Source organism: Lucilia sericata, unplaced genomic scaffold, assembly GCF_015586225.1.
Source record: "Lucilia sericata isolate MDLA Ls3-8-SP2 unplaced genomic scaffold, ASM1558622v1 Contig000002F_arrow, whole genome shotgun sequence".
In the NCBI taxonomy this organism is placed as follows: Eukaryota; Metazoa; Arthropoda; class Insecta; order Diptera; family Calliphoridae; genus Lucilia; species Lucilia sericata.
The window spans coordinates 2,081,712-2,211,006 of NW_023994043.1; the positions used below are offsets into that span (position 1 = coordinate 2,081,712).

Here is a 129,295-nt window from a genome sequence, read left to right on the forward strand (position 1 = left end):
GAAATACAACTAGGCCTCTATAGGACTCGAACAAATAATTGTTCGTTCCTAAGATATTTGGAATTATTTTCGATCAAAACCTAGCAATGACCTTCTCTGCATTCCGAATACTTTTTCAATTTTATATAATATCGCTTTTAATACTGAGTGTCCATTCTGAATAACTTCCATCATACTTACCATAAACTTACTCATATTTTGGAGGCTTCTCATCCTTCTCTCGTTAGGGTCACCTAACGGTGGTTCTACCCACATTCTTATTATTTCAAGTGGTCGTATGAGATTGAACCTATATTTTTAATTCATCCGTCGTATCGTCGGTTCAATTCCTTGAGTTCCCTTCCACTTAGTAAATGGGGGAGTTTTCCCGTTTTTTTCCTACCGAGCGGATGGATCATCTGTCCTCCCCCAGTTTTTAGTTTTGACTCAAGCTGAGGGAGGGCAGATTGTCCATCACCTGGGAATATTATATTCCCCGCGGACCAAAAAACTGGAAAAAACATTATGGAAAATAAAAATATGAAAGTTACGGTGCAGGGCCTAAATAACCCAGTACCGGCGGCAAGTGTTGATCCACTAGCGAGTCACGTCATGCTGCAATCGTCATCCTGCGTGAGCAAAATACTACTACGGAGGTGGGTCTCCGTGGCGGACAATGCGTCAATTGTACAGCATCTCATTGGCAAATACATAGTGGTGAAAGAGAAGGATGTACTCGGTGAGAGCTCTAAGCTACCTCAGCCTTTAAATATAGGTGAGGGTTCCGACTCTGAATCCTCAGATGATAATAACAACACCATTATAGCAAATCCCAAAAAGGATGAAAGCAAATGGTGAAACAGGTGAGTGATAGTATAGCTAAACTACCTATTACTAAGAAAAGACTATCTGGAGCATAAAGGAGGAAGAAAAAGATGCTTCAGGAAATCATAATTAGTCAATCCAACGACACTCCAAAGGAAAAATCGGACTCTCTCACAAGATCTGAGGCAAAGAGGATCAGGTGTCCCGAACAGTTGATAACTGAGAATAAACCTAAGAAGAAAAAGAGCTCTCCGTCTTCTAATACACAGTCGAAGCCAAGCCATACTTCACTCAAAGGAACCTCAAGTCAGAATCCTGAGGGTAGGGGTGACAACGCCAAGATAGATATTCCGAAGATGACCACGTCAGCGAAATCAACCTCAAAGACACGGGAATCTCAAAAAGCCCCGAAAAGCGAGGAAAAGGATAGACAGTGGAAAAGGAAAAGAGCCGCCATCTTACGCCAAAATTGCCAGAAGAAGACACCGGGACGATCTCTGCTATGCAGTTTATGATGTCGGTAATCCGACAGGCAAAATTCCAATAGACCAACAGAGTAAGGTAGAAGATCTGGTGAACAATAAGATAGTGGACCACGCAATCGCTTCAAAGGGCAAACAACCAATAGAGAGCGTGAGCTGCGAGTTCAGCAGGGAGGTGATGTTGATGAGGTTGGCATCTCACCAATGTGTTAGCACCCTAAATAACTTAGTGGAAAGTAACCCTCCTCCCTGGGACGACGCTAAGTTGGGACTGGCAAAGAAGAGCAAGCTTCCGGTGCTCTTAAAGTCCACTGTCTACATAAAAGGATGGGGCAGTAAACTGGGTAATGAATGTATACTTGAAATTCTTGGTGGTCAAAATGCTGAGCTGGCCGTGGGAAAATGGGTCGTCTTTTACAGGAAAGAAGAACCTGAGGAAACTTTATTTGTAATTGGTATCGACCAAAAATCTATGGCTAGTCTTGCCAAGAATAAAGGTAGGGCTTACTTCGCCTCTAAAGCTGTCATATTGAAAATTGAGAAGGTGCCGATTGGAAGGGCTGTTACAACAAGCCTCGAAAAGGACACTAAAATACCTAAGACCACAGCATCAGTAGTAAGTACTGATAACGATAAGGAGTCAAATCCTAAAAGCGAGGAAGGTACCACTAACTCGCCAAGAGAAGATGCAGCTGCCCTTTCCAAAATTGGGCCGATTGAAAGGGATGTCAAAACCGGCCCCGATAAGGACACAAAAACACCAAAGACGGTACCCAAAGCATCATTAGCAAGAACTGGTAATTTTGAGGAGTCAAATCCAAAAAGCGAAGAGGAAATCACTCACTCGCCAGAAGACAGAACAGCAGTGCCGTAGATTTTAACGCCCACAAGCCTCAAAGTTGTTTTTACATATGGATGGTGTAAATATTAAGGAATCGGAAATTCCTGATGTTCTGGGCATGTAAATACAGTACGATGTCCGATGGACTAAACACATTTTTCAAGTACCAAAGGAAGCAGTCATTCCCGATACCTGTATATTTTTACTTAGCACACTACTCTTATCAAGAACACACCCATTTAAGGTTATTTGACCTGGAGTGCTGGTCCGTAAAAAAAACAATTGCCTCTTGGCTGTAGAAAAACCTCTTTTGGTGCCACAGTTTATATATAGTACATACACATTTCATTATTACGGGGACATAAGTCTAGAATCTAAAGTAGTGATTTGGAAGACGGCCTGTCAAGAAACAGTGTTCAAAGTACTAAAGATATTTGCCTATATATAGTGGAGGCAGAACTCCTGGTAGTGCCGAGCTAATCGTCATGTTCAGGTCCCCCGGGGCATGTTTCCTTTATGAAAAACTCCATCATGGTGTATAGCAGTCCCGGGGTATAGAGATGCTACAAATACCTACTGGTGATGATCAAATGTATCCTCGGCCTTCCCTTGGAATAACTTGAAATAGGGTCTAACCAGAGAACCACATAATCTGGTACTACGGGTGGCCAGTTGCCCACAGAACTTTGCCATGTCTGGTCAGTTGGTTGAGGTTCCTTCGGGATCCACGTGGTGGCTGTGGTTTATACCCAAAATCGCAGTTGGTTTGGTTTAATTCTCGGTGAAGTACATAATATCTTTTCAAGACAAGTTTCTGTTATCGTCGTTAAGAGCGGTACAAAGCATAGGGTAGGCTGTGGAATAAAATTTTGGGAATGAGCTGATAATGCAATGATTGATCATTAAAATTATGTGTTGACTGTTGGATATGATGTATCTGATGGAAGAGATGAAAGTGTTGGGTTAGATGGAAGTGTCGGAAGAGACGGAAGGGTTGGAGAAGATGGATGATGTATGAAGGTTGATGGGTTGGTGTTTTGCTGCATACTTAAGTATGATTGATGGTTTTTGAACGGTTTGGTGACGATGTTTAATCTTCGTTTTATCGGCAATTGTCCTTCATTGTTGGGTGTGTTTGGAGTTTACTCTAATCATGCTTAACACAAAGCAGTAGGTCCTAATGGCCACTGAAATAAGTCTTGTCAAGTTATTCGATCTAATTTGTCCCTAGATGCTTTTGCCGAAGCAACAGACCCTCGTGATGTGGTTGCGCGACTAATGGTTGTTAATACTACCTGTGCGGATCGTTAGAGGATGCTACGGCGTCGCTAATGATTGTGCATATACCTATTGCTCTATCTCGGTGTTGATCCCGAGATTATAGATTCAATGGGTGCGATGTTGGGGTCTTCGTTGACCCCGCTCTTTCGATTCGTCTGGTACTTTTCAGCCTGTCGGGGTAGGTTGCTACCTGTCTTTCTTCAACGTGATCACTTGGCAGGAGATTAGATAGCTCGAGCTCTTTAGCAAAGTGCTTATACATGGACCGGCTCAGCCATGTACAAAGATTGCCACCTGATTTCTTCATAGAAGAATAATGTCTTCGACCATAGATTCTGCTTGGAAAGGAGTTTAAGATAGAATTTTTTGTATCGTCAATATGTCATTTATGCCAGTTTATAGTTTTTTTGCCAGTTTTTTAAACGATTTTCCTATATTCACCATATTCTTTTTACGTTGTGCGCATTTGAAAACTTTATAAAGTGTCTTTCCAGCATTGCGGATATTCTCTGTAACAGCTGTCCTCGAACGATTTAGCATTAATGTCTTTTACATTGGTGTCAACGTCTTCTTTATTTCGACATGAAATTTTTTTTACTCTTAACGGTCCTAAGTATTTCGAACTTTTTTCGGTTTTGGCGGTGGTGGAGTGTTTTCAGTCATATCTTCCGATGGTCTGGTGGTCAATCCAAAATTTATTTTATATAATCGTTTAAACATATACATAGTTATGTCGAATACTTTATCCCTGATCTTATTGAAAAAGTAGCTTTATTATCTAAAACCATAACTATGATCATTATAAATATTTAGGAATTTTACTGTTATGTATTTGTCTCTAGTTCGTCACCTTCAGAAAATGGATTTATAGATCTTAACTAGCTTACAAATTACAGCGTTAACCCAAGTTTCATTAAGATTAGTCTATACTTGACCCCAAATAAACCCTTTAAAATCACGTTGACCTAGCAGTGAAAAATAAATACTCTAATATAATACTTTTAATTACCGAGGGAATTACCCCCCATCAAAATAGTATTGCGTAAAAGGATCTGATGCTTTTGTATAACAAGTGCAAATTTTTCGTAACAGTTGATTTTACGACAAAAATTTTGATGGTGGATATATGTACATACAGTGAATCAATTAAGTAATTTGCCTATGTAAAATTTTATAAATTTTAAGAAAAAACTTTATCTGAACAATTATTTTTAGAAAAATAAAGCAATTTGTTTGTTGTATTTTTTAAAGAATATCTTATATTATAATTTTCTACCATAAAGAGTAAAATCGTGATATTAATTAACGAGATTTTTGATAAAATGTGAACGTTTTGTTAATTTTTTAGGTCAATAAAGTATTTTGCTTTTTAGGTTTTTTGTTCTTTTTTTTAATATTGATGCATTATTTTATAAAATTTAGTGTTTTTATTACCCCTATTTATTAGAATAAAATTTTTTAGATATTATAGTATTGGAACGACTAAATTTGGACATTTCTTAACCGATTTATTATCCTATATACCTATAAGAATTTAAAAATATTTGACTTAACATGAAATCTATCGTTTCTTTGATTTAATTTCGAAAATAATAAGTAATTTTGAATTGGATACATGATATATTAGATAATCAATGGATTTGGACCTAGAAAAAATGTTTAGTGGGGTATAAATCTATATATTACAACAAAAATAATCTGGATTTTTGGTCATTTTGTATTGATAAACAAAAACTACATTACGGAAACCCCATCTATTTGGGGAATACTGTGTAAATTTTATTTAGAATTGTAGAATATTGATTCTTATTCAATATATCTAACACTAAGTGCCATTCTAGCCACTCTAAGTATGGGGACATCACCATATACCACTATAGAACTATTACATGCTAAAATCTTGATTTTCAACCTCATATTTTAAATGCTTTATTTTATGAATAAGATACAGTAGGCGTATTTGGATCTGGCTAGTTATTCTTGATTTGGGTTCTAAATATATATGAGTGTATATATTAGCTGAAAAATATTGCTTTTGTTGACCTTAGGTGATGATAACGACCTCTATTTTAAAATATCTAAATTAAGTATTTTTCCTGTACTACACGACAGTTCACTTTACATTGGTTCCAAGCAACCTTAGGTCAGTTTAGACCTCCTAGTTTGTATATGGATTATGGAGAAGATAAATCAGATATCCAATCGTTTTCCTTGGATACAAGTCGCCTCCCTTTGGCAGTTAAAGAATTTGAAAAAGCTCTCAGTGCGTTTTTTCTAATAATTCTTTGGACCATTTCATCAATTACTCTATTTTATATTTTTTAATGATATTGATTAAACATCTCATAATTATATTTCATTGATTTACACTTGTTCTAGAAATCTAAACTAATTTTTTATATTGAAATTGGCTCATTATTTTCCTTTAAACATTTTTAAGGCAAATAACTTCACAGTTTCACACAATGAGGATATAATTTTTGCAAATTGCAATTGAAAAATACTTAACACGCGACCTTTTAACAATAAAACAATAAATTCCAAAAAGTAATTAAAAAATAATTTGAAAAACCCAACGAAATTAACTCGAATTCTAAAAATGCAAAATACTTTATTGACATGCAAATTCTGATGAAAAATAATAAAATGCAACAACAAATGCACCAAAATTTGTATTTTAATATTTTTTTCATGGTTTTCCCATTTTACACAATCTCTATTTTTAATTGGAAAACATAAATTTACTCTCTATTTCTTCGAATTTTATTTATGAACAAAAAACAAAATTCTCTTAAAAAAGGTAGGCAAAAAACTTAGTTGATTCACTGTATGTATGTATATGATTCGGTGTAGCCGAATATAACACTCTTGCTGATTTACATTCCCGAGGTCCTTTACTTTGGGAACTCAGATACATTGTTGGTCTTTGAATTTCAAATTCAAGATTCTTACAAGTTTTGTATAAAGTTTGACTGATTTCTATTTACTTCTGTTAATATCTTTCTCTTTCTTTTTAGGTTTTGGGTTTGATATTAATTGGTTTTGGCATATTTATATTAATAAGCGGTGCAGAAAACAAAGTCGATCATGGAGAAAATGTGGCTGGAGGAGTCATAATTACACTTGGTGTCATAATATTAATTATTGCAATATTCGGCTGTTTGGCGGCCATACATGAATCCAAGAGAAAACTAATAATTGTGCGTATAAAAATTACAAAATGAGATATTATTTAAATTATTTCAAAACTTTAAAAAATTATCGTTACAGTATGTTTTGATATTGATAGTAATAATATTGATACAATTGTTATTGACAAGCATGGCATCACATGGTACCCAAGACGGTTTAGCCGGTAGTGTTAAGCAAGGTTTTGATGAGTTGTGGCTGCAGGAAAACAAAGAACCAGGAGCATTGGCTTATTATGAAGATTGGGTTAGTACATTAATGATATTTAAATTTGATAAGTTTCTTTTTTATAGATTAACGAACATTTTATTAGTTACATTGTTGTGGTGTCAATAGTACAGAAGATTATCGTCTGATAAAACATGAAATACCGAAAACATGTTGCAAGGAACACAATTGTGCCTTTCCGGATAATATCTACACAGAAGGTTGCCAAATAAAATTCGAGGAATATTTGTCCGATAAAATGCTCACATTCACTATAGTCAACATTTTACTGATCATTGGAGAGGTAAGTGTTCGAAAAAGTTGAAATTCTTTATTATTCTTTATATTTAATGTTATACTTTCTATTCGTATAGATTATTGCTGCAATATTCGGGTGGCTTTTATACAGCAGCTTAAAAAACGAAAGTCGACGTTCAAATCTTAGTTGGATGTAATTTAAATAGTTTAAGTTAAATGTTTTTATTATACTCAATTGATTGGTTTAATTTGTGATAAAGAAAATAAATAACTAAAATCCTTTTTTATAATTTGGTTGAATTGATTTTGTTGGAACAGTGAAAATAGGTTATCGAAGGGAGGATAGAGGGAGTAGTGTTTATGGTCACTCGAATTAAAGTTAATTACATTGCAGATGACTATAAAGAACGAATTCTCCCTGTAATCAGACTAGGGGGGTAATGACTACATTTTCAATTACAATTTCATTTTAAGTAATTATAATTGAAGCTTTGCCAATTACAATTATTTGTAATTATAGAATTTCCAATTATAATTACTTGTAATTGTGAATTTTGTTCCTTACAATTACATGTAATTTGTAATTAGTAATACCTTAATTACAATTACAAGTAATTGTAATTGGCAAAATTTAAATTAATTGGCAAAACTTCAATTACAATTACAAGTAATTGGTTATTGGTCAATTACAATTACAAGTAATTGTAATTGGTTATTGCTCAATTACACATTACAAGTAATTGGAAAAAGTTTAATTACAATTACAAGTACATAATTGTAATTGGCAAAATTTCAATTACAATTACAAGTAATTGTAATTGGTTATTGCTCAATTACATATTACAAGTAATTGTAATTGACCATGTAATTAATTACTTTGTGTAATTATTACCCCCCAATCCCTGCCTGTAATGCATTGACGGATCCACTGGCCAGTCGACCGCATATCAGGCTTGGGGGGTAATGACTACATTACTTCAAATGTAATTGTAATTGAAGCTTTACTAATTACAATTACTTTTAATTGTAATTGAAGTTTTGCCAATTACAATTATTTGTAATTGTAATTGAAGTTTTGACAATTACTTGTAATGGTAATTGAAGTTTTGCCAATTACAATTACTTGTAATTGTAATTGAAGAATTTCCAATTACAATTACTTGTAATTGTGAATTTTTTTCCTTATAATTACATGTAATTTGTAATTAGTAATACCTTAATTACAATTACAAGTCATTTTAATTGGAAAATTTCAATTACAATTACAAGTAATTGTAATTGGCAAAACTTCAAGTACAATTACAAGTAATTGTAATTGGTTATTGGTCAATTACACATTACAATTAATTGTGATTGGAAAAATTTCCATTACAATTACAAGTAATTGTAATTGGTTATTGCTCAATTACACATTGCAAGTAATTGTAATTGACCATGTAATGAATTACTTTGTGTAATCATTACCCCCAATGCCTGCCACATATGGGTGTGTTTTTGATTAATGACGTTTATTACGCAAAAATATACGGATAAACATGTTCCCTAATTTCAGAAAAACATATTCCATTGTAGTTCTGGATATAAAACTTACATTGATTGAAAAATTCTTAGGAATTACGTCCAGGAAACTAAGTTTCTGAAAATCGGACAGTAAAATATTTAGTGAATACTGTATAGGTAAATTTAAAAATTTTTCGAACAGGTTTTGTACCTTTCCGATTTCGATAAAATTTGGTACACGCATTCTTTGTATAAATACGAAGCTTAATTAAGGTTCTCTAAAATGTCCAAATTCATTACGTTTTAGATTTTCTCGAGGATCAAAGTTAATATTTTATATATTATTTATCCGTTTTAGACCCTAATTAAAGCCTATGTTTTGTAGTTTGACCATATTTTATTTAAAGTATTATAGATTTAACATAACGATATGCAAAACATCATTTAGTCAATGATATCTCAAAAAAGGTATCTTCCATTTTCTTTATACCTTCAACAAAAAAAGCTTATAGTGTTCTCAACAAAATATAAAAATTTCAGAATGGGATAAATGGGGGACCTCAAGTAAATCAACTATTAGTAAAATAATCCACATCATTTCTATGCAAATTACAAAGTTTAGAATTTTATGTCTTGATGAACACAATAAAAGTCTGAAAAATTGCAAACAAAAACTATTACATTTTGAAATTTGTATTGGAGTGATGTCAGTCATTTTACTAAACTCTGATTTTCATGAGATTACCTCATTGTCCCATTCTGATTTTTTATATTTTGCTGGTAACACTATAAGCTACTTTTGGTGAAGGATTAAGTATCCAGAAATTATACATTTAGAGAATTGCATTAAGAACATAAGAACGTTCACAAGGTAATAACGTGTTATTGAAAAGTTAGAATAAAGAACCTCATTTACAGGTAAGTATTCAATTTACAAATCCTGTTTTCAAAACGATTTACCTGCACCTTCAACAGTTGTAAACATTAATTAGGAAAATCCTAATTAATACAGTTATTGACAGATTTTAACTACCTATAGCTACATGTGCACAAAGATTTTAAATATATACCTAAGTACGATTTGTAAACGTTTCAGTCTTTCGAATATTTTTACTATATAAACATCGTATCAACGGATTTTAAATTTCTTACTAGCTCAAAATAATTCAAAAATGATAGATAATGGTTGTAAGTGCTGCTAATTTTATCTTTATAAGTTAAAAATATTTTCCTGCTTTAATGTGATAATAATTGTTAATTTAAAATTATTCAACTTAAACATTTTTTGCCAATACCAATAATTATATTTTTAAATAATTGTAAATAAGTCTTCACATGCAAATTTTTGAAATCTAAATATTTGCATCAATTGTATTTTTCGCTTGATGAAATCGAAATACACAAATTGAAAGTGGTTCGAAAAAAATATGTGTATGTGTTATTTGAAATACTTATAAATTTAAAATACAACAACTAAGAGTGGAATTTTCGGCATTTTTTTATATACATATATTTTTTTATATACATATATGTGTATATTTCGATAAAAAAATTTGGATTCGTTTAGTTATTACTGCAATTATTTTTTATTTGTTAACAAACATTTCTGATCATCCAAATACATTTGGTTAAAATTTCGTAAACTTATGTCATCGCCTCTGTGACCAACTACAGGTAATACCCAGAATTTATACACACAAAGTTTTGATGTGTTACAAACAGGCTGATAAAATAAATATAGTTTATATTTTTGGATAGTTGATATAAAAATATACATACATACTTAGTGGAACACAAAATAATGTTTTCTTAATTGTTTACAAAAAATGAAATACTCAATAACAAAGAAAACAAGTAAGAAATTATAGTCGGGCGAGGCCGACCATATAATACCCTACACCTGTTACAAAAATGAAATGTGATTTTGTTTTCATAATAAAGCATTGTAGTTGAATTGTACCTTGCTTCAGATATACTTAAGCCATTTATTGTTGAATAAAATTGTGGACATTTAAGTCAAATTTTGAAGGGGGCTTTGTGTAGGTGCTATGGTCAAATGAGACCCTATAATTACAAAATTCATGAAAGTCATCAAGGCTAGTATAGCACTTGGTTTTGCAGCTTTTTGTTGAGATACGAGTATATTAAACATAATTATGAATTTAAAAGCCTTATTCGTCGGGTTGGGGGCTAGTGAAATAATGGACCGATGTTAACCATTTTTAATAGGCTTTGTCTCCGGTACCATAGAAGATCATGTGCCAAATTTCATTGAATTATCTTCAAAATTGCTACCTGTAGTTTGATTACAAGGTTTACAAGCCCATTTCAGGGGTTCATTTGTATGGGGGCTAGGTGAAATAATGGACCGATGTTAACCATAGGCTTTGTCTCCGATGCCATAGAAGATCATGTGCCAAATTTCTTTGAATTATCTAGTTTTATTACAAGGTTTACATGGATGGACAGACGGACGGACATAGCTAAATCGACTCAGAAAATGATTCTAAGCCAATTGGTATACTTTAGGACCAATATTATTGTGCGTTACAAACATCAGTACAAACCCAATATACCCTCCCCACTAAAGTGGTGTAGGGTATAAAAAACAGATGTGACTTTCAGTAAATATAAGAATATTTTTGATTCAAGTAATAATCAGAGGTACAAAATTAAAAAGTTACAACTCAGAATAAAATAAAATTAGAATACATTTTTTTATTTTTAATCTATATATACAATTCTAACGTTACTGACTGAATGACTGATTCATCATCGCACAGCCTAAACGGTTGAAGCTAAAGAGTTGAAATTTGGACAGGAGGTTTTTCTCATACCAAATAGATCCACTAAGATGGGATTTTTGGAAATTCAAATGTTTAGGTAAAAAAGGGTAAAAACAGGTAAATTCGGTAACCTCATATCTCCTAAACTATAAAAGATACAAAATCAGTTTAAAGCTTATCGTCGTTCATTTAAAAAATAAGCGGACAGGTGTCTAGTACTTTTTTAAAATTCGGCACCTTTAGGGAATAAACGGGTAAAAACTGTATTTTGGTAATTTTTTGCACCCCATGTATCTTTTAAACCAGAGAACATTCAAAAAATATTTTTGACTCCTTCATAACTTGACGAAAAAATTGAAATAGGAATTTAGTACTTTTAGGATATTCGGACGATTAAGGTGTGAAAATTGTACCTATTTTTGGTACTTTTTTATAAAACATTGTTTTTGGTTTATTAACTTATACCTACCTATGAATACGTAATAACGGGCTTCCAATACGATGTTGCAACTTTTTGGAACAGAATTTTTATTTCGTTAATGGGGAGGAAAAAAGTACCAAAAGGGGTAAAAACGGGAAATTTTATTTTATTCAAACACAATGATCCAATTTATATAAAAATTTTAGATTTAGAAACACTAAATATGCTAATGGGGTGTTATTTGGAACACCGGTACCAAGTTATATTTTTTGGTACTTTTTTATTCTCCAACTGGTACTGTTTGAGTTTTCTATGATATTGAAATCGAAACATGAAATTAATAATAAAGGGACTTTTTGGTACTTTTTCGTTCTACAAAAGATACTTTTTGAGTTTTCTTTAAAATTAAACCTAGAAATATGAAATTAAGCATGTAGAGCCCGTAGTAAATGAGAATCTATAAAAGGGGATTTTTTGATACCTTTTCTTCCTTCGAAAAGGTATCATGAAATTAAGCATGTAGATCCCGGAGTAAATGAGAATCTATAAAAGGGAACTTTTGGTACTTTTTCGTTCTTCTAAAGGTACTTTTTGAATTTTTGTATAATATTGAACCTAGAAACGTGAAATTAAGCATGTAGAGCCAGGATTAAGTGAGAACCTAAAAAGGGGACTTTTTGGCACTTTTTAGTTCTTCAAAAGGTACTTTCTGAATTTTCTATAATAATGAACCTAGAAACATGAAATTAAACATGTAGAGTCCGGATTAATTGAGGACCTATAAAAGGGGACTTTTTGGTAATTTTTCGTTATTCAAAAGGTACTTTTTGAATTTTCTATAATATTGAACCTAGAAACATGAAATTAAGCATTAGAGCATGGAGAAAATGAGAATCTATAAAAGGGGACTTTTTGGTACTTTTTCTTTCTTCGACTGGTACTTTTTGAGTTTTCTACAAAAATTAAACCTAGAAACATGAAATTAAGCATTTAGAGCCTGAATAAATAAGAATCTATAAAATTTGACTTTTTGGTACATTACCGTACTTCGACGGGTACTTTTTGAGTTTTCTATAAAATTAAATACAGAATCATTAAAATAAACATGTAGAGCCCGGAGCAAATTAGAATCTATAAAAGGGGACTTTTTGGTACTTTTTCGTTCTTCAAAAGGTACTTTTTGAATTTTTGTATAATATTGAACATAGAAACGTGAAATTAAGCATGTAGAGCCCGGATTAAATGAGAACCTATAAAGGGATAATTGTTCGTTCTGCAAAAGGTACTTTTTGAATTTTCTATAATATTGAACCTAGGAACATGAAATTAAGCATGTAGAGCACAGAGGAAACAGGAATCTATAAAAGGGGACTTTTTGGTGCTTTTTCGTTCTTCGACTGGTACTTTTTGAGTTTTCTACAAATTGAACCTAGAAACATGAAATTATGCATTTAGAGCCTGGAATAAATAAAAATCTATAAAAAGGGACTTTTTGGTACTTTTTCGTACTTCGACTGGTACTTTTTGAATTTTTTATAATATTGAACCTAGAAACATGAAATTAAGCATGTATAGCTAGGATTAAGTGATAACCTATAAAAGGGGACCTTTTGGTACTTTTTCGTTCTTCAAAAGGTACTTTTTGTGTTTTTTTTTTATAATATTGATCCTAGAATCATGAAATTAAGCATGTGGATCCCAAAGTTAATGAGAATCTATTTAATATTTTCTGGTACTTTTTGAATTTTCTATAATATTGAAGTTAGGAATGTGAAATTAAATATAGGTCTTTTGGTACTTTTTCGTATTTAAACTGTTACTCTTTGAGCTTTCTAAAATATTGAATATATAAACATATGTAAACATAATTGAATTAAAATTTACATGAGTATCCTTTTTTGTTCTTTTTCTAATTCTTTTCGAATTTTCTATAATATTGAACCTTAAAATATAAATCCTGATTGTATAAAAATCTGTATGCGATTTTTTTTGGTTTCTGGTTGAAAATTAAACATGCGTCATCTTGATTTAATGAAAATCTATAAAAAGGCACTGTCTATTACTTTTTCGTTCTTCAACTGTTTTTTTGTTTTTATTTTCTGTAATATTGAGACTAGAATCATAAAATCAAACTTAAAGAGTTCTCTAAAAGGGGACTTTTTGATATTGCAGATATGCTTATATACATTTACAATAATTATATATATTTTATTCCATTACGATGAGGGTAGCGAAGCACACTAGGTATGGCTAGTTAGTTATAATGTTTCTAATAAGTAAAATAATGTAGAATAGTGATAAAAATGTCCTTCTTAATAATTTTCCTTGACCCAAGGCATATACATATGTATGTATGTTATACATTAAGGTGTCCCGTGGACCACTTTTTTGTAGGAATACCTTTCAATTTAGATTCTAGAACATACGCATCTAGAATCTAAATTAAATATTTAGAATATTTTAGAATCTAAATAAGAAAAAAGAAATGTTTTTTTTCGAAGAGCCTCAGTTCCCTACCAGAAATTCAAAATTCTTATCTCACTACAATATATAAAAAACAAGTTAGAGTGCTATATTCGGCTGAGCCGAATCTTAAATACCCTCCACCAGCTACTTTTATATTAATAGTTTTTTAGTTGATCAAATATTTGTAGAAATAAGTTTTCTCATGTCTTAAATAGAAAAACACCAAGATTTAAACAGCTTAAATCTGTTACAATTCCAAAATTTGTTGAACATTACAAACCCCATTTTCTTTTATATTTTTATAGCGCCCTTAGATATGCTTTAACGATATTTAATAATGTGCATGTATGCATGTGTGTGAAAGATTTAAGGATTTGCAAAATACATATATATAATTTTGTTCTACACAAACTGTTTTTAGGGGCAGGACCTAGTATGGGAGATATGACCAATTATAGACCGATCGTAAAATATTCTTTAAGCAAAATTTCTGTACATAAAAACTATATTTCAGTCAAATTTTGTATCTATATCGTAATTTAGTAATACGTAATGTGTGTTCAAGTGATTTTCTGAAGGGACACTTGCATGGGACCGACCGCACCCATGTTATAGACCGATCATGAAAAAATCTTGAAATAGAATTTTTGTATACCAAACTAATATTTGTGCCAAATTTTGTATCAATAGCTTTATTTGGTAATGAGTAATGTGCGTTTAAGGGATTATCGTAAAAGGACCTTGTATGGGAGCCAGGACCAATTATGTATATAAAGACAAAATTTCAAAATTCTGTATCTATATCATTTTTTGGCAATGAATATTGTGCATTTAAGTGATTTTCGGGAGGTGACCTTGTATGGGAGCTGTGACCAATTATGGACCGATCGGAAAAAACTTCCATACTAATATTTCTGTATATGTGAGCAATACTTATATCAAATTTTATATGAATATCTTAATTTAGTAATGAGTTATGTGCGTTTAAGTGATTTTCGGAAGAGGACCTTGTAAGGGAGCTATGAAAGATTATGGACTGATCGGAAAAAAAATTCATAGTAATATTTCTATATGTGAGAGCTATACTTGCACCAAACTTTATATGGATATTTTAATTTAGTAATGAGTTATGTGTGTTTAAGTGATTTTCGGGAGGGGACCTTGTATGGGAGCTATGACCAATTATGGGCCGATCGGAAAAAAATTTCATAGTAATATTTCTGTATGCGAGAGCAATAATTGTACCAAATTTTATATGGATATCTTGATTTAGTAATGAGTTATGTGTGTTTAAGTGATTTCGGGAGGGGACCTTGTATGGGAGCTATGACCAATTATGGACCGATCGGAAAATAATTTCATAGTAATTTTTCTGTGCATATGAGCAATACTTGTACCAAATTTTATATGGATATCTTAATTTAGTAATAAATTATGCGCGTTTAAGGGATTTTCGGCAAGGGTCCTTGTATGGGAGCTATGACCAATTATGGACCGATCGGAAAAAAATTTCATAGTAATATTTCTGTATGCGAGAACAATAATTGTACCAAATTTTATATGGATATCTTGATTTAGTAAAGAGTTATATGCGTTTAAGTAATTTTCGGGAAGGGACCTTGTATGGGAGCTATGACCAATTATGGACCGATCGGAAAAATATTTCATAGTAATATTTCTGTATATATTAGCAATACCTATTCCATATTTTATATGGATATCTTAATTTAGTAATGAGTTATGCGCGTTTAAGTAATTTTCGTTAAGGGTCCTTGTATGGGAGCTATGACCAATTATGGACCGATCGCAAAAAAATTGCACAAAAATATTTCTGTATATGAGGCCAATACTTGTAATTTCATAGTAATTTTTCTGTGCATATGAGCAATACTTGTACCAAATTTTATATGGATATCTTAATTTAGTAATAAATTATGCGCGTTTAAGGGATTTTCGGCAAGGGTCCTTGTATGGGAGCTATGACCAATTATGGACCGATCGGAAAAAAATTTCATAGTAATATTTCTGTATGCGAGAACAATAATTGTACCAAATTTAATATGGATATCTTAATTTAGTAATGAGTTATGTGCTTTTAAGTGATTTTCGGGAGGGACCCTGTATGGGAGCTATGACCAATTATGGACCGATCGGAAAAAACTTTCACAGTAATATTTTTGTGCATATGAGCAATACTTATTCCAAATTTTATATGGATATCTTAATTTAGTAATGAGTTATGAGCGTTTAAGTGATTTTCGGGAGGGGACCTTGTATGGTAGCTATGTCCAATTATGGACTGATCCAGAAAATGTTTTCTCCCAATGAATTCTATTGACATAAGATTTTAACTTGTAAAATTTTGTGAAGATATCAACATTCTAACGGAAGTTATTAACAAAAAACTCATTTTCCGGGAATATGTACTTTTGTATGGGAGGTATATGAAATTATGGACCGATTCTGGCAATTTTCAGCAGGAATCAATAGCTTGTGTAGAAACGAATGTATGATGACTTTCATGAAATTATCTTGCATAGTTTTCGAGAAAATTACATCAGAATGTGTAAAAAATGCTTATTTTTTTCGGAGTTGTTTTAAATTTTGATTCATAACTTTTCCCGATGTAAACCGATTTTGCTCATTTTCAATACCAAACTGTACCGGATAATAATGAATATTTTGGGTGAATTTGGTTAAATTATATTGCTTCGTTTTAACGTGAGCGTGTTTTACACAGACAGACAAACAGACAGACGGACGGACGGACAGACGGACATAGCTAAATCGACTCAGAATTTCATAAGGACCCAGAATATATATACTTTGTTGGGTCTCAGATGAATATTTCTTGGTGTTACACACGGAATGACAAAGTTATATATACCCTCTATCACCACTGATGGTGGTGGAGGGTATAAAAACAATGCAATCTTTTCAAAATGGGTCTCAAAAATTCCTTATTTTTGAGCTATATATAATAAACATATGAGTACTTTTTCTGGTCCGCATAACGACTTTTAGTAAATTGTAAGGAGCATATAAATTTCAAAATAATCTAAAAAATTCTGAAATGAACCAAACATAATGCAAAACATTTTTTTATTAAATATTTTTCTATATAAGCTAAAAATTAGGAAAATAATATGCCTCCTCAACCTACTAAAAATCATTTTGTGGACCAAAAATATTCTACAAAAATTTTAATATTATTATTTTTTTTTTTTTGTAATCAGCTCAAAATTATGGAATTTTTGAGAGTCTCTTCAAAAAACCTTTTTCACAAATTATACTGAGGTCAGAATTTTCAGTCGCTGATATTGAACTGAGGACCATTCGAAAAAAAAAAAAAAATATTTTGTATTTTTACGCATCGATTGAGAGATATTCCTTCATAAATTTCTATAATTGTATCGCGATACTATTATTAATACATACTCTGAAAAAAATTCATGCCTAATATATACGAAAAATGTCGTACATTGTACGAATCGTTCGTTGTTTCGCACCACGAAATTCTTTCGTAATATATACGAAATTGTACGAAATGTTTTAGTATAATGCAAAATAATCTTGGAAAAATTAATTTACTTAAATTGAAAAAAGTGAATTTTGAATAAATATGGTAAAATTTAAAAAATATTAATTTATGCAAATATTTTTGTTCATTTTAAAATAATTTTTCTAATTTTAGTTCAAAATTATTCTCCACACGAATTTTTATTTTTTTTTATGAAAATAATTCGCGAATAATATTATACATTTTCTTAAATTTTATAAAAATGTTGTAGTTTTATTTAATGATAATTTAATTAATATCATTATATTTAATTTGGCTAAAATTAAAGAAAAAAATATTATGAAAGGTTTTCGTACTTTCGTAAAAATAGAAAAGGATTTTATTAAATAATATTTCGTATTATACACGAAATTTTTGTAAATATTACGAAAATAGAAGTTACGAAATATTTTTTCGTAAAGTTGAGCATGGATTATTTTCAGTGTATGTTATTAATGATTAAGGGATTTTCTGAAGTGGACTCTATATGAAAGCTATCAATTATGGACTGATTCCAAAAAAAAATTCACAGAATGATTTATATATATACAAAACATATTTGTATATTCCGATACCAGTTATTTAGGATTAAATGATATTCAGTAGAGGGCTTTATATAGGAGCTATGACCAATTATGGGCTGATCAAGATTCGTTTAATTAATTTTCGGAAGTGAACCTTATATACTATATAAGGTTTTAGTTGGTAATACAATTTCTATTGTATATTAGACATATATGTGCAAAATATTCCACAGGGAAGAAATCCATTTTCTGGGAGTATGTATAGGAGCTATATGAAATTTTGAACCGATTCTAACAATTTTCAACCCTGTTAGCTTCTCGGAATTCCTCTCAAACTATGCATATTAATATACTAAATACTATCAAAATTAAAAAAAAATATTTTTGTTGAAAAGGGCCTCAGCGATTGAAAATCTAGATGCTCAAAAAATTGTCTGCAATCTGCTTACCACAAGACAAATAATAGTGGCGAACTGACAATAGTCAATTATAGAATCCAGAACACTACGCCACAAAAATAAATAAAATAAGGTGGAACCGAGTATAACAAGAGTATGATTTTGAAATTTGCCAAACACCTCCAAAATCTTGAGATACGGAAAAAAGGTTTTTTGAACATTTAAGCACTTATATGTCAGTAACTTAGATAAATCTGAACCAATTTTAAGTTTCTCAATAGATTTAGAAAGAAGAAACTGAGGCCTTTTTATACCAGGGATTCTAGACCCCATGCAAACCCTCCTTCAGGAAATGACTTTAATTCCACAATTCTCTTATTAATATTAAGATCACGATGGAATTTAGCACATATAACATGTATTTAAATTTTGTCACTGATGGTTATATACTGAAAACAAGTAACAATTTATAGTAGGGCATGGCCGACCTTATGATACTCTATTATGTGATTATGTTAAAATAATGATTTATTAGCTCAAAAAATTTTTTTATGAACAGATTTTAACAATTTTCAATAGGCTTTGGGTCAAAAGAAGAGTATGTGCCAATATCAACAAATTATCTTTCAAATTTCGTAGTTTACAGGACACACAAGCGGACGAACATATACTCAGAAAGTGATTTTTTGGTTATGTTACAAACATTGCACAAACGCACAATACCTTCCCCACTATAGTGGTGTAGGGTGTAACCGGAAATATAAATCATTGTCATCGGAATCTACATTTAAACTCGAATAACACGGATACAGACTGAAGTCCGTGCTATTTAGATTGTATAAAATGAATTGGTTTACATATGTAATGTAACATACATACATACATACATACATACATACATACATACATACATACATACTACATACACTACATACATACATACATATACATACATACATACATACATACATACATACATACATACATACATACATACATACATACATACATACATACAACATACATACATACATACATACATACATACATACATACATACATACATACATACATACATACATACATACATACAACATACATACATACATACATATACATACATACATACATACATACATACATACATACATACATACATACATACATACATACATACATACATACATACATACATACATACATACATACATACATACATACATACATACATACATACATACATACATACATACATACATACATACATACATACATACATACATACATACATACATACATACATACATACATACATACATACATACATACATACATACATACATACATACATACATACATACATACTACATACATACATACATACATACATACATACATACATACATACATACATACATACATACATACAGACATACATACATACATACATACATACATACATACATACATACATACATACATACATACATACATACATACATACATACATACATACATACATACATACATACATACATACATACATACATACATACATACATACATACATACATACATACATACATACATACATACATGCCCAGCAAAAACTCAGTAATGGGTTGTACTTCTATAACTATTTACTTTTCAATGACTACTACTTATCGTCTGCATTACTTAAAAGTACTCTGGTAATAACTTTCTTATAATCTGATATGGAAGTACTTTATTTTTGGCTTTGTCACTTTGTTTGCACATTTTATTTGATTGCGACTAAAGAATTGTGTTTTACAAAAAAAAACATAATTATTTGCACGTGAAAACCATTATTTAACGCGCAATAAAATTGCTACGCAGTTGTGCAGTGAGTAGAACATTTGACGAACAACCCGAAGTCCCTGGTTCGTATTCTAGCTGGCTCTTTTTATTATTAAGAAAAAAAAACAACTTCTTTGTAAGAGAAATTGCAAGTACTTCTTTAACTACCTATTTGTAAGCGAGCGTAGAAGTACTTGCCTCCAATGACATCACCGTGTTAAAATGACTTAAAATGCTAATGAAGATGTAGTGAAAGGATGTTTTATTAGCCTTTTAACTCATTACTTTTCAATGTAAATTTTTCCTGGGCATATATGTTTGCGTATCTTCATAACCTAAACTAACTTCTCAAGCATAAAATTGTTTAACTTTGTTGATATTCATTTAATGTAGGGTAATCAGTATTCGTTCTGCTAAAAAACACAAAATTTTCCTTTGTTATGAAAACGTACCAGCTGAATACTCATACATTGTATTACAATTGAAATGAGTAGTTTTTACCTCTCTTAACGTAATACAACGAGTGTTTGTTTTGTTGGTTTTTATTTTATTTTCCATTTCACTTTTGACACGAAAACATGTGGTAGTGGTGGATATAAAAGCAAATACTCTCACACTTATCATCACACCACACAGGAAAAGCGAAAAGAAAAGCATCATCATCGGCAGCAGCAACTGAAATAACAACAACAATAACATAATCTTCAAATAAAATAAAATTCATCTCAATCATTACGCCAATGATAAACATAAACTCATGAATATGAACATGCATAAGATTCTTCTCTTAGCTTTTCACCTCAGTACCACTTGTTCCTTAAGACGAAATTGGTCGGAAAAGTCTGTGAGCGGGTAAAATAAAAAGCAACAACAGGCATGTGCTCATGATTGTCCGTACGTTTTCCTTCTACATACCGACACCAGAATAAAATTAATCATAAATAGAAAAAATCTGTTGGAATTTAAAATCGTGTGTGTCTGTTTGTTGGTGTTTTAAATATAAACAAAAAGAACAAAAAATATAAAAAACACAAAATATTAGCTGAAATAAAGACGACTACAATACAAGTAAATACATCTTGGTTGTAGTTTATTTTCAGCACAAAATAAAAAAAAAACAAAAGAAAATTTAAGGAAAATAATAAAAATAATATTTATTGGGTACGTATACGCAATATATGTTGAAATGTGGACTCATACGTACATGTGTATTTGAAAAAAAAAGTTTTTGTTATTATAAAACATGTAATATGTTATTATAATTAAAATAAACTATACATTCATAGTTTATTTTAATTACATATGTATATACTGATGCATACAATTAGGGTATATACAATTAAATTGACAGTTAATTTCAAATCTAATTTAATTTAATTTAAGGATTTTCAATTTACTGCACTAAGTGTACAAATTGATTTGTAATAAACAACAACTAATTAAGACATGTATAGAAAAAAACATCAAATTGTGTCATTTAGTATAGAATTGTGTTCTACTTGCTTGTTTTTTTTCGTTATTTTTGTTTGACAACAATAAACTTTTAATGTTTGTTTTTGTTTTCTTTCATTATTTTTTACTTTTATTTTGTTCCAATTTTAGTTCTCTCAGCTGCTCATTTAAGGTTCAAGGAAACTGACGTTAAGATGAAGTTGTCATTTTCAATTGCTGTCTGGAAATACGCTCTACTAACCTTGAATGTTTTGGTTTCGGTAAGTGAGAGAACAACTAAAAATAACACTAACACTAAAAACCTATAGAATGATGGCAGGAAACTTAATTTACTCGTAGGACCTAAAAACAGTTATACGAATGTATATACATGTTGTAGCAAAATAAGAACACAAAGAAGAGTACTAACAACAAACAAAAGTAATGTACATTTATATAAACAAATGTACTTGTGTATGTATATAGGACATATTCATGTGTATGTCATTCTTTTATATTATGTATATTATTATCATGGTCACGAAACACTATATAGTCAGTCAAACAAAAAAAAAATTAAATTTTGCATTTCTTTGAGCATTCGTTCTTGTTTATATTTACCGAAAATAGGTTTCACATGTTTCTTCTATGTGTTAACACATTCATACATACGAATGATGTACATAGGTAGATGTATGTACATCATACATATTTTAATAAGTAAATGTTTTTGATTACATAGACGTAGTAAAATAAAATTGTATTAACCCATTTGAAAACAATGGACTTCATTTTATCTGTATATTTAAAATTTAAAGTGTGTTTGTCTGTGTGTTAGAAATATATAGACGGCTAAGCTGTCTTCCTACATGTCTTTAAAGAAGTTTAAAGAGGGCTAGTTGCCAAGCCCTTAAAAAATAAGTATTAAAAATCTAATTTTTCATGGGCAAGAGCTAAGAGACCTCAATGAGTAACTTTATTTTCAATATAAAATTCAATTAATACCTATATACCGAGAATCTCTCAGACTCCAATATTCTGAACTCAATAAAATAAAAATACTTTCTTTGAAGATTTTTTTTTATAAAAATTATTATAAAAAAATAACATTTGCGACATATTTTAACTAAAATTATAAAATGTTTTACAATCCCGAAGTAACAAAATGGTTCAATAGGATCAAGAATACAAAAAATGACATTAATTATAAACTTTTTCTATTACCCAGTAAAAACTTTCATTACCATGTAAGGGGTTAAAATGCTAAAATTTACATTATTTTAACATGGTGATGTCATTAGAGGCATCTGGAATATTTTAGAATCCAAAAAAGTAACTCAGACTGCAAGAGCACTTTTAACCGCGCTCAAGAGCCAGCTCGAGCATATATATTAATGATGAACACTGACGTGATAGTATAGGCGGAGATCAGAAATTACAGAAAGACGCGAAAAGAAAAAAGTATTATAGGAAAAGTTATAGTCAAAAACAGTTACTCTGGAGTCTGAGAGACTCCAGGTAGGCAAATAAGTGTTTGTTAAATGCTTAAGAACATTTGAAAAGACGTTTACCCTGTAGTTACACCTACAAGTTTTTCACTCAAACATCTTGTCAGAATTCATTTGATGTTGCTTTTGCGACGTATGTAGTTTTAACTTAAAATACTTCTAGAAGTATCAGGAAAGCTCCAACCAACTAGATTGTTGGATGTGTAGAAATGCAGGACACCAGCGATAGTGTACGGTGTGATTTTGACCACAGTTACTGTCCAGCAAAATACTACATAACATCTACATATATTACTTTTAAGTACTCTTATAATGACTTACAATAATCAGAAACATAAACACTTTATTTTGAGTTTTACTATTTTATTTGGACACTTTTTTTGATAGCGTGCTTACAACTGTTTTAACACACACAGAAACAAAATAGTTTTTCTTTATAAAAACCAATATTTATCACACAATGAAATATCTAATCAGTGGGGTCGTGAGTAAGACATCGAACTTACGAACAAGAGACCCAGGTTCGTATTCTGTGTGAGCATTTTTTGTGCGTAAAATAAAACAACTCTTTAACTCCTTATTTACAAGTACTTATATAAACGAAAAATTTTCAGAATGCTCTGGTGTGACCGAACTCTTGGCAATTAAGGTATTGAGAAGGACCTTTGCGCTTTATGGGTTCATCTACAGTAATTTTTCGATTAAAATGTATATTGGATGAGTATTTTTCTTTTCAGAATGAAGACTATTAACTATTGTTATTAAAGACTTTTCTAAAAGGTCTTTGTTTCCGGAATGTTTCCTTTGTGTAGAGAAACTACGTAAAAATTTTATTTACCTACAAGTTGGGAAAACTTATTAACTAATAGAATGGTGGTAGGTTCACGCAAATAGAGGGGAGGTGGCTTATGGTCTTTTAAAGGCATTGTTGGTATTTTTCCACTTTCTTGATTAGTAAGGAGTGCAAAACGAACGGAGAGAGTATATTGGGCTTGAGCTCATAATTAATATACCTGTATATCGAAAAAAACTTAGTTGTGCCAAGTTTAATACAAGCCTTGATGACCTTACCAAATTTCATAAATATCGGACGTCATTTGACCTTCAGAAAATTACTTGAATATCCAAAATTCACTTATAAACACTAATATCGGGATGAAATTCAGCACAAATAAATATTACTTAAATATAAATCTATTCACAAAATTTTATTGGGATCGGTCTATATTTGGCCTAGCCCCCATTTTCAGAAAATTAGTTTTTGTCCATAAATTGCTTAAATGTAATGGAAACAAGGTAATATTGAAGATAAATGCTTTGTTATGTTAATATTCATAGTTGGTGTAGGTATAATATGGTCGACCACGCCCGACTATACTTTCTTACTTGTTATTCATGCTTCTAGATGTCGATGTAGAGCGCACAACATGCCCAATTGTGGCTAGGTGTATTTCTTTAGATTTGATGTAGTATACAGGTAAAAGTACATGCAACCACGATTTAGATAAGATATATTGTAGTGTCTGGATTCCATAATAGGTCGTAATTCAACATTTAAATTTTGAAAAACACACATTAAATAGGTTAGCAACAATAAAACTAAACTAAAAAAGTTAGAGTACTATATTCGGCTATGCCGAATCTTAAATACCCTCCACCAGCAAGCTACTTTTAAAAACTCATTTAAATATCTAATTTTCAGATAACTTGGCAAAATTTTTGTTTCCGTATTGAGTGTACTAACATTAATGCATATGTCAAACTAATTTTAATAAGGTCGAGAAAAATTTATATTAATTCCGTAAAATGATCTATATATACAAAATACACATTTATGTCTAATTTTATCCCGATAACTTTGATTGTCAATGTGAATTTGAGTAATTTTAGGAAATGGTCCTTATATGGGAATTGTGACCAATTATCGACCGGTAAGGAAAAAATTTCGTATAATGATTTATATGCCAAAAAAAAAATTCAATTCGAATTTTACTATAATAGATTTATTAATTAATGAAATATGTGCGTTTAGGTGATTTTCGGAAGTGCTTTATATGTATACGAGCTATGACCTTACACAAAACATATTTTTGTCGAATTTTATCAAGATATCTTTATTTGATAATGAAATATGTGCGCTTAAGTGATTTTTTTGAAGTGGACCTTATATAGCAGCTATTACCATATATGGACCAATCCGGAAAATTTTGGAAGAGTGATTCATATAAAGACAAAACATATTTGTGCCGAATTTTATCTAGATAACTTTATTTAACAATTAAATATGTGCGTTTAAGTGATTTTCGGAAGTGGGACTTATATGGGAGATATGACCAATAATGAACCAATCCGGGAAAAAAGTGGTAGAATGATTTATATGCACACAAAATATATTCAAGTCGAATTTTATCCTTATATTTTTAGAATGTAATGAAGAGTGACTCATATAAAGACAAAACATATTTGTGTCGAATTTTATCAAGATAGCTTTATTTGAAAATGTGCTTTTAAGTGATTTTCGGAAGTGGGCTTTATATGGGAGCTATGACCAATATTGGACCAATCCGTAAAAAATTTTGTGGAATGATTTGAATGTACACAAAACATATTTTTGTCGAATTTTATCACGATAGCTTTAGTTGACAATGAAATATGTGTTTTTAAGTGATTTTCGGAAGTGGGCCTTATATGGGAGCTATGACGAATAATGGACCGATCCGTAAAAAATTTTGTAGAATGATTTGTATGTATACAACACATACTTGTGTCGAATTGTATCCCGATAGCTTTATTATTCAATGAAATATATGCATTTAAGTGATTTTCGGAAGTGGGCCTTATATGGGAACTATGACCAATAAGTGGACTTTATATGGGAGCTATGACCAATTATGGGCCTATCCGGAAAAAAATTCGTAGAGTGATTCATATTTAGACTAAACATATTTGTGTCGAATTTTTCAATGAAATATGAGCTTTTAAATGATTTTCGGAAGTGGGCCTTATATGGGAGCTATGACCAATAATGGACCGATCCGTAAAAAATTTGGTAGATTGATTTGTATGTACACAAAACATATTTAATTCGAATTTGATCACAATAGCTATATTCATCAATGAAATATGTACGTTTAGGTGATTTTCGGAAGTGGATCTTATATGGGAGCTATGACCAATTGTGGACCGACTGAGATCTACGTTGACAGTATCTGTTCATATTATATTTGCATGTACAAAATTTTGTGTTGATACCGATATATTTGAGGGAGTTATTAACGATAACTAATATTCGATCAATTGTAAAGATTTTGAACATAATTAATCGCATTCATAAAAAAATAATGTGTGACAAAATTCATCGAAATATCTTTGGTAGTTTCTGAGAAAACTTCAAAAGAATGTTGAAAAAAACGTAATTTTTTTCGAGGTAGTCTGAAATTTTTACTCATAACTTTTTACGTTGTGAACCGATTTTGCTGATTTTCAATACCAAACTGCTTAGGATAATAATAAATATTTTGGGTGAATTTTGTTGATTTCCTTTGCTTAGTTTTAATGTGAGCGTGTTTTACACAGACAGACAGACGGACATAGCTAAATCGACTCAGAATTTGATAAGGACCCAGAATATATATACTTTGTTGGGTCTTAGATGAATATTTCTTGGTGTTACACACGGAACGACAAACTTATATACCCTGTATCACCACTGATGGTGGTGGAGGGTATAATAATGTTTTGCTATCGTAAAAAGTTTAATTAAATCATATGCCTACTCAACATTCTTATTTGTTATTATTTACATACATATTATACAAATGATGACATAAAGAAGTCATTTACTTCCGTATTCACAAAAATTAATTGTTTATTTATGGTTTATTAAATACAACATCTATTTAAATTCTTACAGTAAACCGTCAATAACTTTATTAATAGTTTATAAATACAATTTGAACTGGTTATAAATGGGTTAATTGAAATGATTGCACATACGGATGCTGTGATTAAATTGTGTACCTCGCACAAATTGAATTTAGTTTTTTTTTAGAAAGAGATGCAGTCAATCATAAAACAAAAAGAAAAATTAAATAATAAATACGAATTTTTAAAAATCACGATTAATTTATTGCAATAGAATTTATTTATTTAGTATAGTGTGTTTGAACGAATAAAAAAAGAAAAGAAATTCAAGTACTATATATCGTGCATTTACAACAAGACCAACATAACTTATAAATGTTTAAATTTTCTAGTAATTATAAAAATCGGCTCAAATAAGTTTTATATAAACCTAAAGGCGGAGTTTTTTTAATAATCGGGCCCTCTTAGGCCCTAGCCCACATGAATGGAACGTCCATAATCCCGTCCATAAAATTCGGCATAACTATATTGTATATAAACATTAGGATTGACATATATGTATTTCACCTATATAAAGCCTTTTTCAAAACCCATGTATATTAAAATATACATAGGTTCAAATCAACGTAAATTCTTTGCTATAAAAAATAGATCACATTTTAAATATTCTTCATATCATATGGGTATCCAGCGAAAACTTGGTAATGACTTGTACATAATCAACAATTTAGGTTAGGTTAAGAGGAGGATGTATATTACCCCCCTCCCAAAAAAAAAAAAAAAAAAAAACTTGTTTTGGGGAATAAGGGGTTAAAATTCTAAAATTTACTTATAAAATAGCATTTTAACAAGGAGATGACTTTGGAGGCAAGTACTACGATCGCCTGTAAATATTGAGTTAAGTAAGTAGTTTTGTTTCGGAGAAAAAAATTGTCTACGACGATACGTCCACTGCGTCTATTATTGTATAACATTTTGTTTTCGTTTGTGTTAAAAACAAAGTTCGAAGACACCTTATAAGTAATGCAGACGGTATGTAGTAGTTATTGAAAAGTAAGTTGTTGAGTAAGTACAAGTAATTACCATGTTATTGCTGGGATCATCATCAAATCCGTTGTGCTCTTTTGTTTTTTGTACTATAATCTATAAATTTGTACTATAAACCTATGATAAATGTTTATAAATAAGGCATATATTATTCACTGAATGTATTATGGTTCGGTGTTCAGAAACTCAATGTCATGGACGTAATTCCTAAGAATTTTCCAATCAGTGTTCGTGAGGGATGTTGTATCCGGATTAATATCACTCCAAAGATATTTGGCATGGCAATGGCAAAGAAAGTTTTCTAGAGTTTCACGTGCTCTATATTCTTCTCAGTCCCCATTTCCAATTTTGTATAGCTGTGCTAATAATCCTGTGTGTCCACTCAAAATACGTAGTATGTATCATACTAACACCAGACTTTCTCATTTCGGGAAGGCTTCTCGTTCTGCTCTCGTTATGGTCACCCCATGGGATCTTGGAAATCTTTCACCCATATTTTTAATTCAGCCCTCGTTGCGTCCAATGATTTTGCGTTCGTCAGGTTAACTACCATGAGCTTCCTTCCCTTTAAAGTTAGTACATTCGTTCTTTCGTTGTCGAATACTCTGGAGTGTCTTCGATTAAGGCTTTCTTACAATCCAATACTTGATATCGCCCTAATTGCCTTCTTGCTGTCGATAAATATCCCAGCAAAAACGAGGTAATGGCTTTCAATTGTAATTACTTACCAAACAACATACTTTTAAATGACTACTACATAACATCTGGATTACATAGAAGTAATCTAATAAGGTCTTACTAATAATGTGTTACATAAATACTTTCTAATTCATTAGTCATCTTGTTAGTAAAGATATAGCTGTATACGTTTTTTCATGCGATTTACAATGACTACTATTTCTAACTACTTGTAATTGTTTGTGGTAAGTACTTGCCTCCAATGACATTACCGTGTTTAAATAATGACTTAAAATGCTATTGTGTAAGTAAATTTTAGCATTTTAACCCCTACATGGTAATGAAAGTTTTTACTGGGATGTTAATCCCTGCTGGGATTATTCTAATACAAATGTTGTGAGACGGTAGTATATTTCTGGGTCTTCAATATAGAACATCAGGCTCAAAATGTTGAGCCATTTGTGTACCAACGGACTCCTACGGGTATTTGTTCTAATGTTCCACTTGACCATGACATGCTATCTGGGATGATTGTTTCAAAGTTCCCGACATATTATATGTATCAACAAATTACTATATACAGTATTTCTTTTCATAAATAGAAGTAATTACTCAACTCGTTATGAGCAAGATTGGTAAGTACTTATTTAACTCCCTATTTGTAAGCGAGTGTGCAAGTACTGGTGTTGTAAAATAATGACTTTAAATACTATTGAGTAAGTAAATTTTAGCATTTTAACCCATTACGTGGTAATGACACAACATCATTCTAACACCGAAAGTAATAGACATTTTTGAAAGTAGATAAGAATATAAGGAACTAATATATGTATGTAGGATCGGTGCCTAGGGGGTTAAGGCAGTCAGCCAGACTAGGAAAGAGAGTTGAGTGAGATCAGGTTCGGTTGAGTGACTTAACCTAATACGGACAGACGTTGTAGTTAGTTTTTAGTTTTTGAATAGAGTCTGAATTGAATTGAACACTAAACGGACAGTTTAATTTTATTTTAACTTAGTTATAAGTTTCTTTAATAAATGTTATATTAATTAAATGTGTTTGTGTTTTAATTGACTTGTGGGATCTAAGATCCAAGTGAAAAGAGTAGAGACGGACCGTAGAGGCGGCCTGTCGTCCTACAAATGGGGACTCGTCCAGAATGGACCATAATGAGCCAAAATATGTGTTAAAGAAGTGTGAAAGGGAAAATTAAATGATTTAATTTGAAGTGAAGAAAGGAAAAGACAATGAGAAGTGTGTTGTATAAAAACTATTTCAGAAGGAAAAAAAATAACGAGCCAATGAAAAGAAACAATAAGATTTGTGTTATGATAAAAGATGTTAAATTAATGAAAACTAAAGAAGAAACAACTATGATCATCATTAAATAAGGAAGAAAAAACATACGAAAAAACAATTTCTGTGTTTATGTTGGAGAATGTGTGTTGCGAAGAACTAAACTTGATGATCATTAACGGAAAAACATAAGAAAAAACAATTTCTGTGTTTGGTGATGAAGTTGTGTGTGTATAAAAGAAGTTAAGTTGAAATCAGAAAAAAAAAAAAAAAAAAAAACAATAGAACGATCATTAACGACGAAATATAAGAAAAAACTATTTCTACGTTTCAGAGTGATGTGTTTATGTGTATATGTGTTGTAGGCAAGAAGTGAACGGAAAAAACTAAAACAACAACAATAGGAAGAACAGGTTTTGTGTATTGTTACATGTTGTGAGTGAAAAAGTCTGTTAGAAAAAACGAGCCGAAAGATGAAAACAGACGTTGTTGTATGTTGTTGTTTTGAAAAACGTTACAGAAGTGAGAAAAGCACATATAAAAAAAGATGTTGAAAAAACACACACAGTGAGTGAGATCGGTAGATGAATCTTGAGTAACACACACATGAAAAGTTAAGAGAGAAGAAAAAGTTGTATGTGAAAAGACTCAAAGAGAACAGTGAGAGTGTATAAGGCAAAGACAACTATACATGCGTATACGAAGGTGGAGTCTGTTTAAGCTGCAGGAAGAATTTTTGCCGTGAAGAAGTTGTTGCTAAGAAGATGACGCAACTATGCCGAAGTTGTTATGAAGAATATACTACAACAAGAATGATGCTGCTATGAAGATGATGGAATAAGGAGGAGCTGAGTATTTTAAGTATTTTTATTATATTATATTTAAAGTTTCAGAGAGTTTGAGTAGTATATTGGATTATATGGTTGTAGAAAACAACCCTTATATTTTGATGTGATTTTGAGTAGTTGAGCATTCAATGAAGTAGTGGGTGATCAACGAATAGGAAGAGTATGTTTATGAGTGTTCATAAGTACTGATAAGGTATTTTGATGTGAGTTAAATTTTTTATGAAGTTTAAGTATAGAGGTTGAATTTTAAATTTAACGTAAATTTTGGGTGAAGAGTAACTTTGTTTACTATTGTGTTTGAGTATTTGTTTTTTTATGAAGTGATGTGAATTTTGAAAGGCTGCACGTCAATGCAAGCATAGTAAATTATTTACAGTTAGTGTTTGATATTAGGGTAGACCTAGGATTATTTTCATAATATTAGGGGGTACTTTTGTGGATTAATTTTGATATATTATATTAATGTTAATGATTTGAAATATTTATATTGTATTTAATAATATTTATTGACTTTAATTAATTTTATTTTATTAAACTAATACTGTAATATTTGACGTTGAGGACAACATGGAATTATTAGAAATTTTAGGACTGACTGTTGAGGAGTTGAAGACTAAGTGTAACGAACTGGGTTTGGGCGTGGACGGATCGAAGACTGTTTTACAGGAAAGAGTTATTACATTTTATAGTTTTGGGCAGCGGGCTGATGGTCAAGATTCAGAATACGGCGAAGCGGCATCGATTATTCAACGACCAGTGGATGCAGAACGTCATGGACCTTCTACATTCACACTGAAGGATATTGAGGAAACATTATCCAAGTTCTCAGGCGAGGGACAACCCGAAATAGGGCAGTGGCTGAACGATTATGAAGATTGCGCTTATACCGTAGGATGGAACGATTTACAAAAATATATCTACGCACGACAATTACTTTCAGGAGCAGCAAAAATATTTTGTCGGAGCCAGCCTAATGTTCGAGATTGGTCGTCACTGAAAGGTGCATTGCAAAAAGAGTTTGGCGTAAAACTCTCAGCTATAGAGGTTCATCGTTTGTTGAAAACTAGGAAGAAGCGCCCAGGTGAAAGTTTTCGAGAGTACCTGTATTGTTTGATGGAGATTGGTTCTCCAATAGCTTTAGATGAAGACAGCATTATAGAGTACTTTATCGAGGGGATACCCGATAGTAAAGCCAACAAGACAGTTCTTTACCAGGCGACGAATATTGAAGACTTAAAGACGAAGTTGAAGGTGTATGAAAAGGTAACCAAACCGGCTCAGACAACAAGTTTCAACAGATCGCGCCAAAAGCAGGAGTTTCCGGTAGAAGTTAAGAAGCAGGAAGAGAGAACCCTACGATGTTACAATTGCGGTGGAAAAGGCCATCTTTTAAAAGAGTGCACTGTGAAACAGCCGAAATGTTTTAAGTGCAATGAAATCGGCCACAAATCCTTTAACTGTAAGAAAGGTGATAATACAGGAGGTGAGACGAAAGAGAAAAAGGCGGGTAGCAGTATGCATACGTTGTCATCACCCAAGAGCCCTAAATCGTGTGAGGATGTTTTATCGCATTCTAACAGAATATTTAAGGTCGTTACTATACTCGGATTTGAGATATCAGCTATAGTGGATACTGGCAGCGACATCAGTTGTGTGAGGTATGATTCCCTAATGATGATGAAAGATGTAAATATAAGTGCGGAAAGATGTAAGATGTTGGGAATAGGTGAAAAAGAGATCGAAACGATTGGCGCTTTCGAGACTGATGTTGATTTGGATGGTGTTTTAGTTCCAGTGAAATTCCATGTAGCTCGGGAAAGGGATATTTTATATTCGGCTGTGTTGGGGAACGATATTCTTGATTACGTGGACATTTCGATTAATGCTGATGGAGCGAAGTTCTCATTAAAGTCTTCAAAACCGGAAGTAAAATCGGAAGTTGTAAAGGTGAAGAGTGCTGACGATTCAGAATATGGAGAAGTCGTTCGTGAATTTGGCGAAATTTGTATTGCTTCACAAATAGGTGAATTTGATGTATACCATTTGGAAAGTGGAGTGAAGGAGGAAATTTTGAACATGATAGGGGATTATAACCCGATTAGACCCAAGACGTTCCCAGTAAAGATGAAAATTTTACTTAAGGATGAAATTCCAGTGTCTCACAACCCCCGAAGAATGTCATACACTGATCAGCAGATTGTCGACCAACAAGTGGCAGACTGGCTGAAAGAAGGCATTGTGAAACGCAGTTGTTCGGAGTACTCATCGCCCGTAGTTCTAGTATCAAAGAAAGATGGTACTAAAAGATTGTGCTGTGATTATCGACGTCTAAACGAGAAAATTGTGCGTGACCATTTCCCGATGGCAGTTATTGATGATGTGCTGCAACGACTACAAGAGGCAAAAGTTTATACAACTCTGGATCTGAAAAACGGTTTCTTCCATGTGCCGATCGACGATGATAGCCAAAGATATACGTCGTTCGTGACCCATAGTGGTCAATTTGAGTTTTTATATGTACCTTTTGGTATATCAAATTCGCCAGCGGTGTTTTGTCGATATATTTCCGCAGTGTTTCATGAGTTGATAATGGACGGCACAATAGTGGTGTATATGGATGACATGGTGATACCATCCAAGGACGAACAAGAAGGTTTAGAGAAATTGAAAAGAGTTTTGAGAGTCGCGGCATCAAACGGACTTCAAATCAAATGGAGTAAGTGTCAATTTTTAAAGAGGAAAATAGCATTTTTGGGCTATTTGTTGGAGAATTCTACTATTTTACCATCCGAGGAGAAAACTGTAGCAGTTCATAAATTTCCGGTTCCGAAGGATCGAAAGGCAGTGCAACGATTTTTAGGTTTAACTTCTTATTTCCGGCGTTTCATACCTGATTATGCGTTAGTGGCGAAACCGCTATCAGATTTATTAAGGAAGAATGCAAGTTTCAGGATGAAAGATGAAGAAGTTTTGGCGTTTCAACAGTTAAAAGCAGCATTAGTTGGAGCTACCGTATTAAGACTATTTAATCCAAGTGCTGAAACGGAAATACACGCAGATGCCAGTAAACATGGCTATGGAGCAGTGCTATTACAAAGAGATTCGGAAGATAACCAACTACATCCTATCCAATACATGAGTCGGAAAACTACACCGGCCGAGGAAAAATACCACTCGTATGAGTTGGAGGTACTAGCCATTATAGAGGCTTTAAGGAAGTGGCGTGTGTATGTGATAGGCATGAGAGTGAAGATTGTAACGGATTGCAATGCGTTTGCAATGACGATGAAGAAGGACGATGTGCCATTAAGAGTATCGAGATGGGCTCTCTTTCTGCAGGATTTCGACTATGTAATTGAGCATCGTTCAGGATCGAAGATGCGTCATGTTGATGCCTTGAGTAGAGTCTCATGTTTGATGATGGAAGACTCGTTACGTCATAGAATAAGAGAGGCCCAATTAGAAGACGATTGGATCAGGGCGATTAGCAAAATTTTGGAGAGCCAGAGTTATGAAGATTACTATTTGAGGTTTGGTATAGTACACAAGGATCCAACCAAGGAACTTGTCGTCGTTCCAATGAGTATGGAACGTGAAGTAATAGAAATGGCTCATCGGCAAGGACATTTTGCTTCAAAGAAGACAGCAGACCTGATCGAGAAGACGTTTTATATTCCCAGATTGAACCCAAAGGTTGAAAGTGTGGTTAAGAGTTGTATTGAATGTATTATGACTGAAGCGAAGACTGGTAGGAAAGAAGGATTACTGAATCCGATTGATAAGGCAGACAAACCATTGATGACTTATCATTTGGACCACGTTGGTCCCATGGAGAATACCAAGAAGCAGTATAACCACATCTTAGTTGTCGTGGATGCGTTCTCGAAATTTGTATGGCTTTATCCTACAAAGAGTACAGGCTCAAGTGAAGTGGTGGATCGTATGCGTAAGCAGGCGGCATTATTCGGAAATCCGGTGCGAGTGATTACTGATAGAGGTACTGCTTTCACATCCAACGAATTTAGCGGTTATTGTGCAGAAGAAGGCATACAACATTTGCTAATAGCAACAGGGGTGCCTAGAGGAAATGGACAGGTGGAGAGAATACACCGAATAGTCATCCCCATGTTAACCAAATTGTGCCTTGAAAACCCACAGAATTGGTACCGACATGTAGAAACAGTACAGAGGATGATAAACAACACACCCACCAGAAGTACAGGAAGTACACCATTTGAATTAATGACAGGTTTGAAAATGAGAACCAAATTTGGTGCTGACATCCGTGAGCTGTTAGAGGAAGTAGCGGTCAACGAGCTCCATCAAGAACGAGATGCCCTACGAGATGAAGCGCGGGAGAATATTCTAAAAATTCAGCAGGAGAATAAAAATAGTTATGACAAGAAACGAGTGCCTGAGAGAGAGTACAAACTAGATGACTTAGTTGCGATAAAACGTACACAGTACGGAACCGGTTTAAAGTTGAAACCCAAGTTTTTAGGACCCTATAAAGTCGTGAAGAAGATGGATCATGGACGGTACGAAGTTGAGAAGATTGGAGAATTCGAAGGTTCCAAGAGATGTACCACGGTCGCAGAATATATGAAGCCGTGGAACGCCACATTCGGGTCGAATGCTGCATCAGGAGGGCCGAATGTAGGATCGGTGCCTAGGGGGTTAAGGCAGTCAGCCAGACTAGGAAAGAGAGTTGAGTGAGATCAGGTTCGGTTGAGTGACTTAACCTAATACGGACAGACGTTGTAGTTAGTTTTTAGTTTTTGAATAGAGTCTGAATTGAATTGAACACTAAACGGACAGTTTAATTTTATTTTAACTTAGTTATAAGTTTCTTTAATAAATGTTATATTAATTAAATGTGTTTGTGTTTTAATTGACTTGTGGGATCTAAGATCCAAGTGAAAAGAGTAGAGACGGACCGTAGAGGCGGCCTGTCGTCCTACATGTATTTATGTAGAATAGCACACATTTTGAGTTATTCCGGTATTATAGTAAATGAGAAATATGTATGTATTTATGATGCTGTTTACCCATTAATAAGTACATTTCCATACTAATTACACAGGCCAACAAATTCTTATTATTTACAAATTATTTTATGTCATCTGTAAGTACTCTGTTATATCTTCTTATTTTTTCGAGATATCTTAACCTAAAAAACCTGATGTATTGGAGAAATTCTGATACAAAATTCATATCACCATAGCTTAATTCTATAGCGAAGTGTATGTACTTTGGTTTTTGCGTTAAACATTTGTTGGCCTGTGTTATTTTTGTTATTATAGATATACAGAAGTTAAAACACTTTACACACATATTTGTGATTATAAGGGGCTAACAATAATGGGCGTGATAAATTCCGTTCAAAGTAAATATTAAAAAATTATATTTGAGATAATAGTGATCCTGACACATTCCATACAATCAGATCGGAAGTTATTAAGGTTATTATTTAAACCAGCTATACCCAGTGTGCTTTGCTACCCTAAAACCAATATAAATAAAAAACCCACTTAACAATTTTGAAAATTCTAACTACAATAGTTTATTTAATTCATATATGTGGTGCCAAGCCCCTCATTGAAATTCCGCCCGTTATTCTCTAAATGTTTACATGAATGTCAAAGTTCTTCATGTAAAATTTGAAGATTCAGCTCTAATAGTTTCTCAGATATACACATTTTTCTATTCAATTCATGTGGGGGCTTCAAGCTCTCCAGATGGAAGTCCGCCCTTTTTTCTCCAAAATGTTCATATGAATATTAAAGTAATTTGTGCAAAATTTGAAGAATCTAGTTCTATTAGTGTCCCAGTGAAACGAAATTTTGTATTTAATTCATATGGGAGGTACCAAGTCCACCATAAGTCCGCCCGTTATACTCTAAATGTTCAGATGAATGTCAAAGTTCTTCAAGTAAAATTTAAAGATTCTAGGGGGCCCCGAGACTCCCCAGATGAAAGTCCGCTCTTTCTCCATAAAAATGTTCAGATGAATACTAAAGTTCTTCGTGCAAATTTTTAAGAATTTAGTTCTATTAGTTTCCCAGATGAACGAATTTTTGTATTTTATTAATATGGGAGGTGCCGCTCTCCTCATGGGTAGTCCGCTAATTTATTACCCAAAATGTTTACATGGATGTTAAAGTTATTCGTGCAAAATTTTAAGATTCTAACTGAAATAGTTTCCATGATCAACGAATTTTTGTATTTAATTTATATGGGAGATGCCACGCCTCCTAATGATAGTCAGCCTACTTTTTATCCTAAATAATCATATTGACACTAAAGTGGCTCCGACTCTAACTGTTATATTATCTCAAATATACGGATTTTATATTTTCTTAATATTGGCGTGGCTTCTCGCCCACTTGAAATTTCAAAATAAAAAATAGCCTATTACCTATTCCAGACATACAGGAATACGCTGTGAAAATTTCTGTTCTGCCGTTTAGTTCAGCCGTTTAGTAGTCTATAACGTTCAAACATACAAATATACAAACAAACACACATTCATTTTATATATATACAGATTATTTTGAGGATTTGTTTTATTATTTTGATTTCGATAAGGACATCAAGACATAAGTTTAAGGCAAATCTGTTTATTGTGAAGGCCATTTTATAGCATGACGATTCTTTGTTATAAAAGAAGCCAACAATGAATCAAAACTAAAAGTTTTTATTACATTTTTGTATATAAATCTAGACAACACCCTTTATCCCCTATTGTAACCTACCTCTATGAAATGTATATACATGTCTATGAAAGAATAATTTAAAATGTTCATAATGGGCAATATGTATGTTTGTGCCAAATAATACAAGATATGGTGAAAATATAACAAGTACAACTACCTATCATATAAATTGTAATGCTTTAGTGTTTTAATGATGTGAATAAATTTTAATAAGATTTAAATAATTAATAAATATTTTTAATAATTTTAATTGGTTTTTCAGGTATTGGGCGTAATACTGATATCAGTTGGTGTAGTGACATTGGGTGGTGCTGGCTCTCCTTTGGGTGCTTATTTAGCTACTGGATTAGGTTCTCTAGCCTTAACACTATGCTCCCTGGGATGTTTTGCTTCATTGCGTGAGTCATACGCTCTATCGATGGGAGTAAGTGTATTCTGAATTATGAGCACTAATGGGTTTTTAATCAAATTTATTTTATATTCTCTTAGTATTTGGGTCTTGGTGCATTTACTGTGGTTTGTGAAACAATTTTCATGATTAGTTTTGCAGCAATGAAAAGTGATTACATTGATATGACCAGACAGCGGGTACAGGATACATGGGAGCAGGAACTAAGTAGTCCTGGTGCCATGTTTAGCATTCAAACACAAGTAAGTGAAATTCTATATGTTTTATGGGAATACTTTCTTATTCTTCAATTTTTTAATTTATAATCAGTATGAATGTTGTGGCAAAGAGAGTCCTCAGGATTATATTAAGGATGATACCGATGAATTGCCTTCCAGCTGTTGCATCTTAAAGGATTGTTCCGATGACAACAATATCTTTTCTAAAGGTTGTGAAATTATGGCTGTAAAATTTATTGACTGCCAAAGTGATAATCTCATCTTGACCATAGTAGGTCTAGTAGCTTTAGAGGTATGTATTTTTTTTTTTTTTTTGTTATCCAAATAACGGTTTTACTATTTCTATTCCCTATAAAAATCCATCTATTTCTAGGCCCTAGCTATGATATCTTCATACTACTTCGCAAAAAGCTTAGAGGCCCGTGGTCAGAAGAGTGAACAAATTGTGATTTCCGAATAATTATCTAGTAGTCGTTGTTATTACTCGTACAATAATCAAAATCAAACCAAAAATGTAGATCGATCAATTGAAAAAAAAGTTAACTCGTTAATTTTGTTTATATTAATAATGTTAATTGAATAAAATCTTTTATACTATATTCTTGTTATAAGAGAGAAATAAATTTAATTTGTCAAAATTAATTACTAAATAAATAATAATAAAGATGATGATGTATCGACATCAATCAGTTACATATTTACGGTTTAAAAATTTTAAAGGCCAATAATTTTTACAATACCAAATTAAAAATGAAATAAATAAAAACAAAACCAATGAAAAACCAATTAATTTTATTTTAAATAATAGTCTAGATATAAATTGGCCAAAAGCCAATTTATGGATTATTATTGTAATTGCATCACTGCGGACAATTAACACAAATAAATTTTATTTGCTCGACCGTTACCAGCTGCGATAATTAAAAATTAATACAAATTTTAATTAAAACAAAAAATTAGTTGGTACACTAATTTACACTTGCATCTTATTGATTTGGGAATACATATTTATTTAAAATTGAATTTTTTAAGGGAATCAAATGAAATTGTTTTGTTGTCAAAGAATAACAAAGTGATTTAAGACTAGTTCTCACCTGTCAGATAAATGACGTGACCCTTAAAAATTCTACATATTTAATATATTGGGGACCGTATATATAAATTTTGTGAAAAAATACTAAGTTAATTTTTTGCTCGTAAAATAAGAGACATCTGAATATTCAAAATTTTTTTCCATATCCGTCCGTTTGCCTGCCGTTGAAAGCATGATAGGGTTCGGTCAGGAAAATTTGATAAGATGTTTAAAATAGACAATAACCACGTTTTCACCAAGACGTTATAAAAAAACAAAAAAGAGAATAAAAGTCGTATTATTTATATTTTTGTGTTTACAGGATTGGCATAAAACAATAACAAAGTAAGATGGAACCGTCCGTTTGCCTGCCGTTGAAAGCATGATAGGGTTCGGTCAGGAAAATTTGATAAGATGTTTAAAATAGACAATAACCACGTTTTCACCAAGACGTTATAAAAAAACAAAAAAGAGAATAAAAGTCGTATTATTTATATTTTTGTGTTTACAGGATTGGCATAAAACAATAACAAAGTAAGATGGAACAGCTGTTTCACTTTTTTTGTATGTGTTTACATAAAAATACATCCCTGATCTAATGCGACTTGCTTGTTTTTTGAATCATTTCAAAAAATGAAGAGAGCCATACGACTGTCAAATTTTCCATCCGTATTTTCTCTCAATGTGTGATGGTTTCATTACATATTGCGTTTAGACGATCCCATCCGTTCTCTTCTACATAAAATTTTGACAGATCATATTACTTGTGTGCTCGTGTGAAGGGGCTTTATGCAGTAATCGTTAAATTTCACAAGTTTTATATACTCTAAAAAATGTATCCATTAAATTTCATTTGTTGAACCGATTCTGTTAATATTTGTCCCTAGCCATCAATATAAGGTTGGCTTCGGTAGTCTCCACATAAGGTCCTCTTCCGAAAATTTCTTTATTAATTTCTATATTTACATTAATCAAACATTTTGAAAGAAATTTTTACATTCTTAAATTGATATTGGAAGTAAATAACTATTCTTTCGAAATCTTAAAAAACTTTCTGTTTATACCCTACACCACTATAGGGGTGCGTTTGTGTTTGTAAAACCCAAAAATATTGATCCTTAAAGTATACCAATCGGTTTAGAATCACTTCCTGAGTCGATATAAACATAGTGCGCACGCTACAGCTCGCAGTTTTTAAGATAATTTGATGAAATTTGGCGAGCACGCCTCTTTTGGTCCAAGGACGAGCTGATAGGGCCTTTGAGTTAATAATTATGTTAAATGTTCTAGTATTTCAACATAAGTTGTCAAAACTTAGTCTTATATAAGTCTAAATGATACTGCCTAATTTCGTAATGATCGGTTCTCATTTGACCATAGCCCCCGTACGAAGTCTACTTTAGAAAATGACTTGAATGTCCACAATTCACTTATACGATTCACTATTCCGATTTGGGTCTTTTAAATCATAACTACGTCAAATACTTTTATCTTTCCAAAAATCGGCACAACTAAGTTTAATATAATTATAAATAACACTGTCGATTTTTGTAATGATCGGGCCCTAGCGGCCATACAAAGTCCCCTTAAGAAAATGACTTGAATGTCAACTAACTATTCACTAATAAACACTAGTATCATGATGAAATTCGGTACAAATCACTTTTATATGAACATTAATCCCGCTAATAAATGGTATAAGCATCGGCCCAATTTTCGCCCTAGCCCCCATACAACCGGACCTTCCGATTTGAGCCTTTAAATTCTTAACTACGTCTAATATACTACTATATATCCAAAAATGTTCGTAACACTCAAAAATATTTGTCCTTAAGTATACCAGCCGGTTCACTATTACTTTCTGAATCGATTATGCTATATTCGTCTTTGTGTCCGTGTAAACCTTGTGTGGACGCTACAGCTCACAATTTTCAAGACAATTTGTTAAAATTTGTCACATACTCTTACCAAATGGATCCAATTTCGAAGGCTGTTGAAAATAATAATCGGTCCATTATTTCACCTTGCCTCCTACCATATGTGGGTTTTGAGCTAATAAGTATGTTAAATATATTTATATCTCATCAAAAAGTCTAACAACTATGTTACACATATACAAGCCTTAATGACCTTGCTGAATTTTCATAATAATCGGACCTCATTTAATATTATCTCTCATTTAAATCCATTCAAATTTAGAGACACTGAACACGGTCAAGCGGAATATTGGAGGAAACAGTTGGTATACGGTTTACTTTAAATTGGACCTAAGGATCTACATTGAAACCCTGAAAACTCTCGCTTCCAGGTAGAAGTCCGGCAAGAATAGAATATGTAAGTTAGATTGGCATAAATATGTATAGCAACAAGAGAAGCGATATCAAATGACAAGACCGTATTGGACTTAACCGAATACACTTCCAGAGGTAAGCTTTTCATCATATCGTAACAGAGGACTCGGGAATAATCGGTAATTAAATTGCAAATGTACTTCCTATATAGGAAAGGGAACTCGAGAAAGTTAACTTGAAAATAGTTATCTTACAAAATTATACTTAAACTTTGGCCACTAATTTACAGATGAATTAAGAAATACATTATATGATTCATTACAATTACTTGTAACATGTAATTGAGCAATAACCAATAATAATTACTTGTACGTAATTGTAATTTAGGTATTAGCAATTACATACTATTACCTGGATAAGGAAATATGTAATTCACAATTACAAGTAATTGGCAAAACTTCAAGTACAGTTACATGGAACTGTAAGTGGTTGTTGCTCAATTACAAATAACTGTAATTGGTATAACATCAATTATAATTACAAGTAATTGTAATTAGTATCAATTACAATTACTTCAAATGTAATTGTGATTAAAAATTTAATTGGTATCCCAAAGATGAATAAACGCTGTTGAATTGATACAGGAAGTATTTCTTCCCTACTCTATTGGAGAGAAAGACATGTATATATGTATGTATGTTGAGCTTTCAAAGCGCTTCCGGTCTAAGGTTTGAATTACATTTGATTTTCTGTTATTTTTCAAACATCAATTTAAGCTTGATATACAATGTAAGTAAGCTTTTTGTTAATATTTATCCAATACAAAATGATATCATGTTATTATAAATTACTGCTAACTTTACATAGTAAAAAGCTTTTTCACAATGTTAAATTTACATTGAAATCAGCATTGTTTGTATGTGCTGTTATTGTTCTATAAATGTATGTGTGTATTAAACATAAACATACAGACACATTCTCGCTTGTTCGAAAATATCGAAATTGTCTACAAATTAAGAATACTGGCTAAAAAAGAAACACATTCGCAATTCATTCAATATCAGAATATCGACGAAGTTAATAGTGGAAAGCAGACGTTTTAAAGTATTTTTTTTTGTGTGGAAAAAATACGTTGTTTTTAAAATTTCAAAAATAACAAAAAAATAAATATAAACAATCGGTAAAGTGTTGTTTTAAGAAAAAAGTGAATTTTATTTGTTTTTATATATATAAAAAAAACTTTGAGTCATTGAAATGTGTTTCAGTTTTTATTGAAATGCATACAGTGTGAATGTTTTTAACAATTTTTCTCTGTTTTTATTTAAATTTTTCTTTCTAAATACAGTTTAATAAAGAAGAAATATTAACAAAATGGGTTGTACTTCTGGTGTAATGAAATGCGTTTTAAACATTCTCAACTCCTTTATGGCTGTAAGTATTAAAAATGACATTGTTTAATAAATTCATTTAATAAAATTGTTTAAACAACATAACAATTTTGTTAAAAACAACTTGAAAATCCCCCAACAGCATTAAATTTAATAATTACTTTGTGTATGATCTCATCATTCCACCTTATTTGTGAATCTTTGTATAATAAAAAAAATATATATTCATATTCTAAAATAAATAAAGTATTCCATATGTCGTCTCCCTGCAAACATACATACAGTCACATTTAAGTAAAAACACCTTTAATCGAGCGATTTAAGTCGGTTTTAAAAAAATTTTCGTATTCACTTGTTGTACGAATTTGGCTACAAGTCAAATGATTAATTCAGACTAAGTATAAGAATAGCTTGACTCATATCAGTAAAATGTTCAAAGAACCTTGCAATTATAAATAATAAAACCTAAATATTTATGTATTTCTACAAGAATTCAATTTCACAATGTTGTGGTTATTTTATAATAGACCTAATTGTAGTATTTACTACTGTAATACTTTTATTAGAAAATGGTTTAAATCGCATGACTAACTGAAACTACACATTTACAATAAAAAGTACCTACTAATAATAGATACTCTCGTAGATTTTAAATGAATTCTATTTTAACTACGACTTAAAAATCACGACATTAAAGAGGGTATTTTTTTCAGATTATCTCCATCATTGTCTTTTTTTTTCTTTTTGGGAATTTTATTTGAATAATTACAATAATATTGATAAAGAATTTATAATGTTATCATTGGAATAACAAAAACAATGTCAAAATAAACAAAATTTATTAATAATTAGTCAGGGTTTCAGAATAGAAGAATATAGAATGTGATGCATAAATATGGGTGATAACATGACCAAACATCTCTCATCTAGCTTTATAATCATAAGCCAGGGTTTCAGAATAGAAAAATATAGAATGTGATGCATACGTGCATACATACATACATACATATGTATGTATGTGTTTTGCATGACTAAACATCCCTTATCCAGCTTTATAATCATTAGTCAAGGTTTCAGAATAGAGAAATATAGATTGTGATGCATTCCTAAGATGACCAGACATTCATCATCCAGCTTAGGAATTAAGTACATACAATATTTTCTAACAAAAAAATTATTATAATCATATAGGGGTTTCTAAGAAGTTTCAAGAAGTCATTAGCTAAGAATAACATGTTATGGAAATATTACTTTCAGAAAATATATAACTTTCAGAAAATATTCAGTCGAATTTAGGTAAATCGTCAAGTTTTCGAAAAATTAATCAATAATACTTTTGAAATCAACGTACTCAAATTAGCTTTACACCATATGTAAACAGCTTTTTATACCCTACACCACAATAGAGGAATGGGTATTATGGGTTTACGCTGATGTCTGTAACGCACAAAACTATTGCTTCCATTTTTTATATTTTAAAGTATACCAATCGGCTCAGAATCACTTTTTGAGTCAATTAAGCCATGTCCATCTGTCCGATTGGCAGTTCATGTAAACCTTGTACGTAACGCGAAGTTAAAAATTTTAAAGCTTATTCAAGGGAATTTGGCACTTGAATGGTTTAAATCGGCTCCTACCCTACAAAAATTAAGACTACTCCGCAAACGCGTGTAAAGAGAACTCCTCAAAGGACTAGGACTGGTCCAAAACTAATCCAAATACACATATAGGAAAAACATACTTAATTTAACATGGTGATGTCCTAGGTGAGGTGATCCATCAATGCATAACAAAGTAATCCCAAAACTAATCCCTTGCTGAAATTATGGGAGTACATCATCCGCATCCTATGTAATGCTGACTATGCACCATGTTGTTTTCAAAAATAATAAACATGATCCATGCCTGCATTACATGGGACTAATAAACGGATCATGTACTCCTATAATGTTAGCGAATAGTTTTTGGATTACCTAAATGGATTATTTACTCCATTAATTTGTGCAGGGTATACAAATAGGGCTTTTTGTCTCATAATTACATATGTTAAACTACTTAGTTTTGCCAAGTGTGCTTTGCCACCCTAAACCAATGTAAACTAAAACCACACTTTACCATTTTTGAGGATTTTAGCTTTAATATGGATGCAAAATTTTAAGACTATAACTCCAAAAGTTTCCATGATAAACAAATGATTGTATTTCAAATTCAAAAGGGAGGTGTCAAACCCCTATTACAATCCCATTTTTATCTCTAAATGTTACATGGATGTCAAAATTCTTCTTGATAATTTTGAGGATTCAAGCTTTACTAATTTTCAAGATAGACATACGTATTTTTGTATTTAATGGGGAGCCACGCCCCCGATTGCTAGTACGCCCATATTTTGTCTTAAATATTCATATTGATAATAAAAAAGCACCGAAAAAATTGAGAACTCTAGGTTCTCATTTTTTATTTGGAAGTTGCCACTGTAGATAGACCCCCCATTTTGCCTCCCAAGGGTTCAAAATTTAATAAGTAGAGCTTTTGTGAGTATCCTATAATTTTTTACAGACATGCTGAAATATACTGTGAACATTTCCAAAAAATCGATCCAGCCGTTTAGTCTATAGACTTCAAACAAACCCACAAATAAACACACAATTCTTTATAGAACAAGATATACTAGTACATATCTCCACAAAAATCGACATAAATAAGTTTTATACAAGTCTTAATAACTATGCCGAATTTCTTAATGATAGGGCTTCATTTGACTATAACCCCATCCAAAGCACAATTCTAAAATTGACTTCAATGTCCACAATTCACACATTTGTATTGTAAATCTTTCAAACAAATTTTATGCGGATCGGTCCATATTGGCAGCAAGGTGAAATCCAACATAAAAGCTTTATTATAAAAAAAGAATCTCATAAATGCTCATAACAGGTGTAGGTTATCATATGGTCTGTCATGACCGACTATGCTTTCTTAAGGACCCTTCAGACGATCACACTTTACGTACGACAAGTCTAATGAAAAGTAAAATGAAATTAGATCCGTATGACAAAAAAGAGAATAAAAGTCGTATGATTTATATTTTTCGTGTTTACACGATTAGTATAAAAAAATAACAAAGTAAGATGGAAACAGCTGTTTCACTTTTTTTGTATGTGTTTACATAAAAATACATTCCTGATCTAATGCGACTTGCTTGTTCTCTGAATCATTTCAAAAAATGAAGAGAGCCATACGGCTGTCAAATTTTCCATCCATATTTTCTCTCAATGTGTGATGGTTTCATTACATATTGCGTTTAGACGATCCCATCCGTTCTCTTCTACACAAATTTCTGACAGATCATATTACTTGTGTGATCGTGTGAAGGGGACTTTACTTGTTTTTAAATACAAATACATATGTATGTATAGTAACGGTTAATATGTATTTAATTGAAATAATGTGTCAATAAGTTTTCTTTTTGTGGCACATGTTTTGACTATCAAATGGAGTCTAAGCCCTTCTTGACGTCGAAAACTTGATTAGATGTGTGTTTATTTGTTTTATTAATTTTCTGTTTAAATTCCATTAAAGTAAATATTTAGCATATTTTTTTTATAATTTTTTTAATAATAAACAGTTAACACTTTATTAGATCCATATTTTTTCGAATAATAACGCACATTGTATGGAACACATACATACTTAATTTTTATACAACTAACGACAAAAAATAGTACAGAAATAAAGCTTTTAAATTACCCGAGTATTCTCTAATGATCAGAAATGTTTGGTATGGAAAATAGGTCAAAAAGAAAAAAATTAAGAACCAAATCTGAATGTTAAAAATCAGTCGATAAAGTCAGTAACGAGCAACAAGAGACTGTTTTCTAAAAATTAAATTAAAGTTTTTATATCCTCAAAGAAATCGAACAATAAATAAACCAGATATGGATGAGAAAAAAACACATAAAAAAGTAAATAGAATTTGCTTAGGAATCAAATTGCGATTGCTTTGTGTGATTTTAGGAAAGAATATATATTTTTTTGTTTACAAATAAATGTTCACCGAATATTTAAAAAAAATATTTGTGTATAAAACCGGTTTTTACCACATGTACATGGGGAATTTTTAGTATTGAAATAAAAAAGCGAAAAAAATAAAATTAAATAATAAATAAATAATCGATAAAAGATAAAACATTCTTTATGGTTTATATCATTTTCTCACAAATATTTTTAAAATATTCAAAATAAAACCAAACATTAATTGTAAAACAAACCATATGCTCTATAGAGATTTGGACATCACTTCCCTTCTAAAACATAATATTTAAAATGATAACTAATACATGTGTTTTCAAATACTTTTCCAGATTGGAGGCATTCTGTTGATTGTTTTGGCCACTTTGACTTTGAAAACAGCCCCACCTAATTATGTAATATACATGTACATTGTTGGTGGCATAAATTTGTGTGCCGCCTTATTGGGTTGTTGCGGTATATGCCACGAACATGTCTGCATGACAGCTACGGTAAATCAAATGAGAATATCAATTAATTTTCTATATAAACAAATTTTGAATAGTAATAATTTTATTAACACTTTATTTTTATGCAATTCTAGTATGCTTTGATCTGTTTGGCAACCTTGATTGCTCAAATTTGCAGCAAAGTTTATTCATTCGACTACGTAGCTCCAATTAAGAAATTCGCCCGTGAAGATGTTGAAAAGACATGGCTCAAGGAAATAAAAAGTCCAGGTGCTATGGATAATACACAACAAACTGTAAGTAGAATATTTTATTTTGCTCTTGATTTATAACGTTCCACATATTTTAAAATTAAATACAATTTTGCTCCAATCGCGTTCAAATTTGACCAGTTTTGTCTGACCAGTTTTGCCTGATTTTATCCTACAAAATAAAAATTGTATAAGAATTCGAAATTTAAACTAGATTTTTAATATAATTTTGCAAATAGAAGATATAAATTTAATTTTTATATAAATCTTTATTCAAACAACTTTAAATCTACTCATTCACGAGCCAGTGATAGGTATTTATTCAGGTTAATATCATAAACACTAAACAAAGTTTAGTTTTAAAATCACATTTTTAACCCAAGTAATACTTTTCTAAAGAATTGAGAAACTGACCTCAGAATTTCTCAATCACAGCAAGTTTTCTAATTAACGTATCTTTAAGTTTGAAAAAAGACTCCGGCCATATTTGCGACGTTACAATACCGCGAAGACAATTTTATTTTCAAATTGAACAAAATAGCATTTAAAAGTGTACTTTTTTGAATCCGATTGTACCAAATCTATATTTTTGCAAATTTATATTAAAATACAATTACATTCAAGCCGACTTCTTCAGCCAGTCAGAACTAATAAATATTTGTTTATATCAATAAGAAAGTTCATTCGTCAATGCATTAGTTCACTGATTAGGCAATAGGCTATTCTAGAAACGGGAGAGTAGTTTATAAATATGTAAATTTTTAGACGATCTAGCCATGTAGCCATATTCCTTACAGGGAAGGTTTGTTTGGTATTGAATATCGGATAGCCCCCATAAAAGTGGACCCCGAAAACAGCTTTAACTGGCATTACTGTTTTAAAAATACGAGTATAGCGATGAAATTCGACATAAATAAGTTTCACATAAGCCAAAATCTCTCTACCAATTTTATGAGGATCGATACATAATAGACCCTACCACCCAATAACGTCCCCTTCAGAAAATGACTACAACGCTCAAATCCGAATATAGCGCTGAAATTCGACACACATAAGTTTTATTCGAGACAAAAACTCTACCATAAACTACCCCACCCCACATATAAGGTCCTCTTTAGAATGATTGGCTTAAAAATACGCGTATAGCAAGAAATTCGACACAAGTAAGTTTCTTTGCTAGCCAAAATCTATCTACCAAATTTTATATAGATCGACCCTACCCCACATATAAGATACCCTTCAGAAAATTATTTTAACGCTCATTACTGGCTCAAAAAGTACAGCGGTGAAATTCGACATTAACAAGTTTTGTGCTAACCAAAAACTCTCTATCAAATTTTATGAGGATCAGTCCATGTAAGGCCCCTTCAGAAAATGACTTTAACGCTCATTACTGACATAAAAATACCAGAAGATCTATGAAATTCGATATGAACAAGTTTTATGGGAACTGAAAACTTCCTACCGACTTTGATGATGATATATAGATAACTGAACCTACGCCCCATTTATGGACCACTTCAGAAAATTACTCTAAACCTCATAACTAAATTAAAGATACAAGTACCGCAATGAAATGCGAAACAAATAATTATTGCCTAAACCGATGACTATAAGTCCATAATTGACTCTACCCTCCATATAACCCCTTTTACAAAAAAAAAGTTTTATGGTTATAAATATTGGACAAAAACTATTTGTTTTAAAAAATTAATATTTTAATTCGGAAGAGCACGATCCATACTTAAGCCCTCATTAAAGACCCTCTTCCCAATATTATCCTGATGTTCATATTAATATCGATATGATATATGATGATAAAACTCAACATAGATCTAATAAATTAGAAAATTTTTCGATAATAACAAAAGTATCGGTTCGTAAATATCAAAGTTTATTTATAAGGAATCATTCCTTTTCAGCAATAATTTGATGTGGGTATATAAGATTCGGCATGGTCGAATATAACACTCAAACTCATGCTGAGAACCGATCTATAATGATCCAATAGATTTAGTTGTCTGATGAAAAATGTAAACAATTGATGTCTCCTACATAACACCTGATGAAAAGGAGCGCACAACAGACCCGATAGTGGCCTAGGTATATTTCTTCGGATTTGATACAGACACATCCTCCTATCAACCTAACCTAACATATCACCTGTCAATATTTGTGGTGTGTTTTTGGCTATTTTCGAGTTGGAATATACGAAAGTCTTATAATAATCGGTAATTGTTCATCAGTTAAAGATACTTTTATCCAAAATTCGGTCCATTTTCTCTGTTAGTTGTCAAATGGGTTTTTCAGTTGGATCACGCGAAATTGCCCATATCCCAGCAAAAAGTTTAATTACCATGTAAGGAGTTAAAATGCTAAAATTTACTTACACAATAGCGCTTCTGAAGTCATTATTTTAACAGTATGTTGTCATTGGAGGCACTTATTTACTACAACCGCTTACAAGTAATTAGAAAAAGTAGTCAATGTAAATAGTACGTAAAACATATACAGCTTATAAGCTTCATGGAAAAGATGACTAATGAAGTAGAAAGTATTTATATAACACATTATTAATAAGAAGTTATTAGATTACTTATATGTAATCAGGACGATATGTGATACTCATTGAAAAGTATGTTAATAGGTAAGTATTTACAATTGAAAGTCATTACCGAGTTATTGCTGGGATGTATGTATATATAACCTTTCGCTGTAGAAATTGAATTTTAAAAGTTGTCATCATACTTGAAAGCATGGTTCCCAAGTTAACATACATATTGTGCGTGAAATTATTCCGTAAAGTTTTATTAAAGACTCCATTGAGACAAAAAATATAATAAAACTAATTACAAAATAATTATAAAGCACGCACTTTTAATTTTAATCCCAAGGAAACAGGAAAATGCTAAAAAAAAATTTGTTGGTAAAATGTACAAATAAAGTTTTTGTGTCAAGGACATTGCATGAATGAAGTAAATAAAATACGACTTCAGGTGTAACAAATTAAAAATGATTAAAATTCTCAGTTATTAGATAGTTGCCATTACAACTAGTACATATGCTAATTTATTTAGGCTACTATATCCACAAAATAATATTATGACACCATCTTCTAGAATTTTTACTTAATTTCTTTATTGGTCAATGTCAAGATAAAAATTTTAATTTTACTGCTTTATATATGAATTTTTCGATCCTAATAATTGTTTTCTTATTTTCTGTTTAGTATGGATGTTGTGGCAAAATTGGACCAACTGATTATACTCCTCTCTTGCGTCCAATTCCTAAAAGCTGTTATCCCAAAGAACAAATTGACAACAATCATATCTTTACCACCGGTTGTATTAAAGCTGCTGAAGATAAATATGTTGAGATCTTTGGTTATGCCTCAACTGGCGAATGGTTTGTTTTAGCAATAACTGTAAGTTTGAGTTGAAATTGACGCGTCTATAACAAACTCTTAATTATTATTCGTTTTCTCTTGCAGGCTGTTATGGTTATATTCTCCATTTATTTGGTCATTCGTTTCCGCAGTAAACAACGTCATTATAACTATTAATTCCTCAAATTCGCAAATAAACAGTCGATTTTCAAATAGAAATTTTGAAAACTTTGTTAACAGTGTTTAATTATAATTGTTTAAAGTATTATTTGGCCATTTTATAAATCGACTACAATTTCAAAATTTTGTTTTATTTTATTATGAAAAAATGTGTTATTAATATGTATTAACTAAAGTATGTATGTATATTTTTTTTTATAAATTCACTTGAATTGTTGTAATTTTCTATTTTTAATATTATTTTCCTTTACTATTAATAAAATCGAATATTTTTTATAAATACCATAACTATAAACTAATTTATAACTCAAATTTATGTAACAATACTGAACACACTTTTAAGTTCAAGAAAAATTTAGGTTCAGATAATAGAATATTCTAATATTGATGTGTTGCCATTTCTTAGCTCTAGATAATTGTTAAAAAAGACTTGTAATTGCTACACTCAAAATAACCCATGCCTAATTTTGCTAAAAAAATCATAACAATCCTTTTTCGTAAAACATATTTTGAAAATTTCATTATTATACGAAAATACTTTTTATCAACCTGTTTTGACATTTTGCGAAAGTAAAATAGTTGAAGACTTAAATATTAAAGTAATTTAATAATTTATTTTTATAATATTTTTTATTTAATTGGAAAATACAATTCTGAAATTTTGGTATTAGAACCAAAATTTTTAGACGATTTCGTATTATCAAGTAATTTTCATGATCACAACAAATAACATTATTAATTTTAATCATAACTAGTTTTACACAACATTATATTTATTCTGACTAATCCATTTTCAATGCAATTGTAAATGAGTCGTTTCTGAGTCGATTAAGCAGTGTATGATTATCTGTCCTTCGTCCTTCTGATTAAAACGATACATTATTTCATCTAGCCATCGTACCCTCCAATTTCGACAATTATGTAAATATGTTAGTATCTTTGCAAAAATCTGTTCAGCTAACATTTATGGATGTAAAATTAATGCGTACATAATATACTTATTAATATTGGTATCGCTATGAAATTCGACATAAATCAGTTTTATATCAACATTAATACATTGACTATATTGTTGATACATCTATCGATATTTGACCCTCTATCAACAAATATACTCATAACTGACCAACAATACTTTCTAACTTCTTAATTTAAAATTCAGACAAATTAAGTTAATTAATTTTAGGTTTTTGAGATTTTTCAACTAGTTCCGGATTTTTTATGCTCTAATGAACTAGTTTATAACTCAGAGTTAGCAAATATAATTTTAAAATTGTACAAAACAACATTAACAATTGTACTTTTTTGATTTCATTTGTACCAAATCATTTTTTTAAGTTTTATCAATATGAAGCTTTCAAAATTAACAGTTCATTGTCTATAGATTAGAATGTTCTATATTAGTCGTAAGGCAAATACATAGAGTTGTCTATTAACTAGGTAATAGAATAGTCTATAAACTATACTCTAGAGACTAGATAGTAGGATAGTCGGTAAATAACGCAAAGGCTACTTCATAGACTATTCCTTAGACTAATTTATAAACCAGTCCATCGAAAATTCATTAGAATAGGCCAAAGTCTAGTAAAATTTACTTTAAAAGTCTATGCAATATAGCACTTAAAATACCCTTAAAATTATCGGATAAAAAATAATCCTAAATAAATAACACTATGCGACAAAAAGTGATATTATTTTTCTGAAAGGGGATCCGAGAAGAATAAGAAATTTCCCAAACACCTCCAAAATCTTGAGATAAGGGTAAAAAACCATATCTTTAAGTACTTAAAAGTCAGTAACTTAGTTGAATCTCAACCGTTTTTATGTCAATGGATTTAGAAAGCAGAAGCTGAGGCCTTTATAAAATACTTGAGGCTTTCATCGACAAACATGTTTTTGATTTTATTTTTGCACCATTTTTAACGTTTGGAGATGTTTTTTCAAAGTATTTTATATATGAACCGTACTATTTATTAATTAATTATAAGTCCATGTTTATTTAAGAGTATAACGCAACTTTGATTTTAAGAATCCATAAGTAATTAACAACGTTATTGATATTTTTCTTAATACAAAAATGTTCAAAAACAGATTTCTGAAAGATGGGTAACAGTATTAAATAGGGGCCGATCCTCATTAAATTTGGTGGAACTGTTTATGTTTATATACGTAAAAGTTATTTATGCTGAATAACATCGTGATATTAACATATTTAAGATAATTATGGAAATAACATAATTTTTTAATGAGGATTTGTATGGGGGCTAGGGTCAAATAAGGTCCGATCAACACAAAGATCGATACAAATGAGTTTTAAATAATCCTTAGTGATACTGCTGATTCTTTAAATAATACGGACTTATTAGACTCTAGTCCCCATACAAACCCTTCTTCAGAAAATGACTTGAATTTCATAATTCTCCTTTTAATATCAATATCACGATGAAATAGAGCATAAATAACTTTTATATAAACATAAATCCTTCCACTAAATTTTATAAGGATCGGTTAACATTGAAAAACGATGCAAAACTAAAATCCAAAATATATTTGCCGAAATATACACATATTTCTCCAGATTACTTAAATATCATATATGTAATTTTAAAGACCTTCTTTCTAAATCCGTTAAGAAACTTAAAATCGGTTGAGATTCAACTAAGCTAATGACTTTTAAGTGTCTGGGAAATTTCAAAAACAGATTCTTGTTCTACTCGGATCCATCTTTCAGCAAAATAGTATCACTTCCCAGGTATTTCGATTTTCGTTTATTTTGTCTCATTGTGTAATAAATAATTGTTGAAAATTATTACTGCTTATCTGGTTGTAATCTCTTTCTAGTTTCGAAACAATATGAGAGAATAAAAACAAGAATTATATTTTTATACCCTCCACCACCATCAGTGGTGATCGAGGGTATATATAAGTTTGTCGTTCCGTGTGTAACACCAAGAAATATTCATCTAAGACCCAACAAAGTATATATATTCTGGGTCCTTATGAAATTCTGAGTCGATTTAGCTAAGTCCGTCTGTCTGTCTGTGTAAAACACGCTCACGTTAAAACTAAGCAAAGGTAATCAACCAAATTCACCCAAAATATTTGTTATTATCCTAAGCAGTTTGGTATTGAAAATCAGCAAAATCGGTTCAACACGTAAAAAGTTATGAGTAAAAATTTCAGACTACCTCGAAAAAAATTACGTTTTTTTCCTAATTCTTTTGAAGTTTTCTCAGAAACTACCAAAGATATTTAGATGAATTTTGTCACACATTATTTTTTCAGGGCAGTGATCAATTATGTTGAAAATCTTTAGAATCGATCCAATATTTCTCAAAGCCCCCATACAAAGGTATATATTCCCTAAAATTATTTTATCGTTAATAACTCCCTCAAATATATCGGTATCAACACAAAATTTTGTACATGCAAATATATAATAATATCAACGTAGATCTCAGTCGGTCCACAATTGGTCATAGCTCCCATATAAGGTCTACTTCCGAAAATCATATAAACGCACATATTTCATTGATGAATAAAGCTATTGTGATAAAATTCGAGTCGAATATGTTTTGTGTACATACAAATCATTCTACCAAATAATTTGTTTTATTTTTTTTTTGTGAAGTTTGTGAAATAAACAATAAATATCTGGTTTATTATGCTTTGTTTAATGAATTAAAATATAAAACAGCCCCATCCTCTTAGCGTATTTACCCAATGGATGGGGCGGAATCGCCGATTTTGGTCAGTTCAGATACTTATGGTATACTTATGAAAATCACTTAATACCACTTAATTCGTCCTTAGATGATTATATCCGAATAAAATTTAAAATGAGTATGTTCTGTGTATAGATAAATCATTCTATTAAAATGTTTTCGAACTGGCCTATTAATATAAATTTATCAGGACCTAATTAAAATTAGTTAGTTAAAAATAAGGAAACAAAAATTTTGCCAAGTTATCAAAAGATTAGATAGTTAAATGGGTTTTAAAAAAAAGTAACTTGCTGGTGGAGGTTATTTAAGATTCGGCATAGCCGAATATAGCACTCTAACTTGTTCCTCTTCAGAATATATCGAAGGGCTTCCTTCCTACCGTTGAACTTTGTGTCAGAAGTACAATTTTAGACTATTATTTCAATATGGAAATTAATTTCAAATTGTACAAAATTTGTCATTGTACTTTTGAGGATTGAATTGTAATAAAAAAGCACAATGTACCAATTTTGCCAACCCTGGTTCGAATAGTTGACATTGATATTTTTCAAATTCAGAAAAAACGGTTTATTTATAAAAAATTCTTTTAAAAAATGGAAACATTAAGTTTTAATTTGTTTAATTAAACATGGCCCTAATTGATATCTAACATTTTAGAAGATTATAACTTTAGATCTATTCGTGTGATTTACATTAAGGAAACTAGATAATTCTAGCTTATTCAAAAATTCCTTAGTTTTATGACAAAAGTAGACATTTCAATATTTTCATGAAATTTCAGCCCCAAATTTATTATTTTTGTTTTTCAAATTTTAATTTAGTACCCTTTGATTGCTAAGCAAAAATAAAAGTATTAGCAATTGGGGGTTTTTAAAGTAGAAAAACCGGGTTACTGGAACATTTAGAAAAAGCCCACAGTAGCAAAACAGCAAAAACCGATTGAAAATCCGTGTCGATCACCCTAGTGTGTACAAGATCAATACAAGTCCAAAAATGTCGGGCATCTTTAAACAGTATGTCGAGATATTCAACAGTGAATATGGGGATTCTATTTGCAATTGTGTAACCAATAAATGAGCAAAAATAGAAGCATCAATGTCCGATATAGACATAGACCATTTTAGCGGAATTTCGTTCTATGTGTTCAAACTACGAATAGATAAAGTGTTCTATAAACTTTTTCTGATAAGATGGAACAGCGAAACAACTTGCATCATTAACAGGAAAATATATGTATGTTGTATACTAGGGAGCCAAACAAGAAGTCTTGGTTCACACGGTAACAACTTCTGTAGAAGGATGAAGAGAAGAAAGAATCTAATGATCTCCTTCTTTATCATTGTCTGATCTGTAAAAGATCAGCTTTAAATTGTTAGGAAAGTAACTATTTAATTTGGCTATTTGTCACAGATATCTAGTGTGGGGCTATAAAATATTAACGCCTTCATTAGCAATTGTAATTGGTTCTAAAATCATGACATTAAAGGGTCTCGAGACACAGCTTTTTTAAGAATCTGATGTAGGAATACCTCTCAATCGATGCGTATTAATGTACTGAACATTAATTAATTTATCTTATAAAAACTTATCTAAATAAATTTCACCATATATTTCACCATGCATAAATACGTAGGTATCTAACTAAATATACATATATATTATTTAATCATAACTTGATTTTTATAGAAAATATATGGCTCAATTACTACAAGACTGGAAGAACTCAAAATTTGACTTTTTTTGAACGGAGTGATACAAAATGTGAGCCGTTTTAAAGTCTTTCATATATGTAGTTTTAACTATAATTTCTATTATTTTCGGTGTTAGAGTGATTTTTCCTGTAAACGTCAAAAGTAAAACTCTAGTTTTTTATATATTTGATAAATAGAAATATAGTTTAAGTTCAGATTAGAAACATATTAATTCATACTCTAAATATTCATACTCTAAATATACCAATAGGCTTAGAATCATTTTCTGAGTCGATTAAGCTATGTCCGTCTGTCCGTCCGTCTAGCTGGCTGTCCATGTAAACCTTGTGCGCAAGGTACAGGTCGCAGTTTTCAAGATAATTGGATGAAATTTGGCACACACTATTGACGAAGCCTATTGAAAATGGGTAAAATCGGTCCATTATTTCACCTAGCCCCCATACAACAGAACCCCAAGAAAAGGGCTTCTGAGCTCATAATTATGTTAAATGATAAAAAGCGGCACAACTATGTTTTATACAAGCCTCTATGACCTTGCCAAATTTCATAGAGATCGGGCCTCATTTGCCCATACAAAGTCCCCTTCAGAAAATTACTTGAATGTCCAAAATTAACTTATAAACACAAATATCGCGATGAAATTCAGCACAATAAAATGTTATGTAAATATAAATATATTTACAAAATTTCATGGAGCTTGGTCCATATTTCCTCGTAGCCCCCCTATAAAGCCTCTTTCAGAAAATTAATTTTTTATCCATAAATTGCTTAAATGTATCGGAACAAGGTAATAGAAGATAAATGCTTTACTATGAAAAATAAATCATATTTGATATTCATAACTGGTGTAGGGTATCATATGGTCGGTCACGCCCGACCATACTTTCTTACTTGTTTTTGGATTATGACAGTCTTGTAGTAAATGAGCTTTATATTGTACATTTTCTATTGTACATATATTCCCACCTACAAAACTACATCTTATTTAGGAGAACTGTGTCATTAAAACAAAATTATATATGGAAAATGCAACAATATTCATTCCGTCACACTTTTGGACTCAATGGCAACAACACAATAATAAAATGAAAAAAAAAAAAATATTTATTTGGTTGACAATGCTCCTAATAATAGAATGATTAGTAACAACATTCAATTCCATAATTAAAATTTTTTTAAATTGATCATTTAAAACACATTTTTATTTATTTACTTAAAAGAAAACAAAAACAAATATTGCAATTACAAATCCAAATACAACAATCGATTCATATTAAATCGCAATGTTGTTGCTTTTAATCGCAAAAAACAACAAAGTGCATATTGAATTTGTGATAGTGACGGAAGCGTGATTTGAATTTGAATTTAGTTGAAAAAGTATTTAATAGACTAATTTATGGTGATTTTTATAGAACAAAATACAGAGAAACGATTGTACTGCATATTTAAATTTTTGGGTAAATTAGAAATCGGTTTTAAAATTACACTTTACGACAGTGTTTTGGCCATACGAAATCTGATAAGTAATGGGGTTAATTCAGAAGAATAAAAAAAAATATTGAGAGTTTAAGAATAAGAGTAAGTATAGTAGAGACAGAAAAAGAAGTGAGAGAAAAATTTTCCGTTTTTTTTTTTTGGACTGTGAAAATGCCGTAATTTAATTTGGCTAGGTAGTTTCAGAACCAATCGCTGTCGTCGAATAGTTAGGTTAGGTTTGGTTGATAGGAGGATGTATCAACATCAAATTCGAAGAAATACACCTAGGCCACTATCGGGCATGTTGTGCGCTCCTTTTGATGGAAAATGTTCGTTGGTAAAAACAAAAAAAAAAAAACTTATATAGTATTCACTAAATGTATTATCGTCCTATGTTCAGAAACTCAGTTTCCTGTACGTAGTTCCTAAGAATTTTCCAATCAATGTTCGTGAGGGATATTAAATCCGGAATAATATCACTTCCAAGATATTTGGATCAATTTTGCATAGGTGTGCCCGTAATCCAGTGTGTCCACTTAGAATACGTACCATCATACTAACCTCAGACTTGTTCAAATAGTTTCTTTCCTAGAAATTCATAGCGAGTGTCTAATAAGGCAGGGCAGAGGCAAATATGATGTTCGGCTGTTTCTTGCCCCTCTTCATCTTGCATGGTTCCCAAATAAACCGTGACCTGTGATGACATCAACTAGGTTGCTGAGATGGGGACGACATAGTCTGGGAAAGTTCAAAGAACCTTTTACCTAGTCGTTGTTTGCAAGCTTTTAGCGGGATGCCGCAAAGGATGTCTGTGTACCTATCGGACATTGAGACTCCTATTTTCGATTATTCATCAGATACACAATTGCTAATCAAATCGCCCTGTCCTCGAACTCATTTGAGCACAATTGTTGTATGTCTCGCCATCCTATGTAAGGGAGCCCGGCATTCCTGGACTAATATAGATGTAGTATATACACAATTAGAGATTTAATAGCAGCGTGATTAGTTTCATTCGACCCCATTCAATCGAGGTAGCGTGTAGCTATTGATCTTATATTTCCTAATATAAAGTACTCCATTGCTCCATCGACTTAGTGAATTAAGTTCTATCTTGAGTATTTAAGAAATGGTATTACGATGAAACCCTGGTTACCTCAACGTCATCCGAGTATGCAACACTCTTATACTTTAGGGAATTTTCTGAATAGACTATTTATGGCTACATTTCACAGAAGTGGTGACAGGACTCCACCTAGATGTGTACCTCTATTTATCATTCTTTGGATCCACGCCGTTCGCATGTGGGAGCGGATGATTCTATTTTGGAGTACCTGATCGTTGATATGACAAAGCCTTAGAGGGCCTGACTGTATATTCGTGGTCTTTTCATTGTATTGTTCAATGGTAAGTTACCTGGGAAGTGAGTGTCCAGTAATTCTTGTAAAGATTCTTGTCCACTCGTTGTCTATTTGCCATCATTCTTGCTTGCCTCGGAGAAATTTTCGATGTTTTCACAGAAAAAATGCATTTAGCATTTATAACCTAATTTTATAATTTATTTACAGAGGCCTTATGATCTACATCAATCACCAGATCTTTTGAATTCATTGAATCTTTTCCTAGATAGATAAATAATATTCGTGGAAAATATTCGAGTTATTGAAAATAAGAGAAAATCTTTTACATATTTTGTGATAGAAACTAAGATCCATGCCAAATCATCGTGAGTTGAAGAAAAGAACAAACGCTTGAATTAAAGTGTTAGGGTTAATGCCACATACAAAATTTTTATTCCTCAATTATTCAGATGCCTAATAATTGTTAACCTCTTCAAAAATACTATTAACGGTCGGTCAAAAACATATTTGGTCCAAAGGATTGATAGCTCCCACATCTTTTTCAAGACACTGCGACTGTCTTCATCTTTTTCAGTTTGTCAATTGAAAGGATGGTCCAAATGGGTGTTTAAAGCAAAACACGATAAAACATCTATTATTATCAACTCTAAGAGGTCTATTGATATCGGCAAGATGCGCAAATATCGATTGTTTGCTGGAACCAAAGATTATTGTCCAGCTTGCACATTTAGGTCAGCGAAATAAATATAAATGATAGTCAATATTTCTAATGAAAAGACTTTACAATGTAAAACTTTTATAAGAATAGTGCTATTTGTCGCTGATCCTCGAGCTGATGATATTGCAGACAGCCCTTTTGGTATTTTACTTATCTACTTTGTCTTGCAATTATTGCCACCCCTTGATAGATATAGTATATCCATTGTTGATCGTAGTCGATGGCTTAGGACAGGGATTTAGCGACATTTAAATGGCTATTCGCATTCCAAGGGTCGGCTATTATTCGCATTCCAAGGGTCGGAAGCTACCTTCATACCTATTTTTTCGATGTTTCATCATTAAGAATAAATACAAGATATTTTACATAAATTTGTAATATGTACGTATGTATGTACTTATGTAGTCATAAAAATATTAAAGTGCCAGCCGGTCATATTTGTTCACACGCACACATCACTTGCTTAGGTCATTACAAAACTCAAGATCTGATTTCATTCATAATCGTAAAATCTTACTCCAACAAAATCACGTAATATGTTGTTTTTTATAGTTTTACTTATACAAACTTATGTTCAAACACATTGAAGTATAAAAAAAATACTACACAGAATCTGTATTTCAAAAATAGTATTGAAGAAAAATTCTAAAAAAATACTGGTTTTTTATTTGAAAATTCTGACATCATTGCTTTTTATGACGAGATCAGTTAGTTCTTCAACACAAAAACAAAAAGTGTTGAGGAATGTATCGAGAGTGGTAGGATTGCGCGAGTACTTGCACAAGTATCGCAATCTAACTGTTGAATGTTCATGGGAATAGCTAACGAACAACCAAACGAACATGACAATTTGTAATGTCAACTGCTTACAAAGCGCCCGTTAAATGTGAATTCGAAAAAAGAAAACAAAAACAATAAAATGTTGAATATTTCATTTTGCTCTTGGAATTGTAAATAGAATCGTGGGTAACATCTGGTTTAATACTCGAATTGTTAAATGTTTTACGATGGATGGATGGATGGGCTTTTTGTTTGTTTTGTTTGCTTTTTGGACGTCGACAGCGGCAGCAACAACGATGGTGGTTGGTTGGTTTATTTGAATTGTTTGTTTGGTGCTTAAGCTTTTTTTTTTGTTTTAGGTCTTTATAAACAAGTCATATTATGGAAATTGTATATGAACTCAATATATCTCTTGTTAGAGAAACAACAAAGCAAAACAAACGACAATAAGCATTCAACAGATACGAACCAGTACATACTTCATACTTTAGTTGCTCTGCTCTACTGTTGTGGTGGTATTTTTTTGTTATTGTTTACCCATATTTTATATATGGGTCTTTCCATAGCATTGATGTTCCAGTGTTGGAGCTGCCAACAACCTCTAGGTAGTCTAGCTGCTAAACGGCCAAAGTTGCATCGCTTATTTTCGCAGAGACGCACAAGTATTAAAGAATCTTTCAGACTACTTAGCTGCATGATCGCCTTTCTACTCTAGCTGTTGACAGATTAGGTTAATCTGTACATTACCAGGGAAAACGTGACGTGGAAATTGTGAGACCAGATTCAAGTTAATACTACATTTTGCAATACTGCGTTATTTCATTAAAAGAACCAATCGACATGGCCTTAAAAGGACGAATATCCCAGCTAGCATTTGGAAGATTGTTGAAAGATTAATGAGTAAACTGAGTCTTTTTTGACCCACAAACATGTTTCGAAAATGATCCCGATAAACGATTAAAAACTGATTATTTGAAAATAATAATAATAACATATATAGCAATCATAAATTGATCATCCTGTTGTTTAAAATATGATGGTTTTCAAAAAAGATTGTTGGATGATTAATCAATAAACTAGTCTTTTTTGACTCCTTTGATGACTTAAAAGTGATCAATAATTTGCGCGCTTAAAACATTATTAGAAAATGATCTCGATATATGATTAAAAAGTGATTATATGAAAAAACAATAACAAAATGTATAGCAATCATAAATTGATCATCTTGGTGTTTGAAAGATGAGTCTTTTTTTGACTTTTTTGATGACCTCAAAGTGATCAATAATTTGCGCACTTAAAAAATTATAAGAAAATGATCTCGTTATATGATTAAAAACTGATTATATGAAAAAAAACAATAACAAAATGTATAGCAATCATAAATTGATCATTCTGGTGTTTGAAAGATGATAGTTTTCAAAATTATCTTGTGATCATATTTCAAGCAGTTGGAAAATCCGAAATTGTTTTTTATGTAATTGTTTTTGTTTGTAACGAAACAACAACACCAACACTTAAAAATGGCTAAAAAAAATTATTCAAAAATGAGTCGAAACTGTTTAGAAAAGAGGCTCATAAAAGACTCATTTAGAAGAGTTGGCAAACAATTTTCTGTGGCCTAATTTTTTTTAATATAATTCTCATTTCGTTTATAATATTAAATGTATAATTATTTGAGTTTGTGCAGTATAAAGAAGAATTTCTGTAAAGGAAATTTAAATGATATTAAGTTTTAATTATAATTATAGTAAAGGCCCAAATAGACTACAGCGGCTTGACAAACATACCAATATTTTACGTTTGTGCAAGCCTGTTGTGTAGTGTATGAGAGTGTTTCGTGTTTGTACAAATGCTTGCTGTTTGTTTGTATAAAAATTAAAAAAAAATTGATTTTTACACAAACATATTGAATTTTTTTCAAACCGTTTGTATTGTTTATTAATAACAAATTTTTCACAATAATTTACATTTCAAAGAAAAATTGTCATCTGTATCCTTGCAAGTCCATAAAAACGTGAAAAAATCGGTGTTTGTACGAGCAATGTTTGTGTAGTGTGTGTGCGAATGAAAAAGTATGTTTGATAAGCCGCTTGCGTAGTCTATTTGGGCCTTAATTGTGTATCTTTAACGATCTTCTAAGCTGACTAATTACTAAACTTAGTCGGGTGATTAGTGTCCCAACTGATTAATTAGTAGCGAGCTTAAAAAATGATTCCAATTACTGATAAATAACTCGAATGTGATCAAAAATTTCAAAAATTGCTAGATGGGATTTCAGCCAGTTGGAAGGTCTAAATTGCTTCTTATGTGATTGTTTGTAACGAAATTGTATTTCTTTGTAGCAAACAACTATAATACGATTCAAAAATGACTCTAAAACGACTAATGAATCAGATCTGATCAGGAGAAGTACTCATAAAATACTATTTTAGAAAAGTCGCGGGTAAGGTACCATTTTCTCCCGACGATCATATCATTTATGATCGAAAAATGAGCGCATATATCATTTTAATTGTGCAGAAGAGTCATAAATGACTCGAATGAGATAGAAATTTTGGAGATAAATTGAATTAATTGTAACAATTCCCTACGTATTTACTACTGTACCAACAAGTCTATATCCAAACTTTAATTTTTCCTGTTGGAAAATCAAGTTCTTACTGAAAACCCAACATATTTTTCTTTGATGAATTATCAATATTCCTAATTATGTTTAAATATCAAGCATTTATTATAAAATATTTTATAAAAATTCCAAAATAATTAAAAAAAGTATATGGAAAGCCTCAAATACAGTGTTTTTGTTTGTGTTATTTTCTAGATATTTATTGTATGATGTTGAATGATGATGAGAGGAGCATTAGACTTTAGAATACGTAAGTTTGTTTGTAAGTATGTACGTAGTCCAATCCGTATGAGTATAAAAATAAATTTTTTTTATTTTGTTGTTTTGTTTATTATTATATTTTTTGTTTTTATTTTTTCGCAGTAAATGCAAATATTAGAAGTTTTTTTGTATTTAGTTTGCTCGTGACCGTGGCCCTTGACAGTTGTCTATTTCATTTCACTCATTTCTCTTCACATCGTCTATTTGATTTTACGCGTATTTGAAATGTGTTTTTGGAACCCGCTGTGCGTTTTGATTTTGAAATTTAAATAAAAAAGGCGTTTTTTAATATTTGAAAAATTTTGATTTTGCGTAAACATTGTTGAAGCGGAGTATTTTCAGTTCACGTGCCGCCAAAAAATCGCTCGGTGTTAATTTTTCTTTTTGTGTTTAACCAGACATTAATTCATTATTTAAACAAATAGATTTTTTTTTAAAGTAATAAAATTTTACAAAAATGGGTTGTGCTACGAAAACAATTAAATGTACATTATTTATATTCAATACACTATGGGCCGTAAGTAAATAATCAATTTAATTGTTATTATTTTAAATAAACAACAAATTAAAACTGTTACAATAAATACATAAAGAGAACAAATGCTAAAATTAATTAATCAAACAGCTAAAACTGCTTAATCAAATACAGTTGGTTAAACAATTATAATTTGAACCTTTGAAATCCGTTACATTTTTTTTAATTGTTAATAAAATAGAAAAGTGGAAATGATGATAATGTTTAATGAAAATTGCATTTGCAAGACGCAAAACTTTAATGACTCTTCTAGGGTTTCTTTCGGTTGCTGCAATAAAACTTTTCATTACAAAATTTTACAACAACTTTTAACTCTGTAATAATAAAGAAAAAGTATTAGATATCAAATGTTTTTTTTTAACTTCCACAGTTTAATATTAGGATGGTGCTACTTGTATGGTATAAAATAAGTTGTATATTATCAATTGTTTTTTTAAGAATTTGTCTAGCTATAGACATTGGCGAGGTATATTTTTGGAAAATTGTATTAATTGTTTTTACGCATTGGGTGGATAGACAATTTTGTATATATATATACATATATATACATATGTATGTATGTATTTTTTTGTAGAACAATTTGGTCTATTTTCAAACATTTCTACTCAACAAATATACATACATACATATTACTTTTATTTTGTTCATAACAAACTAACAAACAGGTGGGTATATCTGTATATACACATATATAGCTCATGTGGATCTATCAGCAATATGTATTCCTATGTTTTACAAATACAATGGGAATCTTAATTCCTAAAATTCGATGTACCATTTAGCCAAATATTGTCACAGCAGCAACAATTTTACCAAAAGTTATGATGAGAAATTGTTATTGCACAAACGATGCTATTATGTAGAACTTTAAACAGATTTGTCGCATTTTAGGTTGGACCGATAAATAGAGAATACATGTAGATAATCTCTATCTCCTGGGTTCATTAATTTTGGCCTTATAGCGTTTTACTTAATTGTTTTTGAACGTCGAATGGGCATTATGAATATTTGTTTTCTTAGAGAAGAAAACGGATAATTTCTGGATTAGTTCCATGTCATTGGCTTTTAACGGCATCCAACTAGAAAAGTCTAAAGTTGTCAAATCGTCTAATAACACGAATAAATCTATCAAAAAAGTATGAAAAATTATTTTCGGACACTATCGCTAGAACTCTATGTACTATATTTGAATCAATTTATATCAGCAAAGAACCCAACATAGATTCAAAACTGTATCTACTTATTCTCTAGATTATGAAATGTGAAAAGTATAAAAAAACTTTGTACACAGTGGAAAAAAAGTAATATACACGCCTGGTACCAAATTGACACCAAACTGTTTATAATTTTTCAATAACATCCGTTGTCAAAGTATATACATACGTACAACAACTCTATGAAATGTTGACAACATTGCAACAATTCGTTGTCGAAATCTAAATTTTATACACATCCGTTGTCTAAATATTAACAAACGTGGTAAGACAAACAATCCGTTGCCAATAGTGAGCTTACCACGTTTCTTAACATTTAGACAACGGATGTTATTGAAAAATTATAAACGCTTTGGTGTCAATTTGGTACCAATCGTGTATATTTCTTTTTCCCTATGTGTACTTAAGTACTTCTTGTACTTTATCCAAAAAAAAATCGATTGAATGAAATCGTTAAGAATAAATTTGTTTAAAATTGAACCATCTTAATGCATGTTTTATTAGTTCATATGTGTCTTTTACTTGTTGTCATTGTTGCTGTACTTAGTTGTGTTACCTTGGCAGATGATATCATCTTCAAAAAGCTCTGACAGTCCGTGTGGCCTAGTCGCTCGCTACTCGTATTTGTTGCTGTTGTACGAACATATACTATTTAGTAGATGATGTGCGTGTTTAGCCGCAACTTTTTTTATTCATGTTGTTGGTGTTATGTTGAATATTCACTTACTTTTAACATTTAATGTTATCTTCACGTACATACATCATACACCAGGGATGGCAAATGAAATTTTCAAATTGTACAAAACAGCATTTAAAAGTGTACTTTTTTGAATCCGATTGTACCAAATCTACATATATTTTAGCAAATTTACATCAATATAAAGCAAAAGCATTTCAAGCTGACTTCTTCAGTCATATTAATAAGCAAGTTCATTAATCAATGTACTAGTCCATTGACTAGGCAATAGGCTATGATGTAGAATAGACGGGAGACTATTCTATAACTAGACAATAAACTTCATAGGATAGTCCCTAGAAACATTTTAAACGTCTAGTTTAAAACTATAGATTAGTCATTTGACTAATCAATAAATAAGAACATTTATTCATTAGACTGGTTCTTAGACTAATCAATAAACAGTCTATTGACTCTATGGACTAGAAGATAGAGTAGCCTATAAACTAGACAATAGACTAGTCTATAGATTTGACATTAGATTAGTGTATAGTCTAGTTTATAGAATAGCCTATGTACTAGTCCAAAGATTAATTCATAGAATAGAAATGCGATCGGATTAAATAATTATCCTAAAAAGTACTCTCTTTTTTTAAATGTTGACCCTTCCAGGATTTTTTATTATATCCTGTTTAGTAAAAATCTGACCGAAGTTGGAAGTTCTTTGAACTATTTTGAAATTATTATTTCAATAAGGGCATATATTTTTAAATTGTACAAAATGGGTCATTGATGTACTTTTGAAGATAGAATTGTACCAAAAAAAGTACAATAGTAAAAATTTTGCCAACCCTGTCTTACACATATGTATGTATGTATAAACGAGGGCTATGTGATAATTACTTGTATAAGAATGAAAATTATGTTTTGATTGATTTTAATCTGATAATCATGATTTTTGAAAGATTTGCAATATTTTCCCATGTGAGGGTTATACTGTTGCTAGGGACCTTCTAAGAGATATAGAGTCAATTATGTACCGATTTGGTAGAGTTATTTCGATTGCTATAAAACTAGTTTGTGTCCAATTTCATCGCTATACTTGTATTTTCCAGCCAGCCCTGATACTAAAAGTAATTTTCTAATTATGGACCGATCCTCTTCATACTAACTTGTGTACTAAAATTTTTAAATCAGTTATGAGATTTAAAGTCATTTTCGGAAGTAGACCTTATATGAACATATCAATTATATACAGATCTTAATATATTCTGAGAGAGATTTTGGTTCCCGTAAAACTTGTCATAAGCCATAAAGTAATTTTCTTATATAGCACTTGGTGAAATAGTGGACAGATATTTGAAAAGCTCAGCCCTCTAGCTTCTCCAGTGTGGTTCCTATCGACAGACAGACGGAGAGGTAAATCTTCTTACAGTTTAAAAAGGAACCAGACTGTATTTTTGTATATACATACATATACATAGGGAATGACAAAATCAATATACCCCCATTTTTTTGTGGTTGGTATTATTATTCTTAAATAATATTTGACCAGAATTTAACACATAAGCCTCGCATAATATACATGCATAAGTACGTATTCATTGAGTTATTAGATTTGGTATACTTAATTCACACAGTATGTGATGTGATTTCATTAATTAGAATGTTTGACTATAAATTCAACTTCTTATAGGTAAACTAAGTATGTGATCAAATAATTTACACAATTTCTAATCCAAAACACAAATTGGTGATTTTGTTTTAATAAAAATATAATTTTTAGTTAAAAAATATTTTATTTAAATATTGTTTAAAAATTTGAATCCTCCTTTTATACCCAACAACAAAAGATGTTGTATGTTCTTATCATTATAATCATTTATCATACATGGGAATGTAGGACTTGAATGCCAAAAGTATATATGTATGTATGTACATATATTCTGGGTTTTTATGTGATTTTAAGACGAATTATGTCCATCTTTGTATGGTAATAAAATTTTACACACGTAAGTTTTATTCTACCAGAAATTATACTGTTAAGTATGGCGAACATCGGTCCATATTGTATATACCCTTTCACGAAGGTGGATACTATTTCTATACACATTTCATTTGTCTAAAGAAAAAATATATTAAAATCTTGAAAACCTCAATTTTGATATGATTGCTGAATGGAAATGGTGTACGTCATTTTTAATATTGGACATTTAAATTATCATAACGTTTAATTATATAAGCAACTTTGAAATGATTTCATTTAAATATGGGTGGATAGAAAGATTAGAAATTAAACAAAAATAACAGCTGAGGAAATGATTCAATTTATAACATCATACGAATTTTTAATGAATTAATTTTTATTAAGCAAAACTATTTTTAAATTGTTTGCAAATATTATTTGAAGTATAAAATATATTTCATACAAAAAATCCATATTTATATTTAATTCTTGATTTAAAATTCCTTTTTATCTTATAAACCAGATTTTATGGCTTTTTTGTTTTGGAAATTGCATAAAAATGCTGGAAATAAATTACACTGACTAACGATGAAAAAACTTTTTAAATAATTTTCACTAATCCCAGTATTATTTGGTGTGCTGATTTCAAATATGAAAATAAAATAGTCGTACCACCCACTAATTTTCCACATTTTCATCTTTAGTCCTTCTGATTGTATACTGGAGTCCAAAATATAAAATTCTGTAATTTTTCAGAAGTATTGAGTACTGAATACTTAAAGTTATAAAAATATATTTTGGAGCCACGGCTCTGAAGTGGAAAATTTGGCCATTAAAAAGCGTAAACCGTATTTAGAGTATAGTCGTAAATGGGAAACCCTTCAGACAGTATTTTCAAAAATCCAGTTTCGGAGAAAATAATTTTTTGTTAAATTTTTGAAAAACACTCGTATGCATTAGGTGGCGCAACACATTAAATTAAGTCATAATTTCCACGGACGTTATGACATTTTCAAAAGTGTCACAATGCCCATGAGCAATGTGAAATAAATTGCATGGATTTCAAAGAGTCGATTTATCAAAAAGGCTTAATTTAACGAAGCCGAAGGAATCCAAAATGCGAGATTCATGAATTTAGTAGCAATTCTTTTCGGGATAAGAGTGTCCTTTTCTTAAATTCTAAACAAATTTTCTAATACATTTCTGTTTTAAAAATGTCCATTTTCATTATGTCGATTTATGGTGTGTCACATCTGAAGTTTTAGTAAAGTCGAAGTTTAGTGAAGGTCAAACTCAAGCTATGCAATATTGAGAAATTCTTTTGAAACCATAGTGAAATATTATTTTGTTTTCAACCGATTTAAATGAAACTTGCGAGAAATATATAATAAAGACCCGTATTTATGAAAAAACCAAATTAACCCTTAAACGTAAATATATTTTTATAATTATATAATACTAGCTATACCCAGTGTGCTTTGCTACCCTTAAAGCAATATAAATAAAAAACTCACTTAACGATTTTGAAGATTCTTACTATAATAGCTTTTCATGTTCACATAAATGTCAAAGTTCTTCATGTAAAATTTGAAGATTCTAGCTCTAATAGTTTCTCAGATATACAAATTTTCTATTTAGTTCATATGGGGGTGTCAAGCCCCCCTTGATGAAAGTCCGCCCATTTTTCCCCAAAATGTTTAGATGAATATTAAAGTTCTACGTGAAAAATTTTAAGAATCTAGTTCTATTAATTTTCCAGATAAACGAATTTTTGTATTTAATTTATATATAAGGAGCCACGCCCACTATAGCTATTCCGCCCATTTTATCCACAAATATTCTTATGGATGTCAAAGTTGTTCGTAAAAAATGTTAGGGCTCTAGCTGTTGCAGTTTCTGAGATATGCAACTTTTAAGACTAACTTTGTATGTGGGCGTGGAACTTCGCCTACTTGAAATTCCAAAACAAAAGGTAGCCTATAGTTCCTTCCAGACATACAGGAAGACACTGTGGAAATTTCAGGAAAATCGTTCGAGCCGTTTAGCAGTCTATAAAAATACATTGAAAATAGTCCAATTGGTTTCAAAAGTTTTCACAAACCTTCATTTCGTACTCAATTTCGAACTAAATAGGGCTAACATTTGATTCAACTGTTTTTATACCCTCCACCACCATCAGTGGTGATAGAGGGTATATATAACTTTGTCATTCCGTGTGTAACACCAAGAAATATTCATCTGTGACCCAACAAAGTATATATATTCTGGGTCCTTATCAAATTCTGAGTCGATTTAGCTATGTCCGTCTGTCCGTCTGTCCGTCTGTCCGTCTGTCTGTGTAAAACACGCTCACGATAAAACGAAGCAATAGAGCTTAACCAAATTCACCCAAAATGTTCTTCATTTTCCTAAGTTGTTTGGTATTGCAAATGGGCAAAATCGGTTCACACCGGGAAAAGTTATGAATCAAAATTTAAAACAACCTCGGAAAAAAATAAGCGTTTTTTACACATTCTGATGTAGTTTTCACGAAAACTATGCAAGATAATTTCATGGAAATCACCATACATTCGTTTCTGCACAAGATCTTAATCCCTGCTGATTAAATTGCCCTGCTGAATTGCCAGAATCGGTCCACAATTTCATATACCTCCCATACAAAAGTACATATTCCCGGAAAATGGGTTTTTTGTTAATAACTTCCGCCACAATGTCGATATCTTCACAAATTTTACAAATTAAAATCTTATGTCAATAGAATTCTCTCAGAGGAAAAATTTTATGGATCGGTCCATAATTGGACATAGCTCCCATACAAGGTCCCCTCCCGAAAATCACTTAAACGCGCATAACTCATTACTAAATTAAGATATCCAAATAAAATTTGGTATAAGTATTGCCCATATGCATAGAAATATTACTGTGAAATTTTTTTCCGATCGGTCCATAATTGGTCATAGCTCCCATACAAGGTCCCCTCCCGAAAATCACTTAAACGCGCTTAACTCATAACTAAATTAAGATATCCATATAAAATTTGGTACAAATATTACTCATATGCACAGAAATATTGTTGTGAAATTTTTTTCCGATCGGTCCATAATTGATCATAGCTCCCATACAAGGTCCCCTCCCGAAAATCACTTAAACGCGCATAACTCATTACTAAATTAAGATATCCAAATAAAATTTGGTGTAAGTATTGCCCATATGCATAGAAATATTACTGTGAAATTTTTTTCCGATCGGTCCATAATTGGTCATAGCTCCCATATAAGGTCCCCTCTCGAAAATCACTTAAACGCGCATAACACATTACTAAATTAAGATATCCATGGTACAAGTATTACTCATATGCTCAGAAATATTACTGTGAAATTTTTTTCCGATCGGTCCATAATTGGTCATAGCTCCCATACAAGGTCCCCTCCCGAAAATCACTTAAACGCGCATAACTCATTACTAAATTAAGATATCAATATAAAATTTGGCACAAGTATTACTCATATGCACAGAAATATTACTGTGAAAATTTTTTTCGATCGCCCTAAGCATATCTTAGGGCGCTATAAAAATTTAAATGAAAGTGGCGTTTCTAATGTTCAATGAATCTTGGAATTGTAGTAGATTTAAGCTGTTTAAATCTTGGGATTTTTCTATTTAAGACATGAGAAAACTTATTTCTACAAATATTTTATTAATTAGAAATGTATTAATACAAAAGTTGCTGGTGGAGGGTATTTAAGATTCGGCTCAGCCGAATATAGCACTCTAACTTGTTTTTTTTATCAGTTTCGGACAGTGATTAAACCTAAAAGTGTTGAAAAAACTCCGGATAGGACTATGTAATCCACACATGTATTACTTCAAAATGTCTCCTTTGATAAATATTCCCAAAACTTTAATTTCGATCGTAAGGGTTAAAATTTCCAGATATCAGTAAAATTTTCCGTATATTTCTTATAGAATGAATAACAATATTCTGACTAATATTGAAATTTTAATTTAATAATGATTAACATTTTCAGATTTTGGGTGTCCTTTTACTGCTCTTAGCTGGTTTCGGTTGGGATGCAATGCCCCAGAATTACGCCATCGGTATCATAGCATTGGGTTGTGTCATACTTCTAACATTTTTATTCGGATGCTTTGGAGCCGTACGTGAATCTGCACGTAGTTTATGGACTGTAAGTTAATAATTTGAAAAAAATCTATTATTATAGTTGTTCTTACAAATTTTTACGCCCTTCAACAGTATGCCGTTATGCTGCTGATACTTTTGGTTCTGACAATCGTATTTATTTGTTACAATACACGAGATGTATTTAAAAATTACGCCCTTAAGGAAATTGATGATTTGTGGGATCAAGAGATTATACAGTCAGGAGCCATGGATAGCAAACAAATTATTGTAAGTGTGTTTTCGGGTGTTTTAAGGCGTCAAACTTATACTAATAATAAATGTTTTCTTTAATCCTTTCAGTATGAATGTTGTGGTCGCAATTCATTTGCGGATTATGGACGCATTAATCGCCAACTGCCTTCAAGTTGTTGCAAGGATGGCAACTGCATTAATCCCCTAAATGTTTATGTCACTGGCTGTTTGACCAAAGTCGAGGAAGCCTTTTCGAATGAATCTTTAACTACCGAAATTTCTGAATGGTGTCTGCTGGGTTTAAATGTAAGTTGTTGTTGATCTGTTAAATTGTTTTACAAAGTTTGATTAATTTATTTTTCATCACTTTTTTTGCAGATCATTGTTCTGGTATTGTCAACAATACTGGCCATTCATTATACAAATCAAAGACGTCGTTATAACTATTGATGAGATTATTCCACTAATTTATTTGTTCTCTATTATATTTTATTTATTATTATGATTATTTTTGTTGTTGTAATATCTTTTTATTTGATTTTTTTATACAAACATAAATAAAAAAAACAAACTTGCCACTACCTCTTTAATTAATTTAAAATTAAAGTCACATGTACCTAAAAGATACATTTAAATGGATTTGTGAAAGTAGAATAATTATAAATTCATACAAACTCATACATATACAAAAAAAACACATACAAATATCAATTTAATCACATAATCATATGGAAACATTTTATGTTATAAAAAAAAAACTTAATTCTAGAATAATACTTTTTTAATGATTTATTTAAAAATAAAAAAAAAACTATTTAAACAAAAAGTACAAACATGTATAATTTATTCTTTTATTTTAAGTTAATGCGGCATTAATGACAAACAATTAAAATTAATTTTAGGTTTAATGATTTTTGACCAAAATTCACTGAAATGTAAAGAATACATTATTTTGTATTATACTACTTATCAAAAATCAAAGTACCAAATATTTTAATAGTTTTGGGAAATTCTAGAATTCAAAACTATTTTAACCAAAGGGAAAAATGCAATTCGGATCTTGCTTTAATATACAAATTTAGAAATATTTATGAAACTCTGCAACCTTAATCCTTTGACAGGTGTGAGTGAAAAGTCACCTATAGAACTAAACGGACACGAAAAAATTAGGTTTTTTGTGGACACTTCTTCATAAAGATATTTAAAAATTAGACTTACTTTGACCGCTTTTTCTATTGTATACATTTTTATACCCACCATCAAAAAAGATGGTGGGGTATATTGATTTTGTCTTCCGTTTGTAACATATCGAAATATTGGTCATAGACCCACAAAAGTATATATATTCTGGGTCCTTATAAAATTCGAAGACAATCTAGCCATGTCTGTCCGTCTGTCTGTCCGTCCGTCTGTCTGTTTGTCTGTCTGTTGAAAGCACGATAGAGTCCGAACCGAACGAGATAGGGGATTGAAATTTTCCACAAATCGCGGTTTGTCTGGTATTGAAAATTGGCAATATCGGTCCACGTTTTCGGATAGCCCCCATACAAGTGGACCCCCGAAAAACAGCTTTAATGGGCATATAAGTTTAAGAAGTACGAGTATAGCGTTGAAATTCAACACAAATAAGCTTCATATGAGCCAAAATCTCCCTACCAAATTTTATGAGGATCGGTACATAATTGACCCTACCCCCCCATATACGGTCCCCTTCAGAATATGACTTTAACGCTCATTACTGGCTTAAAAAGTGATGAAATTCGACACACATAAGTTTCAATGTACCCAAAATCTCTCTACAAAGTTTTATGTGGATCGGTCCGTAGTTGTCCCTACCCCCTATATAAGGTCCCCTTCAAAAAATTAGTTTAACGCTCATTACTGGCTTAAAATACTAGTATAACAATGAAATTTGACATAAGTAAGTCTCTTATGATCCGAAACCTCTCTACCAAATTTTATGTTGATCGGTCCATAATTAACCCTACCCCCCTATAAGGTCCCCTTCAGAAAATGACTTTAACGCTCATTACTGGCTTAAAAATACGAGTATAATGATAAAGTTTAACACACATAAGTTTCATAGATCCAAAATCTCACTACCTAATTTTATGATATTCGATGTAAAGATGTTTTGTATGAACCAAAATTGGTCTAAAAAAATTTATGAAAAACAGTCAATTATTAACCCTATCTCTCATATAAGGTCCTCTTCAGTTAATTTGATGAGTAATATCATCCTGATGTTTATGGGGGAGCATTCCTTTTAAGGCATACGGTTTGATGGTGGGTATATGAGATTCGGCACAGATTCACTACTTAGATATCATGGAATATTTCCCTAAAATATCACAAGTATTATTATAAATAATTCATTCGATGAAGATATAAATAAATCAAGTTTGAACAAAATTTTTTTACAGGCAAATGCAATCTAAATTAAGCTAAATTTATTCATTAATATTCATAAATAAATAAATTTAAATTATTTTTATTTCTCACTAGAATACCCTGGGTGCTTCGCTACCCTAATCAAAATTATATACATACATATAAAATTTTGATTACTTTTATAGAAAACTTTAATTGATTAAAAGTTTTTATGAAGTTTCTGTTTTTTACATTCAATATTATTGAAATTTATCACCTGAATAAATTCGCATTCAATAAGGAGCTTATATTCTCAATTTCATTCGTTTAACTTCCACATTATAGAAACTTTCGAAAGTACTATTTAAAGAAGGAAAAATTACTATAAAACACCTCTTAGAGATTCTCATTCAATCAAATGTTACTGTGATCAATATTATAGAAAATTCTCTAAGATATAATTTGATGAACGAAAAAGTATCAAAAGTCACTTTCATTAGATTCCTATTCACTAAGGTCCCTACATATTAAATTTCAATATCGCAAAAAAATTCCAAAAGTACCAGCAGAAAAACGAAAAAGTACAAAAATCTCTCTCAATAAATTCTCATTTAATAAGGACCGTGGTCATGTGTTCCGGTCCCCCATTACAGAGAATTCAAAAGGTACCATTTGAAGAATGCAAAAGTACCTAAGAGTCCACACTTACATATTATTATTCAGTCAGGACAATGCATGTTCAAATTTATGTTTCTAGGTTTAATATTTTGGAAAATTCAAAAATTACCATTTGAGAGATAAAAAGTGCTAAAAAGTTTTATCCTTAAGAATTTTATTCATAAAAAACCGTCTCTATTTAATAACCATGTGTTTTGGATTCATATTATAGAACATACAAAGAGTATCATTTGAATAAAGAAAAAGTACCAAAAGTGGAATAAATTCTACCTTAGTGGAAAGTACTAATAAAAGGAGAATTTGTTCCAGGAAAATTGTGCTTTCAAAAAGTACCAAACAATTTTAGCGAATTTGCTCCGATATAGACTTTAGTACCCGAATATTTTGTGTGAGTAAATTAAATATTTTTTAAATTTTATAAGAATTGACTCAATTAGTTTTCCCCTTTTTGGTACTTTTTTCCTAGTGAAATAATAAATATTTTGTTTCAATACATATTACAAAGTTATTGCGTAATTATTAGGTATATGTAAACAGGACCTAAGTGTGCGTCTTTGCAGCCTGAATACCTAACCTATTAGATATATGTACGTCAATAAGTCTAAAAAGTTTTCTTAATGTGCCAAAAAGTACCAAAAATACAGTTTTCTCCCTTTTACACCCAAAAAGAACTGAATTAAAAAAAAGAACGAAACAGGTGTCTCATAATTTTGTGCGATGATGAATCAGTCAGTCAGTAACGCGAATCTTTTATATATGTACTAGCTATATCCAGTGCGCTTTGCTACCCTAAAAGCAATATAAATTTAAAAAAAACCCACTTAACGATTTTGAAGATTCTAACTACAATAGTTTTCCAGATTTACTTATGTTACGTTATACTCTAAATGTTCAGATGAATGCTCTAGTAGTTTCTCAGATATACGAATTTTTCTATTTAATTCATATGGGGGCTCAAAGCCCCCCAGATGAAAGTCCGCTCTTTTTCATCCAAAATGTTCAGATGAATCTTCATGCAAAATTTGAAGAATTTAGTTCTATTAGTTTCCCAGATAATTTAATTTAATTTGCATTTAATTAATATGCGAGGTGCCACTCCCCTCATGGGTATTCCGCCAATTTATTTCCCCAAATGTTTACATGGATGTTAAAGTTATTCGTGCAAAAATTTAAGATTCTAACTGTAATAGTTTCCAAGATAAATTAATTTTGGTATTTAATTTATATGTGAGGTGCAACGCCCCCTAATGCTAGTCCACCCACTTTTTGTCATAAAAAATCAGGACTCTAACTGTTATATTATCTCAGTGTCCTCCAGTAGGTTATTGGTTAATGTTCTAGTCTGGTAGACCTGAGGTGGTGGCTTCGATTCCCACCTGAGGCACTGGTTAAGAAGCGCACAACAGGCCCGATTAAGGCCTAGGTGTATTTCTTCGGATTTGATATATATATGTACATCATCCTTTCAAACTAACTAATTAACTATATTATATCAAATATATAGATTTAATAATTTCTTAATATGGGCGTGACTCCTCGCCCATTTGGCTTTCAGACATACAGGAATAAGCTGTGAAAATTTCAAGTAGTCTATAAAATTCCAACATATAAACATACAAACAAACATTCAGTTTTATATATATGTATAGATACTATAGAACTAATAAAAATTGTTTTATATTCAGCTATGGGAATATTATATACGCATCATCAAAACAAATCAATTAAAACGTCTTTATTAGAATAATCAAACGATTAATTGATACATTTTTGTCGATTAATCGCTCGAATAAATCAAAAAATTCCATTTTCAAATAACGAATAAACCGAATAATTTCTATAAATTGACCGATTAATATACAAAATTCAATATCTTTATACTAACCCATCCAAAACTAGGTAATAACTTTCAATTGTAACCACTTACCTATTAACATACTTTTCAATGACTCCAACATATCGATTACACAGAAGTAGTCTAATAACGTCATATTAGTAATGTGTTATATAAATACTTTCAAATGCATTATATTACATTGACTAATTTGCCTAATTACTTGTAAGCAGTTGTGGTAAGTACTTGCCTCTAATAACATTATCGTTTTAAAATTATTATTTAAAATGTTATTGTGTAAGTAAATTTAAGTATTCAAACCCCTTACTTGGTAATAAAAGGTTTTGCTGGGAAATTTTCTTCTTTTATTTATTCCTTGATTTTTTTTTTTTATAATGAAAACAAAATTTTATGATTTTTATGAGCAGCAGTCTTAGAAATAATGATATCGCCGTTACTGCTACAATCAGTTATGATGAGTATTGTTGTGTTTCTCAAGTATTTCCAATAAGTTAATCGGCAATAGTTCATTTTAGCATATGAATTCCAGAACTAGTTGAAAAAATCTCAAAAACATAATATTAATTAATTTAATTTCTTTATATAGAAAACAATTTCTAATAATACTTTATATGATTGATTTAAGGTTGTCAAATATTAGATTTTAAAACTCGTGTTCTTCAGAACATTCTAGCATGGAGCTCGTTTTAAAAAAATGGTTAAATTGCTTATATACATACGTACATATATATTAGAATTTATTCGCTTCTCCCATACAACATATCTCCCATACAACTGTACCTCCCGATTAGAGCCTTGAAACCATAGACTCCATAAAAAGCCACACTCTCAGAAGCTGGTTTGAACGTCTTTAATTACCTTATAAACACTAGTTTTATAAAAAAATTTGACATGACGAACTGTTTTATAAACATACATACATTCCTCAACCAAATTTTACTACGTTCGGACCATATTTGACCCTAGACAAATCAAATCAGTTTTTCATCAATAAGTTGCTGAAATGTGCAAAGGCAAAATTCCACATAAATGCTCTTTTAAAATTAAATCACATGTATTTTTTTATTATTTTATAACTGGTGTAGGGTATCATATGGTCGGCCATAAGATACCCTACTTACTTGTTTTTTTGTAGAAACGTCTTCCGAAATATAATACTCTTACTCATTGAATGTGATGTCAACTCAAATATTGGTAACGTTAAGTTTTTTGAAACCTAAAAGTCCCTGTAAACCCATCAAAAAACAATGTTAAAACTTTTTACATGACATTTTTTACATGATATTTTAGTTAATCCCCCGCACATTTCACTTTTAAAAATAAATTGCTGGAATTAAACTTGTTAGAAAGATATAAAAAAAAAATAAAAATAAATTGAAACATTTTATTACCATTGAACAAGTTTTTTATTGTGGTTTTGATCACACAACGAATGTATTAGAGTTTTATCTAAATCAACAATTTGTTATTTTGACGTAAATTCTTTAAATAAACTCTACTAGGGTCACTACTTCATAGATCATTTAAATATATACGGGTATATTTGAAACACATAGTTAATACTTTTGATGTGTTTCTGGAATGAAGTTGAAAATAAAATATAGCAAATAAATTGATTTTTTTTGTATTGGTAGTAGTGAAAGGTTGAAATAACACAAATAACATTTTCCGTTCCTACATGATGTAATCATGCAAATTTTCATCAGCTAGAAGGAGAAAATAATTGACTGTAATATCCTAAAGTTCATAAAAGTGTTAGTTAAGTGATATTAATCTTTTAGTTTACACATTGCAAATTTTGTAGAACTACAAAATATGAGCTTTTCGGTTGCCCTGCCAATAAATGAATAACAGGTTTTATGAAAGTTTTCGTAAAAGCTTTTTAAATTAAGAAATTTTACCGGCCGGTGTATAAATTAAAAAGGTGCCACATTTTCTGTTGTTGTTTACATCTGTTTGATGACAAATATTATGAAATTAATTAAATCAACAGCAACTACATTAGAATCGAATGTTACTGTCATCAATGACAACATCATCAACATTGGTAAAATAAATAAGAAGAGACTTCAATGTGCTCATCCATTCGCACTCACATACAAACTTTCACATGCATTTAGTTTTGTGTATTTTTCTTTCTCTCTAATAATTAACAATAACAATAAATAATGATAAAAATCTAATGAGCTTGAAAATAGTACAGAGCATTAAATGAATGTGTTATTATATAAAAAAAATGAGTTCGAAGAACTTTTTAACTAGTTTGGATTTCTCAGTGACAAAATTAGAATTAATGTTTTTGTGAGACAATATATACTGTCAATATCTAACCTTTATAAATCCCTCAATTTAGTAGACTTTATTCTAATAGGGAAGAGCTAAAACTTAAGAGGACTTTTACACTTTTCGCTCTCATTTTTTTTCAAGTTCTATAGAAGATTTTGAAATACAGCGTTAATATTCTCTCATCCCCACTCTCGTGAAAATCCCGCAAAGGACTCGCTATAGAGAATGTCACTGAGCATATGACTCTTTTATTCGATAAATCTCAAATCAAATATTTCTCATAAGCATTCGATATCGTAAGTCATTCCGGCATCATAGAGGACATATACTACACTACCCTATCTAATAATGCGTAGAGATGGATCTTAAACAATAACAGTAGTTCGTCGAGTTTAGACTCTCATGCTCTAAACACCGTAGGATTATTCAAGGTAATCTTCAGGGCGAAATCCGGTCATCTCTGTTGTTTCATTTCTATTTTTCTCCAAAGGTATATGAGAGAAGATCTTAACATACTCCACAATAACATACATTATTGCCTATTGGTCTCTCATAGACTGTACTAACATCTAAGTATATATTGCCTGTTGATAAAGTCCACCGTTTACCTATTTGACTGTTCATCCAATGTCACCTCCTTTAGTCTTGTAGATATATCGACTAATCCAATATAAGGAAGTGATGAATAATATCATCGAAAACTTATAAGATTACAGTGATGAAGTCACTTTAGTAGCAACATGGAAATCCTGTCAAGAAAACGTCAAAAGCAAGCTAACTCCCTTTACATTTTCTGAGACGACTTTCTTGAGGTGAGTCGATACTTTCATTTACTTTTGTGTAAGTAATAATCTATACATTCTAAAATCTTAATAACTACCAAACACATAATAGATTTCAAGCTGAAAGTGTTGTTAAGACCATTAGAAATTAAATGAAAAGGGATTGTGAAATGCTCACCGAAGCGTTTGGAAACTCGACTCCATATACTCTTTACGATAAAAAGGAGTAATCTTACACAACATCGCATATAATAACATGTACATCTATATAAAACCTAATGATGTTGGCTCTATCTCTTAAATTTGTCTTAATTCTAAATGCATATTAGATTAAGAACTAAGCACTAAAACCCTTATGGAGAGTACGGGTCGATAAATAGACTGATAGTTTTATAATGGTTTTTATACTGTTCACATAGGATCGGGTTTTTCTTTTTAACGCCCGGATCAATTTAGTGTTGTACGGTCATAGTGAGTTATATATTGGAATCTACACCGATAGCCAAGCTTTCATAAAGACTGGGATGAGAATCGTAGTAAACTTGGTGAATGTAAGAAAATCGTTCGAAAATGAAAACTCCTGGAAACTAATCTGAGAACAGGTGGTGGTGTAAATCAGATATCGAAGATGACAAAATTCGTATCAAAAACTCCTGTCATACTGAAATCTATATTCGATGACATGGGCAGGAGTCTGGTGGATATGGAAAAGACAATGAAACTTCTAATAGATCCTTATATCTCACCTAGTATATCATGGAACCATAAATGAATCGATATTGATAGTATAGGAGGCTAACATAGAGATAATTATTACAACTGTCCTGGTTGAGGAAACAAGCAAGAGTTTTGTACCCTTTTAAAGCTGCAGGAACAGATGGTGCATGCTGGATCAATTGGTAGGACGCAAGGGTAATATCTATTTCCAATCCCGGAAACCCTAGTTAAGCGCCATCAAAGCTCTATCGATCACTAAGCATTACGTCCTTCCAACTTAAACCCTTGGAAAGCCACATTTCACACAAATCTATATATATAAAAATGAATGTGTGTTTGTTTGTATGTTTGTATGTTTGAACGTTATAGACTACTAAACGGCTGAACCGATTTTCTTGAAATTTTCACAGCATATTCCTGCATGTCTGGAATAGGTAATAGGCTACTTTTTATTTCGAAATTTCAAGTGGGCGATGAGCCACGCCCACATTAAGAAAATATAAAATCCGTATATTTTAGATAATATAACAGTTAGAGTCCTCAAATTTTGTCGGAGCCACTTTAGTGTCAATATGATCATTTAGGACAAAAAGTAGGCGGACTAGCATTAGGGGGCGTGGTACCTCCCATATAAATTAAATACAAAAATTCGTTTATCTGGGAAACTAATAGAACTAAATTCTTAAAATTTAGCACGAAGAACTTTAACATCCATATAAACATTTTGGGTAATAAATTGGCGGACTACCCATGAGGGGAGCGGCACCTCCCATATTAATTAAATACAAAAATTCGTTTATCTGGGAAACTAATAGAACTAAATTCTTAAAATTTTGCACAAAGAACTTTAACATCCATATAAACATTTTGGGTAAAAAATTGGCGGACTACCCATGAGGGGAGCGGCACCTCCCATATTAATTAAAAACAAAAATTCGTTTATCTGGGAAACTAATAGAACTAAATTCTTAAAATTTTGCACGAAGAACTTTAATATTCATCTGAACATTTTTAAGGAAAAAAGAGCGGACTTTCATCTGGGGGGCTTGGAGCCCCCATATGAATAAAATAGAAAAATTCGTATATCTGAGAAACAATTAGAGCTAGAATCATTAAATTTTACTTGAAGAACTTTGACATTCACCTGAACATTTAGAATATAACGGGCGGACTTCCAATGGGTTACTTGGTACCTCCCATATGAATTAAATACAAAATTTCGTTTAACTGGGAAACTAATAGAACTAGATTCTTCAAATTTTGAACAAATTATTTTAATAATCATCTGAATATTTTGGAGGAAAAAGGGCGGACTTTCATCCGGGGGGCTTGAAGCCCCCACATGAATTAAATTCGTATATCTGAGAAACTATTAGAGCTAGAATCTTAAAATTTTACATGAAGAACTTTGACATTCATGTGAACATTTAGAGAATAAAGGGCGGACTTTCAATGGGGGGCTTGGCACCACATATATGAATTAAATACAAAATTTCGTGCATCTTGGAAACTCTTATATTATTCAAATTTTTTGTAGATAGATAGAAATTGGCGATAGATAGAAACTGGCGAACTTGCAATAATTTGCTTGACATCTTTTATATGTAACATATAACAAATCTGGTATTTATTTATACATATTCCTTTTAGGGTAGCAAAGCACACTGGGTATAGCTAGTATATAAAATAAAAACAGCATGCTTATCTAAAGGAACGATAGGAGGAAACCGTATTGAATAGAGTTATCAATCATATAGGTGAATCCTTTGATAAACAAATTGAATACACTGGCGGTATTAATTCTTCTTCGATATTGTGCACACTGATACTGTTATACAATTCTTAGACAAGTTTCATGTTGACCGGGTGCTCCGTAATTGGGTATGGGTATGTCGTGGTACACCACAGAGTCCATTTAGTCAATTTTACACTGGATAACCACGATTAATAGCCTCCTAAGAACCCTAACCGAGAAAGGACTTAGACTTCTAAGGGGAAAGAATGTAAATGTCTTGTGTGAAAGAGCAGAAGAGGCCCCTAAGCTGGGCTCAATCGAAAGCCTTGAATGTTAACTCAGTAAATACTGAAATCTGCCAGTTCCCAAAAAACGCTGACAATATAAAAACCTGTTGCCTCGGAAAGCATATACCTACCGGTGACAGAGTTAAGAACTTAAGTGCAATCCTTGACCGGAAATTAAAATCGATACACCACAAAGAGGACAGGATCAACAAAGCACATCGGTGTCTCTAGGACAATCATAGGTACGAAATGGGGCCTTAGTCCTACTACGACACATTGGCTTTATAAAAGTATAATTAGACCAATTATAACTTATGCTTCAATAACATGGTGGACTTCTTTGTATTATATCAAACTACTGCAAAGAGTTCAGAGTACATGCTGTTTGAGTATAAGTGGTGCCATTAGCACTACGCAAGGTTGCTATATACTCCACCCAATGAAATAGACATATATAAGATATGCATTAACAGCCGAACGGAAGGTTAAAAACAACCATCGGACGTGCCCGATAGTATAACAGACACAGAATACGTCGGGAACTTTGAAGAACTGATCCCAGATAGACTGTCATGATCAAGCGAAACATTAGTGCAAATACCCGTATAAATCTGTTGCTACACGAATGGCTTTAAACTGGGAGAGAAAACGGGCCTGGGGTTCTATATTAAAGATCCAGAAACAGAAATATGTACATAATCACAACACGTGTACCTAATCATAACACTAGCTTCCTGACAGAAGTCCGAGTAATAACGGAATGCTCAAATTGGATTAGAATAAATGTGGGGTCAAAAGGGTTTAACATATTTACCGACAGCTAGAAGACAATTAGGGCGATATCAGCTTTTACCGAATACCCTCCCAGAGGTAAGCATTGCATCATATGGGTACCAGACCTCACGGGTGTTGTTGGCAACAAAAGAGCGAATATACTTTCTTTGAAGGGAACTGAAATCGAGGAAGTTAACCTAACAAACCCAAAACATTTCGACACAACGAGGGCTGAATTAAAAATATAGGTGGAGAATCCAATAAGTCCTCTTGGAACAATGAAACGAGGGTTTAAACCCCAAAAATACTATGGGTTGCCCCCAACGAGAGCAGAACGAGAAGCCTCTTCAAAATGAGCAAGTCTGAGGATAGTAGGATGATACATATGTATTTGAAGAGGACATACAGGATTACGGGCACAACTATACAAAATTGGACGTGTAAATTCAGACTAATATAGAGTATATGAACTGGACAGTGAAACTCTGGAGAAAGAGTTTTTTGTCATTTGTCGAAATAAGATTAAAATATCTTAGAATCGATATTTTTCCGTATACAATATATATGAACATCTGTCTTTATATGATTAACAGTGTTATTATTTTCCACTAATGCGAGGGAGGGTTAGGCGAAAAATATGAATTGATTCTTTTAGAAAATCGGCTGATAACATTCCAACAGTTTCGCATTGGACCAAGTTAGTGTTGATGAATGTTTGTTTCTGTTAATACATTCTCGTTTTGTTATTATTGTGTGTAAGAGTAAAATACATATTGAATTCTTAAATAATAAAATTGTCTATTTGTGACTCTTAATATATATTTTTTTCAATTCCACGTTTCTCGAATGGTGTCTGTCTAGTTGAACTGTATCTTTTTTTTTCTAGTTCTTTTTCTATTTATGTTGGATGTGTGTGCGTGTGACGTCATTATTATTTTGTATCAATTCATTTCAGGTTTATTTTTTCGTGTTTTTTTGTTATTGTCATTGTTGTATTTGTTTTGTTTAGTGTGTGTTGTTCAATTTGGTATGTATGTTTTTTGTTTTTGTTTCAGTTTCTGTTTTCATTTTTTCCTTCGTCGTCTTTTTGTTTTTTGTCTGAGCTCATCTATGGCGCTCACTTATTCACTCACTAAAATCGGTGTAAAAAAATAACAAACTTTTTGTTTTTAGTTTCCAATTGAACACGAAACGTGAAAGTTTAAAATTCGAATACTGAACTTGACTAACTAACGGTTAAAATAAAAAAAATAAACCTTTTATTAATTATTAAAAATAAAAAATTAAAATTTATTTAAAAAGAGCCCTATATTATAAAATATTTTAATAAATTTTTAAAATAAATCAAAAATTGCAATTAGTGAAAATGGGTTGTGCCACTACTACTGTTAAAATTGCCTCCATTATTTTCAATATTTTATTGGCGGTGAGTTTCCTGAAATTTTATTCCTTTTTAAGACAAACATTTATACGAAATTTGTTTGAACTTTTTAATTTTTTCCACAAAATGTGTCTCGGTATTTGGTATTTATTAGTCATATTTAAATAATTTGTTGTTATTTTTAAAAATTTATAGTTTTTTCTTTGTATTTTATGTGACATTGAGCATGATGTCATTTGACAGCAGAAAAATCATTAACAATATATGATTTTCAAGTGCAAAGATATATGAAATTTATTTTCTGAAATGAATATTATTGTATATAAGAATATTTGTTTAAATTTAAATTCTTAGATATAGTAAGCATCAGGTCAACAGGTGAGATAGGTTTGACATTAAAATTATTATTTTCATTTGCTTGACGTTTGAACGTTGTAATTGTTATAATGTAAATAACTAATTTACATATAAATTCAATGTGTCATTCACTGACGTTATAATAAATGTAGTTTCTACAGAGATTCTTTACTTTGCATGATTTGATTACATATAGTGAGTAATCTTTTCTTAATGATTTTTTAACAATTTATGCGTAAAATTGTAATTATACCCCAGCTCACTGTATCAGAAACAATAGAGTTTTTGTAACACCTAATAATACTACGATGTCATCGATATTATATTTTTTTTTATAAAAATTGTGTTTTCGCTGAAGTCTTTTCAATAATATAAATCAGAATTTTTCACTAGTAATTCTTGCACTATGGTTTCATATCAAAATCTAGGTGGACGAAATGATTTGAGTCTCTTTTTCAGGGAATTAGTGTCTCTGAATCCAAAGAAAATGTTTAAACCTCAAAAATCTTTAATTAAATAACCTAAGTTTTTTGTATTAGGTTAGATTAGATTGATAGGAGGATGTATACTACATCAAATTCGAAGAAATACTCCTAGGCCACTATCGGGACTGTTCATTGGATGAATTATTTTTCAGTGTTCAGAAACTCAGTTTCTTGGACGTAATACCTAAGAATCTTCCAATCAGTGCAAGTCAGGAATGTTATTTCCGGAATAACATCACTTCCAAGATACTTGAATCTAACTTCGACGAATGCCTGACAGTGGCAAAGAAAGTGCTCCAGAGTTTCACTGTCCTCTCCACATGTTCTACATTCATCTGAATCCGCACGTCCAATTTTGCTTAGATGTGCTCGTAATCCTGTGTGTCCACTCAGAATACGTAACTTCAGACTTGCTCGTTTTGAGGAGATTTCTCGTCTTGCTCTCATCAGGGTCACCCCATAGGATCTTTGTGGTTCTACCCACCGTTTTATTATTCCAAGAGGCCTTATGGGATTTTCTCATCCATATTTTTTGTTCAGCTTTTGTTGCGTCGAATGGTTTTGCGTTTGTCAGATTAACTGCCTCGAGCTCCCTTCCCTTTAAAGCTATTACATTCTCCCGGGTGGGCTGGTACCCATATGATGTAAACATTATCTCTGGGAGAGTATTCAGTTAAAGCTTTCTTAAAATCCAATACGGTCTTAGATTTAATTCCATCACCTGATATCGCCGTAATTCCTTTCTGGCTGTCGGTAAATATGTATAATAAGCGCTGTGGGCGCCATATTTATTCTAATCCAATTAAGGCATTCTGTTATTACTCGGACTTCTGCCTGGAAGCTTGTGTTATGATTTGGCAAACGGTTGTATATTTCTGTTTCTGGGTCTTCAATATAGAACCACAGCCCCACTTTGTCCCCCAATTTAGAGCCATCCGAGTAACAACAGAATCCTACTGGTATTTGATCTAATGTTACGCTTGACCAAGACATTCTATCTGAGATCAGCGTTTCAAAGTTTCCGATATATTCTGTGTCTGGTATGCGATCAGGCACGTCCGATGATTGTGTATAACCCTCCAATGTATCCAGCATACATTGATGACGTGTCCTATAACCGTTTTTGGCCAGTTCGCCTAAAGTTAAGAGCCGCTCGGTTGTAAGCGCCGCCTCATATCTTAAATATGTTTCAATGGGTGGAATATCTAGCAACGTTTTCAGAGCCTTGGTTGAAGTAGTACACATGGCACCACTTATACCCAAGCAGCATGTACGCTGAACTCCCTGTAGTAGTTTGATATTGCAATTTTTTTCCAAAGCAGTGCACCAGATTATTGAAGCATAAGCTAGAATTGGTCTAATTACACTTTTATAAAGCCAATTTGTAATAGTAGGACAAATATTTTGTATTAATGATATAAATTCATTCTAATATACAAATTTTGTCACTAATTGCTTGCTTATAGTAAATAATCTAAGATGCATATCGTATGACACATTATACAACATTTTAAAACTCATTATGAGATTTTAATTGCTACACAAGGTCCTAAATGGCATTTTTATTAAATTAATAAAATGTGTGCTTTAATTGAAATATGAAGATCGACAAATTTACTTGCAAACTGTCATAAGCCCAAAATTCTTGATAAATATGCGCAATGCAAATCTCAACGCAAAATTAACTTACAAAAAGTTTAATCTGATTACATTTTCAAATCTCATGATCTTTTAAATTATTAAAAACTAAGAATTAAATAACAGTTATGTTTCTTTTAAATGTACTCTTTAAAACTTATCCCACAAAAACAATGGAGTTATTCGTATTGGCAATTGGGGCCTCCAAATATTAATTCTGTTAATTTAGTTGTTGGTCCTTGTTGATGGATTGCTCATTAAACTCTTATCACAACATAAATGAAAACAATTGAATTTAATTATAAATTGAATTCGTATATTTAAATTTCAACAAGTTAATAATTTTTAAAAATATTATATTAACACTTAAACTACAATAAAAATAAATTATAAATTCCATATGGTTTTTAAAATGTGGCTGTTTTTTTTTTTTTGCTTGTATCTCAAACTTGATGAACCACATTGAACATGAATAGATTTCATTAAGGAAATCTATTTAAGTTTACACAATATTTGCAACAAATTTGGGAATATTGACACACTTTTTGAAATTTGAAAAAATATATATATTTATGTATAAGCTGCTGGATATTATTGATATGATTTTGTTGTTTTAATTAGTTACAAATATTAAGTAGCAAATGAAAATCAATATGTTGTATAAAGAAGTATTATATATCAATCTGATTTACAATTCAGAAGTTTTTTTCAATTTTACACCAATAACACTGGTCTGCACTCAAATTCTCCTTTAAAAAACTGTGTTATAGAACTTAAGATATTGCCACACTGAATCTAGATCTGCTTTCGATTTCTTCCTATCAGGTCACAATTTCGAGTAATTCACTATTTTTCTTAACCCTTATGGGACCGATCTTAAATCTCAAACATTATTTCAAATAAAACTTTTTTAATAAACTTTTAATGGTATTGTACTTACAATATTTGAAAGTATAAGACTACAAATTTTTAAGACCATAGGTAGCTCCATCTGACAGTTATAAGCATTTAAAATCTAAAAACTTTGAAAAAATTGTGAAATTTTTTATAACATTTGAATGATATTTATAAAGCTTATGAGATATTTGTTCAGTACTTGTGATGATAGTTGGATACAATTCTAGCGAAAATATATTTCATATTTAGTCAATGAATGATCGACCAAAAACCGGTTATAGGATGGCAAAAGTATATAGCAACTTTAAGAAAAATTTATTATTTTGAAACATTTTTTTTTGGGGATCGGCCCATATTTGACCCCAACTGCCATATAAAGTCTCTTTAGAAATTTAGTTTTTCATCAATAAATTGCTAAAATACATCGGAATTAAGGTAAAAGTCAACATTAAAGTTTCTTTATGAAAAATAAATAATTTTTAAACAAGTAAGAAAGTATAGTCGGGCGTAGCCGACTATGTGATACCCTACACCAGTTATGAATATCAAATGTGATTTAGTTTTCAAAATAAAGTATTTATCTTCGAAACTAACCTTGTTTCCGATACATTTAAGAAATTTATGGACGAAAAACTAATTTTCTAAGAGAGGGTTTATATGGGAGCTAGGGGCAAACATGGACTTATCCCGATACAATTTTGTGATTCGATTTATATTTATATAATATTTATTTGTGCTGAAATTCATCGCAATATTGGTGTTTATATGTGAATTTTGGACATTCAAGTCATTTTATGAAGGGGACTTTGTATGGGGTCAAATTCTAGATTCTAAGTCGATTGGCATACTTTAAGGTGGCTATAGGACGAATATTTTTGTGTGTACAAACATCAGCCAAGCCCAATATACCCTCCCCACTAAAGTGCTGTAGGGTATAAATATACTCATAGTGTAGGGTATCAAAGAGTCCGCCATGCCCTACTATATTTTCCTACTTGTTTTACTTTAAGATATATTGACTGTTTTCATACAAAAATTGTCTAAACTGGAAGAATAACTATAGGTTAAATGTTAACTGGAGGTGGTGAAAATGGGGGTTAATTAGATTATTTATGTTTGTTGAACTGAATCTAGAAAAGGTCATTGTATGGGAGCTAAATTTGTTTTTACGAATTATAATATTTACAAATACTTATTTTTCTTGCGCAAATAGTAGTTCCAAACTAATTAATTAAATTTATATTCACTCAACATATTCTTCACTTTCACTTTACAAATATTTAATTTTTTTTTAGCAAAAGTTTGGAATATAATATAAATAATCAAGTTTTTTGTATTTTCCCTAGATACAAGAAATATAAGAGATTTTAGGGTGTATATAAACAAATTTTGCACTCTCATTAACAAATCTTTTATTATAATTTAATTATTTTAAACTATAAAAAAAATCATTTCAAAAAGTTTACAATTCCAACAGGGCCAATAAAATGTGCGTTTAAATAATAATCATATTAACTTTTGTTTTTATTTTAAATCATTTAAATTTTATAGACATTTCAATATTGTTTATTTATTTGAGTATCTCGCTTTTAAAGGTAAATGATTAATAAATAATAAACTTTAATATTATACACATACAAACATTTTTACTTACTAGAAAATATATATAAACAATAGGGGTATAACAAGAATTTGTTATAATAAGTAAAAAATTGGGTGATAAGAATATTGGGTGGTTGTTGGAATAAAAACTCACACACTAAAGTGTATATACAACATCGAGATATTGCTCACTGTCTCTTTAAAGATTTAATATTCTGTGTTCTTATGAAATTCTAAAACGATCTACAAATATTTGGTATTTTAAATAAACCTAGCCCAGGAAAATTTGTCGAAAAAATGAGCAAACTAAGGAATTTTAGATAGCTAAATGAAAGTGGGCATAGAGCTTCGTCTTGCGGTATACCCGGTCTGGCCCTAAATGTTACAATTAATTAAAAATACAATTTATGTACGCTAAGCGAGATATTTGCGGTGTTAGGTTAGTCCTTGTAAGGCACCCCGTGTGTGAGGAAGAAATATATAAATGATTGTTATTTTAAGTGTACATGTAAATATGGATTGTTTTGGTTAATAAATGAAATGAAATGAAACGGTGTTAGGTTACAAATTTAAGTTTTTCACAAATATCTCGCTTATTTAGCATTATATTACTTCAGATGTTATACCAATCGGATTACAATAATTTTTTGATTCGATTTAGCTATGTGGGCCTGTCCTTGTAATCAAACTACGGGTCGCAATTTTGAAGATAAATGAAATTTGGAACATGATCTTCTATTATTCCAGGGGCGAAAGTTATTGAAAATGGTTAAGATCGATGCATTATTTCACCTAGCCCCCGTACAACTGTCCCTAGAATAGGGCTTGTAAACCTTGTAATCAAACTATAGGTCGAAATTTTTGAAGAAAATTCAATGATATGATCTTCTGTTGTCCCAGGAACGAAGCCTCTTGAAAATAGTTATAATAGGTCCACTATTTCACCTAGCCCCCATACAGCTAAACATCCAGAATAGAACTTATGAACTCATAAAAGCGGTACAACTAAGTGATCGAGCTTAACTTAAATCTAGCCCTCATACAAAGACCCATTCAAAAAATGAGTAAAATGTCTACGACTCGCTTAAAAACAGAAGCTGTCGCGAAAAATTCTGGATAACATTTTATGTAAATGTAGATCCACCAAATTTTATAGAGATCGGTCCATATTTTCCCCAGTCCCGATATAGGATTTATTTCAGAAAATTATTTTTTCATCAATAAATTGCTTAAATATGTCGATGGCATTTAACTTAAATGCTTTATTATGAAAAATAAATCTCATTCTATTCTCTTAACTGATCGACCATGACCGACTATAATTTCTTATTTGTTTTTCCATTGCACTAATATTTTCAAATCTTTATATAATTTACATCGTTAACGATTTTGACATAATTCATTTTTCATTAATACTTATACCTTGTTACATGTTTTATCTCTAGCCCATAGTACAATTGTCTGTCTATCCATAATTTCAGATAGAGGCACAAGGCATAATTATAAATAAAAATTCTTCTTTACAAGTCCTAAATCCCTCGGTACTCGTTCCCTATGTACTAAGGAGTTTTATGTGGTTATTTCATATCTTATCAGTCCAATTTTCCATGACTTTATTGATAGTTTCTAAAGCTGTGTATACACGTTTGTTAGATCTTACAACGTTGACAGTAAAATGTACAGAAAATGTCAAATTTTATATTCCAACATTGTCAGTAATGCTTTTTCTGACAAAGTTGCAAAAGAAAAATTCTAAGTTCACACGTTTGTTAGGCAATGTTGTAAGATCTGACAACCGTGACAATGTTGTAAGATCTGACAACCGTGTATCACAGCTTTAATACACGATCTTGGGTGCTTTGCATAGATCAACTATAAGGGGTTAAATTGCGAATTCATCATGTAAATATGGAATTCATAATGTATAAATGAATTCCATATTCCAGTGGATACAAACTTAGTAGTTTTATTACTAATCGAAATTTTGCAGATTATTTGATGAAAATGGACGTAGAATGGTCGAATATATGGTCAATTCTATTGCAAGGGTGACATCTTAATACATAATCTAAATTACATATATAAGATTTTAGCATTCAAAGGTTATTCCGATGGATCTTGGATAACTAATCAAATATTATTTGTTAGTATAAGTAATTCTTATATAGAAATTATGTAAGTCGATAAGATACCACCCTAATAAACATACTAGTTTATATATTAACAATTCATTGTCACCTTAATCACAGTTCGAAAAAACACATGTTGAATTAACAAAGAAATTATTCTTTACATTCATCTAGATATTTTAAATAATCATTTCATTTAAAAACTAATCAGAGTGCTAAATTTAGATTATTATTATATTTTGCACTTATTCAATATGAGTAAATACTTCATAAAACAAGATCTTAATTGTTATGAATACATTTCTTCTATAAATAGAGTAAATTATTCATTAATAATTATTAATAATTCATTTGTTTTTCTTAATCACAATTGTTATCTTATTTTCTCAACAGAATATTTCAAACATGTTCAACCTGTTTATTGATTTCTAAATCATATTTTAACAAATTATTCCTTTAATTGTCTGTTTTAGGGGTTTTTAAATTAATACTGTCTAGCTTTATTATTACATTAATCAATTGTACTTGTTGTGTCTAATCTATGATGTCATATACTGGATTTTATTTAGGTCAAATAAAGGAAAGGATTCAATAGCAGTTGGAAGAGTCGTTAAAAAAATGTAATAAAGTCTGGGCGCAGTTTATTGTTTTCGTTTTTCTTTTGTTTATACTTTTACAATAATACCAAAAGGTAAATGAATTGGTGACATTGACAATGTACTCAACTGAAGTACAATCTACTAACAAAATGTTTGAAACTTAAATATTTATAAAGTCAGAGTGACTATTCAAGCAAGACAGGTCCGATTTGTATTAATATAGTTAACAATTAAATTGCTGTCAAACAAATAAAACAAATGTATAAAAAATGAGAACATATTAATATTTTAAAAGCAATATTCATATTAAATTTTTAAATTTGTCATATTTTGAGTGGAAAATTTGTTTTATAAACCAGTGTAAGATTTATAAATTGATTATAATGGATGGGCAAGTAATTCAATAGTTTATTAGAAATAAAAATCATATTTGTGCTTTATTATTATTCAGCTTATTTAATTAATATTTATGCCCTAATTCTGGGAATCCCTCCAATATTTAACGAGCGGTCCTTTTGATTGAATTTTAATTTTCAAAGCACATTTCATGACTTTAAGCACGTTCTAACGCCACCCATATTAGGTTTTTAGCACCTTAACATTAAAACTCCAATGTTTTATATTTAACTGGCGGAAATGCTTTTTACTTCCAAATATTTGCCATTTCCTTAGATTTCTCATTAGATTGAGTTTGCATTCTCAGAAGTGATAAATCACCAATTTATTTATAATTTTTATTAAGTCAATTAATATTTATGTAAAATTTTAATTGCATTGTTTATAACCAGGGAAACCAAACTAAGCGGACAGGTGTCTGGTACTTTTTCGAAATTTAGTTATTTTTAGACCTTATGTATTTTTTCAACCTGTAAACATAGAAGTAAAATTTGTATCACATTCGCACCTTACATTCGGGAAATTTGGACGTTTAAAGGGTAAAAATCGTACTTATTTTTGGTACTTTTTTATAAAATGTTTATTAGTCTGTACATATGGATATTTATTAAAACATTACGATGTTGCAATGTTTGTTAAATAAAATGTATTAGGGAGAGAAAAAGTACCAAAATATTCTATTAGTAAAATTTTGGTTTAATTTAACTTCCATAAGGGTAGCGAAGCACACTGGGTAAGCTAGTATGTTATATTCGACTTTGACAAGTTTATCAGGAATGTCGCATATTTTGATATTCTATCGAATTAATTTTGTACATTCTCCACAAATTTAAAAACAATCGACTCAGAATAATTTTTTCAGTCATTAATCCATGTTCGTCGTACTATGTAAATCTTGTAATCGATCGAAAAATTCTTAACATACATACATATATGTTAATAAAAACGAAACCACTAAACTTACAGTTTTATTATTTTTATTTGATTAAAATTATTATTACAATTAAAAAAATATTTTTATAGTTTTAATCGCTAGTGATGAAATTTTGAACCTTTTTCGGAAACCTTTTCATTACGTTTTTATAGAGCTTTCTGTCACTTTGCCCGAACAGGTAGTCCATCTCCGTTGTCTTGGTAACAGCGTTAAGTCCAAGCAAGTGGAACGAGATACACCACATGGCGGCGTAATCTGTCCACTACTTTGGCTCATCGTCGTTAACTCGATTCTCATTGAACTGGACAACAGAGGGATAAAAGTTGTTGCTTACGCGGACGATGTTGTAATATTGGTATCAGGAATGTTCCCAGACGTGATTAGTGATATCATTTCTAACGCTTTGGTGCTACTCGATAATTGGGCGACAGACAGGAGTAAATCCAAGCAAGACAAAACTGGTACTATTCACGACAAAGACCAAGATTCCAAGCTTCAACTTGCCGCGGCTAAATAACTGCGAAGTACCCTTATCGAACAATGCCAAATATCTAGGAATTTTTCTAGACTCCAAATTAGCATGGAAACTCAACATCCAACACAGAGTCAAGAAGGCAATGGTTGCCTACTATACCTCTCGTAAGATATTTGGAATGAAATGGGGACTTAGTCCCAACATAGTTAAATGGATGTACACAGCTATAGTACATCCTATTCTTACATATGGATCTCTTGTATGGTGGACTTCAACTAAGAACAAATATGTTGTAGATCAGCTATACAAAGTTCAGAGAACAGCATGCGGTGTTGGTTCTGGTGTCTTCTGTGAAGACGCCTTCCCAACAACTGTAGTGTCTTTCAAGCTCAAATATTTCCGATAATGTCAGCCTGCAGGGTACTACACGACCTCAATATTCGCGGCAACATAGGAATTTTTGTCGATAGTCAAGCAGCACTTCTCTAACTAAATTCTTACCTATTAGTTAAGCAATGCAAGAAGGATCTATCAAGGCTGGTTCGCCTGCCTGACATTACCCTTGTTTGGGTCCCTGCGCATAGGGACTATTATGGAAATGAACAGGCAGATGAGCTTGCCAGAACGAGATCTGCTCTTGATATATCCAACGCCGTTCCTGTAGCAACCCCGTTAGGTTTTATTAAGAGTAGTATCCTCAGATTCTATCTTCAAAAGGCTGAAAATAGGTAGAATAACCTAGACACATGTAAAGGGGCCAAGATGTTGTGGCCCTCTTTCAATGGGAAACGCACAATTCACCTTATAAACCAAAGTAGATGGGATATATCGAGATTAATAGCAGTAATAACAGGACACTGGGTGTTAGGCATACATGCAAGTAGGCTTGGACTACCTTTCAATAAACACTGTCGCAGTTGCAAAGACAGGGAAAAGGAAAAAACGGTCTTCCATCTTCTTTGCGAATGCCCTTCCCTATCTGTGAAAAGGAACCGTTTCCTTGGCAGCAACTTCATATCTAAACTTGGAGAGATATCTGGATCTAAGCTTAATGATATCCTAAGATTTCTCACTGCTACAGGCTGGATCTAAAACTGGAATATACTACATCTGACGAGTGGAGTGGTCCGGTGAAAACGGAGTCTCTTTACTCTACTTGACTGTTCGCGCGTAGTGAACTACCACGTAAACCAACCAACCAACCATCTCCATTTAAAATCTATCACACTTTTGGATACCTTTTTTGTGCTCTTCAATTCTCTTTCCACTGGCCTTAGCTACGGGCAGTTTGGAGGATTTACCTCTCTTGGTACAAATACCACTAAAGGACTTGTTTACCACAGTGACAGGATGCCAAGTCAGGACAAATTAAGTGAAAATGCTTTCTATTTTTTTGGCTTTAGAAACATCATGTGGACCATTCCTTCTACCTGAACCAGGTTTTCTATCAACGAACAAGTTCTCCCGGTACTGTTTAATAACATTGGAAACAGTTTGACGGCAAACCTTTAAATGCTTGGCCCATTTTTTGTAGGACCAAGTTGGGTTTTGTTGAAAGTATTTAAAAATTTTAGTACGCACTTTTTTCTGGTCACATAATTGACATTAAACATAATAACTGACATATTTTACAAAGGTAACTTGATCAAAAAAAAAAAAAAAAATATTACTTGGGTTAAAAGTTTTAATGAAAAACGTGTGTTAAGAATCTTACGATCTCACTCCTTAGATTTCAAATTAATATTGATTTTGTAACAAAAGTTTGGTGGTTGGTTTTTTACTAGTGGTCCATAATTGACCACTTTCTTATACCAGTATTATAACCGGGCAGGACCGACTATATCTTCTTTCTTGTTTTAACTTTAAAATGATAAAGTTTTGTTCATTGAAATAAAGATGAAAGCTTTTGATTAAAACTTTAATAAAATCCAATAACTACTAAAAATTGTTTTATTCAAAAAAATTTCGTTTTACATATTCCAAAGAAACAAGATACTGAAAAAATCCACTTTCGATCGAAATGGTATATCATAAGAACATGTAAATTACATATGAATACATGAATCTGGAATATATATTTTTCTTGTTATAAGTACTATAAAATGGCGATGGGCATAATAAAAATCTTATCCATACATACATATAAACATATTTTAACTTTAATTATTATTTTGTTTTCAATTGTACTTACAGATAATTTCTATTGCGGGCATAATATTGATCTCATTTAATCCAGACTATTTTCGAGAAGAATTATCCATTGGTTACTACACAACACTATCTCTCTGTGTAATCTTTGCATTCCTAGGAATATTTGCCACAATACGAGAATCTGTCTGTCTAACGGCGACTGTAAGTAGCACAAAGATCTTTTTATAATTTAATTTATTCATATTCGCTGAATGTTTGTAATGATCAATTGATCTTTTAAAGTGCGCTGTGTTCCTCTTGGCATTGACCTTGATAAATATTGCAATCGCGATCGTTGGCATCAACAGTGGCGAGCATAATGGTGTCGAGGTGGTTAATAAGGCCTGGGAAACAAATGCAATGGATGAATTACAAATTAATCATGATTGTTGTGGCAAAACAAGTTCCAACGATTATGTACTCATGAATAAACCTATTCCAGACAGTTGTTATGCTGATCAGGATAAATCGGACATTCACAATCTTTTTACCGAAGGTTGCAGTGAAAAAATGGTGACATACTATGAAGAAGAATCTTATCGTTTTGCTATTTTATCATGGATTTGTGTAGCATTTGAAGTAAGTGTAAAATATGGTATACAATTCTTTATATGTAATTTTTAAATTTATTTTTTATACCGTTAGTTTTTCGGTTTCCTGTTGGCTACATTCTTGGTCATCAACTTCCGCAATACCCAAAGACGCATGCAGTTTTAAACGTTAAACAATTAAAACTGCAAGTATTTAAATAGAGCAGCAAATTTATAATAAATTTGATATTAAAATTTTCGAATCCTTTTAAAAATAACTATATACAATTGACCAACAGTATCGAAAAAAATACCACCTTTAATACTAATGATCCTTATGAAAAAATATTAATATTAAATTGAAAACAAATTATGTATTTTTATTAAAAAAACAAATTTTTTCGTGCAATAACTTTTTAAAATAAATAAATATTTTGTTTATTTTTAATACAACCATATTATATATTAAAGTTTAATACAATTTGTAAATTATTTTTATTATTAATTTTAGTATAAATAAAATCATTAGATTTAAAAAAAGAAAATAAAATTTACTTAATTTAATTACGATATTCATAAATATTCTGTAAATAAACATGTTTTTTTCAATTTCCTTTTATTTTGGAAATTTTTAATATAAAAAAATTAAGTACCTAAAATAGTATTGAGTTAAAATACTATTAAAACGACCTTATCAATAGAGAATATTTATGCAAAATTTCAACTGTCAGCTCTTCCCGTGTAGCCCCTATCGTGATTTCAACAGATAGACGATCAGACGGACGGACATGGCTAGATCGTCTTATAATTTAATAAGGACTCAGAATATATATTCTATTGTGGGTCATTAATTTTTTAAGGACTCAGAATATATATTCTATTGTGGGTCAACGACCAATATTACAAACGGAATGATAAAATCAATATACCCCCCACTTTTTTAAATGGTGGGTATAAGCATGGTCGAACATATAAGACTATACAAGAGTCTGAACTGATTCTCTCGCAGTCCAGTACGACGATGGGAAATATTTAGTTGATTTATGATAAACTGTTTAATCATAACAATGTATTTGAATAATTAACAAATCCTCAGAATAATTCCAGTAATAATGAAACTTATTTATATCGAATTATATCACAATAGCTAATTGAAGGGCTTATTGCAGTAACTCGGTATGCCACAAAATAAAAATATATATAAAAAAAAACTACTTTAAAGTTTTGAAAAATTCACAAATTATATGAAATTTGTACAGGAAGTCCTTATATTTTTGGCTATATTAAATTATTATACTCAAATTTTATGAATATAGTAGGTCATAATATTAGTTTTTGATATCGATTGGCTTATCATGTTACTGTAGCAAACACTTAATTTATAAACCTACTAGCTATACCCAGTGTGCTTTGCTACCCTAAAAGCAATATAAATAAACACCCCTCTCCCCTTAATGAAAGTCCGCCTTTTTTTCCTAAAATGTTCAGATGAATATTTAAGTTCTTCGTGCAAAATTTTAAGAATCTAGTTGTATTAGTTTCCCAGATAAACGAATTTTTGTATTTAGTTCATATGGAAGGTTCTGCTCCCCCCATTGGTAGTCCGCCATTTTATTACCCAAAATGTGTACACGGAAGTTAAAGTTCTTTGTGCAAAATTTGAAGATTCTAATTACCATAGTTTTCAAGATAAACGAATTTTTATTCATATGGTAGGAGCCACGCCCCCTGTTGCTAGTCCGCCCACATTTTGTCTTAAATAATCATATTGACACGAAAGTGGCTGCGAAAAGATTTGAGCAATCTAACTGTTATATTTTTCAGATATACTGATTTAATATTTTATTAATATGGAAGGTGCCACGCCCACCATATCCATTCCGCCCATTCTTATGAATGTCAAAGTTGTCTGTAAAAAATTGTAGGACTTTAGCTGTTGCAGTTTTTGAGATATGCCACTTTTAATACTTATTTTGTATGTTGACGTGGCTCCTCGCCCACTTGAAATTTTGCAGTTAAAGGTAGTATGTTCTTTCCAGACACACAGGAAGACACTATGAAAATTTTAGAAAAATCGGTCCAGCCGTTTAGCTGCCTATAAAGTCCAAACAAACAAACATACAAACACACATTCATTTTTATATACATAGATAGACCGATTCTTATAAGAATTGTTACAAAAGGGATTCCAAATGGATTTATTATAAATGTTACATATAGTATCAAGAATAATACTTTCTCATTGTAGTGCTATAGCTTAGAAATAATTGTGTTTTTAGAAAAAAAGGAAATTGCGTTGACAATTTTTCCGGCACAACCATTTATTTTCTAGAGAAATTTAAAAAAAACTTGGTTGTAACTGAAAGGTCTTTACTCAAAATTCAATGTTTTTCAACTAAGCACAAAAAATGTCCGTCGCTACATTAGTATAGAAGAAAAATATAGGGGAATAATTCTTCTAAACTGAATGAAATTTTACATGTAGAGAGAGGAGGTGTTGTCGAGTTTAAGTTCTGAACTTGGATCTCATCGGTAGGACACCTCGGGTATGTACAGTTTTTAAAACGATCCTATTTCTTCGGACTAACCGTTTAGAAGTTATAGAATTATTTCCCTCTATTTTTTTCTATACCTCTGTGCGTTGTGTTTAATTAGAAAAATTACAGTATTGTTCGAAACCTAAGCAACTTTTTTTGGCATTGTATACAAAGTGCTATATTTTTGATTTATTCAAAATTATATAATTGATAATAATAATATTATGTGTCTACATTATGATAACAACAACAAAATTTTAATTCCATTTCGATGTGAGTTACAAGAAAATAATAACTGAATTAACACCATAAATAACTGTTCGAAACTTAAGCAACTTTTTGATCCTTTGAGTTCCAAACACCTTTATGGAATAGATTAGTTACTAGTGTAGTTCGTAATGAATACCAATCGGATTTTAAGCTATTCGCCAGCTGTAATGTTTTCTAAAACTGCGAGTTTCGACCCTGCGCTTCAGAATGCCGAACAGCATCTCTAAAGGGCTTGAGTCAGGAAATTTTGATGAGCAATCAAAGAGTTTGGGTCCTATTACCCGTTAACAACTCTTAGATCAACTTTGCCAAAGGTTTTGGTTCATTATCATGCTGAAAATCGCAATAAAGTAAGTTGTTCTGTTCGGTGTACTCAATCATATGATTCATTTTGTTGGCGAAAAACGTCCCAAAAGGAAAAACGATCCAACTTTGTTTGTGTTTCAACATCAGGACTAACTCTTCTCTTCAAAAACTGTGGCCACAGCCTTAAATTTTTGCTCTCCATTCATTATTGGGCCTTTACTAAAAGGGTATATTGTAATATTTCCTTCAGCCTTTGAGCCTCGCATAGTCTGTTTGAATTTAAATGTGGACCCGTTTGTAAATAAAACTGTTTTTATTAGTCTTGCTTAATCTATTTCAATATTCTACTCAAAATTGTACAAACTTTTTGAAAAAATCGAATTTCTTTAAGTAAACTCTGTGCCATGTCACTGCGGGATTCATATGCGGTTACATCATCGTACATTAAAGACTTAAAAAAGCATGGAGGTCAAACAATTAAGGTTGTGGGCAAGATTTTTAGTGAGTAGAGTAAGTCCTGATGTTGAAATACAAATAAAATTTGATTGTTTAACTTTCTGAGACATTTTTGGCCAACCAAATGAACCAAAGGATTAAGTACATTGAACAGAACAACTTACTTTATTGAGATTTTCAGCATGATAATGAACCAAAACCTTTGGCAAAGTTGATCTAAGAGTAGTTATCGTATAATGGGACCCAAATTCTTTGATTGTCCATCAAAATCTCCTGACTCAAGCCCCTTAGAGATGCTGTTCGGCATTCTGAAGCGCTGGGTCGAAACTCGCAGTTTTAGAAAACATTACAGCTGGCGAATGGCTTAAAATCCGATTGGGATTCATTAGGAACTACACTAGTAACTAATCTATTCCATAAAGGTGTTTGGAACTCAAAAGGACCAAAGATTTTCATAAGAAGATCAAAATGTTGCTTAAGTTTCGAACAGCTATTTATGGAGTTAATTCAGTTATTATTTTCTTGTAACTCACAGCGAAATGGAATTAAACTTTTGTTGTTGTTATTATAATGTAGACACATAATATTATTATTATCAATTATATAATTTTGAATAAATCAGTAAAAAAAGAAAATATAACACTTTGTATACAATGCCAAAAAAAAGTTGCTTAGGTTTCGAACAATACTGTATATAAATGGAGAATTTCATGTCAAGTGACCCAACTCAAAAAATCGGTTTTGACGAAATGTGCTCAAAATCCTTGAAGGGCTTTATAGTCCCATAATGGGGTGCTAGTGGGATATCTATCATCCAAGTCGGAAGACATCGATTTTTAAAGTTGGGTTACTTGACACGAAATTCCCCAAATAAAAATTAAAAACTTTTGTTTTATGTTTAATTTATTAGCAAAAAAATTTGTTTAAACTAAAAATAAACATATTAATCTTTGATTTTTGTAAAAGTTTCAATCGAAACTATGATTTTTAAATTATGACTCTTTAGTTGCAAATGAGCAAAAGTTATTTTTGTTGTTTTCCATACAAATTTACGAAACGTGTTTATTATGTGTTTTACAGAAAAAGCAGACATTGTCTAACAACTTGTTGCTTTTGAAAATATAAACAAATGCAAAAATTATAAAAATAATAAATAAGTTCACACATACTAGTATCCCTACAGTTCGTAATGAATGCCCCGATTATACCTTCCACTATAGCTACAGACTTAGTTAATTTCTTCTGGTGAGTATAATAACTGTTTTCTAAAATTCAGTTCAAAAATCTAAAAACGATTTCTCTCTAGATTAGTTAGTGACAAATATGACAATAACTTCTGCAGACCGAAGAAAACATACATACATTCGTGTTAAATGACTTAAGAATATAAACTGTCTTAAAGGGATATATTATCTACCTCAAAATCTGCTGGGATATATGAATTATAAAAAATACTGCTAATCTGATTTTATTGTTGTTCACTTAAATGACTCAAATAATTAGCAAATATTTACTTTTCAATTAAAACAACATTAAATTATTTAAGGAGCGTATTATTTCAACTATTAGAAATAAAGTCATCACCGTGTTAAAATAATGAGGTGAAACGCTAATGAATAACTAGTGAAAAACGGGGTTTAACTCAATACATTGAAATGTAAGTTTTTGCTGGGTATGTATGTTGCATGAACACATATGTATGTACATTGTACATATATCTTGTTAGCATACATTATCCTCACACATATGCATATGTATATGTATCTGAACTTGTCTCAAAATACTATCCCCAATATTCATAAACGATTAATAAATTTATTGATGAATTTACTATAGAAAAAATGAGTAATAAATCTTTTTAATATGGAGATAGTGAAAATTTAGTCAGATTTTCATGATATTTTTAAGTATATTTTATGAAACGAATTGATTGCTTACTATCCTACAAATGTATGTATGTTCTACGGGGTGCTCTATTGTTAGTACAAAACTCATGTTTACACATTTATACATATTCCAGCTTTTGACGATATTCTGTCATGCCTCTGTTGTATGTACTGCTGTCATTAAGAAAATAAAATAATAAGTAGGTCATGACCTTAGAACAAATACAATTCAGGAATGGGACCTCTACATTACATACATATATCTTTGTTTACTATCTATATATATAAAAGAGTAGCGTTACTGACTGACTGATTCATCATCGCACAGCCCAAACGGCTGAACCTAGAATCATGAAATTTTGACAGTAGATGTGTTTTTGGTTATGTACATCCAATTTGTACATTTACGGGTAAAAAGTGGAAAAAACGGGTAAAACAGGTTTTCTTAATTATCTTACACAATATTAGTGATACAAGAAAATTTTTAAATACACCTGTATCTGCTCTTAAAATGAGCAAATGGTTGTCTGCCACTTTTTTGAAATTCGTACTTTTAAGGGGTAAAAATGTGTAACAAAGGTGATTTTGGTACCTTTTTTGGCCCTTTATAACTTTTTAAATAATTAACATAATCAAATTTTTATAAATATTTTGGATACATCTCCCAAAATTATGAGACACCTGTTTCGTACTTTTTTAAAATTCAGTCCTTTTTGGGTGTAAAAGGGAGAAAACTGTATTTATGGTACTTTTTTTAGCACATTAAGAAAACTTTTTCGGTTTATTGAATTATTCCCATTAAATTAAGGACTAACTTTGTAATATTTATTGTAAAAAAATTTTTGCTATTTCACTGGGGAAAATGGTACCAAAAAGGGAAAAAGGGAAATTTAATTTTATTCAAACTCATTGAGCCAATTTTTATAAAATATGAAAAAGTAGTTTATTTACTCACACAAAATAAGCTGTTGGTATATTATTTTGGAATTCGAGTACTAAGGCCTATATAGGACCAAATTCGAGTAAATTGTTTGGTACTTTTTGAAAGCACTATTTTTCTGGAACAAATGAATGCAGATTTGAATCGTTTGAGTTTTATCTGTGATATATAGATTTAAATACGGAACATTTTGTAAACTTAATTCTCGAAAAAGTATATTTCTAAGCGAAAAGGGGAAACATTGTACTCTTTTTATTAGTACTTTCCACTTAAGTAAAATTTATTACACTTTTGGTACTATTTCTTCCTTCAAATGATACTCTTTGTATGTTCTTTAATATAAACTCAAAACACATGATTATTAAACATACACGGTCCTCATTGAATAAGATTCTTTAAGAGACAACTTTTTAGTACCTTTTATCTCATAAATTGTACTTTTTTAATTTTCTAAAATATTCAACCTAGGATCATTAATTTTAACATACATGGTCTTGACTAAATAATATTCTGTAAGTGGGAACAATTTGGTACTTTTATATTCTTCAAATGGTACGTTTTAGATTCTTTATAATGGTTAACCAGAACACACGGTCCTCATTAAATTAAATTTATTGATAGATTTTTGTACTTTTTCGTTTTTCCGATGGTACTTTTTGATATTTTTACGATATTGAACATAGATATTGAAAATAAAATTTAAAATGTAGGGACCTTAGTGAATGAGTATCTACTGAAAGGGACTTTTGGTAATTTTTCATTCATCAAATTATATTTTTTGAATTGTATATAATATTGAACACAGAAACATAAATTTGTTTATTAAATGATGATCTATTAGAGATATTTTATGGTACTTTTTTTCAAATATTACTTTCGAAATTCTCTATAATGTGGAAGCTAAATGAATGAAACTAAAAATACAAGCTTCTTACTGAATGGGAATTTAATCACATGATATTGAACGTATAAAACTGAAACATTAAAAAAATGTTTAATCAATTTTAATTTTCTATAAAAGTAAACAAAATTTTGAATGTATTTAATTTAAGTTATGGTAGCGAAGCACCCAGGGTATGCTAGTATTTTATAAGTGGGACACGTATTAATTGGTACTGGATAATTTCACTACTTTTCATTAAGCAATACATACTTTTAATTTTAGTACTCAATTTAACGTGATACTTTCAAAGAAATATAAATTTTAAAACTGCTTTTCGAGTACCATAAAAAATATATTAGTGTTGGTTAGTTATTAGTCAATGATATATCAGCAAATACACATATGTATATTAGGAATGCCAGGTGTTCATATTTATCGTGACTCCAATAGATGGACTGATACTTCAATTCGTTGCAGAAGAAATTGCTAAATTAATTTTGGTTGTAAAAAAATTGTTAAAACAGTGCAATTATGTAAATTATATCGGGGGACTATATACTCTTTATCTTAGATTTAAATGAAAACAATCTGTGATTTTAATTTTAAAGAAATTGATTTTTTTAATAACAATATTGCTATTAAATTAATCTATTTTTAAAAATTGTATTTCTGAATACAAAACTTACTAACTTTTATATTGTATTCGACATGTAAATTGTGTGAAAATATTTGTCTTTTATTGTACGGCGACCTTGTTGAATTAATTTTGATGTGATCATCCAGTTCTTTCTTACTTAAAGAGAACAAACAATGTTTGTAATATTTGAACAAAACAAAAAAAAAACAAAAAGTTCTTTAAATTTCTTCTCTTTATTACACCAACTAGTGTATATAATAAACCATTCCTTTGGGTAGGTCCTTGCACATTTACTATATGTCTACAATTGTGTGAATATATATATTAAACTGTATGTTAAATTTGTTTTATATACTTATATGTTTATATGAACATAAACCCTGTAGTTAGGAGAGGCTGTCCTACAATCACTTGCCATTTATGATTCCAAAAGATTAAATATATACATATTTACATCAATAATGTAATGATTAAATTCCGGTTAGATTGTCTAAAATGCATAAAAGGTTCATGCGTACATGTCAAGTTTCCCAAAAATATGTAAATTCGATCCAAACAACTACATAGACAAATACGTTTTAAATAATATTGACTATTTTTATAACAGCTGGGAATTATATTTACGTAGTAAATATTTACAAACTGGTGTTTATAAGAAAACAAAAAATACACTTTATATTTTGACAAACACTAATTTGACATACTCATTAACACATACAAACACATGCGCTCATACACACTCATTTATCCTTCAAAAGCAATAAACCGAAATAAGGAATAATGTATAGTCAATCAAGTGGGATATATGGTACCCTTCACCGATATATGTCAAGTGATTTTCAGTAAGTCTCTTTAAACCGAATATTGCAGATAGATAGTTAGATAGTTAGATAGATAGATAGATAGATAAGATAGATAGATAGATAAGATAGATAGATAGGATAGATAGATAGATAGATAGATAGAAATAGATAGATAGATAGCTAGATAGATAGATAGAAGATAGATCGATAGATAGATAGTAGTATGATAGATAGATAGATAGATAGATAGATAGATAGATAGATAGATAGATAGATAGATAGATAGATAGATAGATAGATAGATAGATAGATAGATAGATAGATAGATAGATAGATAGATAGATAGATAGATAGATAGAAGATAGATAGATAGATAGATATAGATAGATAGATAGATAGATAGATAGATAGATAGATAGATAGATAGATAGATAGATAGTGATAGATAGATAGATAGATAGATAGATAGATAGATAGATAGATAGATAGATATAGATAGATAGATAGATCGATAGATAGATAGATAGATAGATAGATAGATAGATAGATAGATAGATAGATAGATAGATAGATAGATAGATAGATAGATAGATAGATAGATAGAAGATAGATAGATAGTGATAGATAGATAGATAGATAGATAGCTAGATAGATAGATAGATAGATAGATAGATAGATAGATAGATAGATAGATAGATAGATAGATAGTAGATAGATAGATAGATAGATAGATAGATAGATAGATAGATAGATAGATAGATAGCTAGATAGATAGATAGATAGATAGATAGATAGATAGATAGATAGATAGATAGATAGATAGATAGATAGATAGATAGATAGATAGATAGATAGATAGATAGATAGATAGATAGATAGATAGATAGATAGATAGATAGATAGATAGATAGATAGATAGATAGATAGATAAGATAGATAGATAGATAGATAGATAGATAGATAGATAGAAGATAGATAGATAGATAGATAGATAGATAGTTTTAAAAGCGATTTTGGGTCGATTTGTTTAAATATTTTAAAACATATTATACACAGAAAAAAATGGAATTCAAAATCAAACAAAAAATTCATAAAGTCAAGTATTTTTTTTTACTAAAATAGGACCTATCACGAAATTCGTAAAATCAAGTACTCAAATTCGTAAATTCTTTATTGAAAAAATTTCAGGATTTTTCTTATTAAATAATATACTATTTACGAAAAACTTTAATAAATAATCGCAACATTTCCAAACAATTATTTTACTGAAACAATAACACAAGTTATTAGTATTTGTACTGAAATTCAAGCAAATAGGTTATCTGAAACAGTTAAATTATTTATTGTATTTTGGCAATAATAATAAGCAAAATTTTTTATTGAATCTATAAAAATTTTGTTAAAAAATAATACTAAGTTTTAACAAAAATTTTACAAAAAATATTTAAAACTAAAAGTAGTAAAAAAATTACATATATACTTACTACATTTTTAAGAAAACGTTTCTAATTCTAGAAACTATTATTTTGTACTGTGAAAACTGAAACACTTATACATTAAATGTTATAAACCAAATAAGAATTATATCAATTCATTTTAGTACATTCCAAAACTGGTTTTATTGTTGTATTCCATATGCTGACATAAAAATAAAACTCAAACAAAAACATTTATTGAATCAGTAAAAATATTTACTGAAAGTTAAATTTATTTCAATAAAGTGTTTGTTAGAAAATATTTTCCTTCTGTGTGAACATCAAACAAATTCGTTATAAACCCAAATAAAAATATTTATAAAAATCGAAATTAAATTTAAGCAAACGATTGTTAAGAAAAAAATTGTGCATATTTTTTGTGTATCCTCCCCATTACAGTGGTGTAGGGTATAAAAATCAAGAGAATTAAATTTGAATGTTCATGGTACGAGACTGTATGTGGGTTTTTATCATTGTATATGAGAGTGGAAAGAAAATAATAGCAATAACAACAGCAAATGATTAAGATGGAAAACTCAAACCATGACATCATTACATGCCATACTACTACTGCTAAATACTACTTACTACGACTCCCTTTTTAATAAGAAATGCTCTCACACACACACACACATACGAACTTGCCTAAAATCAAAACAAACCGAGTAAACAATAACAGCTATATTCATAAAAATTTGTAATAGGTTTGTTAACCATGTTTTAAATACCACCCTTTTATAAATTGTTTGTAAGGCTAATATGTTTTTTTACTATTGAGTGATTAATATCTACAATAAACAATCTTTATGAATACTGCTGTAAGAAAGTTACAACAACTACAAACAAAAAATACAACCGTCAATCGGAAAATTAGAGCGACTAAAATTAATAAAAATAAAAGAAAAACCGTTAGACAAACACGCAACGACTACAAACGAGTACGAATATAGAGAAATATTAAAAAGGAAATTTATAACAGCAACAACAACAACAGTTGTGTTTGTAGTGGTTTTGAGTAGTGTTTAGTGTAATGAGAGTAAAGTACTACGATGAAATTGAATGTTAGTATATTGTTGGCTGTGAAGATAGCTGGTGGTGGCCATAGTTGTAAAAACAACTAGAAGAAAGAACAAGTTATTAATAGCAAAAAATAGAAAACAAAACAGTGTTAGCATTAAATTTTCATCAAAATTTAATGAAAATAAATACAATTACTAAATAAAACGAAAACAATAAATCCAAATATGAGTTGCCAATTATCATTTTATAAGGTTTTATTAAGCATCTTAAACACAGTGCTATCGGTGCGTATGAGTGATTCACAAAACAAATATTCGATATAATTTTCCACACGTATACGTCATGATGGACAAAGGAATGTGGAATCCTTTTCAAATTTTACATACATACATATGTACAATTGTATGTGTATTAATGAAAAAACTTTTTTTATTTTTTTTTCACCAGTTACTGGGTATTGGTTTAATAGCATTGTCTGTTTACGAATTAAACTCCTCAACGCCAGGTACTTTTGAACATGTTGCCATAGTGGTACAAATATTTATTGGATCATTTGTTATACTCACCTCATTTTTGGGCTGTATTGGAGCTTGTCGCCATTCGTCAAGTCTCATATGGAGTGTAAGTGAAATGCTGTTGTTGTTTTAAATTTGTCCACTTGTCTTTTTGTTTGTTGTGTTACTAATTTGTGTTCATTTTACCATTTTATTGTTTCCAGTATGCCATGTGTATGGTATTTCTGTTGGCGTTCCAAATTTATATTATTGTCGCTGCCCATTCTACCGATTATGTTGAGAATGCCCGTAATAACTTTAATAATTTATGGAGTAATTATACATTGAATGCAGAACAAATTATTGACACAGAGAAGAAGGTGGGAAAGCAACTAATACATTATTTGCATTAAATATTTTAATTAATTGTATAAATTTTGTATTTTTATTACATTTACTGTCTCTGGCGTATAACAGTATCATTGTTGTGGTAAAAATGGCTCGCAAGACTATATACTGATGGGTCGATCAATACCAAAGAATTGTTATGAAAATGAGGAAAGATTACCAATTAATTTATTCACTGAAAACTGTTTGGACATTTTAGAGAGAAATGCTTTTAAAAGCGGTCGAATTGGATTAGCGATAAAATGGATTTTATTCTTTTTGGAAGTAAGTAAATTTAGTGTAAATAAAAGTGACAATAATCTACTATATTATACATAAAACACCCAATACCTCCACAAGGAGTAAACGTCAACAATTTAGAGAAATGATATCTTAAAATGGACTTCATTTCATTTTTTTGCGGGAATTTTAACAATAGTGAGGATAAACCCATTTGTGTCCATCTGGTTGGCACTGCATGCAACCTTGCCACTGAGGTAGACCATGTTCAGGTCCATGTTCTTAAATTTAATAATAATCAAATCATTGCAATAATAGTTTTAAATCATAATATTTTTAACGCCGATACAAATTATGTCATATTTGTTCTTTCTGATCTAAGATGAAACTACAAAATTAATTTCTAATAGTTACATCCCTTTTACCGGTCATAATTATGAATATAATTTGAAAGCAATTAGTGGACATAATCTACAAAGTCAGAATACTATTTCCACAACATTTCATTGACGTCAGACTACGGCTTCAACTAGTTCTTATATAGACAACCGGCTTTAATTTGTTTCCAATATTAATGTTCACCATAGTGTTTTTACTTTTTGGAAAATTCAGAAATGTCTACAAAATATTTAAAGTTGATGTCTGATTTTAATAAAATTTTATGAAATATTACTCTAAATACATATGTATATGGATTATGACCAATAATTTTTGAAAGAATTTATTCATAAGTATAACCTGTGATACCATCTGAAATTATGGAGACAAGAAGATTGTGTAATAAAGCCAAACGAACAGGTGACTGTACCTCTTATAAAGTGGCACTCACTGAATACAACAAGGAAATTAGGAAGTCGAAAAGGTCTTGGACAAAATTGACCATCTTATTGATGCCATAAGGCTACAAAAAACCCTATCACGTGATCACACTAATGGTCTTTGTACGCTAAAGCGTGCAGACGGCACGTACACTGAGTCGGTAGAGGAAATTAGTAATCTTCTTCTCAACACACACTTTCCAGGATCACGGCAGGAAAACACAGCTCAAACCTCCTCATGGTTACCCTTGATGACCAATAGAGATAGGAGCTTGGCCGAAAGAATCTTTAAGGAAAATAGGGTACTTTGGGCACTCTCGAAATTCAGCCCACACAAATCCCTTGGACCAGATGGCGTCTTTTCATGCCATTGTAGGACAACTTTCTCGGCTATTTGAATCAAGCCTCCTGGCAGGTTACGTGCCTAAAAAAGGGCGTATGGTTAAAGTGGTCTTAAAGAACCCGATTCACCGCTTTCAATTTGCATATCAACCTGGCAAATCGACTGTGACTGCTATACACCAAGTTACGACACAGTTCGAAAGGGCTCTGGGCTCTAAACAAACAACATCCCTAAAAGGCGTTCCAGCTGTCTTAAGAAACTGGACACTGGAAATGCTGATATCCAGAGTCATTGAATTTGATCTATGTGGAAGATCGAGCACCATATGGGCTACCAGTGGCTGTGCTCAGGGAGGCGTACTATCACCACTGCTGTGGACACACGTTATCGATATTCTACTTGAAAAACTCAATAACTTACGCTTCCGCTCATATGGTTACGCAGACGATCTTGTCATATCAGTGATAGGATATCGGAACGGACGCAAGAAGCGATTAATCTAACATCCAAGTGTTGTCAGGAGAGAGGGCTTACTATCAAACCCTCAAAAACCATTCTGGTACCATTTCCAAGACGCAGATCTCTGAAACTCATTTAGCCAACATTAAACGGTTCAACGACTAAAAATAAAGCTAAATACCTAGGGATCATTCTTGACAAGACCCTTAATTGGAATTCGCATATATCTAAAGTACTGTCAGTAAAGCAATCAGAGCATTATATGCATGTCAAAGGGTGATTGGTAGTACATGGGGTCTTAAGGCGAAAATGATTTGAACATTTGATCTTGTATGTCATTTGACAAACAAGATTTATCGTCTCATTTGTGTTTCTAAAGCTGGAGATATGAGAACTTGTCCCACATATGTCATGGGTGCAATATAGCATATTCCACCACTGCACATCCTTATCAAGGAAGAAGCTTGCAGATCAGCAATTCGCCTACCAGGTATTGCCAACTTGAAAACTGGTGACTTGGTAAACATAACAAACTGACTTTGTGTTGGGTACCTGACCATGAGGGTCACTCTGACAATGAAAGGGCAGACTGACTAGCAACCTGGGGCGCTCGTTGCCAACTAATCGGCCCTGAGCCCCAGGGATACGCCAAAGCTAAATGTGACTCTTGGGTGAAATCTGAATTTACTCGCTATTGGAAGCAATACCAGGGCTCATACGGACAAATCGTTTCATTACATTGTCAAAGGGAAAATCCCAAAAGCTACTAACGCTGAATAAAAGTGATCTTAGAGTACTAACGGGATTACTTACTGGACATTGTGGTCTTAGATACTATCAATTCATTCTAGGCAACTCTTCAACGAATCTATGCAGATTCTGTGGCTTGCAAGAGGAAACCTCAGAATATATCTCATGTAACTTCCCAAAATTAGGGTCTTGGGTGCTGCCGCACTAACCCCGAAAGACATCTTCAACCTCTCACTTACTAAACTAGTTACCTTCATGAGTGAACTAAAACTTGTATGGTGAACGAACGGCCTGCACAAAAGATTCACACATAGGTCGCAGTGCTTTGTGACCCTTCGATTCAATACAATGCTTCACAAAGCGATTATGAAATAAAACATATAACAACGTATAAGCAAATATAAGTATTAACAGCTTATAAACAACGATAATATTATGACAAAGTTTTTATTGGAGCAATCTATATTAAGATTTGTAAATATTGGGTCACTGGAAAACAACTAATGATAGGAAAAAATAGTTTTTAACTAAAATATAGAAAATTTATTTGTCTATAGAAATCTAGTAGCATCTGAAGTAGTAGAAATCACAATTAGAGAAATATTTTACAAAAACTATTTTTTATACCCTTAAAATGGTGACCTTTAGCCCCTTACTTGATACAAGGCCCTATGCCAATATTCATTAAGCTATCTAAAATTCCCTTCGACTAATTTTCCTGGTGTATACAACGAAATAGGTATTCAATAAAAATATTTTAATATTTCTATAATAAATTTTTAAAATGTTAATAAAGATTACATTTATAAATCGATTTTTGGATACACACTTGCAAGAAAATACTATTTCTGAAATTTAGTTTTCTAGGTCCTTAAATGTTTAATTAAAAAAATAAGTCATAGCTGGTGTAGCCATGGAGGTGGGATATATTACACACATTTCTATATACTACTTATACTTTCTATTGTTTTCTAATTAAGTATATTAATAAAAACACTCATTATATTTCCTAACAAACTCATAATAAAAACAAAATATTACTAATTTCTGAATTGATTTTTTTCAGCTATGTGCCTTAGGACTTTCGTCCTTAATGGGAATTAATCTTCGCAATACACACAGGAGGGAACAATTTCGAAATTAATTCAACTTGTATTATTTATTAATTTAATTATTTATTTGAGATCAACAGAGATTTGTTAAATTTATTGTTAATTTATATACAAAATGTTCTATATTTATATAAGAAGTATTTATGTACAATATTGATTATTTACATCGTATATTTGTGTATTTATTTATATACTCGTATTAATGCCTTAATACATACAATATGTATGTAAATATATTAAAAATATATATTTAAAAAAATACCTAGAAACTTCTTTGATATTGATAAGAAATCAGAAACTTATTATTAATAGAAATTTAAAAGATTCGTAAGTATAATAAGTATAGAAAAGTAAAACTTTTTCAGAAATTGCTTTTAGGCAGTTTCCTAAAGGCAACTTGACATTCCACAAGTTTTTTTATAGAAAAATGTTCGACCAGTTGTTACATAAAAGTTTTCCGAGAACTAATTACTTTCAATTATTCATATGTATCTGTCATAATACGATAGAGTTATTCCTGCGATTAAAAGACTAGAATATACGTATGAACAATGTTATTACACATACCCAGCAGTTCGGTCTGACAGTCCCGAACTCCCTATTTAACCTACTACATAGGGTTACACCTAGCCACCGACTGTCCAGGTTACTAGCTATTTTAACATGTGCTTGTCCTACGACGAAGTCAATCGTCACCCCGTCGGTTACGAAGAGGCAGATAAGTGCTTTGTAAGTGTCTCCTCTCTCGCTTACAAAGGGAACACTAAAGTGGCGATTATCTTCACCCTCGTTTACAAAGAGTACATCCGTGACGAAAGACGAATTAGAGCCAACCAGGTGGTTAGACTTTATTGGAAATCACTGTCTTTTTCGGATGCATTGACTCTTTGTCGAACTGCAGGGTACATACATATGTTTATGTATATGTACATATACATACAAAACAGTAAAGACAACTATGTATTTGTTAATTAAAAATCAAAATCAAAAAAATTAAATGATCCAGATAATTTTTATTACAGTAAAATTATTTAAAAACTTTGAAATAGTATCTCAAACAGAAAATCTTTCAGTAATGCACATAGGGACAGATATACACGTTTGGGGGTATTTTTTTTTATACCCACCATCAAAAAAGATGAGGGGGTATATTGATTTTGTCATTCCGTTTGTAACACATCGAAATATTGGTCATAGACCCACAAAAGTATATATATTCTGGGTCCTTATTAAATACTAAGACGATCTAGACATGTCCGTCCGTCTGTCTATAGTCTAGTCTATAGTCTAGTCTATAGTCTAGTCTATAGTCTAGTCTATAGTCTAGTCTATAGTCTAGTCTAGTCTATAGTCTAGTCTATAGTCTAGTCTATAGTCTAGTCTATAGTCTAGTCTATAGTCTAGTCTATAGTCTAGTCTATAGTCTAGTCTAGTCTATAGTCTAGTCTATAGTCTAGTCTATAGTCTAGTCTATAGTCTAGTCTATAGTCTAGTCTATAGTCTAGTCTATAGTCTAGTCTATAGTCTAGTCTATAGTCTAGTCTATAGTCTAGTCTATAGTCTAGTCAATAGTCTAGTCTATAGTCTAGTCTATAGTCTAGTCTATAGTCTAGTCTATAGTCTAGTCTATAGTCTAGTCTATAGTCTAGTCTATAGTCTAGTCTATAGTCTAGTCTATAGTCTAGTCTATAGTCTAGTCTATAGTCTAGTCTATAGTCTATAGTCTAGTCTAGTCTAGTCTAGTCTATAGTCTAGTCTATAGTCTAGTCTAGTCTAGTCTATAGTCTAGTCTATAGTCTAGTCTATAGTCTAGTCTATAGTCTAGTCTATAGTCTAGTCTATAGTCTATAGTCTAGTCTATAGTCTAGTCTATAGTCTAGTCTATAGTCTAGTCTATAGTCTAGTCTATAGTCTAGTCTATAGTCTAGTCTATAGTCTAGTCTATAGTCTAGTCTATAGTCTAGTCTATAGTCTAGTCTATAGTCTAGTCTATAGTCTAGTCTATAGTCTAGTCTATAGTCTAGTCTATAGTCTAGACTATAGTAGTCTATAGTCTAGTCTATAGTCTAGACTATAGTCTAGTCTATAGTCTAGTCTATAGTCTAGTCTATAGTCTAGTCTATAGTCTAGTCTATAGTCTAGTCTATAGTCTAGTCTATAGTCTAGTCTATAGTCTAGTCTATAGTCTAGTCTATAGTCTAGTCTATAGTCTAGTCTATAGTCTAGTCTATAGTCTAGTCTATAGTCTAGTCTATAGTCTAGTCTATAGTCTAGTCTATAGTCTAGTCTATAGTCTAGTCTATAGTCTAGTCTATAGTCTAGTCTATAGTCTAGTCTATAGTATAGTCTAGTCTATAGTCTAGTCTATAGTCTAGTCTAGTCTAGTCTATAGTCTATAGTCCAGTCTATAGTCTAGTCTATAGTCTAGTCTATAGTCTAGTCTATAGTATAGTCTATAGTCTAGTCTATAGTCTAGTCTATAGTCTAATCTATAGTCTAGTCTATAGTCTAGTCTATAGTCTAGTCTATAGTCTAGTCTATAGTCTAGTCTATAGTCTAGTCTATAGTCTAGTCTATAGTCTAGTCTATAGTCTAGTCTATAGTCTAGTCTATAGTCTAGTCTATAGTCTAGTCTATAGTCTAGTCTATAGTCTAGTCTAAAGTCTAGTCTATTGTCTATTCCCATTTGAAAAAAAAAAAACTAATACCAAAATGTCCAACTTTGGCCCTCTAACTCCAGCAGTTCTGGACCAATAGAGCTGAAAAATTGTGTCTGGCCTACTATCCAATAGTACTAACCTTTTACTAACCAAATCGTTTTTTAAGTTGGGTCGCTTGACACGAAATTGTCCATATTTGTGACCGTTGAAACTTCTTTCCAATGGGTCACTTGTATGAGAGGCAGGTGTAATAGTAGACCGATATTGCCCAATACCTAGCAGCCCTTAGAAATAAGAAATTTTGCAAAAAAAAAATTAAATAATCCTTATGTGCAAAGTTTTTTAACTCCATATATTTATGTAAATGGAAAACTCAATTTGAATGCACAACACTCATTTAAAAGCCATTGAAATAGTTTTGTCTAAAACCAGTATAGTTTGAAGTTTAAAGATATAAACGACAAATTTTAAAATATATTTTAAAGTTTTTATCCAACAAAAATAATGAAGTGTGACCGTTCGGTAATTTGTATTGCTATAGGCGTACTAAATATTTGTACTTATGTTTGTTTATCTATTAAATTTATTATATTATTATCAACTGATGGAAGAAGGGGTAAGTTGGACTAACAAATATTTTGAATAAAAATGGTACATTTAAGCTTCAGAGTTAAAAAATATTTATATATTGAATAAACTTTATAATTTCAGATGAATATCCAAGTTTTTACTCGGATAATGTTTCAAGTATTCTTATTTTAAAATTGATTTTAAATGTTATCATCATATTATTATCTTGTCTACTTATAGTGGGTATTAAAATGGTAATTAAATTACATATTATAATATGTACATACATATTTACAAAAAGAAAAACTAACCCTTTTTAATTTATTTAAGAGACTTCATATCCTGTTTTTTCCTTGGATGGTTTGCATTAGCCTCGATGTCGTAAATTCTCTTATACGATTCGCATTATCAATAAATTTTGATTATATAAATGATAACATGGTGTTGATATACTTACGGGAAATGTTTATAACTGGTAAGATAATTTCATCAATAAAAAATTAAATAAATTTTATTCTTTATTTAGCTGCACAATCAATAAGTGTATGGCAGATCTATGAGTTATATAAGGAAATACGGAATAAGAAAAATAAAGTTACAAATCATATTATTGAAGTTGCCAGCATTCAACATAATTCCCAGCCTCCCAACTACAAGAGTACAACACTTAAATTTTAAAATTTATAAAAATGTTTTAAGAAACTGCACATATTTGATAAATAAACATATCGTATCTTTTACTAATCATATTTAATATTTTTTATTTAAAAATGTTAGGTCCGATTGTGTGAATTTCTTTATTAAATCAGTATTTCATTTATTATTTTATTAAGCAATGACTTTTAAACAGTATAAAATATATAAAAGTTGAAAACAAGAAACCAAATATACTTTTTAAACGATTGAGCTGCTTCGAATCTTAATCAGTTACCCAAATTTTGTGGAAGTTTACCCTGCGGAACTGTCCACAAAGATATTACATCGCAGGGGCAGGTAGCCATATTAAGGCTATGTGTGCACTACTTGCAGATCTTGTCTCGCTTTTTCAGCAGCTCTCAACTTCTCATAGATGCATTATATGAATTTGCTTCTTATTTCCCAGTTGTCAGAAGTCTGTAACATTGTATCTACAATGTCTACAGATGGTTACCCATCATTTCTTCTGTCTGTTTTCTTTGCTGTCTAAAACGCGGGCACTGGAACATAACGTGCTCCGGATCTTCAATTCGGTTTGGGCACTGTGCTTTCTATTTATTCTCCGTGCTTTCTATTTATCCATTTCTCTATTTTGGGTATTAATCTAAAAGTCCACCTTCCTTTGCGGCTTTGTTCCCATAATCGTATTGATTTTTCCGTTTCTATTTTGTGGATCTGTGATCTAATTTGGTCGCCTTGTATCACGCCTTTATATAAACGGTACATTTCATCTGCGAGAATATCTATGGGAACCATTCCTGCTATGACACGGGTCGCTTCGTCGGATGATGTTCGATATAAGCAGCATACTCGTAGAGCCGATAGTCTATAGACTGATGTTATTTGTTTTGCTGTGGATTTTACTTTAAGGGCTCCAGCCCATATGGGGGCAGCATAAAGAATCACTGAGCTAACCGCTGTGGATATAATCTTCCTCTAGTGCTGTTTTGGTCCACCTACATTTGGCATCATTCTTTCTAGCGCCACCCTGACATTCGATGCTTTATCATGAATATAATCAAAGTGTGCCCTGAAGTTTAATCCAAGATATTTTAAATGAGTACTTGATCTGACTAAATGTTCTCCTACTATGAGTTTCAGGGTTTCGGTTTTACGGCTTCCGTTTTATGTTCTGTTAATTCGAGACCGGCTTTTTCATCCAATTTCTTATTGTCCACACTACTTCGTTAGCGATTAGTTCCACCTCGGCTATATATTTTGCTGAAATTGTTACTGCAATGTCATCTGCGAATCCTATAATATTTGCTTCTTCTGGGATATTGAGCGTTAGGACATCATTGTACATGATGTTCCATAATAAAGGCCCCAGCACCGAACCTTGTGGGACACCAGCGGTCACTTTATATGTTTTGACACCTTCATCCGTGTCGTAGCACAATTTTCTATTTGAGAAGTAACTACTTATCAAATTTATTAAATAATCTGGTATATCTAGTCTGTTTAGTGTTCGGATTATTTTTCCCCAATTTGCTGAGTTAAAAGCATTCTTCACATCCAGGGTTATTATTGCGCAGTATTTCTTATTTACCCCTTTTCCTTCAATTGCTGTTCGAGCTATCTTTACCACCATGTTTATTGCGTCTAAAGTTGACCTTGCCTTTCGGAACCCATATTGCCGGTTTGATAAACCTTCTTTCGCCTCGACTATTGGTAGCAATCGGTTGTATATTATCTTTTCGAAAATCTTGCCGTTCGTATCGAGCAGACATATTGGTCTATACGCTGAAGGATTCCCTAGTTGCTTTTTTGGGTTCGGGATTAGTACTAGCGTTTGTTTCTTCCAGGAGTCTGGGAAAATCCTTTCTTTAAAGCACTGGTTATATAAGTTTACAAAGATTTTTGTAGATTTCGTAATAGCCAGTTTAAGCGCAGCATTTGGTATGCCATCAGGTCACGCGCTTTACCGTCTCCGATTATATCCGCTATTTTGATGACTTCCTCATCTGTTGTCATACATATATTCTCATTAGCGTTTATTCTTCTATTGGTTGCGCTGTTTGTATGTTCTGGAAACAATATTTTAACAATTTTCTCCAGTAAAACTGGACAGGTAGCTGTGGTGATTTTTTGCCTTTAAGGCGGGATGTGACTACCCGGTAGGCTTTTCCCCATGGATCTACGTTCGCTTCTAGGAATATTTGTTTAAAGCATAATTTCTTACTCCTTAAATTGCACGCTGAAATTCTCGTCTTGCACACTGGTATTCTTGGCACGCTCGGAGGCTACTAATTTCTGGGTTCCATCAGTAGTTTGGGCGACGGCTATTTGTCATTCTTCTTTTTGGCATTGCAGTATCACATGCTAATTTAAGTCTTGTTGAGACTTGTCTGACCATATCCAAAAATTCTTGAATAAATAAATCTCTATCTAGTTTCTTAGAGGCCCAACCAGTGTATCTTGCGCGATTTTTCTCTGTAGTGGCGTTTATTTTTTGCGGATTGTCTATTGAGAATACGATAGCATGGTGATCGCTATGAGTATATTGGTCGCTTACTGACCACTCTAACTCTTTAGTCAAGGAGCTACTCATAAAAGTAAGATCTACGACTGAGTTTCTTCCTCTTGCTGTAAATATTGGTGTATTACCGTTATTAGCCAGTACTAAGTTATGGCTAGAAATTGCTTCGAACAGAATTCGTCTTCTGGTATTGGTTTTTCGACTTCCCCATTCGATGGCCCAAGCATTAAAGTCTCCCGCTATAACTTTTGGGTTGTAATCGTCTGAATATCTTAGTAAGTGTGTAAGCATCTCTTTGAATTCACATATTGTAGCACTTGGAGGAAAGTAGCAACTATAAATGTGTATGCCATCGATTTTAGCTCTTATGAGTCCATTTTGTATGTGTTTGGGGACTTTCTTTCCACATGCCCACATCGCAGCTTTGCCGCTTTGTTCTTTCACCCATACAGTGTCATCCATGTTTTTATACTGTCGCCTTTTGTTCAGTGCTCGCTTAAAAACTGGGCATTTTCCACTGCCTGCAACATGGTTTGTGTCAGCTCCTTCCGTTTGTTTACAGAACATACATTCGGGATTATTAGTGCAGTTCTTTGCTATGTGTCCTCCAGCTCCACACCTTCTACACAATTTTGACCTGTCTTGGGAATTAGAGCATGTTGTGGAGATATGCCCAAATTCCGGACATCTGTAACATCTCCTTAAAAGCACATTTTCCCGTAGTCAACATATAACCCATCCGATCCGAACTTTTCCGGTTTCAAGAGCTTTACGCCCTAGATCAACTAGTAAGCTAATTACTGCAGTTTGTGTTTTGCCATAGCCCTTCCTGAGACTTTTTATGTCCGTCTCCTTTATTTCGGAAACTCCTAGGTGAACATTCAGAGCTTCGTAGATCTCAGATTTTGTCGTAGACTATAGACTAGACTATAGACTAGACTATAGACTAGACTATAGACTAGACTATAGACTAGACTATAGAAACTCCTAGGTGAACATTCAGAGCTTCGTAGATCTCAGATTTTGTCGTAGACTATAAAGTAGACTATAGACTAGACTATAGACTAGACTATAGACTAGACTATAGACTAGACTATAGACTAGACTATAGACTAGACTATAGACTAGACTATAGACTAGACTATAGACTAGACTATAGACTAGACTATAGAGTAGACTATAGACTAGACTATAGACTAGACTATAGACTAGACTATAGACTAGACTATAGACTAGACTATAGACTAGACTATAGACTAGACTATAGACTAGACTATAGACTAGACTATAGCCTAGACTATAGCCTAGACTATAGACTAGACTATAGACTAGACTTTAGTCTATAGTCTAGTCTACAGTCTAGTCTATAGTCTAGTCTATAGTCTAGTCTATAGTCTAGTCTATAGTCTAGTCTAGTCTAGTCTATAGTCTAGTCTAGTCTATAGTCTAGTCTGCAGTCTAGTCTATAGTGTAGTCTATAGTCTAGTCTATAGCCTAGTATATAGTCTAGTCTATAGTCTAGTCTAGTCTATAGTCTATATTAATACAAATATCTAACAATATTTGTATTAATATTAGAGGCATGTGTATATTGTAGGGTTTCCGAGAGTGTTTTAAGTTATTAATTTTTTCCGAAATAATGGAAAGTGGAGTATTCCGTTGCACTAAACAATAAAACTAAATTTGTAAAATTTGTTATAACTTCTTAAAACCCATTCACCCTAGTCTATAAACTAGACAATAGACTAGACTATAGACTAGACTATAGACTAGACTATAGACTAGACTATAGACTAGACTATAGACTAGACTATAGACTAGACTATAGACTAGACTGTAGACTAGACTATAGACTAAAGTCTAGTCTATAGTCTAGTCTATAGTCTAGGCTATAGTCTAGGCTATAGTCTAGGCTATAGTCTAGGCTATAGTCTAGTCTATAGTCTAGTCTATAGTCTAGTCTATAGTCTAGTCTATTGTCTAGTTTATAGACTAGGGTGAATGGGTTTTAAGAAGTTATAACAAATTTTACAAATTTAGTTTTATTGTTTAGTGCAACGGAATACTCCACTTTCCATTATTTCGGAAAAAATTAATAACTTAAAACACTCTCGGAAACCCTACAATATACACATGCCTCTAATATTAATACAAATATTGTTAGATATTTGTATTAATATAGACTATAGACTAGACTAGACTATAGACTAGACTATATACTAGGCTATAGACTAGACTATAGACTACACTATAGACTAGACTGCAGACTAGACTATAGACTAGACTATAGACTAGACTATAGACTAGACTATAGACTAGACTATAGACTAGACTATAGACTAGACTATAGACTAGACTATAGACTAGACTGTAGACTAGACTATAGACTAAAGTCTAGTCTATAGTCTAGTCTATAGTCTAGGCTATAGTCTAGGCTATAGTCTAGTCTATAGTCTAGTCTATAGTCTAGTCTATAGTCTAGTCTATAGTCTAGTCTATAGTCTAGTCTATAATCTAGTCTATAGTCTAGTCTATAGTCTACTCTATAGTCTAGTCTATAGTCTAGTCTATAGTCTAGTCTATAGTCTAGTCTATAGTCTAGTCTATAGTCTAGTCTATAGTCTAGTCTATAGTCTAGTCTATAGTCTAGTCTATAGTCTAGTCTATAGTCTAGTCTATAGTCTAGTCTATAGTCTACTTTATAGTCTACGACAAAATCTGAGATCTACGAAGCTCTGAATGTTCACCTAGGAGTTTCTATAGTCTAGTCTATAGTCTAGTCTATAGTCTAGTCTATAGTCTAGTCTATAGTCTAGTCTATAGTCTAGTCTATAGTCTACGACAAAATCTATTGAGAATACGATAGCATGGTGATCGCTATGAGTATATTGGTCGCTTACTGACCACTCTAACTCTTTAGTCAAGGAGCTACTCATAAAAGTAAGATCTACGACTGAGTTTCTTCCTCTTGCTGTAAATATTGGTGTATTACCGTTATTAGCCAGTACTAAGTTATGGCTAGAAATTGCTTCGAACAGAATTCGTCTTCTGGTATTGGTTTTTCGACTTCCCCATTCGATGGCCCAAGCATTAAAGTCTCCCGCTATAACTTTTGGGTTGTAATCGTCTGAATATCTTAGTAAGTGTGTAAGCATCTCTTTGAATTCACATATTGTAGCACTTGGAGGAAAGTAGCAACTATAAATGTGTATGCCATCGATTTTAGCTCTTATGAGTCCATTTTGTATGTGTTTGGGGACTTTCTTTCCACATGCCCACATCGCAGCTTTGCCGCTTTGTTCTTTCACCCATACAGTGTCATCCATGTTTTTATACTGTCGCCTTTTGTTCAGTGCTCGCTTAAAAACTGGGCATTTTCCACTGCCTGCAACATGGTTTGTGTCAGCTCCTTCCGTTTGTTTACAGAACATACATTCGGGATTATTAGTGCAGTTCTTTGCTATGTGTCCTCCAGCTCCACACCTTCTACACAATTTTGACCTGTCTTGGGAATTAGAGCATGTTGTGGAGATATGCCCAAATTCCGGACATCTGTAACATCTCCTTAAAAGCACATTTTCCCGTAGTCAACATATAACCCATCCGATCCGAACTTTTCCGGTTTCAAGAGCTTTACGCCCTAGATCAACTAGTAAGCTAATTACTGCAGTTTGTGTTTTGCCATAGCCCTTCCTGAGACTTTTTATGTCCGTCTCCTTTATTTCGGAAACTCCTAGGTGAACATTCAGAGCTTCGTAGATCTCAGATTTTGTCGTAGACTATAGACTAGACTATAGACTAGACTATAGACTAGACTATAGACTAGACTATAGACTAGACTATAGACTAGACTATAGACTAGACTATAGAAACTCCTAGGTGAACATTCAGAGCTTCGTAGATCTCAGATTTTGTCGTAGACTATAAAGTAGACTATAGACTAGACTATAGACTAGACTATAGACTAGACTATAGACTAGACTATAGACTAGACTATAGACTAGACTATAGACTAGACTATAGACTAGACTATAGACTAGACTATAGACTAGACTATAGACTAGACTATAGACTAGACTATAGAGTAGACTATAGACTAGACTATAGACTAGACTATAGAGTAGACTATAGACTAGACTATAGACTAGACTATAGACTAGACTATAGACTAGACTATAGACTAGACTATAGACTAGACTATAGACTAGACTATAGCCTAGACTATAGCCTAGACTATAGACTAGACTATAGACTAGACTTTAGTCTATAGTCTAGTCTACAGTCTAGTCTATAGTCTAGTCTATAGTCTAGTCTATAGTCTAGTCTATAGTCTAGTCTATAGTCTAGTCTATAGTCTAGTCTATAGTCTAGTCTATAGTCTAGTCTATAGTCTAGTCTGCAGTCTAGTCTATAGTGTAGTCTATAGTCTAGTCTATAGCCTAGTATATAGTCTAGTCTATAGTCTAGTCTAGTCTATAGTCTATATTAATACAAATATCTAACAATATTTGTATTAATATTAGAGGCATGTGTATATTGTAGGGTTTCCGAGAGTGTTTTAAGTTATTAATTTTTTCCGAAATAATGGAAAGTGGAGTATTCCGTTGCACTAAACAATAAAACTAAATTTGTAAAATTTGTTATAACTTCTTAAAACCCATTCACCCTAGTCTATAAACTAGACAATAGACTAGACTATAGACTAGACTATAGACTAGACTATAGACTAGACTATAGACTAGACTATAGACTAGACTATAGACTAGACTATAGACTAGACTGTAGACTAGACTATAGACTAAAGTCTAGTCTATAGTCTAGTCTATAGTCTAGGCTATAGTCTAGGCTATAGTCTAGGCTATAGTCTAGGCTATAGTCTAGTCTATAGTCTAGTCTATAGTCTAGTCTATAGTCTAGTCTATTGTCTAGTTTATAGACTAGGGTGAATGGGTTTTAAGAAGTTATAACAAATTTTACAAATTTAGTTTTATTGTTTAGTGCAACGGAATACTCCACTTTCCATTATTTCGGAAAAAATTAATAACTTAAAACACTCTCGGAAACCCTACAATATACACATGCCTCTAATATTAATACAAATATTGTTAGATATTTGTATTAATATAGACTATAGACTAGACTAGACTATAGACTAGACTATATACTAGGCTATAGACTAGACTATAGACTACACTATAGACTAGACTGCAGACTAGACTATAGACTAGACTATAGACTAGACTATAGACTAGACTATAGACTAGACTATAGACTAGACTATAGACTAGACTATAGACTAGACTATAGACTAGACTGTAGACTAGACTATAGACTAAAGTCTAGTCTATAGTCTAGTCTATAGTCTAGGCTATAGTCTAGGCTATAGTCTAGTCTATAGTCTAGTCTATAGTCTAGTCTATAGTCTAGTCTATAGTCTAGTCTATAGTCTAGTCTATAGTCTAGTCTATAGTCTAGTCTATAGTCTAGTCTATAGTCTACTCTATAGTCTAGTCTATAGTCTAGTCTATAGTCTAGTCTATAGTCTAGTCTATAGTCTAGTCTATAGTCTAGTCTATAGTCTAGTCTATAGTCTAGTCTATAGTCTAGTCTATAGTCTAGTCTATAGTCTAGTCTATAGTCTAGTCTATAGTCTACTTTATAGTCTACGACAAAATCTGAGATCTACGAAGCTCTGAATGTTCACCTAGGAGTTTCTATAGTCTAGTCTATAGTCTAGTCTATAGTCTAGTCTATAGTCTAGTCTATAGTCTAGTCTATAGTCTAGTCTATAGTCTACGACAAAATCTGAGATCTACGAAGCTCTGAATGTTCACCTAGGAGTTTCCGAAATAAAGGAGACGGACATAAAAAGTCTCAGGAAGGGCTATGGCAAAACACAAACTGCAGTAATTAGCTTACTAGTTGATCTAGGGCGTAAAGCTCTTGAAACCGGAAAAGTTCGGATCGGATGGGTTATATGTTGACTACGGGAAAATGTGCTTTTAAGGAGATGTTACAGATGTCCGGAATTTGGGCATATCTCCACAACATGCTCTAATTCCCAAGACAGGTCAAAATTGTGTAGAAGGTGTGGAGCTGGAGGACACATAGCAAAGAACTGCACTAATAATCCCGAATGTATGTTCTGTAAACAAACGGAAGGAGCTGACACAAACCATGTTGCAGGCAGTGGAAAATGCCCAGTTTTTAAGCGAGCACTGAACAAAAGGCGACAGTATAAAAACATGGATGACACTGTATGGGTGAAAGAACAAAGCGGCAAAGCTGCGATGTGGGCATGTGGAAAGAAAGTCCCCAAACACATACAAAATGGACTCATAAGAGCTAAAATCGATGGCATACACATTTATAGTTGCTACTTTCCTCCAAGTGCTACAATATGTGAATTCAAAGAGATGCTTACACACTTACTAAGATATTCAGACGATTACAACCCAAAAGTTATAGCGGGAGACTTTAATGCTTGGGCCATCGAATGGGGAAGTCGAAAAACCAATACCAGAAGACGAATTCTGTTCGAAGCAATTTCTAGCCATAACTTAGTACTGGCTAATAACGGTAATACACCAATATTTACAGCAAGAGGAAGAAACTCAGTCGTAGATCTTACTTTTATGAGTAGCTCCTTGACTAAAGAGTTAGAGTGGTCAGTAAGCGACCAATATACTCATAGCGATCACCATGCTATCGTATTCTCAATAGATTTTGTCGTAGACTATAGACTAGACTATAGACTAGACTATAGACTAGACTATAGACTAGACTATAGACTAGACTATAGACTAGACTATAGACTAGACTATAGAAACTCCTAGGTGAACATTCAGAGCTTCGTAGATCTCAGATTTTGTCGTAGACTATAAAGTAGACTATAGACTAGACTATAGACTAGACTAGACTAGACTATAGACTAGACTATAGACTAGACTATAGACTAGACTATAGACTAGACTATAGACTAGACTATAGACTAGACTATAGACTAGACTATAGACTAGACTATAGACTAGACTATAGACTAGACTATAGAGTAGACTATAGACTAGACTATAGACTAGACTATAGACTAGACTATAGACTAGACTATAGACTAGACTATAGACTAGACTATAGACTAGACTATAGACTAGACTATAGACTAGACTATAGCCTAGACTATAGCCTAGACTATAGACTAGACTATAGACTAGACTTTAGTCTATAGTCTAGTCTACAGTCTAGTCTATAGTCTAGTCTATAGTCTAGTCTATAGTCTAGTCTATAGTCTAGTCTATAGTCTAGTCTATAGTCTAGTCTATAGTCTAGTCTGCAGTCTAGTCTATAGTGTAGTCTATAGTCTAGTCTATTGTCTAGTTTATAGACTAGGGTGAATGGGTTTTAAGAAGTTATAACAAATTTTACAAATTTAGTTTTATTGTTTAGTGCAACGGAATACTCCACTTTCCATTATTTCGGAAAAAATTAATAACTTAAAACACTCTCGGAAACCCTACAATATACACATGCCTCTAATATTAATACAAATATTGTTAGATATTTGTATTAATATAGACTATAGACTAGACTAGACTATAGACTAGACTATATACTAGGCTATAGACTAGACTATAGACTAGGCTATAGACTAGACTATAGACTAGACCAGCGGTTCCCACCGATTTTTACTTCGCGGACCCCTTGAAGAACTTATTTAATTTCGCGGACCCCCATACATATTTTGATATTCTATTGTTCTAAATAATTGTCCATCCGAAAATTGACCTAGTCCATTAATCCCTAGGTCTAATAAATGTAGAGATGTCATATCTATAAAATATTCCCGTACATTGAGAATATATAATATTTCAGATAGGTTTTCAATTGCAAGTTTTGAAGATAGAATGACTTCTTTGTTGATATGTTAACATGATGTTTCATTTTATGATCGTGAGATCTTTCATGTTCATTTTTCTTCAAGGTAGCGAAAATATCAATATCAAATATTGTCACATGTGCTTAAGGAGTCACGTTTCAAAAATTTGTTGCGATTGCAAAGGGTGAACTGAGTAAGTGAGCTAAGTTTTCGAGAAAATAATATAAGAAAGTTGGACTTCTTCTATGTTGTTGCGGAATGCGTTATCCGCATAATATATGATTTGAACTCTTAGTTAAAGTACTGTGAATTTGGAACTTAAATTTAAATTTTAAAATACCAACGAATTATTTTACTTCATGGTTTTTGGCTACATATTTACGCGAAACGCTATGGATTTTCTGATGTTAATTTAATAATATGTATTGGTCGACAAAATCAAGTTAAAATCTGTGTATCACGTCGGATTGGAATATTTATAAAGAGATGCATAAAGAGTCACCTCTGTTTTGAAAATATATAATTTTAGTCCTTTCAAACAAGAACACTTTTGCTTACAATTTGATAAACTTAAATCTATAATAAGCTTGTCTTTGAATTGAACTTCATACTCCGGAATTAATTTAATTGTAAGGCAGAGTATTATTTGTCTGAAATAAAAACCAATATTTCAGTACATATACAGGAAATAAAAATTACAAATCACGCAATACTTTACTTTATAAAAGTTATACAATAAATTTGTACGGCCTAGCTTCTTCCTGATAAACAACCGAAAAAATAAAATTCAAAAAGTCACCAAAAAATTTAGGATTATTGCACAAAAATTGGAGATATTTGTACATACATATAAAAGAATATTGTTTATTCATGTTTTTTTCGTTCGTCTTCGCGGACCCCCTAGGATTTTACTACGGACCACTAGGGGTCCGCGGACCCCCATTTGGGAACCGTTGGACTAGACTATAGACTAGACTATAGACTAGACTATAGACTAGACTATAGACTAGACTATAGACTAGACTGCAGACTAGACATAGACTAGACTATAGACTAGACTATAGACTAGACTATAGACTAGACTGTA

At 31.4% G+C, this 129,295-nt stretch overlaps 6 protein-coding genes across 7 annotated transcripts in view; all 6 read left to right on the forward strand.

Moving 5' to 3' along the window:
- The window catches only part of LOC119613705 (tetraspanin-9-like), an 8,978-nt gene extending 1,626 nt beyond the window's left edge, over window positions 1–7,352 (forward strand). For both annotated transcript variants that reach the window (XM_037969775.1, XM_037969837.1), the window contains exons 3-6: window positions 6,426–6,608; window positions 6,679–6,843; window positions 6,911–7,108; window positions 7,179–7,352. In XM_037969775.1, the coding sequence (XP_037825703.1) occupies window positions 6,426–6,608; window positions 6,679–6,843; window positions 6,911–7,108; window positions 7,179–7,259 (627 nt within the window). In that variant the 3' untranslated portion in view covers window positions 7,260–7,352. The remainder of the gene's footprint in view (window positions 1–6,425; window positions 6,609–6,678; window positions 6,844–6,910; window positions 7,109–7,178) is intronic.
- Window positions 7,353–21,336: 13,984 nt separating this feature from the next.
- On the forward strand, window positions 21,337–39,329 carry LOC119613056 (protein late bloomer). The gene is made up of 6 exons (XM_037969027.1): window positions 21,337–21,695; window positions 22,137–22,246; window positions 38,183–38,344; window positions 38,410–38,571; window positions 38,639–38,839; window positions 38,921–39,329. The coding sequence occupies exons 2-6, from the start codon at window positions 22,181–22,183 to the stop codon at window positions 39,005–39,007; spliced, it is 678 nt and encodes a 225-aa protein (XP_037824955.1). The 5' UTR covers window positions 21,337–21,695; window positions 22,137–22,180; the 3' UTR covers window positions 39,008–39,329.
- Window positions 39,330–42,915: 3,586 nt separating this feature from the next.
- LOC119616065 (protein late bloomer) lies at window positions 42,916–51,873 on the forward strand. The gene is made up of 6 exons (XM_037972215.1): window positions 42,916–43,090; window positions 43,256–43,341; window positions 47,660–47,818; window positions 47,911–48,072; window positions 51,257–51,451; window positions 51,518–51,873. The coding sequence occupies exons 2-6, from the start codon at window positions 43,282–43,284 to the stop codon at window positions 51,587–51,589; spliced, it is 648 nt and encodes a 215-aa protein (XP_037828143.1). The 5' UTR covers window positions 42,916–43,090; window positions 43,256–43,281; the 3' UTR covers window positions 51,590–51,873.
- Window positions 51,874–64,381: 12,508 nt separating this feature from the next.
- On the forward strand, window positions 64,382–73,787 carry LOC119616192 (tetraspanin-6). The gene is made up of 5 exons (XM_037972533.1): window positions 64,382–64,768; window positions 72,671–72,829; window positions 72,898–73,053; window positions 73,126–73,323; window positions 73,396–73,787. The coding sequence occupies exons 1-5, from the start codon at window positions 64,709–64,711 to the stop codon at window positions 73,465–73,467; spliced, it is 645 nt and encodes a 214-aa protein (XP_037828461.1). The 5' UTR covers window positions 64,382–64,708; the 3' UTR covers window positions 73,468–73,787.
- Window positions 73,788–85,653: 11,866 nt separating this feature from the next.
- LOC119613939 (protein late bloomer) lies at window positions 85,654–98,500 on the forward strand. Its single transcript, XM_037970045.1, has 4 exons — window positions 85,654–85,927; window positions 97,588–97,746; window positions 97,828–98,163; window positions 98,230–98,500. Exons 1-4 carry the CDS (start codon window positions 85,868–85,870, stop codon window positions 98,299–98,301), a joined length of 627 nt encoding a protein of 208 aa, XP_037825973.1. The 5' UTR covers window positions 85,654–85,867; the 3' UTR covers window positions 98,302–98,500.
- Window positions 98,501–109,364: 10,864 nt separating this feature from the next.
- On the forward strand, window positions 109,365–114,181 carry LOC119615954 (protein late bloomer). The gene is made up of 5 exons (XM_037972003.1): window positions 109,365–109,611; window positions 109,775–109,948; window positions 110,046–110,201; window positions 110,299–110,493; window positions 113,885–114,181. The coding sequence occupies exons 1-5, from the start codon at window positions 109,552–109,554 to the stop codon at window positions 113,960–113,962; spliced, it is 663 nt and encodes a 220-aa protein (XP_037827931.1). The 5' UTR covers window positions 109,365–109,551; the 3' UTR covers window positions 113,963–114,181.
- The last annotated feature ends 15,114 nt before the right edge of the window (window positions 114,182–129,295 follow it).

Bases quoted from the DNA above. Each gene is read 5' to 3' on its own strand.
- LOC119613056 (XM_037969027.1), top strand. From the start codon at position 22,181: ATGAAGTTGTCATTTTCAATTGCTGTCTGGAAATACGCTCTACTAACC. The intron at 38,572-38,638 runs GTAAGTGAAATT...ATTTATAATCAG, and splicing joins TGTTTAGCATTCAAACACAA to TATGAATGTTGTGGCAAAGA. The intron at 38,840-38,920 runs GTATGTATTTTT...ATCTATTTCTAG, and splicing joins TAGGTCTAGTAGCTTTAGAG to GCCCTAGCTATGATATCTTC.
- LOC119616065 (XM_037972215.1), top strand. From the start codon at position 43,282: ATGGGTTGTACTTCTGGTGTAATGAAATGCGTTTTAAACATTCTCAAC. The intron at 43,342-47,659 runs GTAAGTATTAAA...ATACTTTTCCAG, and splicing joins TTCTCAACTCCTTTATGGCT to ATTGGAGGCATTCTGTTGAT. The intron at 48,073-51,256 runs GTAAGTAGAATA...TTTTCTGTTTAG, and splicing joins TGGATAATACACAACAAACT to TATGGATGTTGTGGCAAAAT.
- LOC119616192 (XM_037972533.1), top strand. From the start codon at position 64,709: ATGGGTTGTGCTACGAAAACAATTAAATGTACATTATTTATATTCAAT. The intron at 72,830-72,897 runs GTAAGTTAATAA...GCCCTTCAACAG, and splicing joins CTGCACGTAGTTTATGGACT to TATGCCGTTATGCTGCTGAT. The intron at 73,324-73,395 runs GTAAGTTGTTGT...CTTTTTTTGCAG, and splicing joins GGTGTCTGCTGGGTTTAAAT to ATCATTGTTCTGGTATTGTC.
- LOC119613939 (XM_037970045.1), top strand. From the start codon at position 85,868: ATGGGTTGTGCCACTACTACTGTTAAAATTGCCTCCATTATTTTCAAT. The intron at 85,928-97,587 runs GTGAGTTTCCTG...TTGTACTTACAG, and splicing joins TTTTCAATATTTTATTGGCG to ATAATTTCTATTGCGGGCAT. The intron at 98,164-98,229 runs GTAAGTGTAAAA...TTATACCGTTAG, and splicing joins GGATTTGTGTAGCATTTGAA to TTTTTCGGTTTCCTGTTGGC.
- LOC119615954 (XM_037972003.1), top strand. From the start codon at position 109,552: ATGAGTTGCCAATTATCATTTTATAAGGTTTTATTAAGCATCTTAAAC. The intron at 109,612-109,774 runs GTGCGTATGAGT...TTTTTTCACCAG, and splicing joins TCTTAAACACAGTGCTATCG to TTACTGGGTATTGGTTTAAT. The intron at 110,202-110,298 runs GTGGGAAAGCAA...GGCGTATAACAG, and splicing joins TTATTGACACAGAGAAGAAG to TATCATTGTTGTGGTAAAAA.